This window comes from Panthera leo, chromosome A1, assembly GCF_018350215.1.
Source record: "Panthera leo isolate Ple1 chromosome A1, P.leo_Ple1_pat1.1, whole genome shotgun sequence".
Classification (NCBI taxonomy): Eukaryota; Metazoa; Chordata; class Mammalia; order Carnivora; family Felidae; genus Panthera; species Panthera leo.
This window is the reverse complement of record NC_056679.1, coordinates 123,195,166-123,322,378: the sequence shown is the minus strand read 5'-3', so window position 1 is coordinate 123,322,378 and position 127,213 is coordinate 123,195,166. Positions and strand designations below refer to the sequence as shown.

Sequence of the window (127,213 nt, the reverse complement as noted above, 5' to 3'; positions counted from 1 at the left end):
AAGGTATTTTTTCTGCTATGATCAATATTTAAATCAGTAGATCTCTTTGTTATTATTGTTGTCTGTAGTTAAATTATTTATTATTATAAGGTCAGCATCTATGTACCCATCATTCTAGTGACGAGCTAGAACAGCTATCATCCTAAAAGCCTCCCACATGTTATTGCCAGCCATACACCGAATATTTGTGTCCCCAGTAAATTTATATGTTGAAGCCTAATCCCCAATGTGATGGTATTAAGAGGTAGGACTTTTAGGAGGTGATTAGGTCATGAAGGCAGAGCCCAGAGAGCTCCCTTGCACCTTGGTCTTAGACTTGCCAGACTCCAGAACTGTGAGAAATAAACGTTTGCTGTTTAAGCCTCCCAGTTTATGGTATTTTTGCTATAGGAGCCCAAACAGACTGAGGCACTGCCTAACTACAGCCCCCTCTCACAGACTCTATTCTGACTTCTGTGTTAATCACTCACTTGCATTTTTAATAGTTTTACTACCTATATATGCCTCCCCAAAGAGAGATATTTTAACCTTTGGGATTTCCTCTTTGGTGAGGTGTCTAAACCTGTAGACTCTGAGTGAAGCATAGTATTTTCTGTAATGTGGGTGGGCCTCCTGTGATCACTTGAAGGCCTTAAGAGAAAAAGCCTGAGATCTCTTAGGGAAGGAGCATTCTGCCTCTCGACTTCCTTTAGAATTGAGCTGCAACATCAATACTTCCCCTGGGTCGCCAGCATGCTGACCTACTCTGCAAATTTCGCACTTTCTATAATCACATGAACCAATTACTTAAAATAAATCTTTTTCTTTCTCTCTTGTCTCTGTCTCTTTCTCTGTCTCCCTGTCTGTCTCTCTCTCTCTCTCCACACACACACACACACACACACACACACACACACAGAGTTGGTTTTGTTTTTCTCAAGAATCCTTAACTAACACAATTACCTTGAGTCTGCCATCTTGCTACTCACTTTCTATTAGTCCAATATGTTTTTCCTCTTTACCTCTTTTCTTTGTCTCTCTTGCACAAATACAGTATTTTTTTTCATTATTCCATTTTATCTTCATTGTTGGCATATTTAGTGTTGCTTTAGGATTTATAATATACATTCTTAACTTTTCACAGTGTACCTTTAAGTGGTATTATATCATTTAACTTAACACAGAATCTTATAATAGAATACTTTCATTTCTTCTCTCTGTGTTTATGCTGTCATGCATTTTATATTCACATATGAAAAATGAAAATAAAGTTCTGGCAACCCAGCTGCTATGGATGAAATTGTGTCCCCTCCAAATTCAAATGTGAAAACATTAACCATCAGTGTGACTGTATTTGGAGATAGGGTTTTAGGAGGTAATTAATGTTAAATGAGGTCATAAGGGTCAGGTCTTCCTTTCAGTTTTTACTGAACCTTTAATGGTTCTTGATTATAGTCTTTTTTCATTGCATAGTAATCAACTCTTCAAAAGATTGTGTCTGACTAGTCTACAGACTCCTTACTGACATGAAATCTTTGCCCATTTGTATTGCCTCTCCCTACACAACACACTGCTTGACCCGTAGTGATCTTTCTATATGTGTTGTTAAAAAACACACACAAATCCCCACAAAATAGCTGGCAAGCATTCAACCAGACTTTACTACAAAAGCAAATTGTATTGGACTGATGAACTTATAGGGCATAACTTTGTTCCTATTTGCAGATGTACTGTTAGAAAATTCTTCTCTTTATGTAAGCAAAATATCTGTCTTTGCATATTATGTTAATGACATGACTCCTTTCTATGGAGCCCCAGAAATGAGAACGTTCTAATCTCTCTTGTGATAGTCCTGCATATGTCCTCATCTTTCCTAGCTACCTTGAACTTTCCTTGGGTCTTTTAAAGACTTCAACAACAGTTTAATCAAATTCTATTATTTTTAGTCTCTTCCCAACATGACCAACAAAATGTCTTCCTTTGTGGATTCCCACCTGTGACTGAGTCCTCTTTAAATAATGGTATCTAACATCTAATGTTATTCCTGGTCTGATTAGTTGATAGTATTATGGATTCTTACTCTATCTTCCTCCAAAGCTGAACCTTTCACTTTTCATTAGTGTTGCTAAAGGTACTAGTGTTAAGACTAATGGTCAGATCTGCCCCTTGACCCATGTTTACTTAAAAATTGTGAGTTTTTGTAAAATGGGATGCTATGAACAGATTCCTCTCCCATTAGTGTGTATATAATCTCTCCAGCTCCCAACGTGAGTAGAAATAGAAGAAATCTTTCCTTGTCACTTATTGAGAGAAATGACCACAGACATTTTCCTTAAGAGACTACAGTTGCATCCAAAGACATGCCTGAAAGCTTTCTGCTAAAAATCTTTTATTGAAGAATCAAATCTATATATTTGCCCCACAGCCATCTGAGAGGGATTGGTTCTCTATGTGGAATCTGCCAAAGGGAACTTGGTGCCCTTGAGCATCAGGGAGACTTGCACTGTCCATACTTTGCCAAAAAAAGTGTACCACGTCTCTTCCTACAAGAGAAATCATTTTTTTTTAAGGGAAGGCTTTGGAGATCTTAAATTGAAACTTTTATATTCTAAAATCAAGCCAGCCAAATGAGCACAGAGCATGAAAGGTGAGCAATTAGTAACTGAGCTCCAGCAAGGTGGAAAAAGGAATTCAGTGTGCTAGTGAAGCCAGTGTTAGGAGCCAAAAAAATCTTTAAATATCTCTTGCTATTTGCCATTCAGTAATACTATGATGTTGATAAAGTCTCCTTTTCGAGCTTCATTTTCCTCCCACTATCCACTATCGTTCTTCCTCTTGCCTCTTTCTCTTTCTTTTTGCTTCTTTTTGTAAAATATTATAATCATCAGCAAGCTATCTCACTCATACACTTCATAGGAGCAGCAAGCTTATCAGGTAGCTAAGATGGCTTCAGGCTCTGCAGGAGACGCCATTACTGCAAATAATATGTTAAATTCAGCACTTACACAACTTCATTGCAAAATGAGCATTTGTTAGAATATACTTTTCCATCAGATCCGCAGAGAGGGAAATATTCCATGGTACAGATCGCAGAATAATTGGTGCACTCAATTTGCTCCAGTCCAAAAAAAGAAAAAAAAGAAAGAACAATTTCGAATTGTTAAATCACAGAAAATGAGCTTTTTAAAGGTCTTGAGAGGTCATTTAGTTCCAAATCTCACTCGTAAAAAGACAAACCCTCTTCACTTTACAACATCTGACCCAAAATGGTGGCACTCTCATCACAGAAAGAGATGGCTTAGCCTGAGTTTACGGCTTCCCTCTCCCTCATTCTCCTCAGGGAACTGATGAATAGAATACATCTTCTATCTTGTACTTAATTTTTGAACCAGTCTTCTCCTTGCCATGCTGTCATCCATTTTATCCAGGTCCTCATGGTCTTGCCTGCATAGTCACAGTTGCCTGCCTGTTTGTTGCCCTAAATCTACCTTCATCTGACATTTCAATCACCCTCCACACTGACGCCAGAGTGATCTTTCAAAAAAAAAATCATTTTTTGTTTTTTGATTACTTAACTGATTCCCCGTCAACAAAAAGTCCCCTCATGAGCCTGGCTTATCTCTCTTATCCTCTGCCTCTTACTCTAGCTAAACTTAACAACCAAATTCCCAGAGTGTTTCCTGCTCCTATACATCCCTGTGCCCTTGCTTAAGGTGTTTTTCCTATCTTGCATCACCTTACCCCCTTTCTCCATCAGGTTGACTCCTAAGACCTTAGGACTCCTTAGTCCTCCTTAAAAGTCAGTTTAACTACTTTTGTAACAGTTTCATGATGATATTTCTCTCCCTCACCCATCAAATTGGCGTAGATGCCTCTCCTTAAAATCTTTACTACCACAATCCCATGTGTATAATTCTCTTGTCACGTTTCAAACTCTATTAAAATTATTTTAATATTTTAACCCACTCACATAGCTCTTTACCCCTGAATTGTCTTTACATGTGTTCTTGATTTTTTTTGTCTATACATAGTCATAGACAGTTTTTAGAATACCTATTTTAAAACTTTCATAAAGTGAGAATTATTATAACATTTTATATTGAACATAAATGAAATTTCTGTGTATACTTACACATTTATCATCATAAAGTTTTCTGAGTTGAAATTGTTTATTTCTGAAAGAAAAGATTTTATTGAATGGGTAATGCATTACTTGACATTTCACAATCTATAGAGTAAAATACAGTCATATGTTATTCTGTGTTGTCTAACCTGTACTGAGAATGAGGAGTTCTGGTTAAATTCTACTCTAGTCGGCTAATACTGACCATTAACGTCTTTTATGGGTGATCGTTTTGTAAACAAATAAAAGTATGAGAAAATACAATCAGCACTAAGAGGAGACTGGGCATTTAAAAAATAGTCCATGAATATTCACATGAAAATCAAAGGTGTAATATAGTGTGAAAACATTTTTTTGCAGTTAAGAAAAAGAAAATATGTTCAAATCCATCTCTGGCACTCACAGTCTGTGTAATTTTGTTATAGTCACTTCCTCTTTGTATTAGATTCCTGTTTCCTAAAAGGAGGCTAGGTGATGCTATAATCAATAAGATCTTATCAGTCTTTAATCTCTTGTGTTGTTTTTTTTTCAGCACATGAGTTTGCATATCCTGAGAGACTTTATTCTGAATAACACTTGTTATTATACTTGACTATAAATTTTAAGAAGGGTTAGAAAAGAAGGGGAAGATGATAAGAAGGAAGAAGAGCTCATTTCTGTATTAGCTGCAGAGCTAATGTTTGATATGTTTTATCACAGTGAACCCTAAACACCATTATAATTTCTATCTTACAGAGACTCTTGGGTGGCTCAGTTGGTTAAGTGTCTGACTCTTGATTTTGGCTCAGGTCATGAACTCATGGTTTGTGGGATGGAGCCCTGGATCGGGCTCTGCTCTGACAGGGCAAAGCCTTCTTGGGATTCTCTCTCTCCCTCTCCCAATGCCCCTCCCCCACTGATGCTTTAAATAAATAAATAAATAAATAAGCTTTAAAAAATAATTTATATCTTACAAATGAGGATAGTGAAGTATGTAGTGGGTTGGGTATTTGTCTGATGTCACATATTTACTAAGTGCAATCTGGATTCTAATCCAGATGTGTGACACCAAAGCCCATGATTTAACCAGTAGTCATAAAGTGGTGAATTCAAATTCATGGAATGGCTAGTAATAATGTTTCTTTCATTTGCCTAGAGGCTGAGATGTTGTTTATAGTGAGGACTTCTTGTGTAATTTGTGGGTCTGCTGGTGGGGATTCCAACTATCCATTTATATTTTTAATCTCTTCCTTAGACTTTTCCAGATAATTCTAAGAAGGAACATGGATTTTCTCTGGGTTATAAAAGATAGATCAAATTCTTATAATAGTACCCATGACAAACAGCCTAAATAGAGAGAGTTGTCTTCTGAGCTCTCATTATACAATAAGAAAGATATAAACAGAAGATTATGGAACTTTAACCAAGATACATTTTCTGCCTGAGACTCAGTTTCCTCAAATGTAGTGTGAAAATAAAAATGTCTCTATGTAACAGCTAATGCCTGAAGGACAGTATATAATGTGAATAAGAATTTGGCTGGATAGCAAAGAAATATATATATCCTTAGAGATATTTATTTATTTACTTATTTATTTTTATTTTAACAAAGCAATGTCCAAAGGGTATTGGAGGAGTGTGACAAAAGGTAGGATTTATTAAACCATGTTGTTAGAAACCAAGCAGATTTTAGCCAATGTGGACTTTGTAATCTTTAAAAAAAGAGGGGCTCCAAACTGGGTATTATACTTACTGGTTCAGTAGGCAAAACATGCATTCATTACTGTAAGTTTTATGATCTATGCCACATATTGGTTTCAGTTCCTTTGAGCATGCAATCCCAGAGCCTTTTCTGTTGTATTGTGAGCAGTTCACCTATAATTAGAATAAAAAATAATGGCCTACATTGTTTTCCTTCAATTCTATAACCATTCTTCTATCAAGCTGGGAAGAAAGAGAAGAGAGTGAAAAGAGTACCATAGCCTGTTCAACTTTTTAGCAAATATGTCTAGAAGACCTTGTATGGTCCAGGTGCTGTGCTACACAACTAGGCCAGACCTGAAATAATCTGTAAATAAAATGATAATTAACATGTTAAGAAGGAAATGTTAATCTCTCCTTTTAGAGAGAGACAGCTCTGCTGACAGCTCAGAGCCTGAAGCCTCCTTCAGGTTCTGTGTCTCCCTCTCTCTGCCCCTCCCTCACTCATGCTGTCTCTCTCTCTCTCTCTCAAAAAAATAAATAAATATTAAAAAAAATTTTTTTAAAGCTACCTAAGGTAAAAGTTTCCTTAATCTGCTGTTCCCCATTTGCAAAGAGATTCCTTTTGCAGCCTTTAAAGAAAAAAACACCACCAGGAGAAGTGGAGTTAGGACTGGTTTTACCTCCCTAGGAATTAGTTCCATCCACAGTGATCCAGGTTATCTACTTTCACAGCTCCATTTACGAATTAGCTCTGATTTTATTTTTACAAAGACCCCACAGAAAGGGGCTATACTCACCTCTATAATCCCCAGAAGAGTGTGGCATGGGACGCATTTGAACAGAAGGAAGTGGAGAAAGAGCAAATTCCATAGTTAGAAATGCAAGGTTGAATTCACTGTCTACAGTAACTAAAACCCATTTCTAACATCCCTTGCCCCCATCAGACCTAAGAGGTCACTTCTTTACTTATGGCCAGTTCAGGATGAAGCCAGAAATGTATGCAATTCTGACTTAAAAAATAAATAAATAAATAAACATGGGGGAAATTTCTGGTCATTGGAGAAAAGGCTGTCATAGGTATCTAGGAATTCCTGTGAGCATGTCAAGGGTAGGGTTTGGTTACGATCTCAAAGTTGCGTAAGTTGTTTCTGAAAGGGCAATTCAGAAGCCTGACATCTTGATCAGCAACTGAGCAGGCTGCCCATAGTCCTTTTATTCTTTTTTTTTTTTTAAGTGAAGTATGATTGACACACAATGTTACATTAATTTCAGGTGTACAACACAGTGATTTGACAAGTCTATACACTATGCTGGGCTCACCACAAATGTAGCTACCATCTGTCACCTTACAACCCTATTAGAGTGCCACTGCCTATATTCCCTATGCTGTACCTTTTATTCCCATGGCAATCTTTTTATTCTTCTTCTCAGTCTCTCTTCCTCTTCTGGAAGGTCTGACCCCCACCCCCTCTTTGTTAATCAGAACAATCCAGATAGTTAACTTCTAAATTTTCTTCTGACTTTAACATCCTATAATTACTGGAGGTTGAACAAATTGCAGCTAACACATGGGTATGGATACTAAAAGGAGTCCCAACTCACCAGGAGGAGAGGCAGCCCACGTGGTGGCTGCCAGAGTGATGATGGCAAAAGCGGTGATGCTCTTCATCATGATGATGAGTGAGGGTGGCAGAGATATGCTGCTCTGAGACAGGAAGTCCAGAGAAAGAGAGAGAAAGCAGTCTGCCAAATACATACGTACACGTATATATATACACACATGCATAAGGCAGGGTCCCACCTTCGTTAAAAATTGACCTTTTCAGTGGTGATTGGTTGCTAACCCAAACTAGGGTATTAACTTCACAAACTTCCTTATTATCTTGAATTGTAGCCAGTGGAAATAGTTATACCCTGAAACTCACCTACCAGAAGCTCTCTTGCATAAAAATCCTCTGGTCTCTTAGCAAATACAACAGCATGGCTATATTTAAGAACAAATAAAAATCACAGGTGTAGTAAAGAGAAAAAAACATTAAGATGGTATGCGTAAAGGGTTTTAAGGTGATATCAAATGTAGGAAAGTTGAAACAGAAAACAGAAGCAATGAGGACATTTCTTGTAGTACAGACGTGAATACTTAGCGCTGTAATACCTCGCTTTTCTACAGTAGGAAGACAATTTCAATATTCTATGAAGGCTTGTTAAGTGATTATAACAAACTTGTGAAATATGCAGTATTATTGCTACTTAGCAGATGGGACAATAAATACAGAAAGATTAAGTGCTTTCTATTTAGTCATAGAGTTAATAGTTTTAAGAGCCAGTTCTCCAGAATCCTAGACCTATGCTTCTATTCTGTATTTTTTTATTCATATATGCTATGTCAATAGCAACAATGATTGTTTATAATGAAAATCCAGATTTTAGCATAGAGTGTCATGCTTCTTAAGATTACAAATATGATATTCTGCTTAACACATTCTCTGGTGCTCCTATCTATATATGTCTGATAACCAACCTTTTTTTTTTTTTTTTTTTTCCAATAATATAGGCCTAATGATTTCCAAGTACTTAGATGTGGTCATCAACATCAGCTGTCCAGAAGATAAATTTACTATGGAGTTAAGACAGAGTTAATTCCGAAAGGACAAACTCAAAGATTGGAAGAATTAAGAAACTTGACCAAAGTAGACAGCTAATGAGTAATAGAATCTTGATCCAAAACTAGTTCCTCCAATTTCAGAACTTACGATCTCCCACTTTTCATCTCCAATATCACTTCTTTTTCTCAGAAATAATTTTATAATTTTGGTTTCTCCTATTGTGAAATTTGAGTACTTACACCTCACCCATATTTCAATCCTTCTTCAGCATTTGAAATATGTATATTATAATGAAATGTGCTCCAGAAACTCTTCTTAATGGGGTAAATGATCTTCTTCCCAAGTTATAGTGGAACATCTGATTAGAGTCACAAGTTCTAAGTAGATAACAGAAATGAGAACCATGGCTCAGTGATGCTGGATCTGGCAAGGCCAGGGGCAAGCATTTAGGCCTGTGACCTTCAAACTCTTCATTACTGTTATTTAATTAAGAAATGGAACTTTACATTTCTTTCTAAATGTAATTTTATGAGGTAAGCAACAAATGAAACAGTTTTAAAAAGGCAGTCACTTAAATAGAAGCAAGACAGGATTCAAGAGCCCCTGCTTTTCCACCACATACTATAAGGCTCCATGCAAATCCATTTGAAAACTGACCTAGAAAACACACACAAAAGGAAGTGAAGCCCTGGGAGGGAGAATATCTTGTTCAAGACCATGCAGTGAAATAGATCCCTAGATTCTAGCACAGGATTTATTCGGCTAATGCCGTAACTTCTCAAACCATCACACAGCCCTGGGTCAGCATGGGGTTTCTGTCCCAACTTGGTATCCCAGAGAAGGTGAGGAAGTTTGCTGCCTGGGTCCTGCATTCATTTCTCTACTGCTATCTGGACATCACCATCCTGGCATCCCATAGGATCTTCTAGTTCAATATGTTCCTAGCAAACCTTGTTGCTAAATCTCATTTTTAGTGGCTTCTCTCCAGTTTCACTCTGCTAATATCTGCCAGTAGCAACCCAATCCAGGAAAACTTAGAGGAGTCTTCGTTTCTTCTGATTTTCATACTCACAGCCAATCTCTCACCAACTAGGCTTTAATTTGTGTGTGTGTTTCTCTCCAGAAAGAATATAAGGGTTTTTGTTTGTTTGATTTTTTTTTTTTAATTCAGAGTTCAAGAATAATACCTTATAAATCTACTTCCCATATTCCTTCCTTTCTGGAAATTCCCACAGGAATGACAGAGAAATTAACCCTGTCAACAAATTCTACCAACACTACATTTTTCTTCCTTTTGCCATCTACTCAGTAACTGTCTAAAGATTTAAAATGAGTGTGTAGGATTGTGTAAAATACAGCATCATCACAATACATTGCCCAAATCAAAAGTTGTCTCAAAGCGACTTCAAATCCATACCAACTTCTGTTACCAGTTCCTTTACAGGTTCAAGATCTTGTTTCAGAAATAATTGATTGGCTGTGATTCAAGGGAAGCAAGCCCTTGATGTGGATATGTATCTCACATGAATTCCTGGCAACCCTCAATAAGATCCCACACATAGTAGGTGTGAGCTTTGATCAATAATGTAGATGTACAAAATTATCTATTCCTTCTGTTTCTCTAAATAAAATTATAAAATTTCTCTAAATAAACTGATTCCAAGTCCTCTGTTCTGCTGGGTTTTGGGGACATTTGGTCTCATTCATTATTGGGGTTTATGAGGATCTGAGCTGTTTAAGCAGGTGCCTAGAAAATCAGAAGAGGCCCTCTGATCTCTAGACAGTCATGGCGGCTGCCTGCATCTTGATGGTCTAATCCAGACATAAATGGTTCCCTTCCCAGAAGTTGTTCCCTGATTCTGTGCCACTCATGGGACAGAGTGATTTTTGATTGAGATTGAGAATTGTTGACTCCAGGGTTCAGCAGACACCTTTTACAGTCAAGCATCAGCAGTCTTTTGCCGTTTGAGGATGCTGCCAGGCAGCAGTGTTAGGCAGTGTCAGAACTTGGTCGCTTTCATTTCTCTTGAAAATTTTACTATTTGGGTTACTTCCCAAAGCACTCAAGCCACGAAGGATAATTTCTTGCCTATTATTTATGCCTTTGTCCAGTGTAGCTGAAATAAACTACACACTGTTTTCTTAGAGCTTTGTGATAGAGGGGAAGGAAAGATACAAAAAAAACCTAGTTAACAGCTTTTGACTATTGCTCTTATTGTGGATGTTGTGTTATTATTTCTTCTTCGACTTGACATGCTGACATTAAAATGACTATCAATGTTGGTTTTTCTCTGGAATATCTTGTGCTTCTGGCTAAGTGCTAATTGGGCTATATAGCTCCACCAGCAAATCTTCAGTGGGCACTTATAACTGGAAATCACTCAGCTGTCTACTCCTCTTTTGAAGGCATAGGAACAACTTCTGGGTGGAGAAGGATGTGGTGTTTCCTGCTTGATTTATTAATGTCTGTCCTGTGATCAAAGGCTGTGACTTACGCAAATATCCCCTGTGAACACACCTTGTCCATAACTCACTTGTAGAGACCGTGGCAAGTTCTGTTCTCAGAACAGAAGTTCTGGCAACTTTCACACTTAAAATTCCAGGCACAAAATGGATCCAGAGGTGAGAATATGATAGTTGAAAACTTCTTACTTTATTACTGCTTCCAAGACTTCTTTCATGTAAGTCAAGCCACTGGAATTCACTTTTCATCACTAATCTCATTACTATGTGCTAAAAAAAATCAGCACATGTACTCTCTGTCCTGCCACACACTCCCTAGATTTGGAATTGAATTATTCCACACATAAACAGAGGTGACCATTTCTATAGGACATGAGCAATATTCTGGATCACTAGATGAAAAATCCATTCCTTTTTATCTGAAAACATAATCAGATAATGTTATTTGTATGAAGAGCATGGAACTAGGGTTCATGAAGCCAGAGGGAATGGTGTAAGGAACATGAGATTAAAAACCATTTAGCTGAATTTGTATTTCTGATTTTGGGTAAGCTCAGAAAATCACTTCCCCCCCTCTGGGCTTCAGGATTCCCATATCTGAAACATGTTGGATAAGTCATCTCTAATTTTTCTCTAAGTCTGTCAATCTGAGATTTTATCAACCTTAAATACAATAATCTTTTGCTGATTGAGACCTTATCAGTACATATTACATATTTAGCTGATAACAAAATTAGTTGGTTGAAAGTACAATGTCAATTACAACAGTACACTTCACAACATATTTTCTGGGTTCAGGCTACTCTTTGCATTCCTCTTCAGCTGCAGCTTTTGCTAATATTTCTGAGAAACGCCTCATGAATCTATCTAGCCTACAGGGGTAGTGGGGAGGGAGATACATCTTATAAGTTCATATTTTCAAGTAACTAGTTTGTTTTCAGCTATTAGTGTCAGCAATTTTTTATTTGTACCAGGAAGAGTTTCGAGTTAATCCTGGGGGCTAGAGAAGCCACTTATAGGTTTTAAGAATAATACCATCAGATTTGGATTTCAGAGCATTACTCTGCCTACAGTAAAGAATTCAATGGAAGGGAGAAGGCTGTAGAGGGAGATCATTTATAAGGATGATATGGCCTGTCATGAAGGGATTGACTATGGATTGAACTGGAGTTTATCGGATGCGGTGATTGACTCTATGGAGGATGAAAAGGAGAGGAGAATATAGAAGACAATGCCTAGAGTTCAGGTTTGTCTTGTTTTGCTTTGTTCTGGTACAGTGTGGCTGCTTCATAGGAGTCTTCAAAAATTTAAACTGGGGAATTAAACAGATCTGTGTTTGGAATAGGTCATTTGGAGTTTTTCATTTTTTTTTTTAAAGCTTATTTATTTATTTTGAGAGAGAAAGAGTGCACACGCAAGTCGGGAGGGGCAGAAAGAGAAGAGAGAGAGAGAATCCCAAGCAGTCTCTGTGCTAACAGTGATCCCATGGGGCTCCATCCCATGAACCATGAGATCATGACCTGAGCAGAAACCAAGGGTCGGATGCTTAACAGACTGAGCCACCCAGGTGCCCTTGGAGTTTTTTCTTTGTTTGTTTGTTTGTTTGTTTTAAGAGAGAGCTGTAAAGGAGGGAAACAAACAAGTCTGTTGAAAGGCCATTGGAAAATTCTGTTGGAGAGAAAAAGAGGGTCTAAAATTCATTAAAAAAATATTACAAGTACTGTAACAGATTAGAATGGCAAAAGTACATCGTTTTCTGATAGCTTCGTGATACAGGAGAAGCAAAGATATAATGAAAAGTAGTTAATAGCATAGAATGACTTGGAGGAAGACAGCACATTATCCCTCAAAATAATCTGGAAGGAGCTCTATGGTCATATGAAATTTCCATTAAGGATGACAAATATTTTGTTTGATTTCTTTCCTGGGACTAATCCTCATATGACAAAGTCCTTGCCTCTGTTCTCTCCTCATGCTCAAAGAATGATTTATAGTCACATGTTATTTAGATAGAACTTTCATGTCAATACTGGAAAGAAAAAGGGACTTATGTGCCACAATGGCATCAAAGAAAGAACAGGAATGTCTTGCTATGTTTTTTTTTCCAGGAAGTAACCAGATACCCTCATCATTATAAAGACCACAGGACATATTGACTTCATTTACCATTATCTCTGTGAAAATATGATATTGGCTTTGGTCAAAGTCAACCAAGAAGACCACAAAGAATATTGGATTGGGGTACAAATGTGAGTCTTGCCATGTGCTTTTTTCAGTTCCAAGCACATATTAAATGTTTAGAAATGTCAACATTTATTATTTCCCTTATTTTATTCTATTGTTATATTTCTATTTTATTTTCTATTATCATGGAGTGAGAAGTGTGGTTGGCGTTTAAAAGTACAGAAGGGGACAAAGAGAAGACAAACATGTTACAAAGAAGAGGGACAACTAACAGATTCCTACCCATTAGTGAGTTCCAGCCCACAGGTCAAACCTGGTTCACCACCTATTTTTATAAATATACATGGAACACAGCCACGTATATTTATTTACATAATGTAAATTCATTTATTCACACTACAACAGCATAGAGTGGTTGTGACAGAAACTATATATCCTACAAAGCCTAAAATATTTACTATCTGGCTGTTTACAGAAAAATTTTCCCTACCCATAGTGTAGATAAGTACTCTCCTTGGGTGTTTGTGTAGCCTTGAGAGAAAGAGGAAGATCTCAGGTGAGTCCCTTACATGAGAAAATAAAGGAGTTGACAGTGGTAGATCTATGAAAACCCATATTCTGAAAGTGGAATCTGAAACAGCATCAGTTATAGAGAAATGGCATAAGTCTGTGAGAGTGACCAAGAAGAGGTGATATAAATAGTTTTGTTTTTTTTAGTTCCAACACAGGATCATTTGTCACGTCCTGGTCTAGAATTTTAGAGCTGGTTTGTGTAACCTCAATGATATGGGTCCAGTTTTCATCTGCCTACCATCCATTAAGACATAACTCAAGAAGCAACTCAAAAATTAGTTTACTTGATTATTAATGCAGCTATTTTGTTGTGACCGTTGTGACACAGATGACATTTTATATTCACCTCTAGTTTGTGTCCCCCCCCCCAAAAAAAAATCAACTTTCAGCTTTGTTTTAAATTCCAAGTAACATGTTCAACACATTCACACTCAACCCCAATCCCTGCATCTCAGTCCACTCTCTATTTTTCTTGGTACCCATCCCATTCCTGACATCTGCACCCCCCACTTTACTCTTGACCTTCCCTGGGTCCCTGAGCCTTTTTCCATCTCCCTGTTTAATCCCACTCCAGACCATCTTATCCTCCACTCCATCCTATTCCTAAGCCACACTTTCCCTGGTGCTCAGAATGATTATCAAGGATTGGTTAAGTCTTAAACATGGGTAACAAAGTTTTTGTGCATGTTAGCTAATAATGATAATCATAACAGAAAAAATAATGAAAGAATATTTGTAAACGGTTTATTGTTTATATTTCAAATGTTCAAAGTGACATAAAAAAGCAACTACTTCTCAAAAAACAATATGTCTTGGCCATGAAGATAGAGTTTCTGGATTTCCGAGAACTACCCACTCAGGAGATAAAATCTCATGTTAAAGAATCTCTAACCCATCCCTTATATCCTGGAATTGCGAAAGAAAATAGCAACATTGTTTTCTCACTTTTTTTTTTCTTTCCAGAAATGACAGTATTTTCATGCTTGAAAAAAAAAAAAGGATTTATAACCTTCTTTTTTTTTTTTTCTGTTACCTTAATGATAACATAAGGGGAAAAACAGCATAGAATTGATTTTTCACGCAGTTACAAAGGACAATGATTACAAAATCCTAACTGTAATTGCCCTAGCAACAACTTATCTAAGAGAAAAGGGCAGAGGGAAAAAACAAAGTTAACTCCCCAAATCCAAGTAGACCTACCATTCTGGGTACAGTTCTTCAGCTGAGAACAACTTCAACCATGATGGATTCTCCATAGGTTTTTCCCTCTAGGATGTGTTTATCCCATCTAGGTGCTGTCACAGGATGTCAGTATCAAGATGCTGAACGTGACAGAGTTTCAGCGCTGAGGCAGGAGCTTACAAGCTGTTCCATCCCACCCCTACCTAGCACTTGTATTCCCTGGTTAATTTCTCAAGTGCATTAGCTCACTGTCTCATTTGGTGGCCTCTAGCTACATGTAGCACTTGAAATGTGGTTGGTCCAAAAAGGTATGCTGTGAATATAAAATATCAATGACCTGCTAAAATGAAAGTGTATATTGACTATATTTTGAAATGATAAGAGTTTTGACATACTGGGTTCTAAATAAAATACATTATTAAAGTTGATTTTACCCATTTCTTTACCTACTAGAAAATTTGAGATTACATGTGACTTGAATTCTTTTTCTATTGGATTGTGCTGCTCTAGAGACTTGCAACACATTGGTAATTTTCATCTGCTTAGTCTTCTCCCAGACTGTGATACAGGAAATGGTCAATAGGCAACATGACCGAATATGAGAAACTACTGGTTTGTGTCTTTGGATGGTATCTGTGTCACAGAGGTAGTTACGCTCTGCATGGAAATACGGAAGTTACATAGGAGAGCTGGTAAAGTGACAGATATGGAAGGTGATTCATAGCTGGTTTGGGTTTATACAGCTCTTGAATGCCTGGAGCCCATACCTCCCTACCTCTCTTCTAGACATTTCTTCCTAACTAGGACAGCAACTTGAAACTGAAAAAAAAGTGAGCATTTTGTGTCTACCAATAGCTTAGCAAGACAAAAGGGTAGTTTTCAGCTTCTGTAAAGCCTGTAAATCCAGGCAGTGATGAAGAAATCCCAGAAATGGTGTTCTGCTGGGTTTACTTTTATTGAACAAGTAGTTGAACAGACAGCATTGTGATCAGGAGATTTTCAAGCACAGACAGATGGAGATATCTCTGTGCCCTTGGATCACAGATTCTAGGAGGAAAGAGATGGGAAAGACTGAAAGTCAGTGAGTCCATTCCCCCAACAGCACTGTATCATTTTCTATAGTAAATAATAAGCTCTGAAGAATTCTTTGTATATACAGATGGTGAGAGGCAATTCAGAATTAGGGCATATATTTTCCCTCATGGCTTTCTCCAATTCTTCCATCATTTGTCCTGGAAGAGAAGATGGATAGTTTAGGTGCTAGAAACTCAGAGATATAATAGAGATGTGGGCTATACATTTATAGTTATGTTGTAGTCAGAGAAATCCACAGATCCCTGCATTCTGCCAAGAACTCACCATTTAAAATCACTTCCACATTTATTCAATTGATTCAATGAGTACTGAACACCTAGTACATACTACCTGTTGAGACAGATACAAATACGAACTCTGTACTTGATTACATGTGGTCCTCATGGTAATGAAAAGAGGTAGGTGTCATTAACATCGTTTGACAGAGCAGGGAACTGAGCTCCAGAGAAGGCTAGTGACTTGCCAAGGTCTTACATTTGGTCAGAACTTAAATCCAATTCCTCCAACACTAATGCTTTACTATTACAGCTTCTTTGGGTTGTAAGAATTTAATCATCTCTCTGATTTTTAGAAGAAGGCAAGGGCCTCAGGAAGTTTTCTTCCATATTACTGTGCGTTATCAGCTAGTACCACCTGGAGCACCAGCAGCACTGTTGTTCCAAACCTAAACCTCCAGTTTAGTCCTCACATCCACCCCAGGAGATTTACTTTGGTTTGAAAGTGGAAATCTATGGTCTTGTTACATCTTTGAAAATCTTTGTCAGGAAATTTCCTTTCAAGGTAGCTAATTTTTATTTAATTGAGATATGTAATCCCTTTTCTAGAGCTCCTGGTTTTCAGAATCTCCTGATAACCAAGGGATAGTAGCAGAGCATAAGCTCTGAAGTCAGAAGACCTACACCAGACCCAAAATGTAATATTGAATAATTCTGATAATTGCAGGATCTTCCCCGGGCTGATTTTCTATAAAATGGGAAAGATAATAACCCCTGTCCTAATCACAGGCCTACTGTGAAGATGCGCACAAGGAAAGAGCACATAAAATTCCGAGTTACATAAATCATAGTAGTTATCGTACAATAGAAAATACTTCTTAGATATTAAGTGTAAGTATGTGTTCTAGGATCCTCGGTCTGTTATTCCAGGAAAGTTGTGATCTGGCGTTTAATTCATTCTTCAGACTCCAGACTGTCTTATAGAATCTTTCTATACAGGAACAAAGTTCAGGCAATAGGTTTCGACCTCCAGGACACGCATCATCATAGTCATCAGAGCAATGCTGGGCCATCACCCACCTGTACCACCTTGGTGTATCCAAGATCACACCACGAATCCTACAGAGGGAAATGAACCCATGTTCTGGACATCTTTTGTTCTAATGATTTATTCCATCATCTAATACCATAAATAAGTCCTGTTGTTAATAATGTCTGTTACATAATTCTAGTGGAAAGAACACACCCAAAAATGAAAGGAAGGCACTCTCTTACAAAACCTTTTAAAATGCTTAGCCCTGGCAACTTCCTTATTTGAATAAATACATCTTATCAGTATTTCCTATGGCAAATTCCTCATAAAGTACTTTTTGTCAAGTTGTCTACATGAGATAACAGCATGATATGGTCTGAGGTGTGGTCTTTAGGATTCACATAAAGAGTATTTTTACATCCCTGCCCTGAGTTATATGTAACAGGGTATGTTTGTGAGATGGGAGGGATAATATATTCTGTCAATAAGGAACAAACCACTAAGAATTTAAATGTAATAGTTAAAAAAGAATTTATATTTAATAAGACAGCAAACACAATAATAGGAGTAGAGCAAAAGTTTATACCTTTTCTTTATGGATGTGTATAATCCAGAGAAAAGAGGTGACTGTCAAGCACACAAGAGGAAAAAGGAAGGTCTCCTGATTTCACCCCTATACTCTGCCTACTCTACCTGGCCTTCTAGCTGCTAACGTAAAACCCAAAACACCTAGCTTACGTCTCTTATTTTTCCAGTTTGCCATGTCAAGGCTCACTGAGTAGTTCTTTTGAACATGGTCTCATCTAGTGTTGCTTCGGAGCCCCAAATCTGGCAGAGAGGTTTCCAATTCCATTATTGCCAAAGCTTTTTACGGCAGTGGAGTGGCATGAAACCAGTTGTGAATAATAAGAAATATTTTTTTAGTAAATGTAATTGATTAAAATATTTTGTTTTATTGAATACAAATATATATTTTAACATCGAATGTAAATTTATTAAGCTATAATTTGTTAATATTATTAAAAATACATAAGCACTCTACCAGGGTCTGTTACTCTAAGTTTATACTATGGACTCTTTGTCTAACTTCACACTTTGGTCTCTTCAACATAATAATAATAAATGCCATTAGTTTGTAGACACTGTGCCAAATACTTAAAAGTCAGTATTTATTGAATATTTTCAATAACTTGGTGAGATCTTTGGTTTAGATCTTTGATTTGCCAAAGGTCTCATATATGAGGAATATAAAAAACTGAAATTTAAACCCCTAGTTACCTGAATAGTTTCTCTTATTTGAAAATTCCTACATTTTCCCCCAAGTTACATATCATCTTGCCTGAGGAAGAGCATCCTCAAATGCAATCATCAGGGAGAATGGCAAACCCAATAATGTGTGTCAAAACGTCTTTTCAGGGATTTAAGAAAGACCAGCTGTTCATGCCGGGAAACAGCTTAATGCACTATGAAGTGCAAGAACATGTGGCTTACACAGAAATGGTTGAAATTTGGTTCTGTCACTGTGTGACCACTCTCAATCTTTGTCCTGTCTTTTTATGGTAGATCACAGAAAATAAAACCTACTTTGCAAAAGTCGTATGTCAGGGACATTGCTTATAAATAATCTATTAATGATCCCAGTAAACAGTAAATATTTTAAAATATTAACTATTATATTATTATCCCTGCATATTTCAGTAATTAATTATCTTCACAAGGAAGACGTGACCAGTTCTGGGGTCACGTGACCCAGTATCACTTCCCTAGCCGAGAAACGTCCATCAGCCAGTGGAAGACACAGAAGCAGAACCACTGCTCTGACCAGAACCAGTGTGGCTCTGACACTGTAATCACGAATGTGGTGTACTTACAGATGCTGGCACATCGAGAGGTGTTGTTCCTGGGGTGCTGTTCTCTTCACACCTCCCTTCACTGCGTATGTGTGTGCTAGTCTGGCGTATTCTAAAACAGAACAGAGGAAATTTAAAGGCTGGAAAAACTCACAGTTATAATGAGAAAACAACAACAAGGATCAATGTGGGTGACATCTGGGCATCATACCAGAACTGAAATTAAAGGTAGGACCTGGGATCTGAATTCAACTATTTTCCAGTAGGGATCACCCAGGTTCAGTCCTCTCTTCAGATTCAGCTCCAAATTCATTCCCCAGTCCTAGATCCATTCCATCGCATTTCAATCCACCTATCTACTTATGAAATTGTTCAACATTGGAAATAAACCTGGAAACTATCTAGTCCAAAGCCATTATTTTACAGATGGGAAAACTAGATAATGTGGGATTACAAAATATAATACATATACATAATAAAATATGTAAAATATACTAAATATAGAATATAGATTTTATAAAATATAACAATACATAATCAGTTTGAATTTTATTGCTGGAAAAATCTTAAAAGGTATGAAATTTTAATGCCTCTCTTAAGAAATATCATATATTAAACATCTACTTGTTTGCCTCTGTGATGAGAAACTCACTATCTATCAAGATAGTTTGCCTTGTCTTTGGACATTGCTCAAGTCAAAATGGCTTCCCTCTAACTTCCTCTGAGAACACAGAAACCAGTACTATTCTCTCTTGCTTGGATAGCCTGGATCTTCTCTCCGTAATATATATTCCCAGTTCCTTTAGGTAAAAAATCCATCCTGAGGCATGCTTTATTAATATTTTTACCATTGAAGTGTGTGACTCAATGTTCCCTTGACTAGAGTATCACTTGTTATGGGTTTATACAGTTAATGGAATGACTAAAGAACACTGAGTGGATAATTTAGGCTCTGACCTTTACAGTAATGGGAAGTTGAAAATTTTCTGGGCTGAAGAGAAGGCATATATAAAACAAATTCCTGAATGGTTGCATTCATTTCTTGAATGGAGATTTCTTAATTCTTAAAACTCTGTAAGATCCATGGATGGATTTCAAGAGATTTATGAGCCCATAGATAATAAACATACAAATTATTAATGTTGCTTCATTTTTTTTCTTTTCTGGAAAGAGGTAACTTTCTCCATATCGACAAAGAAATTTTTGATCCCCAAATGTTTAAAGAACTACCACCTTGGATATAACAGTAGTGTAGTGGAGAGAAAAGAAAACTGTATTTAGATCTAAACCAACAAGGTTAAAATCCTGTCTGATCTACTTCTTAGCTTTGCGACTTTAAACAAATTACCTAGACTCTCTGAGCCTCAGATTCATCCTCTGTACAATATAGTGAGGATTCAGTGAAAGAATTAAAGTGCAAGTGCTTTACCTACAGACATGAGAACACATAAAACACTCTTCAGATGTTATTCTAAGTATATGAACTGCAGAGGGTACCATCCTCACATTCTGACCTTTGCTTATAGTGTCCTCAGAAGACTAGAACATACATGGACTACAGTGTAAATCTAGGTGGGGTGAGGCAGGATGGAAAAGTCAAGATTTGTCACCATGCTTTCACTCCGAGCTGGTCCAATGGAGGCTGGGAATGGAGGGGAGGGTAAGACAGTATTTGAGCAGAAAAGCAACAGAGCTAAAACCAATGATGACAGTATTAAAACAAATCCCTTATATTTAATTTCAAATAAAAATGGCAATTCTTCTTAACAACCTAGTGAAGTCAGCTGGCTCAGAGAACAGTGTGCATTTCTCCAGTGGAAAAACCGAATCTCCGAATGATAATATGCCCAAGATGCACAAATCTGAGAGCCCACAGCAAGTCTGCCATTTGTTCCCAGTTGCTTTCTCTTGCATGACACCACTTCTTCACCAAGAAGACTTGGAGAGGATCTGAAATACCTGGCTATCAGGTAGTCAATAGGCCCAGTAGAGGTTATAGGCTGGGCTGACTCAACATAGCAATAATTCTCAACTTTTTCCTTTTTATATAGTGGGTGGACGATGTTCACATTCTCCTGAGTACACAGGGGCTAATAGAAACTTTCTCTAATTGTTATAACCCCACCACTTTTCCTTTTTCTTCTACTCAGTAAAGTATATAAGCAATTTAGCCAAAAGGATAATCTTCAATGTTCTCTATTTTATATATGAATAAGATCATCCACAAATTTTGAATTTTTAACTGTTATGGTTAGTAAATTGGTACAACACACCTCAAATTGCTATCAGTGCAGTACTGTCGGTCAACACCACAGTCAAGAACCTCTACCCTTGAAGATATAATAGTGCAACTTGTAGACTTACAGGTTTTCATGACAGAGCATGCAGGGATTGTTGTATGTCTGGCCATCATCACCACAGACAGGATGTAAATTCTTCGGGCAAAGGTAACCCATCTTGGGTAATACTCGGTAGTGTTTGCACATCTCAGAATCCTGAGCAAGCAAAACATAAATCAGATTTTGTCAATGGCACTCAAGAGGGATGGGCTTGGAAAAACCTTTTGATTTCCTCAGTCACATCTGAATAAAAGATTAGTAAAGGAACTGTAACATAGGTCATAGGCACTCACTATTTAAAAATCAACCAACCCACTTCTAAATAACTCATGATTCAAAGTAATCATAATGGAATGTAGAAGTGTTTTGAACTGAATGATGACAAAACTACCAGATATCAAATCACAGCAGCTAAAGCAGTGATATGGGGACAGTTGTAACAATTTTATAATTGGCAAAGAAGAAAGTTTTAAGATCAGTGACCCAAACTTTCATGTTGAGAAGCTAGCAAATAATAAACAAACTAAATTCAAAGAAAATAGAAGAAAACAATAATACAGAAGAGAAATTAATGAAATAGAAAACAGAACAAAGCCAAACACTAGTTGTTTAAAAAGATTAATAAATTGATAAACCATTTGCAAAACTGATAAAAAGTCAAGAAATATACATTACCAATATTAAAAATAAAAAGGGGTTTCACTAGATATAGATATTAAAGAATGATGTGGATATGTTATAGCTATATGCCAATAAACATGACAACTTAGATGAAATTAATAAATTCCTTGAAAACCACTCTTTGAAATAGACTGAAAAGATAGAAAATTTAATAGTATCATATCTGTAGCCATTCATACAGAAATACTTGTTTGCTAGTGTAGTTGTTTAGATAAATAATTAAAACATCCAAATGGACTGCTTTAGATTATGGTGAGTTCCATATTAATAGATAATCAGGGAGAATTTAGATAAGCACTGTCTATGAATCACTGACAAAGGTAGGACTGAACCACATATATCCTTAGTATTTTTTCACGTATCTGCTGCTACAAGGTTCAAAACTACTAGGATAAAGCATTATACAGAAGCAACAAAGACAGGCTGCTTTTCTTTTTTATATATATTAAAAAAAAATTTTAATGTTGATTTATTTTTGAGAGAGAGAAACAGAATGCGAGCGGGCGAGGGGCAGAGAGAGAGGGAGACACAGAATCTGAAGGAGGCTCCAAGCTCTGAGCTGTCAGCACAGAGCTGGATATGGGGCTTGAACTCACAAACCGCGAGATCGTGACCTGAGCCAAAGTCGGATGCTTAACTGACTGAGCAACCCAGGCATCCCTGCTTCTCTTTTTTCTCATGTAGTACAACAACTCTGAACCAAGTATGGTTGATTCTACCTTCAGAGCAGACCCAGGATCCAACCACCTCTCATGACTTCTACCACCACTGCTGTGGTATAAACTACCTCCATCTCTTCCATTGATGACTGCTATGACTAGCCAGCTGTCCAGATTTTGCTCTTGCCGCCCTGTAGTTTATTTTCAATATAGTATGCAAAGTTATTCTTTTAAAAAATAAATCAGATCACATCACTCCTCTTTATAAAACCTTGGTTCAGAATGATAGTCAGTGTCTTTATTTTTTTAATATTTTTTAATGTTTTATTTATTTTTGAGACACAGACACAGCATGAGTGGGAAGGGGCAGAGAGAGAGGGAGACACAGAATCTGAAGCAGGCTTTAGGCTCCAAGCTGTCAGCACAGAGCCCGACATGGGGCTCGAACTCATGGACCATGAGATCATGACCTGAGCCCAAGTCTGATGCCCAACCAACTGAGCCACCCAGGGGCCCCTCAGTATCTTTAGTCTGGTCTACAAAATCCTATATAATATGGCTTTCTGTTACTTTAATGACCTCCTCTTCTATGGCTCTCTTTGAGGTTACTCTATTTCAGCTACACTGGATTCTTTGCTGTCTTTAACCCCTTCCTTGGAGCTTTGCTATTCTTTTCTTGGAATGCTGTCTTCTCACTTACATGTATGGAATCAATCCCATTAGGCCTTGGTGTAAATGTACCTGTGCAGGCTACTTAAAATTGTATCCCCCTCCTTACTCCGATCCCAGCACAATGTAGCAAACTACATCGTTATTTTATTTTATTATCCCCTTGGATTTACGCTTTATTCATTTATGTTATCGATTACCTATGTTCTTCAAATATAAACTCCATGAGTGTAGACAGTTTCGTCTGCTGTGTTTATGGCTATCATTCTCATACACATAAATAATGCTTGGAAAATGTGGGTGTTCAATAAACATTTGTCAAATGAATGGATGGATGATGAAATGAATAATGGATATGGTTCTCATCTCCAAGGAAAAGCTCAGCTCAAAATGAGATTGCACATTAGGAAGAACCTTGATGAGGCTTCTGGTCTGCTGGCAATACCTCATTTCTTGACTTAGGTGCTATTATCACAGGTGTGGTCCCTTTGTGATATTTCATGTAGCTGTACACTCATGAAAAGCATACTCCTTCTATATGACTATTATACTTCAGTAAAATGTTTAAAAAAAAAAGAACAGTGAATAAATCTTAAATGTTCTCAACACACACAAAAATGGTAATTATATGAGGTGATGGCAATGTTTGCTAACACTATGGTGGTATCATTTTGCAACAAAGAAGTGTGCTAAATCCACACACTGTACATCTTAAATTCACACAATGTTATATGTCAATTATATCTCAATAAAGCTGGGGAAAAAAAGAACAGATTTGTGAATAGTTTATTTTCATGCTTATGGGATTCCTAGTGAAGTGTCTAATTTACTAGAAATATGTCATTACTATGTATTTCACTAGTGCAACTCATCTATTATCCTACTTAAATTGGGCAAATAATAAGATAAAATTCATGTTTGATACTTTTCTTTCTTTTTTTCTTGGTCATCGGACTAGGTGCTAAAGTCTTACTTTTCGGGGCCAATTTGATATTCTACTTCATGAGTATACTTCATGTTCTCTTACCCCCCTTTCCTTCTTTCTAGTCCCCACCTTGGCAAAGCTCTAAAAAAGCAAACAGTGGGGCGCTTGGTTGGCTCAGTTCATTAAGCGTCCAGCTTCGACTCAGGTCATGATCACACGGTTCATGAATTTGAGCCTGACATTGAGCTCTCTGCTGCCAGAGCAGAGCCCACTTCAGGTCCTCTGTCTCCCTCTCTCTCAGCCCCTCTCCCACTCGCACTCTCTCTCTCAGGCTAATTTACACTAAGGTATACATTACTGATGGCCTTCAACTTGTATTTTGAAGAAGCAAGTTTTAACCACTGTGAATTGCTGATCGGTGGAATTTCACAAGTTTGAACATGCTCAGCATACCTCTCTGGGCTATTGGGAGGAGGGCTGGTTTGGGGATGAGGAGCAAAAGGAAGCTGGATGAGGAGTCTTTCTGGTCTGCTAAAATTATTTATTGGACCACATGAGCAATAAGTCACATTCATGTTTTAAAATGTTGAAAACGTACTAAATTGGCTTGGAGCAGGACTAATAATCTAAAAGAGCACAGAATAATATGCCCAGTCATCCCAGAACTCTCACTGAGCATGAACTACAGACAAAGGATTTGGAGTTACACTGGATTAGCCTTTCCAAGGCCTTTCCATGGCCTTTCCATAGAAATGAAGTTCATGGAGAGTGAGTGGCAACACGCCCCAAGCATAGGTGCTTTAAGTTAATGAGTAGCTTTTCTGAAGCAGCCATTCTTACCAGAGAAGAACTGGAGGAAGCTGGGCTGTTTTTCTCTGCAGAAGATCTAAAGTGGGATGACTTTTCTCGAATTCTTGCCCTTTCCAAAGCTTCTTTTTGACTATAGAAGAAGACAGAAAGTAGTTTAAAGGTATAGCCACAAAGACTACCTCCTATAACTTCCAGGGGGATGTTAAGTAACCCTGAATAAAATGTGATATAGAACATTCAACCAGAGGATGATGTAAAGAAAGGTACACAAAGGCGAACTGGTTTAGAGTGCTCATCACTTAATCGACATATAACCTTGGACAAGTTGCTTCAATTCCTTGAGATTAGCTTTCCTAGAACATAAAAAGAGGGTAGTATTGATGATTCTTATCTCCAGGAACATACTACAAAGAGCTAAAAAAAAAAATACTGATTATTATTATCATGTTCACACAGTGTTTTTCATAGCCATGCTCATTAATCTCTACCATGTCCATTGTCCCCAAATATGGTTGTTTGTCAAAATAACCTAGAAACCCTTTCTAAAAAACAAGTTCCTTAGCTCTGAATTTTCTGACAATATATTTTGGGGTGTAAAAATCTATATTTCTTAAAAAGAGACTTCTCTGATGAGTCTGATCTAGTCACAGAACAAAGATTTGGAACAATTTCTTGTAGCTATGATCCTGAGAGTTGAAAAAAATTTTTCTTTTGAGTGACACAGTTAGTAAATATCATAGTTAGAATTTACACCTGGATTTCCTGTCTCCAAGTCCAAGTGTTCTTTCTCCTATACCAGGTGTTCTCAACTTTTAAGGGCCTTGAATCTAAAGACTTATTTTAAGGATTCCATTGGTTTGTGTGCACACATTTATTTAACCAGCAGCTCCTAAAAATGCAATTTCCACATATCCTATCTCCATGCTTTAATAAAAACTCCTTTTTGCATTGAAAAATATAAAAATAAAAATAAAAATGCAATTGCCCCACTGAAGAGGGTAACAGGATCCTCTTACTCACATGATAGTTCTGCACATGTAGCACTTGTTTTTGTATAACTTTCCATCAGCACCTCGCACGGGGTCATTCTCTCGCGTGCACATGAGCTCATCATTCCTCACGTACTCCCGAAAGTTACTGCACTCATCCTAGAAAATGAGAAAGGGCAAGTGAACAGGATTTTCCCCCTTCTTGGCTTGGTGGCTTTCTCAAGCTTGATTTCAGAAAGTCTTTTCTTAGCTCTGAGTTCAGACTCAGTGCACTTCCCCTGGCAATGTAGGCCAAGGAGCACCCAGACTTTAAACTTTCCATCCCCCACTTCATTCTGAATCTCTCTGCACTGGTCCCAAAAATGCAGGGGGGTAACTCTTGACAGATCTCCTTGTCTCCCATACCCTTTCCTTCCTTGCTTCCTTTCTTCCTTTCTCTCATTTTCCACATGAGGTGTACTCTTGACCCAAGGACAATATCACAGGAATCTAATGCTACAAATGTGATTATTATTGCAAAGGACTGAACATGTCTTCTTTGCATTGAAAAGTAAATAGAAAAGGCAGCATCACACATACACACTATTGAGTCATTGATGCTCAGAAAGCCATCTGGAGGAAACAGAAAAAAGACATCAAGGAGAGAAGCTGAAGAGGAAGCTTTGAAATTAGTTTATATTACCTGAATTGTAAAAATCAATGTCAACAAACTACCTGAAACCTCATTTCACATTTAGTGTCAGAGATAAGCATGCAGTTGAGGTTGTAAAGATTTTTACACTCTATTTTTCAATCCCTATTTCTCCCAAAAAGGAGAGAATAAAGCAATAGTGGACACACACTGCAGGAGAATTCTCTACAAAATTGAGAAAAATGTTAAACCTTAAGGACAGAAAAAAATGTTGTTATAACCAAAATGCAAATATTAGCAGAGTCTCTTTTCTTTGAAGCAGAACATTAGCATTTTTATTATCCAAAAACTGGAGAATGTAAGATGCTGAGGATAAATGGCAAAATAGTCATCTTCATATCTTTTAAGAAATAATCTTTGTGGGGTGCCTACGTGGCTCCGTGGGTTGAGTGTCCAATGTGGGCTCACGGTTTGTGAGTTCCCAGCCCAGCATCGGGCTCTCTGTTGTCAGTGTGGAGCCTGCTTTGGATCCTCTGTCCTCCTCTCTCTGTTCTGTCCCTCCCCTGCTCGTGCTCTATCTTTCAGAAATAAATAAACATTAAGAAAAAATAACCTTTGCGTCATTTGAGGGCTTGGTGTTTGATTTTTCTTCATCGTTCTTTTTTCTTTCATTAGCTTCTCGCTCACTGCAGAATAAAAAAGGCTAGATCATTTTTTTATAGGGTTATTAGTGAGTTTTTTAAACTAAGTATTTCTCTAATTGTAAACCTTAGCAAATCTAACACCATTTTCTTGTATCTAAAAAATATCTAATATCTATCTATCTATATATTTACTAATGAGTCCTAATTGTTGGAATTGTCATAATTCATTTTTGGCAATGTTATCAACTTTCATAAATTCAGCTACTATGATGTCACCCGAATGATATATGCTCCTAGAAGGCCATTGCATGTTTTCCTTAGTAAAATATTTGTATGGCCCTCATGTGGTGTGATGTTTTATTTCTCTTTTTTCTTTTTCATATTAAATTAGAACTGAACTCTCCAATATTCATTTTCATTATATAGTTATATTGCTTTAAAGTTTATAAATGTTTAAAAAATATTATCTCCTTGAATCCCCACAGAAAGTCTATTTTGTAGTAATTTCTTCCTTTATATGTAAGAGGAAGTGAAACACTGCAGAGTGAACTGGCGTGTCCCGTGTTCCTCAGCTCCTGAAAGTCCGTGATTTTGGCACACTTTACAACAGCTGTCTCCCTGTCCCAGGTGCTCCAGGTACAATTATGCTTCTCATTATCAAAATGAAAATTTCTTATGAGAGTGTTCTAGAAGCTTACTGTCCTCTTCTAAAGTGAAGGTCTACTATATTTTTAATGTGTGATGCCCAGGGTCTTAACTTTTAAATTAAGAAGAATTATCTCTAGGGCACCTGGGTGGCTCAGTCACTGGTTGAGTGTCAGACTTAGGGTCAGGTCATGACCTCACGATTTGTGGGTTCGAGCCCCACATTGGGCTCTCCAGTGTCAGAGCAGAGCCCGCTTCAGATCTTCTGACCCCCTCTCTTTCTGCACTTCCCTGACTCACTCTCTCTCTCTCAAAAATAAATATTAAAAAAGAGACAAAAAAAAACATTACAAAAAAATAACTATCTCCTCACAAATGAGCACAACGTGCCAAAGTGATTGATAAACCTCTTCACGTACAAGATGCTCTGACACATAGCACACTTGTTGACGTGCATCTTGCCATCGGGGCCTCGAACAGGGTTATTTTCTCTTGTGCAGATAAGCTTTCCCTCTCTCACCATGTTCCGGAATTCATGGCATCGATCCTGAGGAAAAAAGAGATGTTACCATGATAGTCTGATCTCTAAAACTTAAAAAAATTTTTTTCTAATGTTTATTCATTTTTGAGAGATGGAGAGAGACAGAGCACAATCAAGGTAGGGGCAGAGAGAGAGGGAGACACAGAATCCAAAGCAGGTTCCAGGCTCTGAGCTGTCAACACAGAGCCAGATGCAGGGCTCGAACTCACAAACCGTGAAATCATGACCTGAGCCAAAGTCGAACGCTCAACCGACTAAGCCACCCAGGCGCCCCTGATCTCTAAAACTTTAAATGTAACTTGCGAGATATAAACTTATAATACTTAAGGGGGGAAATAAAAATCTAGAGAAAACAAAATGTTGGAGATGGAATGTGTTTCAAAGGAACTTTATTCAATATCTGCTTATGGTGGATCCTGAGAAACATAACAGAAACCCATGGGGGAGGGGAAGGAAAAAAAAAAAAAAAAAAAAGGTTAGAGTGGGAGAGAGCCAAAGCATAAGAGACTGTTAAAAACTGAGAACAAAGTGAGGGTTGACGGGGGGTGGGAGGGAGGGCAGGGTGGGTGATGGGTATTGAGGAGGGCACCTTTTGGGATGAGCACTGGGTGTTGTATGGAAACCAATTTGACAGTAAATTTCATATATTAAAAAATAAAAAAAAAAAAATAAATAAAATAATAAAAAAAAAAAAAAAAAAAAAAATAAAAATAAATATCTGCTTATGAAGTTAGAATCCTCTCCATAGCATCCCAGTGGAATTTTACTGTGTCAGGCAGCCTGTAGTGTGTTAACACAATTTTCAGCAGGCTGAGAGCTACACCTGTCTCCCTGCACCTCTACGTAATACTCCACACATACAAAAGCCCTGGAATGAACTGAAAGATGCTCTCTTGGCAAAAATCAAGTCTGTATTATCATATGCCAGGCATTTTGTTGTGTGCTCTAGTGGATTTCCTTGGGTTGTCATAAAAAAAACCTAGAAGATAAACATTCATTATCCTCATTTTACAGATGAGAAAATAAGGCTCAAAGTGATGAAGTAATTAAAGTCAACATTGGAATCGTGTTCAGAAATCTGTCAACAAGCTTTCCCGTCTTCTGGGCTTTCACCTGGCAGAGAATAAAACTCCTAAGCACTTGTAAGAAGGTAATGTGGCTTCGTACATTCATTGAAAAATAAGAACCTTAAAAAAAAAGGCAATGGAACGGAGTCCACAGGATCTGGAAATTTTTGGACATCTACAGAAATTTGTAAGTTCAAAGAGCCAAAGTAGAGATATGGGAAGATGTCCTTGAAAGACACCGCTAGTAACCTAGATGATAGTTAACCTTCTTTCTTTAAAGTGTGATACCCATGAACAACTCCAGAACTACTTTTAACTGCAGCAGTAAAAAAGTCCTCTGGAATTGAATACCTGATCCAAATACTAAATATCTCACAGCCATCATTTTTGGGAGTTGCTGTATTTCCTTTTCCATACACTCCAAATGCCACACACTTATATGTTTATGATAGCACCATATTGCAATCTTTGCTTTATGGGTGCAATCTCCGGCTTTTCTATTTATTACCTCTGTGTAGTTAACTTCCCTTGAGTTTTTCTCAACTGAAAAATTGCAACAGTACCACCTACTGCATTGATTTTGGGAAGGCCTGTTTATTAGTTTTTTTAAGGAGGTATAACTGACGTACAATATTATACTAGTTTCAGGTATACAACATAGTGATTTGGCACTTGCATACTTTGCAAAATGGTCATCACAATAAATCTAGTTACCATCTGTTACCATATAAAGTTAATACATTGTTACTGACTATACTCCCCATGTGTACTTTATATCCCCATGACATTTATTCTAGAACCAAAAGTTTCTACTGGGCTGGTTTATATGATGATGCATGTGTTCTGTGAAAAATTTTACTTTGCATTTGTAGGTAAGACCATAGTTCTCTTTTTGCCACAAAACACACACAGACAATGTCTGGATATTTTTCATATATGAATGTAGAGAGTATTTTTTGTTTGAAATTTCTAAAATAGATAATTAAAAAAAGAAAAACATTGACCAGGATTACAAATAGAATAGATGGCCCGAAGAGATCATTTAAAGTTGGATAACAAAATCTTTTCTCAAGCCCATTCATTTACCAAAATGCATATGCCCAACATATTTTTAAAAAATGAAAATTACTGGGGCGCCTGGGTGGCTCAGTCGGTTAAGCGTCTGACTTCAGCTCAGGTCACGATCTCGCGGTCCGCGAGTTCGAGCCCCGCGTCAGGCTCTGGGCTGACGGCTCAGAGCCTGGAGCCTGTTTCGGATTCTGTGTCTCCCTCTCTCTGCCCCTCCCCCATTCATGCTCTGTCTCTCTCTGTCTCAAAAATAAATAAACGTTAAAAAAAAAAATAAAAAAAAAAAAATGAAAATTACTATTCATGGTTCATTTTGTAAGTCAGTATAGACCTAATGAAAAGTTCCCTCATTAATGGGAAAACTTCCCTGGGGAAACTTCACAATTTCTCTTTTCTAATTGGAGTCCATAGATCGATTGGAGGAGATTGTGCTGTGTCACAGTCTATGTGTTAGTATTATAAAGCACTGAACATTGTTTTTTCTATTATTTTTTTAATGTTTATTTTTGAGAGAGAGAGACAGAGACAGAGACAGAGACAGAGACATGGGACTCAAACTCACAAAACAGGAGATCATGACCTGAGTTGAAATAAAGAGTCTGATGCTTAAACGACTGAGACACCCCATTGTACCTTGAACATTATTTTTAAAGCCCAAATTGGGGGCACATGTGTGGCTCAGTTGGTTAAGGATCTGACTTTGGCTCAGGTCATGATCTCACGGTTTGTGGGTTTGAGCCCTGCAGTGGGCTCTGTGCTGACAGCTCAGAGCCTGGAGTCTGCTTCAGACTTCAGTGAGCCTGGGTCTCCCTCTTTCTTTGCCCCTCCCCCACTAGCACTCTGTCTCTCTCTCTCTCTCTCTAAAATGAGTAAACATTAAAAAAATTAAAAAAAAATGTAAAGCCCAAATTGAATACAAGATGACACTGGACCACCAAGTCAAGAACTTATCATCAGAGCTCCAAGTTTTTGATATTTGCTTTCTTGTTCGTAATTTTGGTGTCTGTTTGCTTAATTATTTGTTTATTTGTTTGTTTTAAAACCTCAGAGAAGAAATCCCCTTGATAACAACCAAAACTTGACACTTGTCACTGGTCCTGTAAACAGGTGGTTAAGTGCATCAGAGTTGCTTTTAGGGCACTGGTTCACATGCTATTTCTTTGCCACATCTGGCCAGGGTTTCCTGTTTATCATTATGCCCACAATGAGTGGGTTCAGTTGGCATTCCATCAATATTTGTTGAAAGAATTAACCTTACAATCAAGCATCCAGCTTTAAGTGTTAGTATGTCTAACACGCACTACCTGGTTTTCATTGCTCTTTTCCCCTGCGTTTCTCATGTTGTCCTCCTCTTTCTTTTTTTTTTCAGCTGCTTCCCTTTCCCTTGAAGAAAAAAATGGGGGAAAAAAAAACAAAAACATTTCAGCCAGAGTGAACAAACACCTCATTAATAATTAGATCTGTTTTATTTTTTTCATTAAAAAACATTTTTTTAATGTTTATTTATTTTTGAGAGAGAGAGATAAACAGAGCATGAGTAGAGAAGGAGCAGAAAGAGAGACTCATGGAACCCGAAGCAGGCTTCAGGCCTTGAGCTGTTAGCACAGAGCCTGATGCAGGCCTCGAACTTACGAACCACAAAATCATTACCTGAGTCAAAGTCAGATGCTTAACTGACTAAGCCACCCAGGCGCCCTGATCTGTTTTAAAAAAAAAGTCATTTTCTCAAACTGATGAGAAAGGAGAAACAGTTATTATACTGTAATATTCACAATTAAAGCCCCATTTTTGAAAAATACTCACAGTTTGTCCTTACACATGGCACATTTATTGCCGTGTGTTTTGCCATCTGGACCCCGAACAGGGTCACTTTCTCGGGTACAGATAAGTTGCCCATTTTTCATTTGGCTTCTAAACTCATCACACGTATCCTAAAAATAAGGAAAGATGATATTGGAAATGACTATTTTCACATAGTATTCGATTGGGCTTGAAAGTCTGAAGATTTTGACTCAAGAGTCAGGAAGCCACTTAACCTTGCTGGGAGGCAATATAAATGACGTACAAACATGACCAGATTCTAATTCCTGGAACCTATAAATATGCTACCTTACATGGCAAGGAAAAATTAAGGTGGAAGATAGAATTAAGATTGCTAATCAGCAGACCTTAAAATGGTGACAGATTATCCTAAATTATCTGTGTGGCTCAGAGTGATCACAAAGGTTCTCAGGAGTGAAAGAGGGAGGCAGGGAAGTCAATATCAGAGTGATGCCACTTGAAAATGATTCAAGTGGACACCGCTAAGTTTAAAGGTGGCCATGAGCCAATGCAGGAAGCCTCCAGAAGTTAGAAAAGGCAACGAAACAGATCTTCTCTACAGCGTCCACAAAGAAACGCAGCCCTACTGACACCTTAGTTTTAACACAGTGTGAGATCCAGTTAGGACTTCTGAACTCCAGAAATATAAGATAATGCATCTGTGCTGTTTCAAGCCACTGTCGATAGCAATTTGTTACAGCAGCTGAGCCTCATTCTCCCCATCTATAAAATAAGGTTAAAAAAATGTATTTGACCAGGTTGCTGAGAGAATTAAATAAACTACGATTTATAAAAGTGCTTTGTAATGTGTTAGACTGAAAGATTTCCGTTTGGCATGAAATTTCCACACTGAACAAGTTATCAGCAATACTAACGTTTATGATGGCTTCTGACCTTCTTTTTTTTTTTTTTTTTCAACGTTTTTTTTTTTTTTATTTTATTTTTGGGACAGAGAGAGACAGAGCATGAACGGGGGAGGGGCAGAGAGAGAGGGAGACACAGAATCGGAAACAGGCTCCAGGCTCCGAGCCATCAGCCCAGAGCCCGACGCGGGGCTCGAACTCACGGACCGCGAGATCGTGACCTGGCTGAAGTCGGACGCTTAACCGACTGCGCCACCCAGGCGCCCCAGCTTCTGACCTTCTTAGGGCAAAGATCTTAGCTGGCAACATTGACATTCTCTTTCTGTATTTTTGATAGCCAAGTGTTGACTTACAGAAAGACCGTTTTTATCAAAATCTAGTTAGTGACTCACCTTTTCTGATGCTGATTGAGTCTCATTTGATCTATAGTCAGAGTGCTTATTTTCCTCTGCTTCTCTTTCTCTGGAAGAGACAAGAGTCAATAGTCATCCTGTTAGCAGAAACTCAGGTTTGGAAGGAGCCTTTGAGTTCATATCCTACATTTCCTTCACAGAGAATCTCTGTGCATCCTCAAAGCTGAGAGTCAGCTTGGTTATTAAGAAGCTTCCTCATCACAGGGTCTATAGGGTAGATAGGTATTCTAGGTAGACAAACTCAAGTAATTTCAAAGTCTCCTTTATTTGTGTCCAAATTTACCTTTAACTTTCATCCTTTGGACTTCACAATCCTAGGACAACACAGAACAAGTTTGCTGAACCCATTAGCTCTTCTCGATATTAACTCATCAGATATTTAGAGGCAAGTTTCAAGTCTCAGGCCCAGTGTCCTCATCTTTTCATGCTATGTCTTGGTTTTTAATACCTCACCAATTCACCAGTCTAGTGCCTTGACTTGTAGATCAACCCATTAGGGTATTAGTTTTTAAAGTATGGAACCCAAGATAGAAAGAAGATAAGTAATCTAGAAAATACCTTAGGATCATGTTTTTTTTTTTTTTTTAAACTCTTTTCTGATAAAATATTTATGCCAGTGGTCTCTAAGTTTTCATGCACATTAAGAAACACCTGTGAAACTTTTAAAAATTCAGATCCACTGACTATCCCAACAGGTTTACTGACAAGATCTAGACTGGGACTCTGTAGCCTGATTTTCAACAAGCCAGGTCATTCGGATGCAGTTGGCTCAAGATCTAGTACATTTACTTTTCTTTCCAAGTTTCATTTGGTGTTGTACACAGAACAACATGTGTATGTATGTATATAACATATATACATATATATATTCTTTTTAGGGAGTTCCCTTTGCATGTATAAGAAATAGGGAAGTGGCAGTAAAATAGATCCTGAAGATTCAAACAAAGTCATGAAATTTTAATCAAGTACTATTGGATGAAGAGGGTACTGTAATGATTCAGTTTAATGCCACTCGAGGGATAATCATGGCTCTGATCAAAAGCCTCCAGTGACCTCTGATCACACATGGAATAAAATCCAATATCCTTCTCTTGGCCTAAAAAAGCCTTATTTAATGTCCCCATACTCATTTTCTGCAATCTTCTATGCAATAATTTTGAGACATGATGATCTCCTTTCTGTTTTTCAGCTTGGTAATTTTACATCTTCAAAAGTTTTCACTGGTTCTTGCTCTGCCTGAAACTTTCTTCCTCTAGATGTCCACATGGTTCACTTCACTTACTCTTTACGGGTGTCCCTCACACGCCAGGCTTTCCCTTAACACCATAAATAAAGCAGCAACTGCAATCCCTTTATGTTGCCTTACTCTGCTTTATTTTCCTTATTACCATCTAGCCCTGTGCTATGTAGTTATTTGTTTATTTATTTATAACTTGTCTGTTCTATATTACATTATAATTACATGGCAGGAACTTTGTCTTGTTCACATGAAGAATGCTTGTCCATGACCAGTGCCTATTACAATGCAGACAGTCAAAAACCATTCATTGTCAGATGAGTGATTTCTAAAGATTGTAAAAAATATTCCATGTATGTTGTGTTTTGTTAAATACTCCAGATGAGTATCTTATAGTATAGATGACAATTATTACATTGGCAAAATTTTATCTTATACATTTTTTGCATTGGAGAATCGTCATTTGTTCCTTAACAAAATTATCTATTAATATATGTGGCAAAAAGAAGCAAAGTCCTAAGTGAAATGCTCTCTCAGTTATGTTAGTCATATCTGCAAAGTACAAGTTGTGCAAAAGGACAACACAGTGTAGTGCAGGAAATCATAACATTAGTTATTATTTACTACTATTCATGCTGATGCCTATTATTTACTGGACACTACTGATGGTATTAATAGTGACAATTCACATTTATTGAATGCCTTCTTTGTGCAAGGCACTGTGTAGAGAGTTTTACCTGGTTCTTTTCATTTACCTTTCAAAACAGACACTAGTGGCTATGATGATTATTGTTGCCTCTACCACCATTATAAATATGAGCAGATGGAAGCCTAGGAAAGTGGAATAACCTGTCCAGAACATGAAGCTGAAATTATCTGATGCTAAAACCGTAGCACTGCTCTACTCTACTGCCCTGCTTCTATTGACAAATTTTCGTAATGTGAATAAATATTAGGCTAGTATTCAGAGGAACTGGATTCTGATTTTGGCTCTGAAGTTCACTTCCCCATGAGACCCTGAAGTTAAAAAAATTTCAGGGGCGCCTGGGTGGCTCAGTCGGTTAAGTGTCTGACTCTTCGGCTCAGGTGATGATCTCACGGTTTCGTGAGTTCAAGCCCCGCATTAGGCTCTGTGGTGATGGTGCAGAGCCTGCTTGGGAGTGTCTCTCTCTCTCTCTCTCTCTCTCTCTCTCTCTCTCTCTCCCTCTTTCTCTCCCAGCCCCGCTCTGTCTGTCCCCTACTCACACTGTCTCTGTCTCTCTCAAAATAAAAAAGTTAAAAAAAGAAAAATTTCAGTTTTTCTCATCTGTAAAATGCAACATTTGAACTAATCAGATTTTCTCACATGGCCTACACTATCACAAGACTGTAATTTCTTTTCAAGGAGAAAGGTGAAAAAGATGTATGTGTGGAGAAGCATTAAATGCTTATTAAATTCATATTGATTAAGTGTCATAATTAATAGCATTATGATATATGCATCAAATTTTAAAACTATGAGTACCTATCAAGGTCACCCAGAAAACTATCTCCGTGTACAAGGGTGGTTATGCTCCTTGACCCAGTAACACAAATCAAGAGTGGCTGAGTTGGATCAGAAAGCACTCCAATTCAGTACACTCACCATGGGAAAACACACAGAAGAAACACTCTGGATTATGCAATAAATGTGTTCCACACACACCGCAAGAAACAACCCTCTTAAACTATGCTGGTCAACTATTCCAAATGACCTTCGCGAACTCTCCACAGGACTTAGGCATTATATGTTCTAAAGAGAAATGCTCTATCATGATGGCAATTGCAGGTCACAGAATTATGAGAGAAAACAGACTAGGAATCAGACAATGATTAGCTGCCATTGCTAAGGCTCATTGTTTCTTACGGGATACAAGGGAAAGAGATAATACTTGGGAATTAACAAAAACAATTTTTCAGGAGGGAGCTATAAGTAAATGAGAAATAGCTAGTCTTTTAGCTTTGAGACTGCCAGCTGAAAGAAGTACTTACAGTATCTCCTTACACATGGTACATTTATTGTTGTATGCCTTGCCATCAGCGTCACGTACAGGATCACGCTCCCGAGTACAGGTGAGTTTTCCGTTTTGCATCTTTCCCCGAAACTCTGCACATTGGTCCTGAAAAAGGAGAGGAGAGTAGGTCTCTTGGATTACTTGGTTTGTTGCATTGTTAAGTTCATGAAACGATTTGAGTTTCTGTTATTACAATGTCCAGCACTGCTATCTACAGAGAAAGAGGGACTGGAATCACCCATATTCTAAGAGGTCAGTTGTCATAGTTAATGATGTTGCTTCTAAGGTTCTACACAAGGAAATTATAAAGCTGGCTGGGATTTAATAGCACAGATGAAGGGTCGGCAAACTATAGCCTATAAGACTAATCTATGCAGCTGTTCTTATATATGGGGGTTTTACAAATCAAAACTTGAAACACACCCTCAACTCATTCATTTAGATATATTTATGGCTGCTTTCCCACAATAATGTCAGAATGGAATAAGAGAAACAGAGTCCATATGACTCACAATGCCTAAAATATTTGCTATCTGGCCTTTTACAGAAGAAAAAAAAAAGCTGACCTCTGGTGTAGACAGAAGGGAGAAAGAATTGCTGGAAGAAAGTACAAAGTTATACAAAATGCTAAGGAAGACAGGCTCAAGACAACTGTGGAGAAGACAAACAGGGGACTTTTGAGTCCTCATTCCTGAGAGTGAGGATGTAGCCTCCTTAAGGAGAAAAGATAGAAAAACAGAATAGCCAGAACTTATCAAAGACATATGTCAGGCTTGTGTCAGATCTGGAAGCAAAGAGAGGATCTTGATATCCGAAGGTCGTAAGAAGTGAAATCAAGCAGCTGTAATCTTATGCAGTAGTGTTCACAGGCCCAAGGACTGGGTTTATAGGCAACACTGTCATTCTGACTCTTAAAAATGTCTCAGCAAATGTGCTAAAAACTTGCCTAAATTATTTTATTTTGTCCCTGTAAGACTACTGCTAGATAAGGGAAGCTAGAGTTCAGCGACATGAAGTAATTTATTCAATGTTGCATAATGGGTTGCAGGGTCTACCCCCAAACTATGTGGTTCTGAAAACCATGCTCTTTCACCATATTATGCTGCCTTGGTTCAACAGAAAAAATGCCCTGAAAAAGTGACCCTATCGAAGGAAAGAGAATAATAGAAGAAAATAAAGAGCATGTGATGCTGCTGAGGACTATCTCCATGTTTATACCACCTAACACTCTTATGATCAATTAATGGCCTGAGAGCTACACTATATAAAAAGGGGTCAGGAGTCTGGGATGAGGTCATCATGTTAATTATTTCCAGGGTTAAAGAAATCAAAACGAGCCATAGAGAGACTAAAATTTGCTGAGATATTACCCTGCAGTTTCAAGGGGAAACTCCCCTGTCCTTCAGAGAACGCTTTCAAACTCAGCCTGACATTCATTCCCCTTTATGCCAGGCTCTGCCATGGTGCTCTTGTCAGATACTTGCGTCCACCCTGGTCGTGGAAATTAGAGGTCCTCTCACCTGCTCTTTCCCTCCTCCGCCACCACCACCATGGGAACTATGACCCGCAGCGTTTCTCTGATCTTCCTCTTCTTTTCTCTTTCTTTCTTCATCTTCTTTCTGGCTGGAAATTAGAAAGGGGGAAGTACGGAATAACAGATTACAGAGAGCAGAGCCCATTTCTGTGAGTTGTTCATCGTGTGACCCAAATAGATTTGTACAGAATCCACCAGCATTTACTGAACATCCACTATGTTGCAGGCCCTCCTTTGAAAATAGAAAGACGAATTACATGGAGTCCTTCTGCCTAGAAGAGCTCTCACTACTGTAGAGGAAAACCAACATGTACACAAACACAAGCAAGGCCACGTGAGCGGTTTACTACCACTTCCTAAATGCTCACTGTGATTCTCCAGCTGGATTCTTCTCAAACACCTCATATTCAAGAGGTCCAACAAGAACTACCTCCTCCACCAAATGTGTCCTTGCTCCTGGATTCTCTACCATTCATGAAGAAGAAAACACTAGAGCCATCTCTGTCCCCTTCCCCACAGCCCCCATGGCTGTTGACACTGTGACACTGTTTTCACATCTCCCATGTTGATCCATTCACCTTCCCTCTTATTCCTCTGGCTCTGATGAGATCTAGTGGCTCCTGGATTCCTGCAAACCCCTACCATCACCAGTAGCATTCTGAATCTTAGTCTTTTCCTTCTCTTTCCCCCCTTTTTATTGTTTATGTATGGATCTTCCCAAAGGAACCATATTTATGCCACTTACTCTCTTACCCGAAAAATGTTAGCAGCTTCCCACTATGTATAGCATTGACTTCAAAATCCTTGATCTGGCATTCAAAGCCAGCAAAGTGGCTAAGTTCTAACTAAACTACATGACTTGCTCTTTGTTGTTCAGATTACTGTTTTCTTAATTTCAGAGCTTTACCCATGCTGTTGCCCTCTGCCCCTCTCATTCCTTCCTGTACAGTTCATACCTTATCCAAATTATAAAGACCAGTTCTATCCCCCCTATAAAACTTCCTATTAACTCTCTCTTCCCTGAAGTACCAGAATACACTGTACACATCATTTTTCATTTAGCAGTTCCTCCCTCATATTTTATTAACTTGTACCCATGTCTAATCTTTAGTCAACTATATGATTTCTGAGAAGATTATTTAATCCATCTATGAACAATCATTATTCACGTTGTACATTGTAGATAGTCAGTAAATGGCTATTAAATGAGTTAAATATTTTATGTGTACTTCTGAGCTTTGTATAAAGAATTTATTTTCATTCTGTGAAAAATGTGATATTTTAAAAAATGTAGGTAGAAGAGTTAGACTGATAGCAAAATATGTGTATTATATTCCCAATGGTAATTATAATCTAGAGAAGGGATCCATTTGACAGCAAAGGACCTAAAATTTTACCAAGAAAGATGTTGTGATCTATTAATAGGTAGGCTCTACCCCAGAACTAAGAGAGAATGTAACAACCTAGATATATTGTCTATTTCTAGAAGTGTAAATCTTGGCCTTTATAGAGGAAGATTTGCCTAAAAATGCTCTACAGATAATAATTTGCTCCTTTTATATGTAAAGAAAGGACAAACACAATGTATATTATTATCCTGGCTCTTTGCCTTCCACCATATCTGCCAGCTCACAGCAGGGGCTTCATTTGTGTACTCACAAGACAGCTTTACACATGGCACACTTGTTGCCGTGGGTCTTGCCATCTGGGCCACGCACGGGATCGTTTTCTCGTGTGCAGAAAAGATTTCCATTTTGCAAAAGGCTCCGAAATTCACTGCATGTATCCTAAAGGAGGAGAAAGGGCAAGAGTAGGGGTATTTTCTTATAAATTACTTTGTTGGGTTCCTACTAAGTGCTTCCTAGAAACAATAAAAAATGACCTATAGATATATTTTTTCCTGGCGATTGAATTTTTCAATCAATTCCTACTAAACACACATGATTTATTTATTTTTTTTCTTTTTTTTTTTCAATATATGAAGTTTATTGTCAAATTGGTTTCCATACAACACCCAGTGCTCATCCCAAAAGGTGCCCTCCTCAATACCCATCACCCACCCTCCCCTAAACACACACGATTTAAAAAGAGGTTTCTCTTCCTTTTTCCTTGAGGTGTAACCCCCAAATCCAGACTGAATCTGCAATCACACATAAGACTCGTTTTTGATGGGGGCAAGGAAATGACCACAAATTTGAAAAAATATACTTGGAATCAGTCTTTTTTTTAAGCCAAGAAAATGTTATCCTAGATTATCCTAGTGTGCCCAATGTATTATTTTTATTTTCCCCCAAATGCTGTCACCAGAAATAAAGGTAAGGCAAGGAAAACAACTGATTTCACCAAATGTGGTCATCGAAAACTACATGGTGGGTTAGGAGTAATGCTAGATTTGGTGTCCAGAGGTCTAGGTTTCAATTCTTTTGTTTCCATTTTTTAACTGTGAGTACTTTGAAATATAAAGATGTGGATTCAGATACCAATAGTCCCACTGCCTTTGTAAGCAAGTTCTTCCTTCTCTCTGGATTTTAAACCTTCATTTAAAACTCGGGAATGAAGTAAATCATATGTTTGCCAACTATGGCCTGTAAGCAAAATCTGGCCCACCACCTCCTTAAATAAATAAAGTTTTTTTGGAACATAGCCATGCCCATTTGTCTGCATATCATCTACGGCTGCTTTACAGCTACAACAGCAGAGTTGTGACAGAGACTGGATGGCCACAACCTAAAATATCTACTATTTGATCCTTTAAGAAAATTGTATCAATTCCTAGACTCGATGAACCTTGAGTTCTCTGACACAGGCTTTCAGTAATTGCATGTTATTTTTACAGAGAAACTGCAAAACCTCATCTTTTAGTGTGGTATTAAACTTCCAGGACAACTACCTTTTCAGCTTCTCTCTTAGCTTTTGCTTTGGATTCAGCTTCTTCTTTTTCTTTTGCTTCTTGCTGGCTGCAGGAGGGGGAGGGAGAAGAATCTTTCCTGGTACCCAGTACATGTTATCCTAAATGGGAACTCTCTCTAGATAGAAATATCCCATTACCTCCATACCTCTACCAACTCAGTTGGGAGTAGGAGAGTAAACGCACACCTGTCCATATTGTTTTCTGTATTTAATGTTGCTTAAAGAATAAGACACACATGTCATAGCATACCAGTAAGCAAATTTACCACTACAGTTGTCTGGAAAATAAAGATATGGTTTTTCTCCCCAGAAAGCACTAAGGATGCTTGAAAATATTTACTAGATGTTAGCAAATGTTCCATTTGTTACCACCTAACGATCACATCTTTGGATTATTCATGGTAGTATGTAAGCAGAGAACAGATTTCTCAGTCCTTGTATGCCATTAACTCTGGGAGACTTTGCCCTTAGCACATAGTACTCCCTGGAACAATTCAAGTACAGTTTAGAACACTGAGAACACCTCAAAGAAATGTGCTAAGGATATGGCTTTTTAACTGTAAATCCTTGAAAATAATGCAAAGATAGCTTCCATATCTACCTCCTAGAGAAAACCTTCAAAATCACCTCCCTTGCCTGTCCCAGGCCTATCTTCTCTCACACTCAGCAGCAGTGGCTGTGGTTCTACTCACAAAAAGGCCTCACACATGGAGCACGTATTGCCATGCATTTTTCCATCTGGGCCCTCGATGGGGTCGTTCTCTCTGGTGCAGGGAAGTCGTCCATTTCTCACATAGTTACGGTATTCACTGCACAGCTCCTGCCAAATGACGGTGGATTTAAGAATCAGGTAACTAAATACTGGAAAACTTCCTCTACATTACCCCTATAAAACCTATGATACAACGCCCCCAAACATAGCAGATACATCAAAACGGTGATATAGAAGGTCAACATTAGCCAAGATGCTTTTTAGGGACTTTTTAAGGTCACGCATTATCTGGAGTATAAGATTACTATTACTTAGTTCATTAGAAAACCTTCAATTCAACTCAAATATTATTCTGGGCTAGATACTGTGAGATACATAAAGAAGAATTGAGCAGGGGTGCCTCAGTGGCTCAGTCAGTTGAGACTCTTAATTTCTGCTCAGGTCATGATCCCACGGTCATGGGATCAAGCCCCACATCATGCTCCATGTTGAGCATGGAACCCGCTTAAGATTCTCTTTCTCTCTCTCTCTGCCCCTCTTCTCCACTTGCACTCTCTCTCTCTAAAAAAATACAAATAAGAAAGAAAGAAAGAAAGAAAGAAAGAAAGAAAGAAAGAGAAAGAAAGAGAGAAAGAAAGAAAGAAAGAAAGAAAGAAAGAGAAGTAAAGAAAGAAAGAATTATCTATTGTTCTTTTTGTAAAAAATTTGTGGTTGGCAGAACAACAGCTCCCATCCCTCCTATTTGTCCAAGTCCTAACACCCAGAGCCTGTGATCATATTACCTTACAGGGCAAAAGGAACTTTGCAGGTGTAATTAAGTTAAGAACCTTGAGATGGGGAGATTCTCCTGGATTCTCCTGGTATGTCCAATGTAACTGTAAGGGTCAGTCCTTAACAATAGGAAGAGTGAGACAGAAGAGATGGAGAGGGAAATACAACTGTAGAACAACAGTCAGAGATGTGATGTTGTTGGCTTTGAAGATAATGGAAGGGACATGGACGGCTTCTAGAAGTAAGAAAAGGCAAAGAGACAAATTCTCCCCTAGAGATTCCAGAAAGGAACAGAGCCCTACCAGCCCTTTGATTTAGTTCACTGAGACCCAGGTCAGACTTCTAATGTAAAGAACCAAAGACAGTAAGTTTGTTTTGCTTTAGGCCACCATGTTTGTGATAATCTATTAGAGCAATCAAAAAAAGTAAATACAGAGTGTTTAGAGTCTTTGAAGAAAATGCATAGAACCATCTATAACTTGGAATAAAAAGAATGAGATAATTGAGAAATAAAGGAAAATTTCTGGCATAATAGATGATAGAGCTATTAAGTATATTGTATAAATGGGGAAAATCTTTGGAGAGCAGCTAATACTTATTCCGAGCCATGGAAAGTGGCCAGAATTTTGACAAATAGAAGACAAGGACAATCATGTCTGAGTATGAGGAAAACCATATAGAAAGTAAAGTTCATTGTGTGTATAATATTGAAGACTTAAGACATGTGCTGTTATATATGGGTAAGTTCCTTGGGACTTCATAAAAATAATATACATAAAGATAGTTTATTATTTTATAAGTGAAGAAACTAAGATGCAAAAATGTTAACTGTCTGCCTTATTGGTGGGGAGACAGAGCCAGTATTTGAGCCCTGACAGTCTCAGCCCAGGTCTTTAACCACAATGTGACTGAGTCCATGAGATGGGATACCTTGAATTAATGCTTGGGATGTCCGAGAAACAACAAGGTGGCCAGTAGGGCTGGCACAAGGGCAGCAATGGGTAGAAAATAGGAAATGAGGCCTGAGAGGTGGCGGAGGTCAGATCATGGGTGGAATTATAAGCCACTAAAAGGGCCTTGGTTCTTACTCTGAGTAAGTTAGAAGCCATGGGTGGCACAGATTGCCTTATGTTTTGCAAAACTGCTTTGGTTTTGGAGTTAAGGGTAGATTGTAGGAAATAAAGATGAGAGCAGAGAGAACACTAAGGAGTGAGGTCTTCCAAATTAGAAAAGGACACAGGAGAGGAACAATGAAGATCTGAGACACATCCTGTAAAAATGATACAAATGGTGATAAAGTGCAAAATCTAAGGCGCATCATGGGCATTCAAGCCAGAACTTGTGGTCCAATTGCTAGCTCTCAAATTTTTAACTATATACATTTCCTAACTTCTAATCTGAGCCTCTGAGTCCTCTTCTATAAAATACAGATAACAATCACATACTTTGAATGGTTACTACAAAGATCAGACATAAAACTGTTATATCACATGACATATGCCAGAAACTAAATAATTAATAGTCATCACCATCATCATCATCATCACGTGAGAATGTAAACCCAAGGCTCAAAAATGCTGTTAAGTAATTTTCCCAAAATCTCACAGATAATTAATTGGGATTAAAATTTAGGTTTTATTTGTTTTGTTTTGTTTTTTGTTTTATTTGTTTTGAACTAAACATCCTTATATAAAAAGATATGGAGAAAACTTTGAAATCTGCCTCTATTGATTTGCATTCATACAAGATAGCAATCTGTATATGCTTCTTTTTTGGGATACTACAATTCACATGGTAAGTGGAGAATGGTGATTGACTTCTTCTCAAATGCACAAGCAACTAAATCATACTTGGAGTGAATAAACTGAATAGGAAGAAGGGATCTTCTTATACACGAGAATCCAATACATGTCCTCAGTCTGAGAAGTTACTAAGGACATGGGATAAGGAGGTGGGAGCAGGAGGCTTGCCTGGAGAGAATGGAACAGTTATGTGGCTCTGATGGCCTGAAACAACTACCTGGACTGCTTCTCTCTTCACTTTCTCAGCCCCTACTTTCTCCTTTCCTTCCTTGCTATTATTTTTCTTCTCTTCTTCTTCAAGTTTGCTGCAATCAAAAATAAAGAAGATACAAGCTAAGTACAGTTTTCGATTCTCTTTGGTAATGTATTTTAAAAAGGAATGAGGATCTTCGAGACAAGGTCAGATTCACTCTTCGGTACAAATTTATCCAGACTAAGAGGTGCTATTACTTTGCAGACAATAATAATAAAAAATAAATAATTCAGTAGTTTACAATTCTCCTTAAAAAAATAAAACTAGCATTTTTTTTTTTTTATCAGTATGTGACCCTCATGTAGTCTTTTTCTATCAGTCAGTGACTTTAGTGATCTGACTTTAGGCAAGCCACATTGCCTTGATTTTTCTAAACTGTGCAACTTTTCCTGTGTAAATAACAACCATATCAATGATCAAAGCAGAGGTGATACCAAGTCAGATGATGGGCCCTAGTCAAAATAAACCACGTTTCACTATAAAATTAAAACTTTAGATATTATTTTAAGGGCATTAATATTCAAGTTGAATTCACGTTTTAAAGTATAATAATGATCCAAGCCCAAGAAAATTCAACAACTAACATTTTGAGGTTGATCAAGAGCCTAAGCTTCTGGCATTCTTGCCATGTTCTACTGATACACAGCTTATCAAAGCTTGAACATCTATAGCATGGATCACATTATATCCGGTCATCTCCAAAGAATGAACAAATGGAGCAAGTAAGAGAAGACCCTTGATTTCCTGAATCTGAGCCCATCGCCTGCCCTACTGGCCTAGTGTGTCAACCTTTCCTTTAAGGAGCTATGTGCATATACCTGAGATTGGGCGAGGACATGCAAAAAGTTACAAGACAGAAATCAACTTTGCACCTCTTTCAACAGATACTATTTAAACATTTTCCTCAGGGCTCCTGGGTGGCTCAGTCGGTTGAGCTTCCGACTTTGGCTCAGGTCATGATCTCACGGTCTGTGAGTTGGAGCCCCGTGTCGGGCTCTGTGCTGAAAGCTCCGAGCCTGGAGCCTGCTTCGAATTCTGTGTCTCCCTCTCTCTCTGACTCTCCCCCGTTCATGCTCTGTCTCTCTCTGTCTCAAAAATAAATAAACATTAAACAAAATAATAAAAAAAATTTAAACATTTTCCTCAACATTTACTTTAGCGTGAGACTCTGTAGAGGACTAAGAATCTAAGGAGGAGGAGAACCAGAGGAGGTAATAATCAATTTCTCCTATACTGTTTCACACAATGGAGCTCAGGTCCGACTCACCAAAACAGCAGCAAAAAAAGTCCCTGGACCTGGCTTCACAAGAAGACATTTCAATAAACACCTATTACATGGCCCTGCCTATTAGAGGTTTTACTCTCTACACTAAACCACTTATCAAAGTATTTATCTCACTTGGGCATGGTAATGTTCCTAAAAGGATAAATGTAATTCTCTCTATTCCATTTCTCATTCAGGTTATTCTAACAGTTCTTGCACACTGGCCTCATAGATCTCTGTTCAACTGGTTCTTCCTTAGCCAATATTTGAATATATTCACATAATCATAAAATGTCAGAGGTGGGAGAGAGACCAATGATATCAGTGCATCCAGATCACCAAACTTCTGCTCCCTCTTTGTTATGAATGATGATTATCAAGTGTTACAAACATACCAGCACTAAATTAAAACTTTCCCATGACTTACCTAGAGGACAGAAAGAAAACTGAATAGAGAATCACATTGTCACTGTGTGATTCAATATTACTTCCTGCCTTGTCCATGTGCTTTTCAGCTTACCTAGCACACAACCCATGGCATATATTCTACACATTTCTAAAGAAACTGAGACTCAGACGTGATGGATAATAAAGAGATGCAGTAGAACAGATGAGCACAGGTACTCACAATAGACTTGCACACATGGAGCACTTGTTTCCATGCATTTTGCCATCTGGGCCACGGACAGGGTCATTCTCCTTGGTGCATATAAGCGTCCCGTTCCTCACCTGGTTCTGAAATTCACTGCAGAGCTCCTGGAAAATATTTTCTCAGAATGATTTCTTACCCTGACTATTCCTTTGCCTATTCTGAGGAATAAGTGATGCAGAGTAAGAAGGAAAAGGAAAAGTGATTATGTGTAGCAGTAAATCAGTAAGTATTTACAAAACTTCCATCACGGACTCAGCATTGTCCTGGCACCAGAGCAGGTCTGGAAATATTTAACATCATCATTCCCCTGAGACTGCTTACAATCTAGGTGCAGAAGAAGGCTGACAAAATTGGTAGAGAACAATATAAAATGTATGTTTGTGTTGTGTTACATATCAAAGTCTATAAATTATAACTGAATGATCAAAGGTGAGGGGGGTTCAATGGACCTAGAAGAAGAGGCTTCTTGGAGGAACTGAGAATACTGGTCAGCCTTCACAAAAAAGAAGGAAATCCTGCCTTTTACAACTACTTGGATGAAACTAGAGGGAACTCTGCTAAGTGAAATAAGTGAGGTAGACAAAAAATACTGTATGATCTCACTCATATGTGTAATCTAAAAAAGCTGAACTCATAGAAACAGAAAGTAGAACGGTACTTTCCGGGGCTGGGTGGGGTGGGGGAAATAGGGAGATGTTGGTTAAAGGTTATAAACTTCCATTTAAAGATGAATTAAGATCTGGAGATCTAATGTAGAGTGTGGTAATTACAGTTAACAATACAATAGTATGCAATACAGTATACTTGAAAGTTGTTAAGAGACTAGATCCTAAATGTTCTCACCACAAAAAAAGAAATGTATTTGTGTAATTATGTGATGTGATGGAAGTGTTAGGTAATGCTATGGGAGTATTATTTTATAATATATAAGCGTGCCAAATCAACACGATAGACACCTTAAACTTATACAATGTGATATGTCAATTAAATCTTAATAAAGCTGGAAAAAATTAAAATAAGAATATAGTCTCCAAAAATTATTGGTAAACCTCAATTTGTCTTTAGAAGGCCGAGAAAGAAAAGAAAATGATGCCCAAACTAAGAAATAAAGACATATTTCAAAAAAAGATATGGAGGAGAGAACAAGTATGATCCCTTGGAGAAACTGACACCTTTCTGGGAGTCACTTGATAAAGCAGAGGGATGCAGATTTCATACAGGAGAGGTACAAGAGAAGCAGAGAGAAGGAAAAATGGTTTAGGACCATTTGGAAAATCTAAGATGACTTAGCAGCTGATCAGATATTATGGATAAAACAAGTGTTCAGTTTAAAATAAAAAGATGGCTCCAACTAACAGAAAGAAAGTTAATGAGCAAGTGAGTCAGTTTAAAGGTCAACTTTTAAACTGTGTCAACTTTCCCCAAATAAATAGTAGGCTTACACCTTGCAGCTGTTAGGAAATAAAACACATAAAGGTAAATCCTGTTTATGGCCATTATATGAGAGTATTTCAATATCATATATGGACAGATTTTATTGTGTTGCCTATAAAATTATAAAATTAATCATGTACAGTAGATTAAGAATAATTAGAAAGTCAAAGGATTTAATAATTATTAACTAGGATGAGAATATTAGTACTTTCTCCATGTTTAGAGGGTGAGAAAGATAAAATATGATAATATATGTGTACTTTGTTTTATAAATTGGACTAATGAAAGCAATAGGGACATTGTACTGTGTATTTGAAATAATAGAGGTTGGAATGATGTAAACTGAAATTAGTAAATTGTAAAAATTGATATTAATAATCTGTGCCTGACAACAGAAATCTAAGAAAAGCCAAATATGGAGAATATACCTTACCAAGTAAGTTAACCCTCTACTTTTTATAAAATGAAACTCAAAATTTGAATTATCATGCAATATAATTGATACTCTGGAAACTTCTAATCAAGACCTTTTTTTCAGGGTTTTTGTTGTTGTTGTTCATTTCAGGCACGACAATTGAAAAGGAAAACATTTCTGCTAATGAGATATCTAGAATGCTTTAAGGAGAAAAAAATGTCAAGGCATAGCATTAGTAGTCCTGAGAAAATTACCTTTGTAGCTTCCCTTTTAGTCTTTGTTCTTGTTCTTTCTTCTTGCTGACTATAAGGAGCAGGGGAAGAAAAAGAGAGAAAAAGAAGAAATAGGTCTTAACAGAGTAGATTCTTAACGTGTACAGGTTGATCATCCGTTGCTTTAACAGGTCTCAAACACCCACAAAGATCCACTCATAGCAGTTTGTCATTTTAGTGGATAATAAACTGAAATGATTCACTTTACCTCAAGATAATAGTCTGTAAGAAAAAGTCCCTTCATGAGCAAAGGCTGCAATAATACTTCCTGTTTACGGATTCTTTTGCATCTGCGATAACTCCTTCTACTTTGGTAATATTTGGCTTCTGTGGGGCAGCCAAGCATGGTTAAGGGGACAGACTCTGGAGTCAAACTGCAGAAGGATCACAAGAAATGTCTGACCCTCTCTGTGCCTTCCTCATCTTTAAATGGGGAAGGGGAAGGGAGGGATAAGAGAAGTAGCAATGAAATTAGTTTTATAGGATTGTTGTGAGTATAAATGGGTTAATACATGTAAAACAAGTAGAATAAGTATTCGGTACATGATAAAGTGATTGTCAAAAGCAATCGGTGTCATCATCACTGTAATTATTATTACGAGTCAATCCTCCCAAAACAGGCATATGATGGAAATAAAGTGGGGGTGATGGATCTTAACCATTTTGGATAACTAACAGGGCTGCAAACTGAGTTCAGCATAATTGAACCTACAGCACAACTTAATCCTGGTGTACAGACGGAAAAAAAAATTAAACAACATGTAAGAAGTTTTAATTTTAAAATGCAAAAATGTTTTAGATAATATGTAAAAATTAGGTTATGTTTCAGTCAACATAAGGCTTGCTCCCATTGATCAAATTAAACTTCCTTAAAAGGTGAAAAGACAGTTTGCATATGGTATGAATGTGTGCAAGACGAGACCATGGAGGGAAGAAGGATTCTCAAAAAAGGCAACAGCCTTTGCTAACATACCCATAAAATATGAGGTAATAAATAAAACTTTATTTCTTTTTGATAAGGAATTAAAAATTTTTTTTTAATGTTTTTGTTTATTTTTGAGACAGAGAGAGACAGAGCATGAGCAGGGGAGGGGCAGAGAGAGAGGGAGACACAGAATCCGAAGCAGGCTCCAGGCTCTGAGCCGTCAGCAGGGCTCAAACCCACACACCTGAGATTATGACCTGAGATCATGACCTGAGCTGAAGTCGGACGCCCAACCGACTGAGCCACCCAGGCACCCCTTGATAAGGAATTTTTATAGGGATGGGAGAAAAGTACTAAAATAGTTCCAAAATTATGAGATTTCTCATACTTTTTTATATGGAAACTGACCTAAACTTTGCCGTGAGTCTAAGTTGACTAAAATATTTAAGAAGCATTTTCTTTCCATCCTGGGAAATCATCAGAGGAAGCAGCAGAGCTGACCACTAGGTGGCAGAATTCCTTCCTCATCACTGAAAGACTGATGTGGAGACACAGAAAAACAGACTGAAACAAGCCTACATTCAGGCAAATATAATTACTAGAAGTTGATAATGGCATTGCTAAATGATTATCTTCTATCTATACCATAGGGTGAGAAACATCATTTTCTTCATTTTTTTTTTTTCCTGCACTAATGTTTCTAACTTTCCCAACTCTCTGGGCCTTTATTTTGTCATCTATAACTTGTGATAATGTAAGAAAGATCTATTTCATGTTTGTCTTGAAGATCAAATGAGATTAGGCAGCAAAGCTTTTTGCAAATATTTGTCAATGATATGCATTCAATAAATGTTGGTTATAATGATTATATGTTCATCATCTTGACTTCCATCTAAGAGGTTTTTAACGTTTCCGTGCCCAACCACTATGGGACAAATATTGTTCTCTACCGGGAAAGACTGAATGAATCGTTTCAGAGATTCTGAGTTTATAGCAAATCAATTGGAGTGTTTCTTGGGACAAAGATCAAAGCCTTAAGGAATATCATAGACTCTTTTTTTGTGAGAATACATCATGCCATTTATTCTACAGTTACCCTTTAGTCCCCTGTAAACAAGGATCCAACTTCCACTGTTCCTAAAACAGGCTTCACCTACTTCAAATATTACAAAGTTCATCTTTGTGTTGTGCTCAAATCTGTGTCCCTATAGCTCTCATCCATTTTAACTCTACTTCTTAAGATCACACAGAATGAGTAAGAAGAAAGGTAGTAAACTAAAACAAACACTCTCCTAAAACCTGCCATGCACCATAATGATATTTTATATGTAATCTCATCCATTTCCTATTTTAGCTGATAATCCTTCAAGTAACTAAAAAGCAATTACTATGGTTACCACAGAGTATTCTCTTCTCTGAATCAAAGATCTTAAGTTCTCTCTAAAACCTCTTTATATCGCAATCATCATCATCTGAAAGCTCTCCACTTGCTTTTAGGTTTTGTATTTTAATGTGTGTGTGTGTGTGTCTGTGTGTGTGTTTAGTTCATTGAAATGTGACACCCCAAATAGACTGCTGTACTGAAGAGAAAAATGCATTATTCACAACTGATTATTCACAAATGTTTGAAAAACTTCGCTTGGTTCCTTCTCCCCCACCATCAGCAGTCCTGAGCTTTACTCACAAGAAGGCCTCACACATGGAACAGGTGTTGCCATGCACTTTCCCATCTGGGCCCTTGATGGGGTCGTTCTCTCTGGTGCAGAGAAGCTGTCCGTTCTTCCTTAATTTGCGGTATTCGCTGCACAATTCCTGTGAAATTGAGGAAGGAAGTTCGAGGTCTTGAACATAGGTTAGATCAGACTGGCAAAACAGCTGCATTTTTTCTCAAATGGGGATCAGCAAGTGGCTTATTTTAGAATAGGTCTTAGAAGACATGACTATTTTTAAAGGATGAGTTATAAACACTTAACCTAGAAATAGTCACATATGCACATGTGTATATGCTCACATGTAAACAAACACAAACTGTACAAACGTTTCCTACAACTTCAGGGGATTTATGAGTTCCCTGAATGCCATCTATGGAGCCCAGGTCCACATGCCTCTGACTTTTGGAAAAGTTTCCCTTACCTCAAAGGAAGTTGTGTTCTTAGATTGTCTCTTATTTCTTGACTCACTTTCCTTCTTTTTCTTTTCTTCTTCTGCTTGACTAAAAGAGAATATAGAAAGAGATCTGTAAGGATCATAGAATGCCCAAATTGCAAGTGATCTCAAATATCAGTTAATTATTGTAGTTAACATTTAGTAAATTCTTACTATGTACCTAACCTCATGCTCATACCATGAAATCTTCTCAACTGCATGTTGTAAAACTTCTATTACGACCCCACAGGTAAGAAAACTGACAGACAGAATGGATCACTTCCCCAAGGACACTTGCAGTTTTCCAATCTTCCAGTACTCACAATTTTCAATACTCAGTATGTCTCATTACTATCTAGCTTTGCTTTAATCTGCCAGTAAATTCTCTACTTACATCATCCGTGAAACCCCACACAGGTCATTCTACCCCTGAAGTCCTCAAACTGTTAGGAAGTTTCTCTTGGCATTGAGCTGGACCCCTTCCAGAGTTTCAACTCATTGTTCCCACTTTCATCCATACAGACAGCCTACAGTGTTGATTCCACATTTAAAAACAAAAGATACTTGGGTATTTCAAGGCCATAACTCTCCCCTTGCTAAGTATGCCATGTCTTAACAGTCCTCAGGGGAGATGGTTTGTATTCATTTCCTCTAAATATGTTTTTGCTTTTCTGCTGAAGTGGAGCTCTCACAAAGGAACACAAAGTTAATCTGGACTCAGTGCTTACATTTTCTAGAATCCCTTCCATAACAACAACAATTGTCTATTGAAGAGAGAGATGTTGAACATATAGCCACACATATCAATTTACAGCTATACTAATTGTGGTTAGTGCTATAAAGGAAAGTCCTCGTCACCAAGATGGAACAATTGAGGGGTTAGGGGCATGGAGTAGGCTTCACCATGATTGTTTCAGCTGACAAGTCAACACATGGAGGGGTTTACTGTGCCAGATACTCATCTTTCCTATTCCAAGTCGTTCCCCCAGGTCCTGTGTATGGACTAATGTACCATTTTGCATACTGATATGTTTGCTTTGTGATTTGTTGTGTGATTTCAGATGACTTCACAACCTGCTCTGTAGGGGTGAGATCCTTGTTTTATATCCTGTACACTTCCAGAGGAACTCAACCAGTGATTGATATGCAGGAATTATTCTTTGGAGTTGGTTAGGAGTGACATCACCATGATGGCAACATAGGTGGTTCCTAACTTCCCTCCCCCTCACGAGAACAACCGACTTCTATTCAAGAACACGACATGACTGAGAGAATCCTACAACACAGGGGTGAGGCTGAAGCACACACTGGACCTGAGACCAAGACAGACTGCATTAAAAGGGTAAGAGAAGGAGCTACACGTGGACCTCTCTGCCTCTCTCTCAGGACAGAACAGGAATTATTCTCTGATAATTATGACATTGTGCAAAACTGTCACTGACAAGAAATAAAACACAACTTAATTTTTAAGAAGTAAATACAACAAAGCTAACATTAAAAAATTTAAAAAATGAAGCAGAAAGGACAAAAGTCTCCCTCATTTTTCCAGCTACAGCGCTACTCACAAGAACACCTCACACATAGAGCAGGTGTTGCCATGCATTTTCCCATCCGGGCCCTGGATGGGGTCGTTCTCTCTGGTGCAGGGGAGTCTTCCATTCCTCACAAGCTTACGGTATTCACTGCACAGCTCCTGCCGAAACAAAGAAAGCAAGTTGGGGATACTTGCTTTTATGCCTATTCCAAGCAGAATCCTGGAACATCTACAGTGGCAGAAACTAGTGTTATGTTTCTTTGATTCCAGGATTTCAGCTGTGTTTCTCTCACATGTAAAATTCAGTTCAACAAACAAAACTCATCATTTGCTAAGAGATGGGGACAAGTTGAACACAATAGGATGTCAAAATATAATAAATGAGGTGGGCAAGTAAACTCCATTTTAATCTAAATGGAATAAAATAAGTGCAAACATGTAGGTACAAGAAAATTTGAGAATGCAGAGGTTGAGGCCATGAGATCTGATTGTGAAAAGCAGAGAAGATGTCATGGGACAGGAATAATTTGTATGAGACTGAAGAGCAAACAGGATTTTGTGGGTAAGAAGACGATTGGGGAATACGCATACTGGATTGTTAAAACAAACTAAGAAACAAAGTTGTAAACTACACGGGCATATAGCAGAACATGAATTTCTAAATGAAGGTAAGAAGCCAAATAAAATAGAGATAAGGAGGTTGAGGTGTATGTTGCAGTTAATGATGAGCCATTTGTGGGCTTTAAGCAGATTAATATTTTGAAACTTCAGTTGTGTTAGGGAGGATAGTTGGATAAGGGAAAGACTAAAACCTAGAGGGAGAAGTAGGAGACTTTCATCATCTAAACAATAGGTGATGGGGGGCCTGGGTGGCTCAGTCAGCTGAGCATACAACTCTTGATTTTGGCTCAGGTCATGATCCCAGGGCTGTGGGATCAAGCCCTGCATCAGGCTCTGTGCTTACTTGGGATTCCCTCTCTCCCCTTCTCCCTGCCCCTCCACCACTTGTATGCTCTCTCTCAAACACACACACACACACACACACACACACACACACACACACACCCCAAGGGAAAAAAAACCCAAAACAATATGTGATAATAACTTAATAAAAGGCTATGGAAACAAATATTATAACATTTCAGGGATAAAAATCAGGCTTTCTGTGTGCAGAATGAAGGTATTTTTATCCCACCTCAGATGTGAAATTTCCAAAACTCGCAGGTAGAAAATATACACGTAGAGTCTCTGGAAACTGGTTTGCCAAAGTCTAGCACAGTCTGTACTGGTGAAACCAGTACTAGAAGTCAGTTTTTTCAGACTTCAAAGAAGTTATTCTTATTGTACAGGATTAGTCTCTGAAGCAGCGAGAATGGATCAAGCACCCATAGCAGTCATCTCAATGTCATCTCCAGAGGAAAGGGTTAAGATTTCCTGGGAATTTTTGCAGGACAATATTCTACCCTATAGACTCTGAAATATGTTCAAATTATAGTGCCCAGTAGGACTCATTGGGTGGGTTCCACTCACTGCGTATGAAGGTGCTTTTCCAGATTCTCTTTTACTTCGTGCTTCATCTTCAGCCTTTTCCTTTTCTTTAGCTTCTGCTTGGCTGAATGAGAGAAAACGAGAAGAATCCATAGGACCAAATACAAGCAATTATTTGTCCACATTCCTGCATTGATAATTTCTCCTCCCTCTTTAGGAAGAGCAATTTTGGCCTTTTATCGCTAAACCAATGAGAAACAACAAAATAGCCTCCAGTATGGTAAGATACCATAACTTCTTCATAGTTTTTGCTTAACATTGAAAGAAATATGGTGATTGTGGATTTGGAAAACTTGCTTTCTGTAAATTACCTTTCTTGCCTGAGGTCAGAACAGAAATGTCATCAATGTCCACAGAGGAGGTATCAAAACTGGTACCATAGTGACAGTATACCTGGAGGCTGAAAGTGGCCTTTACAAGCACATTGACTGGTTCCCTTGTTTCACAGTGAGGCAGAGACAGTTTTGGCTATACTCTTAGGACAGGACCACAACTAAACAAGTTCTCTCCTCTTAAGTCTATAGTCTATCTATCACATCATGCACACCCTAGCTTTATTAATTCACCTTACGTGTATTGCTTACTCATGGCTGTGTTATCTAAAAACAAAATATAGGGTGGTGGGAAAAGACCAATAATTTTCATACACTGATAAACCAAATGAGCTTACATTTGCTTGGCACAATGGAATTGCATAGTATGTACAGCTAACTGATGGCATTTCAATTACACAAGGCTGTCAATCAAAACAAAAGACCATAGATTTGAAATGTAAATCAACTACTTAATCTGAGCTCAATCAAATAAACTGGGAGCAATTCCAAATTTTGAAAGCAAACTGTCAATTCTAACTTATTGAGAAATGTCACATTATATATAGTAATATTTAATTTTGTAAGGGTTCATGGTCGTTTCATGGGCAACACTAACTCTAATAATCACTTTCTGCTTTAGGTGTTCACTTTGGGCCCTAACGTCTCCAGAGGATGAGATGCCACAAACTTGTACAACAGGTTCACATATGATGCTTCAGCAGTGGGAAGAATGTGATATTTGCACAAGCTCATGGTTGTCAGGATGTTCCAGTGGTAAGAGAATGAATGTCGGGGAAACAGACATATTGGAATAAATAGTTCCCAGCTTTATTGGCTTTATTGCTAACATTCTATGTAAGTATTCAACTTATTCAACTCCTTTCCCTATTTTGAGCCACAGCTTCCCCATCTATGAAAGTAGCTAGTTCTATTAGACCATCTGTAAGTTCCCTTCTCTCTTTGGTGTTCTTTTAGACACTTTGTTTTTTTTTTTTTTATTTTTTTTATTTTTTTTATTTTTTTTATTTTTTAATATATGAAATTTACTGTCAAATTGGTTTCCATACAACACCCAGTGCTCATCCCAAAAGGTGCCCTCCTCAATACCCATCACCCACCCTGCCCTCCCTCCCACCCTCTTTTAGACACTTTGACATTCTATACTCACTAGAAGGCTTGACACATGGAACACAGGTTTCCATGCATTTTCCCATCTGGACCACGAATAGGGTCATTTTCTCTGGTACAGAAAAGTATTCCATCCTTTGCATGATGCTGATATTCACTGCAGAGTTTCTAAATAATGAAAATGAGACACTTTAGATATAGTTCTCTATTCTGTTTATACATTTTAGATACTGTGGAGGATTTGAGTGACAGGAGACTGAAGTTAGAGAAAATATAGAAAAAAATAAGGAAAGAAAGGGAGGGAAGAATTGAGGAAGAAAGGAAGGGAGGGAGGGAGGGAGGGAGGGAGGAAGGAGAGAGTGAAGGAAGGAGGGTAAAGAAGGAAGAGAAGGAAGAAACTGGAAATGAAAGATAAAAGGATAGTTTTGATTTGAGAACTAAAATTAAAGGATTGTGGGAAAGAAACCAGTTGAAGATGAGGGCTTGACAAAAAGATGGAGTTACATGAAGTCAGAAGGGGACTAATGAGGTAGGCTGTTTTATGAAACTGTGAAACTGCACACTAGAGAAGGTGGGCTAACTCACTGTTAGAAACAACTTAAATAGAGTTTCTTCATGGAGTGAAATGGTCCAAATATCCTCCAGGATACCTTCAAATGTTGGCTTGTCATACTACCACTGGATTGTGCCAATATTTCTGACTCTATGAACACAATGTGGAAGATGAACTGAATCTTGAGGACTGAGGGAGATGTTGGCTACAGACATAGAGACTAGGCAGAATGCTAATACCCTGACACAAAGGAAATCTATTAGAGATATGAGCTAAGTCAGTAGCAGGAGAAAAAAAACAACAACAACAGATGCCTGGTTAAGATATGTTTAGAAAGTAGAATGTGGTATGATTTTAAAGGAAGCATATTAAAATGTTACCCTGAAGACCTCCAAACAACTACCACACATATCAAACTTTGAATTCAGATAGTGCTTTGATATATTACCTTCATTTAGGAACTATTTTACTAATATGACTTGATTAATTTCTCCAAATAGAGCTAAAAATTGTAATGCCATAATTATTCTTATAAATCTTATGAATTAATAACTATAAATCACTTTCCAGAAGATCCATCAGTAATGGAGGAAAAATGAACCAACATCGAAAAGGCTTTCTAGAGTAAAATGTAAGCACACACACACACACACACACACCCCCCGCAAAAGTCAAAACAAGGTGATCAAACAAATCATCACCTCAATTTCTCTTTTAACTTTAACTTTTTCTTTAGCCTTCCTTAGGTTTTCATGTGCTTTATTTTTTTCGTCTGAAAAATGCCGTTTCCTGGAGAAAAACAAGACAAAATAAATGCATACAGATGCTTCAAATCTTTATGTTACAAAATAGTCATTTAGATGAAGGTGGAAAAACAGCCACATGTTCATGAGTTCTAATACAAACATTTTCCAATCATCTTAAAGATCCTAATTAGATTGAAATCTTCACTCTTTACCCCCCCAATCCCTTTCATTTTGCTTTCATGTATCCACTGCAGTGATCGTTTTTGTCATCTTCCTTTTTTTAAAATCCCCTTAGCTTAAATTCTACCTTCATTGAGAAGACGTCCCAGATCTCAAAGTGGAAAAGGGTTGTATAACTGTCACTGTATTTTCATACCTGAATATTCTCTTATGGGATAGTTCTCACTCTGTCTTGAAATGTGTGTGTTTGCGGAGGCACTTATTTGTACTCTTTAACTTTAAGCTTCTTGAGAGCAGGGATCTTCACTTGTACATTCGTTCAACATTTGGCCAGTAACAATTTTTTGTCAAGTGCAGGGCACTTGGGCATATACTACAGCAGCATACAAAACAGACACATACCCTGTGTTCTTGGAATTTAGAACCCAGTAGAAAAGACTAACAGTCAACAAATAGTCATAGGAATAATTACACAATTACCAGCTGTGATGATTGTTAGGAAATAAAATTAAGAGTTACAAGGATTGATTTCAATTAGGAATTTCAGGAGTCTTATCCAAAGAAGGATAATCTTGAAATGCAATCCACAGAGGGGGAGACACTAGCTGGCCAAGACTGAGACAGACTTGCTGGAGACAGCATAAAAAAAAGAGCTTGGAAAGATCAAGGATATGAATGAGTGACAAGACCTTGTCTGAGACATCTTCATAAATGCCATGATTTCTATGTTGTGGGATTTGCCCTTCCCCAAGGTCAGATGCCCGAGATGAAAAGATAACATTAATCTCATTCACATACGAACCTCATGTTTTTGTGGGTGTCAACATCTGTCTATCACAATGGGATAATTACTGAAGGAAAACAGTCAAAGTCTTGGTACCTGCTTTTACCCTCATTCTGTATTATGAGTAGCTCATAAAAAGGCTTACAAAAGTGGTGGGAGGAAATATTAAGAAGTATTTTGTAATCCAGTCTTCTAACTGGAAAATCGAATCCATCTGTACTCAGAAACAGACATACATCATGAGGATCTATTTACTAGGTGATATCATGTTTTGTAGAGGGCAGAAAACTGCTCAAAAAATTCTAAACAACAAAGCTGTACCTCAACATCGTGCTTATTCACTGTGCCAATCAATCTCCACTTCACGCGCCCATTCACTCCAAAGAAACTGCATCTATACTCACAACATTTCAGCACACAGGGCACATTTGTTGCCATGCATCCTGCCATCAGGGCCACGAACTGGGTCACTCTCCCGTGTACAATAAAGTCTTCCGTTCTTCACTTGGGTTTCAAATTCCTTACAAAAATCCTTCAAAAAGATAACTAATTACACTTAGCACTTTTCTACTCTTGAACACAGAAAATGTATACCATGGATTTATAGTCACAGAATGTCAGGTGTAGAAGATGTTGGTAAACATGTAACATATTAATGAAGATTAGTAAGAAATAGAAATAGTAATTATGTCATGACATTACTTGGTACCTGTATCTACTATTTGGTTTATTAAAAGGTAAAGAGCATTATAAAGAATAAGGCTGAGCATTTATTTCGTAAAACGAGATAGCTCTTGTTAACTTCCAAGTCAATGAAAAAAGGATTATAAAAAAAAAAAAGTTCTTTCAACTAGTCCCAACAAAGACATAACAAAACGCAGCTGCCAAGACAAAAGCAAAAATTTGTCAACAAGCAGAACAGAGAATCTGTGAGATGTGATGCTTAAACACTATTTAATATGGACTGAATCAAGAACAATCCAATATGGCTTGCAAGGAAATAAGGTGGCATCCAATGACATTACACTTTCTTTCATTTGTTCTCTCTGTGAATCTGGGGCCTCCTTTACTGATGTTCATTTTTATGGGCTCTGCTTCCTTTATTGATATCTATTTCTAATACGGTAGATAGAAAGCACAGAAAATGAATCTAATTTTCATTCACTTCCCACTGTAGAGAGAGGAAAAACATCAAAACTAATATTTATTTAGAAAACCTTAAAAGGCTGTGACTTCCCCAAATGTTCCAAGAAAGGTTTGTATCCAGATTTCCCAATACTTTAGTTCAGTGGTTTCAGGTTTTTCTCTCTGTTTGGAAATCCTACTATTAGATGAAGGCTAAACTTTATATCTATGTCTATATTTCTATCTATACCTCCCCTAAATTGCTCTAGACTTAGGGATCTCTCATGTCAACAAACATGTTTTGTGATGGTGTATATTACTATATAACCTACAAAAAATGCTTTTCAAAGCCTTTTTCAACTGTGTGACCCTCATTTTCCCATTTCAGCCAAGAAAACATGAGCACAAAGAATGTGGTTTGGAGTCTGAAGACCTGAGCAGCTAGATTGCCTTTAACTCCCTGGGAGATCACAGCAAAGCCCCATCACCTTAGAGACCTCAATCTCACCTACCTACACATTGAGGCTTTTGGAATAGATGCTCTTTAGGACTTTTTCTAGATCTAGTATTCTCAATTTTTAAAAAAGAACTCCTATTTCATGAGGACACTTTAAAAAAGGACTCTAATTGACTCTTAATAAGAAGATACTTGTTTTTGGAGGAGCAGTGGGTGTGCTCCAAACTTCCTGGTTATAATGATGTAGGAATAAAGACATAGAAGACAATCACCTGATAATCACAGCATAGTAACAAAATTACTGTTCAATGGTTCCCATAAGAGAAACAATGATAATTTCAGTTTATAAGTTGTGATTCATCTAAGGAGATTCTGAAGAAATACTTTTGTGAGCAAACCACTGACAGGTTAATTATGGGGCAGTTATTGAGCCATCACTATAAAGCATCCCCATTCAATACAATCATGTCCTGTGACCCCACCAAAACAATGACCCCAGCTACAGAGAAAAAGAGGGAAAAATAGCCAAGACATGATAAAAGACAATGGAAAAGATCTGTGTTTCTGAAGTAATAAAATGCTCGATATTACAAGATGACCCAACATTTTTGACTGAAATTTAACCACCAAAAGAAGTGCTTTTCAAATCTTAGTGAGTATTCAACAAATTACTGGCAACTCTGAATGCTCCACTTTTCTTCATTTAAACTCTCAACACTCTATTTAGGGTGGAAAATATGCTTCATTGAATAGTAGTATGAGGTGGAAGCTTAGCCCAGGTCCACCAAAAACTGGACCTATGACTATCGTAGGAAAACATTTGCCCATCATCCACAAAAATAGTATCTTGTGATGCCTCTCCCGATCTGATGGGGAACCCCAAAAGTGGGGTGAAAGAATTCACCCAAGGCAGAACAAAAGAGATAAAAGTTTATTGAATACATCACAAGGGTGGGGGACAGGAGAGCAAAGGAGAGGCTACCTGCCAGGAGGCAGTGGGGACTGTATTTAAAGAGGGAAAGTGAGGAGGTATGGGAATGTTTGGAATTTTCCTTTTTTGGTAAGAGTGCCTGGTTGTAAGTAGCTGATTTGTTAGTTAGGACTTGTGAATATTTTGAGGTGGGTTGCCCCAGGGGCCTGTCTGTATTCAGCCAGGGGTTAATGTGGGTCCTTCAGCCTTGATCAAATTTCCATTGCTCAAGGCTATTGTCTAAAAGCAGCTTCTAAACTTGTATTAGCATGAAAAGGTACAGAGTGTGTAATCACATTCCAACAAGAAAGTAAAAATTGACATTTATCCAACCTCTTTAATTTGGAACAAAGAAATTGAGGTTCAGAGAGAAGAGATGACTTGGTCAGTTTCACAGAGCCAGAGCATAACAGAACTATAGCTAAAATTTAGGTGTTCTGACTTCTCAACAAAAAGTCATTTAGAAACATAATTACTGTCACTGTCATTGAAAGTACGGTTTAATAACTGTGGTGATTTAGGAAACCCAAGTTGTATGATCTACAATGCTTATTCAATTACGAAAGGAATAATTTTTGTATACTAGGTTAAACAATAAAATCATACAATAATTTGAAAAAACTTAAAGGGTACTTTAAAAACCACAGTCTCCGAGTGCTTGAATGGGTCAGTTAAGTATCTGACTCTCGATTTCAGCTTAGCTCATGATCTCACAGTTTGTGAGACTGAGCCCCACATTGGGCTCTGTTCTGACAGCATGGAGCCTGCTTGGGATTCTCTGTCTCTTTTCCACTCTGTTCCTCCTCTGCTAACACTCTCTCTCAAAATAAATAAATAAACTTAAAAAAATAAAAATAAAACCTACAATCTCAATATTTGTGTGGGTTTTTTTTTGTTTAAACAGAAGCAATACTTTTATAAACATAGGCCTCATTGAATGTAATAACCATAATGGAAAAATAACTCCAATTTGTATCAGTGGGATCATATATAAAATACACCAGTGATATACTGTTTAAAAAACTCTAACTGGGTGTTGTATGGAAACCAATTTGACAATAAACTTCATATATTGAAAAAAAATAAAAAATAAAAAATAAATAAAATAAAAATAAAAAACTCTAGACTTATTTAGAAGTTATTCTGTCTATATTTATGTTGCATTAAAAAAATTTATTCAAAGCAAAATTAATCTACACTAAACCAGAGAGAAGTCTGGGGGAAATTAAGTAGAACTTAATTTGCATGTTTTCTTTTTTTTTTCTTTCTTTTTTTTTTTTTTTTAAGTTTTTTTTAACGTTTATTTATTTTTGAGACAGAGAGAGACAGAGCATGAATGGGGGAGGGACAGAGAGAGAGGGAGACACAGAATCGGAAGCAGGCTCCAGGCTCTGAGCCATCAGCCCAGAGCCCGACGCGGGGCTCGAACTCATGGACCGCGAGATCGTGACCTGAGCTGAAGTTGGACACTTAGCTGACTGAGCCACCCAGGCACCCCAAATTTGCATATTTTCTGACTTACATTCTTTCTCTCTTTTTTTCTTAAGCAAGGAGGGAAATTGCTTGAACTTTAGGTGTGGAAATGCTATTTTAAGATTGAATCTAATGATTAATATACTAGGAATAGTGAATGTGGTAAAGTTTGAAATTAAGGGAAACAATTTATTGTAAAAATTAAGGACAATGACATTATTGAATTACCTCAAAGTGTCACACCTAAGTCTGTTAATATTTTGGCCACAAGAACCAAATTATGTTGGTGAGTAATTTACCTTTTCAGCACTTCGTTGAATTCTGGTTTCACCTTCTTTCTTGGCATTTTCTTGAGCTTCTTTTAAGCTGTTATGAAAGAAAACAGTTGGTCAGTTTATGGCTCAATCATATTTTCAGCATCCCTGTGCTAGGTACTTTCACATCCTTGGCCATAACTTGTTAAACCGATCCATTTACATGAGACAAGCTTTTCCCTGTCTTGATTGAGCCAGAAAATTGCCAAAGATAAGGAAGGGTGTGAAACTGACTCACTGACAGTCAATTAGAAGCTCTGTTCTGTAAAAGTAGATGGGTGTGACTCCTTGATTGACAAACAGAAGATTGTTAGGAAAATCCCCTTTAACAGGCAGAACTAAGAGCTTTAATACAATGCTGTGACTACAGTGAAACCAAACTAAGCATTTAAAGTATTGCCATCCACGCCCTTATGTAAACCTTTTCTATACCTTGTAAAGTATTTGTTTGCCTTCATGTAAAAGCACCTCTGTTAAAAAAAAAAAAAGCTACATTGAACTGAGCTTCTAAGTCCTCTCATACCTATTACCTACTTGCAGTCTCACCCTGGAGATGGGCATTATTAGTTCTACAGAGGAGAAAACCAAGAGTTAGAGAGGTCAAATTCTCTTTTTTAGCTAGTGCATGAAAAGAAACAGAAAGTCACAGAACTGAGGCAGGCTGGAACACTAAAATCACATGCCTCCTAGATAAGAAAGTGGAAATTAGGCTTATTTCCTGTCTGGAAACCAGTTATAATCACTGTTTTGCAAACCTGATAGGATGTGCCCCTGAATTCCATAAGAGCACACTGTAATTTTCAAAGGCAGGTGTGAAGTTTATTAATCTCTTAAATCTAATGAGGTAAATGGAACATTTTAAAGCTTGCTGACATATAGAGAGTCCATACCTTGTTTAATAGCCAGAATATTCAAAAGACTCACTGGATGGTCTTCATATCTCAGCCTCAGTACTCACAACAATGTCAGACACTCAGGAAAAGATAACCCAATTCTTCCCTTTCATAAAGTTCCACCTTTTATTTTAATAATGAATTCAGCCACATGACGTTATTGTTATTATTATCATCTTAAATTAGACTTACTTTTAGTAAGAGTCTCTATACATATTCAAATGAAACAATGCATGTCAAATGACTGACGTAGATTATTTCATATGAAACTGCTTTCTAAATTTTAAAATATTGTGCCTTATAAACATGGTGCATTGTCCTGTCGTTATAATTAAGCAAATTAAGAGTACTGAATTTAATAATGTGATCATCTCATCCACTTCTTTTAAGAAACACTAGCAGATGACATTAATCAAAAAGAAAAGCCACTCTGAGAGCAAGGACTATTTCACCTTATGAAGACAAAGAATTATATGCTTCATGAAAAGGACTGTATCTCTCTGTGGAGTGGTTCTCAACACAGCAACCAAATGCATCCGCACCAAGTCTACCTACGTGCCCTGCTTGGGGATGACAATACTTACAAAAGCTCAGCACACATCGCGCATTTATTGCCATGTGTTTTTCCATCAGGTCCAAGGACGGGATCATTTTCCCTTGTGCATCCAAGTCTTCCATCTTTCACATAAGGCCGAAAAGCACTACATACATCCTGAAGAACAGGGAAAGGAACTTGACATTCACCATACTGATTGTAATGCCTTCCACACTGTTTTCAGAATTTTTATAATTCTCAGTGCTTCTCTGCCCAATGCACAGTAGCCACCTGGAGCAGTGCCAGATGCCTAGAAGTAGCTTAGTAAGTACTGCATTAAACATGTGGTTTAGTATGGTGCCCATTTACCTATTCATTTACTATTAAACACAGATACCCTAGTATGTGCTAGAACCAAGGTAGAACATGGTCCTTGCACTCAACTTGCTCATGATCTACTGGGGGACACAAAGAGACACTTAAAATATGATGTGTGGGGCACCTGCATGGCTCAGTTGGTTAAGTGTCTGACTTCAGCTCAGGTCATATCTCACCAATTCATGAGTTTGAGCACCTGATTGGGCTCTGGGCTGCCAGTGCAGAGCCTGCTTGGGATTCTCTCTCCCTCTCTCTGCCCCTCCCCTACTCATGCTTTCTCTCTCTCTCTAAATATAAATAAATAAACTTAAAAAAAATACATGATGTGCTAAATGTCTTGGTAGGTGCTCTACGAGCATAGAAAGGGCACCAAACCTTGACTTAGGCAAAACATTCAGCTAGAAAAAGTCAAACGTGACATGTCTGAGATACTTATTTCTTTCTCCTATCATCACAAGTGCATAGAATTTTAGCCTAGAGAAAAGCCATTTAATACAAATCTCACTTTTAGATATGGAAACACTGGTACAGTGTGGGTAAGTAATTTGCCCAAGATCTCCTGACAGCAAGTGACAGTGCTAGGGTTTCAATTCAGGTTAAGTACCTGATGCATAATGCCCTTTCAACTACAAACGTAGTTTTGTTTTGATTGATTGATTGATTGATTGATTGATTTCTCTTTTTCATAGAAAGCAGAAAGAGAGCTGAAAGGTCTCACTACCAAAATAATAGTTTCAGGAACTATCAATTGCTTTTCATCTAAATGAGCCGTGTTTAAATGAGCAGAGGTTGCCTGCTTCCTCACACCCACCCAAGAAGGAAGAGGAGAGCATCTTTTCTCTCTCTGGTCAGCCTCCCAAGCGTTTCCACCATTTTGACACTTGTCCTCACCTGCTCTGGATTACTGGTCTCACATTCCCCTTCACTTTTTATACCAACTTGGGACCTGGTTTTGCTGGAATTGAAAGTTAGTAGACACAGAAATTTAGCATCACAGAACATCTTACCATTCAAAAAATAACTTATTTTCATTGTATTACGATTCTCTTTTACCCTTAAAAACAGATGTCACACTGCATTCTTTTCCTGACTTACTCTTTATAATGACAGCCTGTGTTTATACCTTGGAGTCAAAGAAATAGAATCACGTTGGAGGGCTAATAAGATTCAGACCTGAAAATATGATTTCCAGAATTTTCCTTCCTGTGTCTAGAGGGGATCCATAACAGGAGAGAGGGAAAAACTACATCTTGTAACTAGATATGCCCCCAAAAAACTATGCTGCTGTCATTGATGGTTTTTTTTAAATATACAAATTCAAGTTTATTGGATGTAACTTGCTACTATACTATTCTTTGTTTGGTTGATGCTAATATTTTAGTTGTCATGGAAAGTACCTAAAGTCCTAAGAATTTTATTCGGTCTAATAGACCTTTAAACCATATCTGAAAACAGAACCATAAATGTAAAAAACACTTTCTACTTTATAAAAAGATAAAAACCACAGCATTTGTGTAACAATAAAAGACCAATATAAGGAGAAAAATGAAGTCATTAAAAGCGATAATAAAAAAGTTATATCAAAAGATATCATCTGAGGGAAAGAAAAAAATTGAATCCTAATGTTATTGCAGAGTCTTCTAGCAGACAGAGCAAGACAGAAACACAATGAGCAGTATGGCTATCACTGTATTATAAAAGAAGTATACCAGAAATCAGGAGAGAGAAATTTACACCTAAAACAGAGAGTTAAAGAATCTACCACAGGATCCCCACATAAAGCACAGTAGTCATTAACTGTTCAGTGTGCTCATAATAGTATTACAAAATGCATATCTAACAAAGCCTGTCTGTTCTCCCTAATGTCTATTTGTGTTTTCATTTATGTTGGCCACTGGTGAGAGTTGAAGGCATAATTTCAGAGTACATCTCTGAAAATGGAGTAATGTGAGGGACCAGAGTGATTTAATTCAGTTGTCTTTTGGTAAAGATACTAATTACAAGGAAAGATAAAGCTTGCAGAAGCTTGAAGACCGAATATTTATTATATCCTTTACTAGTCTCAAGCACTGGTTCTTATCATTTTTGCAAAAACTGAAGAGTAGACAACTCAAGACTGAGGGCACAAACCAGAAGCTGAAAAGCAGGTATGCCATCTTGTTGATTGAAGACAATTGATAACCAAACTAGCACTGAGGGTGGAGAAAGAATCAAAGAGGGACAAAATATTGGACAGTGAGATGCTTTAGCTATGTGACAAAGGTCGAATAAATGGAAAGAAGTTCAATATTAAAAATTCCAATTAATCTACTCTAATATTATAAGTTACAGAGTATTTAATAAAAAAATACTTTGATGATTAAATAATTCTCTGTGAGAAAAGATACACTCCTAGACACATAGAAATGGATAGGTGTCTGTATGTATATGTATGGGTATGTATGTGCATATACATACATGTGTACTTATCTGTGCATGTACCTAGATATATCAGATGTCTACTTCACAGAGACACTGATAACTATTTGATAAATTACACACAAAAGTCCTTTGTAAAATATAAAGTGTGACACAACATATTTTTTTCCCTAAGAATATAGTAAAAGGAGGGGCACCTGGGTGGCTCAGTCAGTTAAGTGTCCAACTATGGCTCAGGTCATGATCTCACAGTTTGTGGGTTCGAGCCCCACGTCGGGCTCTGTGCTGACAGTTCAGAGCCTAGAGCCTGTTTTGGATTCTGTGTGTGTGTCTCTCTCTGTCCCCACCCCACTCATACTCTGCCTCTCTCTGTCTCTCAAAAATTAATAAACATTAAAAAAAATTAAAAAATTAAAAAAGAATATAGTAAAAGGAGTGGTCCTAATAATTTATGGATGGCTAACTCCCACAAAATGAACTGATACTTTAAAGACTATAAGAAAAAAATGTGTCCTGTAATTATTCGGAGAGCATGCATTAGGGAGAAAGTCTGCTGCCAATACTCACGCGTTCTCAGCACACAGCATACATTTGTTGCTGTATGTTTTCCCATCAGTGCCACAAACAGCTGCATAATCCAGAGTACAGATAAAACCCCCATTTCTTTCTCCTTTTCTGAAATCATCGCAATTCAACTGCAAGAGACATTATCAAGGAACATCAAAATACAAGAGATAAAATATTCCTTAGGTACATAAATGAGTTAATATTTTAAACCCACAGCAATATAACTACACTGGAGAACAAAACAGGTTTAGGAGACTATAGTACACTAAAAAAGTCATGGATAATAAAACATGGTCCAAGAACAGAGATACAATTAGATTTCAGGAGAAAGAATTTCTATGTGATTTCAGTAGGGCAAGTCAGGCACCTCTGTGAAATTTAGTTTCCTGTTTGTCTGTCAAATCCTGCCTGTCTTCTCTACAGAGTAGTAATGAGGCCCAGTAGATAATGGATATGAAAACTCTCTGTAACTATAGGCTGTAACAAAGTTTTTATTATTACAGATGAGGATAGGGATCAGAAGCCAGATTGCTGGGTTCATAATTCTAACTCTCCCACATACTGGCTTTGTGATTTGGGAGTTACTTAACCCCCCTGGGCTGTAGTGTTCTTACTTGCAAAACGTGTACAATATTACTAACTTCTTAGGATTACAAAGAGGTTTCAATGTATGAATACATGCCCAGCACTTAGAATAGTGCATGGCATTTCGTAACCATCGACTGTTGTTGTTTTGTTGTTATTTTAAACATTTTCCCCACAGACAATCAGGCCAATAAGACTAAACAACCTTTTTTGGATGACGGAACAAATGCCCAAATCTCAGCTCTAGTGATACGACATGTACTTAGGGACACAGCTGTGCAGGGAGACAGCAACTGCTTGAGGTGATACCTGGAGACCAGCGTTTGAATCTCAGACCTGCCACCCACTCACTTCACCTCTTTGAACCTCGCTTTCCTCCTTGCCTGACAAATGGAAATTCACACCCTGTCCATATTACAGATTTATGCTGGGGATCAAGTGAACACTTGAGAAACCTTATTTGGCAACACTATTGTGACATGAGTTAACTAAAGAAGACCTCAAGTTAACTTGCATTTAATTTCTATCTAAAAGCAAATAATAACACTAGGTATTTTTCCAGTTATCAGAGGGCAACATAAGTTTTTGATGTTATTGTCATAACAAAAATATTTTAAATGCAAATGTGGAAAACTTACAATGTATAGATCTGTGACCTAGTATGTCACACAATACAAAGACTAAAAGTACAATGCATACAAATATATAATGAATTTGTGAACCAAAGGTGACATTGAGGACTTCGGAAAGACAATAAAAAAGGAAAAAGAATGTAGAATAGTAAAGAAAAGCTATGGGACATGCCCAACTATTCATGTCATATGTTTAGGAAGAAGTTAAAATAGAGGCAAAACAGGGTAAGTAATGGCTCTATGTGTTATTTCACTTGTTCGGTTGTTCATTTGTTCACTTGCGTTCTGATGAGAAGACAAAGACCATAAATATGATAATTTTAAATTATAATAAATGCTATGAAAAATAAACTGAACAATACCCACAATAGTGGCGATTTTAAATACAGTGTCGAGAATGGTCTCTCTGTAAAGGTAACATTTGAGGTGAGATGGGATTAATGAGAAGGAGTCAGCCACTGAAGATCTGAGGGAAGACTATTTCAGGCATAGAGAAACTACAATTGCAAAGGATTTGTGATAGGAACTAGACTGTCCTGTTTAAGAGGCACCAAGAAGTGTGGCTGAAGTAGAAGGAAAAAGCAGGAGAGCTGCTGGCTTTCTCTCTAAGGTCATTTCTGGAGAAACGACAGAAGCATGGGTGATAGGGATTGATTTTATTAACTTGGGACAATCACTGTGATTCCCCTTCACCAGCAAAAGCAAAGGCAGCATACTAGGTCACAGGTGTTGGCAGGGTGATGACAGGGCAGATCAAGAGCCCAGCTGTGAGGTGATGAGAACAGGTGCAGGTAGTTACTACTCCACTTCCTCCTCCCCCTCCAAACTCCAAGGGCTGGTAGATCACAACCTACAGAGAACACCTCTTCCTATTGCTAACAGATTCTGAGAGTGGACAGATGGATTTCTAACCTGTGGAGTAGGGAACAAACTGGAGGAGCAACACTGGTTCCAGAACATTCTGATCTGGGCTTCATCCCTTTTCCTATCCTTACACTCAACAGGAGAGGCAGAGCCTGAAGTGTGGCCTTAAACACCATCTCACTCACTGTAGCAGAAAAAGTAACTAAAGCTATCATGGAATCTTAAGAGTAAAAATATTTGTATACATGAGGAGCAAAACAAGGTAAAAGAAATATGGTAATGTGAGCAATATTCAGTATCAGTTGAAGCAGAATTATTGGAATGGATAGAAAAATAATTTATCAAAAGTGTAACTATGCTTTAGAGAGATAAAACATCTTCAACGTGAAACAGGAAAAAAGTTATAATGGGAAAAAACTGGAAGTTCTAGATATGGAAATATTTAAACGGCAATAAATAAAACAATATAAAGAATAAAAGAAGGATAGGTGCACATACCTAATGAATTTGTGAACCAGACAATCAGATCAAGAAACTCTTATAAAAGGCAATGATAAAGGAAAACAAAATTTAACATAAAAAATTTAAAGAACATGGTGAATAGAATTAGAAGTCCCCCAAAGGAGGCAAACATATATAGACAATAATATTTGAAGAAATAGGGAACATTTCTAGAACTAATGAAAACTGAAAAAACAAGAGAAAGAGAAATAGACATAGCAAATCAAAAATAGCATCTGGTCAATAACAAATTGGGGGAGGTTTAGGGAATTTTAAGCAAACCAGACTAGCCTAACATATGTTAGGGGAGAAAATACAGATATTGACAATAAACAAAGATGTTAGCAATAGTGATAAATAATTATAAATATGGATATTTGGTTAAGGGTAGTCATAAGAAGAACAAAAATAGGTATGCGACCTTTAACTCATCATCACACAAAAGCTGGAAAGAAGAGACTACTTTTAAAATATGTTTTTATTAAAGTCTGGTAACTGAAACTATGAAACATTAGGAGAACCAAGTCCTAGAAAAACAGAAATAACAAACTGAAAATGGGCTAAACACACAAGTTAAAATATAATTTGTTATTGGATTTTAAAAATTAGGATCAAATCAGGTATGGATGATAAGAGAAAAGTTAACATTAAAAAACACACAGATACTAAAACAACAGGGTAAGAAAGGATACAAGGTAAAAATGAATAAGAAGAGAGCAGATGCAGTAATATTAATACTAAAAGTATAGAATTCAGTTCAAAATGCATCATAAGTGACAAAGAAGGACTCTATATAAAGTAAAAGAAAAAGCAGAACATGAAGACATAGTAATCACTGAGTATTCATTCAGTTAATTAAACAGGCTTTAACTATGTCAAACTACAACCATCAGAATGTGATAGAATTAGATAACCAGGGGGCGCCTGGGTGGCTCAGTCGGTTGAACATTCAACCCTTGATTTTGGCTCAGGTCATGATGTCACAGTTCATGAGATCATGCCCTGCGTCGGGCTCTGGGCTGAAAGCATGGAGCCTGCTTGGGATTTTCTTCCTCCCTCTCTCTGTCTCTCTTTGTCTCTCTTTCTCTCTCTCTCAAAAATAAACTAAAAAAAAAAAAAAAAAAAAAAGAATTAGATAGGGGTGCCTGGGTGGCTCAGTCAAGTGACTTCAGCTCAGGTCATGATCTCACTGTTCATAGGTTCAAGCCCCACATTGGCCTCTGTGCTGACAGCTTGGAACCTGGAGCTTGCTTGGGTTTCTGTGTCTCCCTCTCTCTCTGCCCGCCCCCCCCCCCCCGTCAGTCTCTCTCTCTTAAAAATAAATAAATATTTTAAAAAATTAAAAAAAAAGAATTAGATAAATCAGTAGCTGGAGTTACAGACTTCAGCATGCACTTCTCAGAAATTGATAGATCAAGAGTAAGAAGTTAAGATGCTTAAGCCATCAGATTTTGATAGAAAACTACATCCATGACACAGAAAATAAACACTTTTTCCAAGACATAAGAAACATTTATAAAAGTTGAATACTTATTAGGTCACTAAAAAAGTGTTAGGAAATTCCAAAGGATCAATGTCATATGATCTATGTTCTCTGACCAAAATTCAATAAAATCAAAGTTAATTTAAAATAGGCAAAAATCAAATAATCAAATCAATAATATAAAGAATGTATTACTGAATAACTTTGCAAGGGAGGAAAATTAAAGAATGTTTGGCAAAGAATGACAAATGGAAACACTTGAAGTACCAATCTTTAGATAATCATTAATATCTTTAAGTACCCCGGTCACAGAATTTTAAAAGTTAAAAATTTTAAACTAGGTATTGTGCAATCCATTATAAGATGTGCAGGAGAACAAGATTAAAGAAACAAGAATGAATGACACAGATAACATAAACAATAGAGAAGATAAACAAAAACAGCTGGTAAGATAGATTTCTAGTACAATTGATATGAGAAAGAGAAGATGGAAATAAAAAATACAAGCAATGACCATTGAAAATAACTGTGTAAATGTTGAGATATACGTACAATAAAAGCATATTAGGAGTATCCATATGCTAAAACATCTGAAAACTAAAATGGAGATATGGCTTAAAAAAAAGTGTAAAACACTCTCCATTGTTTAATAAGAAAAGTTGAACAGACCAAAAGCATTAATCCAACTAATATACTGGCCTGAGATAATCCCTCCCCAAAATGCCACAGTCCTAATAGCCTTAAAGTCCATTTTTCTAAAGTCCTTAAATTAAGAGGAAAACTTATATTGAATAATAATAATTTGTTATTCCAAAAATTGAGAAAGCGTGTAAACTGAAAAACAATTACAGTTTTACTGAGGTTTTACTTAACATAAAATTCATGAATTTTAAGTGTACAATTCAGTGATTTTGGGTTAATTTATGGAGTTTTACAACCATCACCATAACTCAGTTTTAGAATATGTCTGTCACCCCAAGGGGTTTCCACTATGACCATGTACAGTTAATCCCAGTTCCCAGCTCTAACCTTAGGTAACCACAGAATTTTCTGACTATAAATTTACCTTTCCTCTATATTTCTCATAAATGGAATCATAAATATGCAATTGTTTGACTCTGGCTTTCACTTTGCCTAATGTTTTTGAGGTTCATCCATATCATAACAGTAACAGTAGTACTTTCTTTTTATTTCAGAATATATTTCATTCTATAAATGTAGCTCATTTTGTTCCATTACCAGTGGTCTTTCAGACACTTAGATCATTTCTAGTTTTGGATTATTAAAAAGAATGCTGTTATGAACATTCACATGCCTGGCATATGAGAGAGAGAATTTTAAATAGGCTCCACACTCAGCGTGCAGCCCCACTTGGGGCTCGATCCCACGATCCTGAGATTATGACCTGAGTCGAAATCAAGAGGCAGACGCTGAACCCACTGAGCCACCCAGGTGCCCCCAGTGTAGCTGCACTCTTGAGTACTCTTACCAGAAATCTGCAAGTGTTCCAGTTTCTCCACAACCTTAAAAACATTTTGGGTTTTTTTTTTTTTTTTTTTGTCTTTATGATTATAGCCATTGTAGTGGGTGTGTAATGGCACCTCATTGTGGCTTTAATGTGCATTTCCCTACATAATACCAATGTAAAACATCTTTTTAAGTGTGCACTAGCCATTAAGATATTTTTAGTGTAACAGCTGTTTTTAATTGAATTGTCTTCTTATGTCTGAGCTGTAAGCGGTCCTTATATATTGCAGATAGAAGTCTTTTACCCAATATATGAATATATGAAAATCAGAAATTTTCTCCCAGTCCATAGTTGCTTTTCTGTTGTTTCAAGGATTTAATTTGAAGCCCAAATGTTTGTATAGACATACTATGGAGACATGGCAGGTTTGGTTCCAGACCACCACCATAAAGCAAATACTGCAATAAGGCAAGTCAAATGAATTTTTTGGTTTCCCAGTACCTGCAAAAGTTATGCTTACACTATGCTAGTGTTTTAATAGTGCAATAGCATTATGTCTAAAAAACACCATGTACATACCTTAATTAAAAGATAGGTCTTTTTGGCTAAAAAATGCTAATCATCGTCTCAATTTTCAGTGAGTCTTCATCTTTTTGCTAGTTGAGAGTCTTGTCTCAGTATCAATGGCTGCTGATAATCAAGGTGGTGGTTGCTGAAAGCTGGTGTGGCTGTTGCAATTTCTTAAAATAAGACAACGAGGAAGTGTGCCATATCGATGAGCTCTTCCTGTCATGAATGATTTCTCTGTGGCATGCAATGCCATTTGGACTTCTTTCAAAATTGGAGGCAGTCCTCTCAAACCCTGCCACTGCTTTATCAACTAAATTTATGGAATATTCTAAGTCCTTTGTTGTCATTTCAACAATCCTCACAGCGTCTTCACCAGGAGTAGATTCCAGCTCAGATTACTTTCTTTGCTCATCCATAAGAAGTGACTCCTCATCCGTTCAAGTTCAATCACAAGATTGTAGAAATTTAGTCAGATCTCAAGCTCCACTTTTAATTCTAGTTCTCTTGCTCTTTCCATCCCATCTATAGTTGCTTCCTCTGCTGAAGTCTTAAACCCTTGAAAGTCGTCCATGGGGGTTCTCAACTCCTGTTAATATTGATACTGTATTTTGACCTCTTTCCATGAATCATGAATGTTCATGAATGTCAATTTCTACCAAAGAAAAAGCCTGCCACAGGATTTTGGTAGGGAAGATGTTGAATTTATAGATTCCTTTGGGAGAATTGTCATCTTGATAATAATTTCTCGATTGTTCATCATTAGTATACAGAAATAAAGTTGAATTTGCATTATTTATTTGCATGCTGAAATCTTGCTAAACTCATTTATTAGTTCTAGTTTATTTTCTTTTTGGATTTTCTATATATAGTATCATGTCCCTACAATGAAAAAAATTGGTTTTTTTCCCAAGCAGAATGTCTTTAATTAACTAAAACATTTTGCCTTATTATATTGGCTATACCCTCCAGTTCAATGTTGAATAGAAGTGGTGTGTTGAATAAGAGCAATAAGAACAACCATCTTTACTTTCTTCTCAATCTCTTTGGCCTCTAATCATTAAGTATGATTTTAGTTATAGGTTTATCATAGATGCCCTTTATCAGCTGAGAAAGTTTTTGTCTATTGGTAGTTGTGTGTGTGTGTGTGTGTGTGTGTGTGTGTGAAAGAGAGTGTGTTTATCTTGAATGAGTGTGGAATTTTGTCAAATGCCTTTCTGCATCTATTAAAATAATCGTGTAGTTTTGCCTTTATCAATGTGGTGTAATAGATTTTCTGTTGTTAAAACAATCTTGATTTCCTAGAGTAATTCCTACTTGGTCATGGTTTTATCTTTTTTATGTTGTGGATTCTGTTTGCTAATGTTTTGTTAAACATTTTTCCATGTACGTTTATAAGTAATATTTGCCAGTAGTTTTTCTGTAGTTGTGTTATCTTCATTTGTTTTTTTAAAACTTTTTAATAATGTTTATTATTTATTTTTGATAGACCGGAGGAGCGGCAGAGAGAGAGGAAGACACAGACTCTGAGGCAGGATCCAGGATCTGAGCAGTCAGCACAGAATCTGATGCAGGGCTCGAACCCTACAAACTGAGATATGACCTGAGCTCAAGTTGGATGCTTAACCGACTGAGCCACCCACATGCTCCACTTCTTTTGGATTTTGTATCAAAATAATACTGGCTGGTGTTACCTCTACTTCCTGAATGAGTCTATAAAATATTGATACTGTTTCTTCTTTCATTATTTGCTGGGGATCACCACTAAAGTCTGAACTTTTCTTTGATTTAATCATGGATTCAATTTTTTTGCTTGTTATACATGTATTTTGATGTTCTAATTTTGGGGTCAGTTTTTAATAATTCATTTATTTCTAGGATTTTTTCCATTTCATGTCAGTTGTCTACTTTTTTGTGGCACAAATTTATTCATAATACTCTACTATAATCCTTATAATTTCTCCAGGGCATATATTGATATCCCAAATCGCATTCCTGATTTTGGTTAAGTATTGTCTTCTCTCTCTCTCTCTCTCTCTCTTTAGGTCAATTTATTTAAAGATTTGTCTCAAGGAACCAATGTTTGGTTTATTAAATTTTCCTATTGTTTTAATAAAGTTTTGTATTTTATAGATTTCTGCTCTAGTCTTTATTATATCCTTCCTTCTGCTTGGTTGAGATTTAGCTTGCTCTTCTTTTTCTAAGCTTCTTAATGCGGAAGTTAAGATTATTAACTTGTGAACTTTCTTCTCTGATTTATGCATTTAGAGCTCTATAGAATGCTTTAGCTAAATGCCCAAGTTTCAAATTGCTATGTTTTTAAAAATTTTATTCAATTCAAATTGTGTTCTAATGTCTGTCAGGAGTGTTTCTTTTATCCATCAATTTTTTAGGAGTATGCTGCTTAACATGCAAATATTTGGGAATTTCCAGAATTTCTTTCTCTTGCTGGTTTTGTATTCAATTCTATTTTTCAGAAAACATACTTTGTATGATTTTAAATCTTTTAAATTTATTGAGATACGGGCTCCTAGGTGGCTCAGTTGGTAGAACACCCAACTCTTGATCTCTGCTCAGGTCATGATCCCAGGGTTGTGGGATCAGCCCTGCATTGGGCTCTGCGCTGAGCATGAAGCTTGCTTAAGATTCTCTCTCTCTCCCTCTCCTCCTTCTCCCCCACTTACACTCTCTCTCACTCTCTCTCAAAAAAATAATAGATTTATTGAGATAGATATCTTATAGAATGTTCCATTGTTTCTTAAAAAGAATGTACCTTCTGCAATCATTAGGGAAATACTCCCTATATTTCAGTTAGTTCATAGTGTTGCTCAAGTATTCTATATCTTTGATGGTATTTTCTCTAGTTGGCTCTTTCAACTTTTAAAAGTAGAGTATTAAAATTTCTGACTATTATTGTTGAATTGTCTCTTTCTTTACTTATAGCATATTTAGTTTCACACATTTCGAGCTTCTGTGAGTAAGAGCAGTTATAATTGTTATATCTCCTGATGTGTTAATACTTTTAAAATTATAAAATGTCCTGGGGTACCTAGGTGGCTCAGTTGGTTGAGTGTCTGACTTCAGCTCAGGTCATGATCTCACAGTTCGTGAATGTGAGCCTTGCATCGGGCTCGCTGTTTTCAGCACAGAGCCTGCAGAACCCACTTTGGACCCTCTGTCATCCTTTCTCTCTCTGCCTGCCCACGCTCTCTCTCTCAAAAATAAAAATAAAAACATTAAAAAAATAAAATTATAAAAGGTCCCTATTTGTCTCCAATAATATTTGACTTAATGTCTATTTTGTTAGATAGTAGTATAGCAAATCCTGCTCTCTAGTGTTATACTTGTCATGGTATCACTCTTCATTTCAGACTCCTGTGTCTGTAGATCTAAGGAGTATCTATTGGAGATAGTTTATAGTAGCTTTTTTTTTAATTAAACAACAATCTCTGACTTTTGATCAGAATGTTTAAGTCATTTACATTTAGTATAATTATTGATATAGTTGTATTTATATTTGCTATGTTTCTGCTTGTTTTCAATATACTCTTACCCTTTTTACTTCTCTGTTCTTCCACTACTGCCTTCTTTTGGGTTAAATATTTCTAGTATGTCTTTTTAATACTTCTGTTGATTTTACATATTTATTATATATATCATTTTATTGCTGCTTATTCTAGTGATTATCATATTCAGCCCAGTTTATCCCAATCTATTACAGATTAATATTTAATTCTGGTAAAATATAGACATTTTGCCCCTATATAGCTCCATTTCCTTTATTCCCCTTTGTACTATGGTTATCTTAAATATTTTATCTATACACCCAATAAAACAGCATTATAGTTAATGCTTTATAAAATATTATATTGTTAAAAGAAACTAGGTAAAAATAAGGGAAATATATTTATAAAGTAGTTCATTTTAACCCATGTGTTTACCATTTCTGGTTCTTTTCACTTCTTTCTATAAATCCAAGTTACTATCTGGAAGTGATTTCCTTTCATCTAAAAGACTACCCTATTATTACTTGTAAAACAGGTCTGAAGGCAATAAATTTTCTCCAATTTCACTTATTTGGAAATGTCTTTTTTTGACTTAATTTTTATTGGTTAATTTTGGTGAATATAGAATATGGATAAACATTTTTTTTCTTTCAGTACTTTGAGTATGTCATACCATTGTGTTCTGGTCTTCATTATTCTAGATGAGAAGCCAGTCATTAATTTAAACCATTATATACAATGTGTCATTTTTCTTTTTCCACTTAAATTTTTTTCTCTTGATTTCAGCATTTTAATCATGATAGGCCTAGGTGTTGATCTCTTTGTATTCATACTATTTGGGACTTGTTGCAATTACTGAATGTAAAGAGTAAGTTTTTAAAAATCAAACTTGATACATTTTAGGCCATTATTCCTTCATATAATTGTTCTGTTTATTTGATCTTTTTTATTTTTGGTATTTCTATTGCACATGTATTGACATGCTTACTACCTCAGGGATTCTTTGTGTCCATTTTTAACCAATATTTTTTCTACTTCCATTGTTAATTTTTATTTATCTTTCTACAAGTTTACTAATTCTTTTTTATGCAGCCTCAGAGCTTCTTTTGAGCCTCTCTACTGAGTTTTTTGTGTGAGTTATGCTATCAACTCCAGAATTTCTATTTGAGGTATTTATCTTTGTCTATCTCCGTCTCTATCTCTATTTACTGAAAATGTGCATTTATTTATTCTTTGTTATTATACTTTCCTTTAATTATTTCAGTAGTGTTTGAACTATTTAAACACTTTTAAAATAGCTGCTTCAAGCCTTTGTCTGCAAAATCTAACCCCCAGAGGCATTCAGATAGTTTCCATTGGCTTTTTTTCCCCCTGGGTAGGGGTCATACATTCCAGTTACTATTTTCATATTTCATAATTTTTGTTGATGGCTAGACATTTTGGATAATGATTTCACTATAAAGAATATTTTTGCTGTTGTGTTGCTTATTTGCATCTTCGGCTGGGCTAACTCTCTGATTTCTTGCTGTCCCACAATGTACAGTTGTTGATACATCTGCTAAAAAAATGTTTATAGTTTTTATTTTTTTAAGATTGGGTCTTTAGGTTTTTCTTTCCATATCTCTATAGCTTAGCAGATGGCCAATGATTAGACACAGTTTGTGCTCAAACATCTCAAGCTAGTAAGGCTTCCATCCCCTACAGATAGGCCTGTGTATATTGAGGAGGACATTCAAAGTTCAGAATACATTTACATCTACCTCAGCATTTGCTTTCCACTGGGATTTTTTCATGTGTGTTTTCTAAGTGCTTGTGCACAATATTATGGCCAACGAAGACTTTGTGAATTGCTCAGTCTTTCTTTACTCTCTGCTGCCTATATATGAAGACCCAGCCAGAAATATGCTTGCCTCAACCATGTTACCACTTCAGGCCATTGTCTTTACTCTGGGTGAAGATCATGACATCTACTGGAAACACCTCTGGATACAATTGTTGCCCACTGCTCTAAATTACTTCAATAAGACAGTGCAGTTGCTGACCCTCATAGTCTGCCCAACTGGTGGACACTCTATACCAACCCAACAACAAGAGTGAGATGGGAGTTTCCTTAAGAAGAACATCACAGACTCCCATTGTTCTAAATCAAAGTTCAGCAGTTTTTCAAGCATAAATGCTTATCAGATTGACATAGGCTACTGGTCAATTTCCAGATGCTATAAGGGTTGTTTTGGTCAATTTTGTCTAGATTTATAGTTGGTTTTTGAGGAAAGGATTTGCTAACCTTGTTATTCAGCTATAGCCTTAAGTGCCACTTCTCAGGGTAATTTGATATTGATTTCAAAACCAGATAAGAATAATTAAAAAGAGAAAAGTATACACTCATTTTACTTAGGAAAAGAGTTTCAAATTTTCTAAATAAAATACTAACTATAATTCAACAGTGTATTAAAAATATTAAAAATATATTAAGGTTAGTATGATTTACCCTAAGAAAACATGAATAGTTTAACATTAGCAAATTTATCAAGAAATTTATTACATTAATAGACTGAAAGAGGAAAGTTAGAAAATTATTTCAATAGTTGCAGAAAAGGCATTTGACAATGATCAAAACAGATTTAGAATATTAAGAACAGAAAGAAATTTTTCTAAACCTGCTATAGTTTATTTAAAAAACACTTACAGTAAACATACTTAGTGGAGAAACTTTAGATATATTCCTTTTAATATATGAAGAGAGTGCAATCTGATGTTCATTATCATCACTACTATTTAACTTTTGAATTCTAGATCCTGGCCAATGATACAAGAAAAGAAAAAGAAATAAAGGAGTGATGAAATGCAAAAGGAAGTTATGAAACACCTACTATCTCTTATTATCCAGATAATGTGATGAACTACCAAGAAAAAATGATAAAATTAATAGATAAACTATCAGAATTAACAGAAGATGCCATAAAGCTATTCAGTGTAAGATTAACCTGTAGAAATCAAAAGAATTTTTCTATACCAGCAATAACCAGAAAGAAATACCATAAATAAAATACCAATCAAAATAGCAATAAAATTACAAATTTTGTAGGTATTAGCAAAAATCATAAAAATCTCTGTGGAGAATATAGATTTCATGAAGTACACAGAAATTATTATGAAGTAACGATAAGGTATTCTGTGCTCTTGAGTTGGTCAAGTTACTACTATAAAAAGTCAATTTTAGGGGCATCTGGGTGGCTCAGTCGGTTAAGCGTCCAGCTTCTGCTCAGGTCATGATCTTGTGGTTTGTGAGTGCAAGCCCCACACCTGGCTCTGTGCTGACAGCTCAGAGCCTGGAGCCTGTTTCAGATTCTGTGTCTCCCTCTCTCTGCCCATCCCCCACTCACACTCTGTCTCTCTCTTAAAAATAAATAAACATTTTAAAAAAGTCAATTTACTCAAATTAATTTATAAATTATTTGTATCCCTAATCACTTTGGGTTCCCAAACTCAAGTTAGATTTTTTCATAAACTGAATAAACTGTTTATTTGTAATATAGGGGGGAAATATAGGTCTATACATAGGTAAGTCAACTTTGAAAAAGATGAATTAAGAAAGGGGACCTGCCTTATTAGTTATTAAAGCAATGAATTCATCTAAACAGAATAGGTAACTCAGGAACACATACATACACACATATGAACTTAATATCCTACACAGTTGGCAACCTAAATCATAAATAAATGAATCAATCAATTAAAAAATAAAGTCTCTACACAGACCAAATACATTAAAGACTATGAGGAATTAGACGAGGGTGGTAGAAATGAAAATGGTAAAAAGGAGTCATACTTGGGATATACTTTGGAGGCAACACCAATGACAGTTGTAGATGGACTGGATATTAGAGTTGGAAAGTGAAAAAATGACATACTAGTGAAGTAGAAATTGATGCAAGAGAGAAAGGATTTCTGTAGGAGGAAAATTCTTGAACTGGAAGAGCACCTTATTCTGAAAGTGAGTATCAGGGTTGATTTTTGATGGGAGGTATCTAAGCACAAAAAGTGGGTAGATTTTTCTCTCTTATAGTAGACAGAAAGTAACAACAAAAACAGTGTAATTACATGAACTGATTCAAACACAAATAAGTAAAAATCTAAACAGAAATTATCTGAAAGGCCCAGAGACAAATATGAACTACCTTAATTTACAAGTACTTTCCTAGGTGGGAAAAAGTAACCATAAGAACTTAAGAGGTAAAAATTATAACTCAGGCATAAAATGATAACAGAAAGGTATAATGTGTTCAAATTCTAAAATTTTATTTCTTAAAAATCCTACTTGATTAAAATTCAGCAAATATATGCCTACATGTGAAAACATCTGACTAGCAATATTTAGAAATAGTTTTGTTAAAATTGGTATGTTTGTATAATTCATTTTTTGGTTTGTATTTCCTTGTATTTTATATTTTAAAACATCACTGATTAGTTTCTCATGAAGGAGAAAGATGGGGAACAGAAGGTGGAGGAGAATAGATCTTACTGAAGGAGCCTCTCTCTAAATGTGACCAGTAAGGGCAGAATTGGAACTTACCAGTAAACCTTTGGGATCTCCACAGACTTTACAGAGCACAGAAGCAGCTTGCTTTTGCTCAGATAAAGGATTTTCAGGGATTGACCAATTGAGTGGTGACTGTGTTATTGTTTTGGAAGTGAGATTGGTTGAGTTCAGGCAAAGAATTTGGTTGACTAGATTTACTGTGGAGGCTAAGATTCTCAGACAGACCTGAGTAACGTTGACAGGGAAAATTTTAGCTCGGTTAGCCCAGGGATGTTACAGCAATTTGGGTGTGCCTCCCCTGACTGATCATTTTAATTATGTGTCAGGGACAGGAGTGGAGGAGAAAGAAGATGTTGGAAAAGAAGCTACAGAGGAGATCTATAGTGATATGAGTTGTCACGATTCCTAGTGGTAACCCCAGCTTTGTCAATAACTTACTGTGACACGGTGTACCCTAGAAATTTCCCTTAATCTGGGTCTAGAATTCTTATTTTTTTGTAGAAATACAAAAATTGTGTATACATAAAAAAATAAAAAGTGAAATCATTGTGTGGTGGCTGGCAGCTGTATGGTTTCATTTTATTTGATTTTTTATCAAAAAAAAATTTTTTTTTTTTTTACCACAGAGCACTTTTCTCAAACAAATATTAGCCTGTATTCCAATCTACAAAATAGTTACAAATAAGCAACGCTAGTTGAGTTAGGGAAACTACAGGTATCAGAAAGGACATGAGTAGGAAATAAAAGAAGGAAAGAAAAAACAAAGAAAAGGAATTAGATGCCTGCTAACACGTGTTAAACCTTGTACTTGGCTTTTTAAACCTAGTTTCTCATTTGGTCCACATTCCATTTCACAGATGAAAAAACTGAGACGCAGAGACACATAAATTGTCCAAGTGACATAGACAATAAATAAGAGTTCTGAGATTTGAACTTAGTTCTAATAGTTCCATGAAGGCTCTTGGTGAAGCCGAGACAGGACAGGAGGAATGAGAAATGGCTATGGAAGGCAGACATCACACTTACTTACTCCACCTCTTAGCGTCTGTCAGTGCCCAAAATGTTTTCTGAGAGTTAGGTCATGGGTTGGGCATAGGGACAAGCTGTACCAGATAGTTAGCCCACCCCTGGACTAAGCCATGTTCCCTCCCTTCCTAAGTAGTTGGCTTCACAACAGGTATGACCTAGTAATTAGGAAATAAACAAATAGTTTTAAATAGTCAAACATAATCTTGAAAGTAAATATGACAAGTTGACTTCAAATAATCTCACCGTTTCTGGGGCATCGGCCTGAGTGGCTCTTGTTAAATGCCTAGCCCTCTTCTGGGATTTTGCTTGTTTTTCCCTGGAAGAGAGCAAGGAAGAGCATAGCTTGCTTAGATATGTTTTCCCAATTTGGGGGATAATAGCATACATGTCAAACTTAATTTTGACTCTTACCCTGAGCTCAATCAGGTATATCAGAAGTGAGGTACATGCAGAAATGAGCCAAGGTACCATAAATGTCTCCTCAGTACTGAAAAATATCTCAGATATGGTTCCACAGAAGGCAAGAATCTTTACCTTTAACTGCATAATGACTACTCCCCCACCCCTTTCAGTGCTTTCAACATCTAGGTGGTCACCAACTCTAAAAGCCATCTCTGCCATTGTTGGAATAGTCTCTTTGAAAGACCATGTTCACACTGAACCAAAATCTATCTGTCTGTTTGTTTCTGGTTCTACACTCTAAGGTCCCACAGAGAAAATTCAGAAATTTGAGGATAGCTTTTATGCCTTGCACAGTTTCCTTTCCAGATTAAGAAACCGAGTTTATTCCGACATAATTTAAGTAAGTGATAAAAATAATAATTGAGTGAATGACTTCAAAGAGATAAACTGCCTTGTATGTCTCAAGGCATTCTACTTTTGTTTTAAATTATTTTTCAATAAATGTACTAGGTTCATAGTTTCAGTCTCCTGTCAAGACAATCCTATGTAACAAGGAGGAAGCTTTGTAGTAACTAATACAACTGCTAGTTTACATTCAGGGTTCAAGAGAATAATTTGCCATAGGTCTCCCCCCATCCCCACCTAAATCTTGATCTTTTTCCTTCATCTTCCCCCAGTTTCTTCACTAGCAGCAGCATGTGTGATCATGGCTTCATTATCCCAATATTATTGACTATGTCAAATTAAATCCCCTGAGATTTAATTAGCATTTAAAAAGCTAATTATAACATAATTATCTTAAATGGATCAGCTTAGTGTTGGCTTAGTATCAGTGTTGAAGTTTTGATGGTGGTCAGAAATTAAAGATGACCTCCCTATTCAAAAACAAAATAGAACACTTTGATTTGAGGATTTTCTATTGATAGCAAGCCTTCTTCCACCTTTGGGTGTCATCAAAGAGAAGGAAGTCAAGTTAAGAAGCATTACATGGATGTTGGTAAACTTTCAGGACACTCAGCCTTTCTGAGCTGCCGGGATGTAGAAAATAAAATTAATTCTTTAGACCTTTTCATCCTACTGTAATCCTAGGTGTCTACAGACACTGGCAGCTCACAGGGTCAGAGTGCAAGATGTGTCCTGCTTAAAGCCTTCTACTGTTTGGCTGCCATAAGGAGAGCCTGGCATCATTCCCAGGGTGGGGGGGGAGTGGCTTTTCTCACTCCTGAGGGTACCACAGAGTCAGGGCTTAACACATCTAAGAATTCTTTTTTCCCAGAGTCAGGAAACTCAAATTGGAACTATATCCTTAAAAGACTATTAAGTGCTACATAAGGTATTAACCCTCTACCCTCTGGAATGTTTTAGAATACCATTTGAGTGATTTAAAAATCTTTCCAGGAGGCACCTGGGCGGCTGAGTCAGTTAAGGGTCCACCTCTTGATTTCAGCTCAGGTCATGATCTCGAGGTTAGTGAGATCAAGCTCCACGCAGGGCTCTGCGCTAACAGTATGGAGCCTGATTTGGACTCTCTCTCCCTCTTTCTCTGCCCCTCTTCCGCTCCCTAGCGTGGTCTCTCTCTCTCTCTCTCTCTCTCTCTCTCTCTCAATAAATAAATAAATAAATAAATAAATAAATAAAAAAAAGTTAAAAAAAAATCTTTCCAGGTAGGAGGTACTTATCCAACTTCTGCTAAGCATTTTTATTTAACCATTTAGATTTAGAAAAGTACATTTGATGGGATATAAAAAGAATACATTTACTATTTCAGAGAATAGCTGGTAACTCAAACACTCAAAAGAACGAGAACTTTTACTCACAGTATCATTTTGCATGTGGCACACCTGCTGATGAATGCTATTCCATCCGGGCTTTGAAAAAGTTTTTTATCTTGGGAACAAAATAATTTTCCATTTTTCATCAATGCCCGATATTCATTGCATGTTTCCTAAGGAAAAGATTTAAAGAACTGTGTTTACTGAAGCTCATAAAACCAAGGCTTTACCTTCTAAGAAGAACTTCCTTGAGCAATATTATTTAATGACCACTACCTGATTTCTATCGAAGCCAATCACTCAATTGACACAAATAACACGAATTCAAATAATGACTGGATTGTCCCTTGGGGATTGAAAATCCACTTAATAAGCATTCATCTAAAACAACGAGTAAAATGGAAAGACCTGACCTCATATTCCAGGGCTGTCATTCCCAAGCCCAATAGCCTTCTCAAATTAAGTTCTCAATGGCTAACTTACCCTATCTGTAAAAACAGGATATAATTTCATATGTTTCATATGTCTTGTGAACATTAAATATTATAAGTATGTGAAACATTCAAAGGTGCTTGATACATAGTAAATAATCAATAATTACATTCCTCTCCCCTCTTCTTCCTCCTTTATTATTATTGTTGCTATTATTATTATTATTGGAATATGATGAATATAAGATACCCAGCACACAGTAGGTCAATAATAATTGCTGTCAAAAGGAACATGAAAAGACTACTGAAAAGGTAAATTCAATATATTTCATGGAAGGCTTTCTGTATGTCACTATTTTCTAGGAACTTAAAATCAATGGTGCATTTGCACTATCTCATAAAGTACTAATTTAATATGTCATACTTGCTATCAGTTTAGAAAATCCACTAGGTATTTAGAGCAAGCCTTTAGAATGTAAGTTCTGTGGGGTTTTTATTTTGTTTTGATTTTGCCAAAAAAAAATACTGCCTCAAGATGTTTACATAAGAAAAAAAAATTAAACGATGCTTTTGTGTCCAACTCTGACAAATACAACCTCTTCAAAAGAATTGATCATAGAATTCTGTCCAGCCTCTTATATCTTTATAATAATCATTCAATAAGTTAACAAAAAGTCATTACAATATTAATATACTTTGCTAAGTGCCATGTATATAGCTAGATGCATGGATAGAGCAATGAGGCAGGAGCATCCTTGCCTGAATTGTGCTTACCATCTAATGGATACTAATGGATAATGATGTACTTCACCTAGCTTCTTTAACATGGGAGGCAGTTGGTAGCACTAGCAGAATAATTAATGGAGAAGAGGAATAAATAAATAATATCAGTGACAAGCCCTGGGAAATTTTGCTAATGGTGACCTACTAAAATACCTCAGAAAATGATTATCACCACCCAGTGATGTTATCTGAGTAGCACAGTAATAATTTCTGGCAACTGACTGATGACTAGGCCGCTTGAGCTCTGTGTAGTCTCTGATTCTATAGTATCTTTTTTTTTTTAAGTTTATTTATTTATTTATTTTGAGAGAGAGAGAGAGTGCATGAGCAGGGGAGGGGCAGAGGGAGAGGGAGACAGAACCCCAAGCAGGCTCTGTGAGCCTCACAAACTGTGAGATCATGACCTGAGCCGAAACCAAGAGTCTGACGCTTAACCAACTAAGCCACCCAGGAGCCCCTGATTCTACAGTATCTTATGCCAACATGGAAAGTTACTGCTTAGCTTGCCAGACATAACTGATTCTAAAAAGTCTAGATGCAACTTTGTCATAGAGAGAAGAGCCTGGTATTTTTTGTGATGGAAACATATCCTTTGTGAGTTAAGATAAAACTCAATGCTATTTTTCTGAGTTGTGAAATAATCCAATGGATTCTCTTGGCAAACAGAATAAAGGCCATAAAAATTAAAAGCAGGAGGTGGGTTTTTCCCTGGAAAAACCTTTGGCTTGTTTTCATTTTGTTTTGTTTTGCTATTGTTGTTGTTGTTCATGTCTTCTCCACATGTCTCAGAAAAACTAAAGCCCTCCAGGGCCAAGCTCTTTCCTTTACTGGCTCTGACATAGCTCATTGTCTTCTACTGTCTCTCCTCCAATATCATAATACAATCCCCCAGGAGCTGGCATCACCTCCATTCTGTGTTAGGGCACTAACAAGGTGCTTTTGACTATAATAACCCTTCTGTGATAACAAATTTAAATGTATGGTAAAGATCCTTGCAGATGACTACAGTCATTTTCTGTGCTGTTCCGGGTCATGTTTATAACATTCAACATGCTTTTCTGGAGCTGTCAAGAACTCAAGCTACTGAATTTGGAAAATAAAAATTCCAGGACCATAAGAAACATTAAATCAATACTTCTCATTTCTGACAAAATATACAAAGATTGCTATCAGAAATATTTCCAGAGACATAATTATTTCTTTGTGTTCTTCTTGCCTATGCCAACATAAAGGGTGGCTAAATTTATTTTTAAAAGAAATAGAGTTTGTACAAAGTCCCAGTTGCAAAATTGCCTGGATGGCTCAGTCGGTTAAGCGTCCGACTTCAGCTCAGGTCATGATCTCGCAGTTAGTGGGTTTGAGCCCCGCATCCAGCTCTGTGCTGACAGCTCAGAGCCTGGAGCCTGCTTCAGATTCTGTGTCTACCTCTCTCTCTGCCCTTCCCCTGCTCATGCTCTGTCTGTCTCTCTCTCTCTCCTTCAAAAATAAAAACATTTAAAAATTTAAAAAAAAAATAGAAATATCTATCAGAAATCACCACTCATTATCATAGAGTCTGAAAAAGCAAATTATGGCTTCATGCACAGTGATATTTATACAATACTCTTCTTTTTGCCAGTATAAAACATGCAAGTGAGCATGCTCTCTGACTCCTTCAAATCCAAGTTTTTTCTACTCTACCCTACTACCCTACTTATTCCGTAGAGGTTTCTGAGCCTCTCCTCAGACAGCAAACTTAGATGAAATAATAGAGACTACGGTGAAATTTTCTACAGGGGGTGCCTGGGTGGCTTAGTCAGTTAAGTGTCTCATTCTTGATTTTGGCTCAGGTTATGACGTCACGGTTGGTGAGACAGAGCCCTGAGTCAGGCTTTGGACTTCAGATCTTTGTTTTAATGCTGTCTTTTTAGAGAAAACTTCTTGACTATCCTAAGAAGAACTGATACTACCTCCATCCCCAGAAATTCCTACCTTCCATCCTACTTCATTTTTCTTGTGACACTAATCATTATTTAATGTGCTATACATTTTATTAATTGACTCATTCACTTGTCTGTTTTTCTCCACTAAGATGCAAGTTCCACAAGGACTGGGTTCCTGTCTGTTTCCTTACTTTCCAATATCTCCAACATCTCAAACAGGGTCTGACAAATGGTAGATGCTGAGTAAATATTTATTGAATGAAATACATACACTGACATACATATACGAATATATACTAGGTAGAGACAACCCCTTTATACACAATAATCACAAGAGCACTCACTTCAGCTTTCTATGTATGTTGTTACTTTTTCAGGTGTGAAACTGAACAATACTAATTCACTGGTATGTTTATGGAATTTTTTTTAACTTTATTTATTTGGAGAGAGACAGAGAGAAGACATGGGGGGTGGGGCGGGGGGGGGGGGTTGGCGCGCAGAGAGACCATCGCAAGCAGGCTCTGTGCTGTGAGCACAGACCTCAACCTGGGGCTCGAACTCACAAACTGTGAGATCATGACCTGAGCCGAAACCAGCAGTCAGAAGCTTAGCAACTGAGCCACCCAGGTGCCCCTGTTTATGGAATTTTGAAGCACTCCTTTAGCATGGTAGATTGCCTCTTACAGACATCCATCATCATTTGTACATTGATATGCGTGTCTGTGTGTGTGTGTGCGTCTGTATGATTCATGTCTTCCTTCATAAAGACTTGTTTCTGTTTTTAACGAAAGCTATTAGTACCTATCAGTATAATATGTCTGTATTATTAACGTGAAGGTGTTGGCCACAGATCATTTTTCTTTAGAGATCTTGGAATGGATTCAATGAACAGAAAAAGCAGGACTAACCTGATTTTCACCCTCACTGGCAGCATCTGGGACAAAAATATAGAAACCAAAGTTAAGGGAATGTAAACTATTCAATAAACAAACAATTCACTCAGTGCAGTGTCTTGCTTATTTTAATGGCAATATGTTATAAAACCACAAATTGTTTTTGAACACATTAAAACTTACGATGGCAAATAAAATGAAGGCACTGCACCAAGAAATCAGCACGTACACTCACAGAGGTCCAGTCACTCATAAAAGTCTAAATTACTTTGGAAAATAATACTCATATACTTTCTTACCCCCTCAAAATATCTGATTTCAAAAAGATCCTTTCACAGAAAAGTATGAGAGACCTCTCTTAAAATTATAATGTAACAAATACCAAGTATATCACAGCAATTATAATTTAAAAGTATAGTGTAGCGTAAAGTTTATATCATATATACACATAAAATTAAATTTTCTCAATTCTGGCAACTCTGCCTCCTTATTACAGCTACAAGAATTAGAGATTTGACAAAAATTAAGAATGATTAAAATCCCAAGCTATTATACTCTCTTATTAACAGACTCCAGCGCCCCCCTTTTTTAATGTTTATTTTTTGAAAGAGAGAGGGCGAGCGGGGGAGGGGCAGAGAGAGAGGGAAACACAGAATCTGAAGCAGGCTCCAGGCTCTGAGCTGTCAGCACAGAGCCGGTGCGAGGCTTGAATCCACAGACAGCAAGATCATGACCTGAGCCAAAGTAGGTTGCTTACCCAACTGAGACACCCAGGCGCCCCAACAGACTCCCTTTTGTACCTACACACTTATTTTAGGAAAGTGACATCATTTATGTATAATAATCTCCAGACTCTTCATCTCTGTGATTTTCTTTTAAAAAATGCAAATGCTTCAGAGAAGATTGAGCCTAGGCAATTCATGTTTCCTTCAAATTCAAATAGCAAGTGCAAAAACTTACCTTTCACTTCTTATAAAAGTCTCTTACCCTTTAGGAGAGATGCTCTCAGTTCATTTAGGATTTGGTAATACAAAGATAAAATATACTAGAAGGCACTGCTACTTTAAAATAGGAATAGATGATTGAATTTTATTTTTAATTGTTTATATATAGTACTATATATATATGAAATATACATCTACATTTTAAATATCTACTACATACATAATTCCTATCAGTATGAATTGATGTAGTTGGTTATGGGAAGATGAAGAAGAATCTATTAGCTTTTCAGAACTAATAAAGATTTAATAGAAGGATTTATCATTGGTAAAAATTCAGATTGTGTCAAACTACTTGCCATTTCTAAAGATAACAACATATTTATTAAGCCACATATGTAATCCTTCAAAACTCTGTCCGGCAAGATATTTCAAGATTATACATACACACATACATATATACATACAAACACACATTTCAGGAGTAGGGGGAGGGAGACAAGTCCCTGCCTAGGGCTTTACCATGTGTGGCAAGAGGCTTAGATTACATGCAAATTGCTCACCTTGTATAAGGCAAACAGCCAGGGTCAGAAGCATTGGCACTGTGGCTATCTTCATGTTGAAGATGATGTAAGTTGGTTACAAGTCTGCTCCGTGCATTGCTCACCAGCTGGTGCTCTAAGACTGAACCCGTGGAGATGCAGCCTACTTTTTATATATACTGGCAAATACTGGTGACACCCACAACAACAACCAATATTATAAAACCAGTTGTTCAAGGTCGTGCTAGACTTAATACACCACATCAATTTAGTTTCCATCCTTTAGCATCCTGTCAAGGGAGCAGATTTGAACCGATAATGTTTATTTCTACAGTTCTAATATGTTTTCATGATACCTCCCCCAAAAAGCGATAGATTGAATCCAAGAATGTCATTAAAGTTTAATACTCCACGGTTATTAGTATCTAAGAACTGAATTCTTCACCAAGACCAGACACATTACTTTTCAGACAAACATGTTTCTAACTGGGCTCCCTTCATAAGTGGGAGGGGAGGGAAAAAGACAGATGGATTACCCTACTAGTCAGAGACTTACAGATTCCCACATCTGGAGAAAGTTGCCTGTAGTGAGAGAAGCTGTTGCTTCCATCCGCAGATGTTTTGAAGTGTCTCAATTCAGTGCCATGGACTCATGTACAAGTTAGAATTTAACAACCCACAGAGCTAACCCAGCAAGATTCTAACACTGAGTACATGGGAAAGCTGAAATTCAGAAAAGGAACACTGACTTTCCCCAGAACACACAGTTTAGAAGGAAGACTCAAGGGTGGTACTTGGAGAAGACCACAAGTTCAACACTTTTTTCAACTTTTTTCATGGCTTCCATCACGCATTAGTAAAGGCAGAAACTGTGTGAAATCAAAGCTTGCACATAACTACTTTTAAAAATTCTCAACCTGAAGGATATTTTACATTCTAAGGTCTCACTTTTTGGTTTAACCAAACATCGTAATCATAAACATTAGAGTCTCCAGCTTTAAGTTTCCACAACCCATCACTCCCCAAATGACTGTTTGAAAAACTTGTCTCAACCAATTTTCTCCTAAATTTAGTTTACTCCTATGTTGACTCATTATTTAGTCTCCCAAGGAGGAAAGAAAGAATAAAGTATTTAAAAATACGAATATATCAATGTAACATTTTTCTAGAGATAGTATCTTCTCCTTAGTTCCTTCTTCCATTTTACAAGTAATGCCTTTTGTCTACCTGCTTACTCTACTCCAGTAGCTCAAGAAAGCACCTGAAAAATTATGTAAAAATGGTTGAAGCCAGAGCCCAACGGTTTGATTCCAGTACTCCAAAGGGTCTCTACATTCATAGAGGGAAAGTTTTAAACTTTATGGGATCAAAACCCTTTTAAAGGTTCTTCCAGAAAACTGATCTAAGGCTAGCCAATTTGAGAATGATGTCAATATTCTGGAGACCATCAAAGCCAGAGTATTTCCTTTTCTTTTTTTTTTAATGAAATAACTTATTTCCTATAAAAGTATAATCATTGGTTTCAAGGTCTGTGGTTTGTTTCTTCCAATAGTTTCGTAAAATGAGTGTCTACGGAAAGCAAATTCAAACTGCATTACTGTTATAGATTAGAAAATTGATATCCATCATGGCGTAATCGAAAGAGAATGGAACAGAGAGTCAGGAAATTTGTTTCTATTCCTGTCTTTGCAACCTTACAGCGCAATGGAAATGAACTTGGCTTTGACGTATGGTAGACGTGGGTCCAAATCTTGACTCATCGGTTACTAGCTATGTTGCCTTGGGCAAATCACTTATTTTCTCTTGGCCTCAGTTTCCCAATATGCAAAACAGGGGTAATAAAATTGCAGTATACAATTGTTGTAAGAGTTAGAGGAAATTCTTGTGTGTGTGTGTGTGTGTGTGTGTATGTGTAAGGCTTAGAATAATTTTGAGTATAGTGATAAGTCTTATAGTTAATTATAGTTGGTTTTGCATTTTTATGTTATTATAATGGTGTAGGTGTATTAGTTAATGTCAAAGATCCCAAGAAAAGTCAATATCACTTGGACATGGACCTCAACAACAGATTTAAGTTTACTCATCATGGAATCACACCCCCAACACGTTCTGAACTAAGATTAAAAAGTCAAGATATAAGTTCTCCTTTTCATTTTATTATATTCTCTCTTTCTTTTTTTTAAGTTTTATTTTAGACAGAGGAAGCGTGCACACATGCACAAGTTCCAGCAGGGGAAGGACAGAGGGAAAGAGAGAGAGAACCTTAAGTAGGCTCCACACTTGGTGTGCGAGCCTGACTTGGGGCTCGATTCCACAACCCTGGGATCATGACCTGAGCTGAAATCAAGAGTTGGACCTTCAACCAACCGAGCCACCCAGGCATCCCCATTTTATTATGCCCTAAACCACAATATCTAAAACAAATCAGACCATTTGCTGTTTAAAACTTGTCAAAGTCATTGCAAGATTTCAGTCACCATTGATTCCTTAGCTTTTTCTGTACAAGTGTCTTCTAAATATTGACACACAAGTACTGATTTTTTATTTTTTATCTGCTCTGTCAATTCATATGAAATGGGACCCAACAATACACTCTATTACTGGTGATAAGGAAGTTTAATGCCTTAAAGTAGAATTGGTGACTGTGTAATATGCTCCGATGAACCCCAAACCTAGCCCAAATGGATAGTATTCCCAGGAGTGGAAGTGGTGTGAAGGCAGAACAAAAGAACCAAAAAATTATTGCATCTCTAAAGAATCTCTGCTATGAGGAAAGGTTGAGGAGTTGGTTTCCTTCTTACTGGAAAAGTGCTCCTCAATGACACCCAGTACGTCTGAAATGATGAATAAGAAGTTTGGAATGGATAGCCTCTTCTATGAGGAGAGGGAGCCAAAAGAAGATTCAATGAGCACTCCCAATATTGGAAGGAAAACCAGTTGCCTCTTGACATCAGGGCTTTTTCTCCATTTCATTTCAGGAATGTTCTAAATCCAGAGGTGATTCATCACATACTCTGTTAGTTACTCCATGTTTCTGACAACCACAACATTTAAATTCAAATGAATGGGATTGAAGTTTTAGAAAAATGGGGTTTGGGTTATGAGAGTACTTTTGTGTGTGAGTGTGGTTCTGAAAACTGTTTTTCTTTATTGTTATTTTACAATGTACCATGAAAACCTCTTCCATGCACATGAGTGAAAATGTCCTACTGACAGAGAACACTGCAGTTGGATCAAAAGGCTGCTGGCAACAAGAGTGCCAGCTAAAGCAAGGTATCAGCTAAAGGTTAAAGCCAAAGTTTAGCTAATGCTAAAGCAAAGTATCAGCTTAAGGTTAAAGCACATAGCATGGCAAATGTCTGCCAGGGAAAGCAGAGTCAGCAATATTTTCATCAGAGAAATCAGAATTTAAGACCAAAGGCATTAGAGATATGGGATATCATGTAAGCCCACTTGGCCCCTACCTCCACCCGTGACTTTCCTGACACCCATGGTCCCCTTGGCGAGAATGGATCCCGTACATCTCTTTGCATCCAATGTAAACCACCCATTTTCTGTTTTTTCCTTAGCTCTTCCTGAGCCCTTGACATATCTCCACGTTCTCTCATCATCTCCTCGAGTGCCCTTTCTGTAAGTCCTCCTGATAATCCTTGGGGGAATCGTCTGTTCCCCTGTCCGTTTTTCTTTTTGCTTTCCTGGGCATGTCATCTTCAGCCAGGCGTTTTTCCGCATCCCACAGCTCGCTCGCAGGATTTGCCTGGGATTCTGGCTTGCTCTCACACTGCGGCCTTCCCTCATTCTCGGACTTGCCCGGCTTTTCTTGCTTTCCCTCATCTTCTGGTTGTCCCTCATCATCTGGCTGTCTCCCATTCTGGAACCTTCCCTCATGCCCTGGCTTCCCCCTCCACTTCCAGCTTCTCTTCCTCATCGGATTTCCCTTCATCTTCCGGCTTTAGCCTCGCTTCCAGCTTTCCTTTCTTTTCATCATAGAGTTTTTTCCATGTTGACATTTCCCCTTTTTTCCTGCCCTGCAGGGAACCCGGACAGGTTCCTCTGTCCCTTCTAGTCTTGCAGAGTGCTGGGGACTGACGCGCGGAGGAGTGGGCCGGCAAGCCCCCGCGTCCTCTGGCTCCGGAAGCGCGCCCTCCCCCCGCCAGCGTTCAAGGAGCAGGTTCTGCGCAGGTGCAAGGACACGCCAGCAAGGCAGGCAGGGAGCGTGCGTACTTTTCCTTAAATTCCAAATTCCATCTTTTTTTTTCCTTCACTCTTTCAATTATTCATGAAACACGTAGAACCTTTTTTCTTCTCATGAAGAAGGAACGAAGCTAGAGTACAAGAAGTATAAACTTTACAGTTCAAAACAGGTATCAAGTGGTCCAGAATCTGAATTCACGTCAAGGATATTGACACACAGGAAAGAGATGAGAAAACTATAAAAGCAAACGAGATTTTGTAGACCAGTAGTGTTGCTAAAGGCCAAATTTATTTCCTAAATCCGAAGTTATCAGACTGTGGTTCAAATCTTCTTTTTCTATGTAGAGATATCCTTGATGATGACCATAGTTTAATAAATAACTATAGTCTCTTAAGATAAAATCACTTACTGCATTTTCAAAACAATCTGCCATTATTAGCTGTCTTGATTTGTTTATGCAATCACGTGAGGTAGCAAAGTACGTGTTATTCTTTTCTTACCTGCCCCAGATGGTAGCATGAATGAACCCCAGATCAGGAACTAGCTTGGAAAGTAATCCCAGCCTTGCCTCTTGCTCACCTTATACACCCGATAAAGCTCTCCCAGAGCCTTTTAGGGAGTTCAAAGAGAATCTAGACATTATAATGCTGTAAACTAGGGACAGCGTGCTACTGATCATTTAGTTCTTCTCATGCCTGCTCTCACACACTCATACAATTGCACACATACACACACAAAACCATTCACCCATAATGGCTTGGGCAAAATAAATGTGTTGCGATCATGACTGTAAAGTATATACCCTAATAGATCTTAGAAGATGAAGTAATTTACTTCTTATTTTCTTATCCGTAATTTCCTTTCCTATAATTCTCATATTTTTCCCCATTAATTTAACAGGTCTGTCTGTATTCTCTTTTTTGAAAGATGCTAACTGGAAAACAGCCTTCACCCACCTTCTTATCTTGCACTGTTCCATTAACAGCTAACTTCACTCCCTCTCTGGAAATTCCCCTCTGTTTGTCCACAAAGCCTTAGAAACTATAGAGATAAGCATCTCATTTTATCTAAGAACAAGATGGGATGGGCACTGTTTGATCACAGACCCTACTATTTATAGATATTGTTGCTTTTATTAGATTAGGATTAAGAAAACAGGAAAGTTTCAATACCTAATTTTTAACTGGATTAACTTTTACATACTGGGTTATATTTGTTCTAAAATACAATATCCCTACGGTTGATGCTACTAGAACCACTGCTCCATGACTCCACACTGTCCATCACCTGGAAATTCAGTACATTCTGGAGTCTCCTAGGAGTCATTCTGACTCTACAAAACAGAAGTCTGTGCAGCTATGGTCCTTGGGAAAAAAATCACAGTAAATTACTTTGAACTAGCTAGTATAATGAATTTTGTTGAAAGAATATTGTGTATTTTATATGTGAAATATTTATGTGTCTATGTATACAGTAAGCAAGAACAAAATTGCTATATTTATAAGTAAAATTCTGAAAAGATAATCTGTGTTTTTGATTTATATATCTGTATAAAATTATTTGCAAAGAAATATAAAATTTGCTAGCTTTTTTTAATTAAAAATTTTTTTAATGTTTATTTTTGAGGCAGAGAGAGACAGAGCATGAGCGGGGGAGGGGTGGAAAGAGAGGGAGACACAGAATCTGAGGCAGGCTTCAGGCTCTGAGCTGTCAGCACAGAGCCAGATGAGGGGTGTGAACTCGTCAACCACGAGATCATGAACTGAGCCGAAGCCAGCCGCTCAACCGCTCAACCGACTGAGCCACCCAGGCGCCCCTAATTTGCTAGCGTTTACTGTATACTAACTGACAGGTATAACAGAAAACCTAAAAGGAAACTATTTTGTTCTTTTTTTACAGGTAAAGAAATCGAGGTTTGGTAAAATTCTGTAACTTTCTCAAGGTCGTACAGCCTATAAGAAGTAGTTTTTACATTGCAAGTAAAGGCAAACTCCAAAGCCCATGCTCTTAAATATCGCACTGTAGAGACCATGTTACCTACACCTGTAATTAACTTATCTCAGATACTCACTGTTATAGTCTCACTTGTGTCCCTCCAAAATTCATATATGAAGCCTTAACACCCAATACCTCAGAATGTGACTGCATTTGGAGATAGGTCCTTTAAAGAGGTGATTAAGTTAAAATAAGGCCATTAGGGTTGGGCCCTGACCCAAACTGACCATTGTCCTTATAAGAAGAGATTTGGACACGCAGGGACACACCAGTGAAGCATGCGCACAGTGACTTACACCAAGCACCTGGCTTGTAGGTGGTTAAGCTGAGAGTTGTATCTAGGTCTTAAGACTTGAAAAATTTCATTCAATCAAGTAACACATTGATTGTGTCATGTGACAATCTTTATTCATTAGACAGAAAAAAGCAATAAAGGGATGAATAGTAAGCTTGAAATCAGAGAGTTCTAGGGTATAGGACCAAATGATTTAAAAAGTTAAAAATGTGAGTCCAAAGTGAGGTGCTATGGTATTCCAGCAGATTGCATAGTACTCCCACATGAATACAACAAATATTGACTAAATGCCTACATTTGCCTGGCACTGTGTGAGAGGCTAGTGTTAGATTTGTGAATAAAAAGTCATTACCTCTATCTTTAAGAGGTTATGGTCTAGTGGAAGTGGTGGAAAACAATCATACAAATCATTGTTCAGTCAAATCTGTGAAAGTGTTTTTTAAAAAAATGTCCATGGAGTAAAGCCAGTATATTAGCACAGGTATTTAGCCTCTGAAGGGGGATTCCCTGATGAAATCAGGCTCAATTTAAAAAAAATGATCTGGGATTATAGGTAGTCCAACTCACCTATCTGAAAAATTCACACAATCAGAATGCATCATTCCTTAAATAATTATGAGAGCCTAAGTTTTGCTCTGGTAATTTCTTTTATCTGATATTTTCAGTTTTTACTGTATCACTAGTTAGTTATCTAACAGCTAGGCAGGAGTTGAAATTAAAATTGAATGTGAAAGTGATTTTGAATCTAGTGGGTTTTTGGTTTATTTTGAGTGATAACTCCCAGGTGATATTAATGCGTTTCAAAGCCTCACTAAAAAACTAATCTAGTTAAGAAAATATTTTTCCTTAAAAGTAATTTTAATATTTCTGAGTGAGGAGCTGTAAGTGGTGGACATTTATTTGCCAACCACAAGAACACTCTTGGAAAATGCAATAACTAGCTTTAGTCTATAGTATAAGATAGCAGTTATTTTTTCTCTCACTCTTAGAATATACTACTTATGCTTCTGGGAGAAGTGTTTCGTTTTGTTTTTAATTTTTTTTTAATGTTTATCTTTGAAAGAGTAAGAGACAGCATGAGCAGGGGAATGGGAGAGAGAGGGAGACACAGAACCCAAAGCAGAGGAGGAGCAGAGAAAGGGAGACACAGAAGCAGAAGCAGGCTCCAGGCTCTGAGCTGTCAGCACGGAGCCCAATGCGGGGCTCGAACCCACGAACCATGAGATCATGACCTGAGCCAAAGTCAGATGCTTAACTAACTGAGCCACCTAGGTTCCCCCGGGAGAAGTGCTTTTAAAGTGTACAGGAAATTATTTAAGAACTCTATGCAGTTACTAGCATTAATAAAGGTATTCACCTTATTATTATACTGTACTTATATGTAAATTTTATTCCAGAATAATACTCATAGAATACTGTATAGTACAATACCAATTTGTACACAGTATAAATATGTGTACACTGTTTATATTTTATATATTTGATCCTATATTAACCCTTTAAAGTAAGTAGATAATTTGTTATTTCCATTTCATGGTTGGTAAAACTGAAAATCAGCACGATTGAATGATTTTTCCTCAAATCTATTAGCCAAAGAGTTGGCAAAGGAATTCATGTCTCTTGACTTTTATTCTGATATGGTTTTTTTTTTCACTCTCATATTTGATAGATCTAAACACTAATTCAGTGATATTAGGAAAGAAAAGAAGGAGAGGGGTGCCTGGCTGGCTGGGTCGGTAAAGCATGCAACTCTTGATCTCGGGGTCATGAATTTGAGCCCCACGTTGGGCACATAGATTACTTAAAGAGAAAAAGAAAACTAAAAAAAGAAAAAAAAAAAGAGGAGAAAATGTTGAAAGAGTACGAAAGGGTGTTTTAAAATACATATTCTCATTTGGGCCTCATTACTAACCTGGTGAGTAGGTTAGACATATAATATTGTTAGTATCCCCATTTTACAGAAATTTAGAGAGATACAGGAAATTTCTCAAAGGCAGTAAATGGTTAAAGTTGGAATCAGACAGGAATTTAATGAATCAAGATTCTATTGTCTTTTTCCAATGACCTTTGGGTCTCCTAACAATGTAAAAGATGCTTAAAGATATACTTTTCAAAATTTCATTAGGAGGAAAATTATGAGAAGGCTTTGAGAAGACAGGTGGGAAAAGAAAAATACCTGCTTTATATCCTGAAAAGAGAAACACAAATTAGTATGTATGCTAAGGAGTTCACTGGTTTGTTTTTAAATGATAAGTAAGATTTATGTTCTGGCTACAATGGAGTAGTAACAGGGAAAGGATATTTCTTCCTACCTGAAAAAAAAAAAAAACCCAGAAAAACTACACAGTTTTCTGACATCAGACATCAGATAGTACAGGTCGGTGATCTCTGGGAGAGGGAACAAGTACAGAGTAAGCAATACCTACATTGCTCACTGTCTATAGACCATTTTCAGGCTGCTACACAGAGAGAGAAAACCCAGGCAGAGCCTAGCAGTTTCCCTAAATGCAGATACACAGCTGAGAGTTGGGGAGACCAAGGGAGTTAAAATTCACATGGCATGGGTGCCTAGGTGGCTCAGTCATTGGAGTCTGACTCTTCATTTCAGCTCAGGTCATGATTCCCGGGTAATGGGATTCAGCCCTGCTTAGTGCTCTGCACTGAGAATGGAACTTAAGATTCTCCCTTTCTCCTTCTGCCCCTCCCCTGCTTATGTGTGTGCACACACTCTTTCTCTCTTTCTCTCTCTCAAGAAAAAGGAAAGAAAAGAAAAGAAAAAAATCACACGGCATGGACTAAGAGAAGAGAACTTCAAAGAAAGGTCTTCAGAGAGCTGCAGCAAATAATAGTCTTCAACTGAGAACTAAGAAGTAAATGTAATTGAGAAGGCTACTCAAGTCGAGGGGAAAAAAATCACCCTACAGGGAACAATATACAGAACTTAAACAGGAGAGGAGATACCTTGTATTTCATCAGTAAAAGGGAAAAACCTTGTCATTCAGTTAGTGATCTGAGAACGGTATTGCTCTAGCAGTGGGGCAAAATTAACCCCAAAGCCTGCTTTTGTTCCATCCAAAAAAACTTAAAATCAAGACTTCAAAGTATCAAACTATTTCCAAGTAACTTAACTGTGTCTCAGAACAAAGCTCAAGAACAGAGGAATACAAAAATATTTATCACCCAACAGAGTAAAGACAATGACTAGTCTACAATAAAAACTTAACAAAGTAATAGGAAATAGAACCTGTAATGAGAAGAAACATCAATAGAAAGAAATGGACTGCTGGGGCGCCTGGGTAGCTCAGTCGGTTGACTTCGGCTCAGCTCATGATCTCGCGTTCCGGGAGTTCAGGCCCGCAGCAGGCTCTGCGCTGACAGCGGAGCCTGGAGCCTGCTTCAGATTCTGTGTCTCCCTCTCTCTCTGCCCCTCCCCCACACGCGCTCTGTCTCTCTCCGCCTCTCAAAAAAAAAAAAAAATAAATAAAAAATAAAAAAAAAAAAAGAAAGAAATGGACTGGACTCAAGAGTCCAGTCAAAATGAAGTAAAGTGTTTTAGGATTTTCCTGAACCATCTCCTACAGGTGGAGCCTGACAATGTCTGGGTAGGGAAGATCAATTCTCCAAAGTGCACCATAGAAGACCAGTGATTTTTTGGAAATGTGTGACTTGCTGGCATTTTGACGTCCTGCAAACCATGATAAGAGTATCATCCATTTGACAGCATTGTTAAGCAGATTGAGATGATTCTGTGAAAAAGCCAAAGCCACTATTATATTGGTAAGTGTGAATTACATAGTGAAGACTACTTGAGAGCCAAAAGTACTTTAAACTTCGAAGTTAAGTGTTTGGCTTTGTACCAATGCTACTTGGATTCAGAAACTGGCTTTTGTGATATGTGGCCAGGGACAATTGACTGAAACTCCCTGTCTTAATTTCTTCACTGCTAAACTCAAAATTGTAACAGTGATGCCATGAAGATTACATGAGGTAATTCCTGTAAAGACTTCAGATGATTCCTGGTGTATGGAGAATACAAGTGTTAGATGTTATTAGAAAGGTCTTCTTGTTACCCTGTTGACAATATTGAATTAGAGATCACGGTGGGGAAATCCAATTCTTGGGCTTTGAAAGTATTGAATATTTTATGGAAAGTGCCAAAACCCGGGGCCTAATTTTATGGGTACAAACTAAGCCTCCAGGGTAGAGGAGTCATTTCCTCATCATTGCCCCTTCCTTTGGACAGCTTATTGCACTCCAGGTGGTGAGGCTTTGGCAAGGAATTGGGTCACCCACAATGAACAATAGCCACACGTGGCTGGATGGACTGATAGGTCATTTGAAACATGAAAAAGTGACACTTTTTCAAATAGGTCAGAAAATGAAACAGCTCATTTTAAGCTCTTACATTTTCAAATATTTCCTCTTTTAAAAGAGAGGAAATATTTTATCAGCTCTCTGGGGATGGGGGTGGGGGAATGCCTTTTCCTACCGTTATGAGTCCATCTTAGGCCTTTAACTCATTAGCAGGTTCATGAATACAGCCAAATAGTACTTAATGTGGAATTTGGGAGTCTGCATTTTAATTCCAGTCCTCACTTTTAGCTGAAGTGAGACTGTGAACATGGATTAAATTTCTAAATTACTCATGAGGCAAGGCACATCAGAAAATTGACAAAAGGAACAAAATGAAGGTAGACTAATTAAATTTTACTAATCAAGTATATCAACCAATGTAATAAAAACATTGCCTTCAGACAGGATTTTTAAGATAGTAAAACTACTCTGTACAATACTATAAGGATACACATATATTATTATGCATTTGTTCCAACCCATAGAATCTACAACACCAAGAATGAACCCTAAAGTAAACTAGGGACTTTGGGTGATAATGATGTGTCAAGATGAGTCCATCAATTGTAATAAATGTACCTCTCTGGTGAGGATGTTGATAATGGGGGAAGCCATGCATGTATGGTACAGGACGTATATGGGAAATCTCTGTACCTTTCACACAGTTTTGCTGTGAATCTAAAACATCTCTAAAAAACAAGGCCGACTAAAAAAAAGTTTTAAAAAATACAGTCTTCAAAGGCAACAACGCCTAGAACAGCATTCAGTAGATAGCAAATTACATGATGACCCTTTTGACTAAAATACCCTATCATTAAGTCACATAAGGAACAGCTGTGAAAAAAAGTGTAAGATTTGGAATAAAAAAAAATGGGTCCCATAAGTTATCTGTGCAATTTTAAACCTATTTATTTACATCTCTTAGCCCATTTTCTCATTTAAAACATACACCTAATACTGCCATCTACAAATCAGTTTTGTCGTGAAGATAAAATTAAACAGTAAGAGTAGAAGTATTCCATGAGCTATAAGGTGCTAAGCCTAAGCTCATTGCTGTTCTTGGTCCATACTGGTATTATGTGCCTCAACTCATATATTTATCAGCCACATTCACTTACGAGGCTAGCTCGTTACATCTCAAAATCTTTAAAAAAAAAAGGAGAGTGGGAAAGAAAGAGCTGAGACTCTTTTTTTTTTTTTGCCCTTAGATTAATTAATATATGCAATTTTAATTAAAGTTCTTAAAAAATATGATTTGTCGTCATCTGGGTGTGGCTGCAATAGTAAGATGCCACTGCTGTGAGGGTGGCTGGTGGTGGCACCAGGCCAAATCCGTGGTGGGTGTGGAGACATCTAGAATAATAAAGTATCACTCCACCCAGTTGTCTGTCACCTAATTAACTGGTGTGCTCTGAAAACAACTCTTGGGAGTCACAGTAATCTCTCAAAGTTGTGATGCAATGGAAAATGGCAGCCTACTTATGGCGGAAATGCAGAATATCCTCTGACGTTTGTTTTCTGGGAAGAGAGTCAAATGGAGAGAACAATTCCCATGGAAGTTCACCCTTGACTCCTTGCCCACTTGAATTACATTTCTGAGCCCAGCAAAAAGTGCTTGCATAAGCAAAACTGCCAGAAAGAAAAAAAATGAATATTGCAAAATAGATGCCTTTGCCAGAGCACACTTTTTCCTTCCATTGCTCATAGAATTGAACAGTGAGGGTAGATATAGCATGGAGCCCTGTTAGAAAAGAAAAAAAAAAAAAAAAAAAGAAAGAGGGGAAACCTGTCAGGTTTTCTTGTTTTCAACAAGAAAATACACTCAGCTCTCTTGAGTGTCTAGTCTTTGTGAGAATTCAATAGCCAAAGAACTAGGTGAACATTTATGAATAGTCACAAACTTATCATAGTCTTTGAACTGGAATGGGTCTTGGTATATTCTAGTATTTTCAAATATCTTCATTTTATCTGTAAGGCCGATGAGGGGAAGCCATAAATTCAAGGACAAACAGCTGAGAACAGCAAAGCTGAAACTCATTCCACGTCTCCTGACTTCCAACTCCATGTGCTTTCTCCCACACTTTTTCAATCACCTACTCATGCCTGATTTGGGGATTGACTCTTCTTTCACACCCTGTATTTTGGGGAATAAACTCAGACTCATCTATACATAGAATTTTATGTAATGGTTTGGACTCTAGGTTACATTTTATTAGCTTTACTCTATCTTAACTGGAGGCAATTTTGTCCCCCTTCTCCACACAACCCCGGGGACATTTAGCAATATCTGGAGATAGTTTTAGTTGTTACAATTAGGGATCTTCTATGGCACTGGTGGATAGTGGCCAAGGATGCTGTTAAACATGCTGTAATACACAGGAAAGCACTTCTGGCCCCCAGAAAAGAGTTACCCAGTCCGAAATGCCAATAGAGATGTTCAGAAACCCTGCCTTATGCTTCCTAGCCAGAATTAGCTTCAAAGTTTTATTAATTATCTTGGTGATGAGACAGTTATTTCTGGAATAAGGGATTCTGCTGTGACCCACAGAGGGTATAAGGGTACTGTTAGAAAAGCCAAGTATTTATTTTTTAATGATTTATTAGATCGGCCAGTTTCTCATCTCTGATTTTAAAAATTGTATCATTACCTGCCTGCAGAATGTATACATAAATCCAGAATCCATCTTGGCCAGAGATACACTTTTAAGAGAAGATGTAGAACCCTGGAGATTTTACTTTAGCCTTCTTTCTATCCTTTTCCTCCTTGTTTTGCAATCATTATTTTGTCATTAGCATCTCCATGGCTGAACTCCTCTGAGATCTAACTTCCAAGGACCTTCTTTGAGTGGCTTCTTACCTTTGGTGGAACTTCACCAAGCTACCTAGGTATTCACAATTGGCCACATTCTAAAGGTTTATTTGTATTGCTGACTCTCTTCACTGTTGTAACAATGGCCTATCTCAAATTTCCACTCCAAAGACAGCTTTCCTAACTTCCTCTCTTCCTGTTCCTTTAGAACTCTCCTAAGTGTCTTCTGTTCTTTTTCTGGGGCTTACAATGTTTCTGTCTTTGCTATATTGAATTTAATGCTTAAACAATAAAATTTGTTCAAATAAGATTGTGAATGTAACCATAACATATGTAACAAATAAAAGTATTTTGTTTTCATGTAGAAAGGGGAGGACCAGTGTGCCTCACCCAGCTTCCACCTTCATTACTTTCTACTTTTTTTAAGTTTTTATTTAAATCCCAGTTAACGTACAGCATAATATTAGTTTCAGTTGTATAATATGGTGATTCAGTACTTCCACACATCACCCAGTGATCATCAAAAAAAGTGCACAGAGAGGGGGTGCCTGTGTGGCTCAGTCAGTTAAGCAGCCAACCCTTGGTTTCAGCTCAGGTTATGATCTCATGGTTTGTGAGTTCGAGCCCTGCATTGGGCTCTGCACTGACAGTGTGGAGTCTGCTTGTGATTCTCTCTCTCCCTCTTTCTCTCTCTCTCTCTCTCTCTCTGCTCTTCCCTCTCTCCTTCTCTCTCTCAAAATAAATAAATAAACTAAAAAAAAGTGCATAGAGATTAAATTACCAGTGTGTATCTAGTATCTCGTACAGGGAGTACATGCAAAGACATTATGTACATATTCGTTGATCAAAATGAAAGAGGGAAAAGATATAAACCGTTTGAAAATTAGTGATGCCAAGTGTGGCCTTTTCTCCATGCTACATTTTCCCCTGCATCTCAATTGCTCTGAGTATGTTGAATCTTGTATCAGTTGAATATTCTTCATGGTATGAAGAAGTGTATCTTTCACCACTGAACACATTACTGATTTGCTACCCTCTTTCTTCATTTTTAAAGTCCACTTCTCATTTTCCATTATCTCTATCAAGATGATGCCTTCTTTGTGCTCACTTCAGCAGTACATAAACTAAAATTATTCATTCATTGATTTGCTGAGTCATTACTGATCATCAATTTCAAAGTCTGTGGAAGTTACTAAAGATGAATCAGGTATAAACCTTGCCTTCAAGGATCTTCTAATTTAATAGGGTAGTTAAGGCTAATCCCCAACATAGCTCTACTTTGAAATAAACAGTGATAACCACCAAAAGATGAAGTGCCATGGGAGTTTGTAATGGGAAAGTTTACAATCAGCTGAAACATTAAGAAAAGATTTATAAGAGACATGAAATTTGATAAAAGCCTTGAGAAAAGAGTGATCTGAAACATAAAGACACTCAGGTGAGGTTCAGGAGAAGTATATTTTGAGGAAAAGGGATATTGTGGAGTTTAACTAGACTGTAATAAAAGGTAAATTAAAATAGTGGTAGATACAATTAGAATAGGATAATGAGACCAAAATGTAAAGGGCACAATACCTAAATCTTGAGTCTCATTCTGTTTTATTTCTCATGGCTTTTTCTACCGATATTTTAAGATAGCAAATATTTTCTTTATTGAAAGTCTTTGTACTGGGTTAATGTTCTATTAAAATAAACATCTTAATTAACTATTCTGCCTTAAATATTTGCTGAGTATGCAAAAATTTTGACATGCAAATTTAACAGTAATCTGATACATCTTTGTAAGTCAGATAATGTAATCAGTGGAAATGGTTATCACTTACATATGGTCAATAAGGAAAAGTACTTAAAACTCGGCCAAAATTAACAAAAAAGACATTTAAAAATGGAATTGAATAAGCAATTTTACTGGAAATGAGCCAAGCTTTATGAATAATATTCTGAAAAAAAGTAAAATGAAAAATTATCAAAGTTATTTAAAAAGAATACTGCAAGCTTGTGGTTTTTAAATGTACCTGTATATTTATATGTCTGCATCTATTGATACCTGTTGCTATCTATCCAAACATTCAGTGGTGATAACATTTACCATGACAAATGCAGTAACAGATTGGTACTGCTAAGAAAAAGTTGCCACATGCTAGTTTTCTTTACTAATGCTGATTATCACAATGGTAGTACCTGGTACAGGAGAAACATTAGAGGTAGAAATCTAGAGACACAAACTATAACTTGGCTACTAATTACAACTCATCTGGCCTGGGGCAAACTGCATCGTCCTGTTAAAACAGAGATTACTCATTTATGCCATATTGAGAATAGACCAAATAACTTCTAATTTCAAATAATGACATTAATAGTAATTTTGTCTTCCATGATGCCTGACCTCTATGAAAAATTGTCCCACCCAATTTCTTTGAGGAAAGAGAACTCAGGGCCCTTCTTTCAGCGTGGGGAGGCATGACTACTAATCAGACAAAGGGTGACATGTTGTCCGAGGGCAGTCAATACATAGGCTGAGGATACTTTGCATGAGGACTTCTGTGTAATAGGGGTGATGGATATTATTTTAGCTAAATAATGCCCCCCCTGCTGGAATTTGAGTAGTGTAATATGGAAAGAATCAACATACTGATAAATGGAAAAAGAAATAAGATACAGAAAAGTAGGTGAGGGCCGGATAGTAGAGTCAGAAGAACCAGTGAAAGGGATGGCAAGAAAATCCATTGCTCGTAGTGATGAAGGCAGGTGTTCTAAGCATTACAAATATATTGGCACAGCTCTCTACAAAATATGGAATTCAAAATTGTAAGATTACTAAACACGAAAGCATGGGCACAGCAGTCCAACACACTTGAATTTTCCCCTTATGACTATGAACTGACTGTAATGAAATATCAAAATCTTAAAAAAAAAAAAAATCCAGTACCTTGTCTTTGAACAAGTCTTAGGTGCCTGAAGCACATTCTCAGTCTTTCCTATTGGATCACTTATTTGAACTGTGATCCTTCTTTTCTTTCTTTCTTTCTTTCTTTCTTTCTTTCTCTTTCTTTCTTTCTTTCTGATAGAAACTATATAACATAAGATTTACCCTCTTAAAACATTTTTAAGCATACAGTACAGTATTTTTAACTACAAGCACAATGTACCGATCTCTAGGACTATTTCATCTTGTGTGACTAAAACAACTGAACTGAACAACTCCTTGTTTCCCCCTCACCCCCTAGCCCCTGGCCTTGATCATTCTAGTTTCTGTTTCTGTGAATTTGACTACCTCAGATACCTCATGTCAGGGGAATCATGCAGTATGTACCCTTCTGTGACTGTCTTGTTTCACTTAGCATACTGTCCTCAAGTTTCATCTATGTTGTAACATGTGGCAGGATTTCCTTTTTGATGAAATAATATTCCATTGTATGTATATGCCACATTTTCCCTCTGGGATCCTTTTTTCTTACTATGACATGTTATCCTTATAATACATTCCTGTTACTAGAAATAAGTAGTTTGGGTAAAACCTTTTCTCCCTGGAACTTAGAGAACTAATGACTATAATTTTTTCCACCTGTCATCTGATTTAATGTTTCCTCAAAACCTATGAGGCATTATTATCTCCATTTTAAAATTATTATTTCCATGTATAATTCTGAGGTTCAGAATCTTACCCCAAATTACAAAACTAGACAGTGGCACAGACTGCCTTCAAACCTAGAAATGTGTGGCCACAAAGACTATGCTATTGTGATGCCTTCCAAATGTAAATTACCAACAGGCTGTTATCCCACACCTCTAAGGAAAATGATAGTGCGATATTTTTCAAAATACTTCTATGTCTTTAGCCCGTATCTTCATACCTTTGCTCCAGTGTGGAAGTTAAATGAGAAAGGTAATATCATTTCCATTTTCAGATATAGAAACCTAGCATGCCACTCAATCTGGAGACTGTATAAAGTAAACCATTGCAGAGGAAAGAACACATGCCTGCCTCCTCCACTTACCAGGTGTATGAACTTCTGTGCTTCACTAATAGGGAGTTCCTATGTCAATAATGATATTGATCTCATAGAACAATGTTAGGATTCATATTAAATGAAATCTAGCTCAATAAATGGCAAGTAAAAGATATTCAATAAGATGATTGTTCTCTTGTTATTTTCATTCCAGATCCCACCCACCCTCTTTTTAAGAACTAAATCACACTGTACTCTCCAAGGTCAAATTATAATGTGAAATATATGAAGGATGATTCATCATATAGGATTTCCTTAGATTTAGAGTGTCATTTTATCCCAGACTACTCATGTCTATTTCTGCTCACTTGCTAATTTATTTCCACCCCGCCTTGTTCTAAAAAGAATTTAAGGCAGACAACTCAACTCAAATCAAATTGCCAGGATATAAACAGTGACATAAACTTGAGAGAGCTCATTCTTTCAGTGGTCTTTCAACTTAGGAACTGCCTGTAGAGGGGTGCCTGTGTGGCTTAGTCAGTTAAGCATCTCACTCTTGACCTCAGCTCAGGTCTTGATCCCAGGGTAATGAGTTTAAGCCCTGCAATGGGCTCTGCATTGGGCTCTGCACTGGGCATGAAGCCTACTGAAAAAAGAAAAAAAAAAAGCCTGCTTGTAGAAAAGAAAAGAAGTGCTGATCTGAAAGCCAGATACATTTAGAATTAAGTACTAATTTCATCATCAAAAAAACTAGATTTAGGAAAATTGCCCTCTCTGAGCCTCAGTTTCCACTTGTGTGAAATGAAGGAGTAGGATTAGTTTATTCTTCATTTTTATTCCAATGTTTATGATGCTATGTTATTATGGGTGTAGAACACCAACAGAGAACCTGGCCACTACCTTAAAACTGAAGTGGAGTGGACTTCCTGTCCACTTGTGACCCTTCCCTCCACTAACCTCTTCTATCATACACATATTGTCTTCATCACCCATTTGACGCATTATTTTAAGATTAAATTATGATGTGCTTTTTGTTTTCATAGGTGTGTAGTTAACAGAGAAGACACATAATTAACAGAGCCTTATCCATGTTCATAACTCCAATACCTGATAGAGTATCTAAAGAGAGTGAATACTTGATGATAAGGGAAACTTTTGTTGTTGTTGTTCTCTCGGGTTTAAAAATTTAAGCACCTTAAATGTGTTTACAATAATGTGTTCTCTGGTTCACACAAAAGAGTTCTGTCATTAATGTTGGTCCCAGACATTGTAAAGTCTTTTCACCTTAATTATTATGTTTGATGCCTCCACCAGCCTCAAATCTTGCACAGTGATCTACATCCTACTACTGATCTACATTCCTGTAACATTTTACAAGCAGGGAAGCAAGACAAGTGAAGAACATGTGCTTTAAAATTGGATCAGGTTCTTGGTTATGAATCCACCATTATCAGCAATGAAAACAACAGCAAATTATTGGAATTTCTGGGTCTTGGCTGAGATTAAACAATTCTATAGTTATCAGGAGGATTAATTAGCTAATATTTGAAAATTTCTAGGCTTTAGTAGGTAGTCAATAAATGGTAACTATTATTCATTCCACAAAATATTAAGGCATATATAGGAAGAAAAACATAAAATTGTCTTTGTTCACAGATGATATGCCTGTTTCTCTAGAAAATCCAAACAAATACACAAAACAAATCCCGGAACCAATAAGTGACTATGGGAGGGTTGCAAGATACAAGGTTAAAATGCAAAAGCCAATCACTTTTCTATATTCCAGCAATGAACAAGTGGAATTTAAAATGAAAACCACAACACCATTTACATTAGCACCCAGAGAAATGAAATATTTGGTTCTACATATAAAAAAATATGTACAAAACCTATATGAGGAAGGCTACAAAACTATGGTGAATGAAATCAAAGAACTAAATAAATTAAGAAATATTTCATGTTCATGAATAGGAAGACTCAATACTATCAAGATGTTAGTTCTTCTCAACCTGATGTATAGATTCAATGCAATCCCAATCAAAATCCTTGTAAGTTATTTGTGGGTATTAACAAACTGATTCAAAAGTTTATATGAAGAGGCAGAAGACTCCAAATAGCCAATACAATGTTGAAGGAGCAAAACAAAGTAAAACAAAACAAAACAAAAACAAAAACAAAAAACAAACAAAAAATAAGCAAGCTGGAAGTAATGCTGCCTGACTTAATGTTTACTGTAAAGCTACAGTAATCAAGACAATGATGCTGGAACAACTGAATATCCACAAGCAAAAAAAAAAAATCTTAATTCAGCTTTTACATTCTTCACAAAGATTACCTCATAGTGGATCACAGATCTACATGTAAAATGACATAAAACTTCATATAAAACTCCTAGAAGATAACACAGGAGAAAACCACAATGACTTTGGGTATGGAGATCACTCTTTAGATACAGCACCAATGGCATAATCCATGAAAGAAAGAATTGATAAGCTGGAGTTCATTAAATTAAAAACTTCTGTTCTGCAAAAACAAGCGAGTGAGAAGACAAGCCACAGACTAGGAGAGATAGTTGCAAAAGATGTCTGATAAAGAACTGTTACCCAAAATATACGAAGAACTCTTAAAATTCAACAATAAGAAACAATCTGATTTTTAAATAGATTGGGCCCAAGACCTTAACAGACACCCCACCAAAAAATATAGATAGATAACAAACAAGCATATGAAAAGATGCTCCATGTAATACTTCATTGGTAAAATGTAAATTAAAACAACAAAGATACCACAACATAGTGATTAGAATGGCCAAAATCCAGAACACTGACAACACCAAATACTGGTGAGGATATAAGCAATGGAAACTCTCATTCATTTCTGGTGGGAGTGTGAAATGGCACAGCCACTTTGGAAGACAGTTTAGCAGTTTTTTGCAAAAACTTTTACCATACAATGCAGCAACATAGCTCCTTAGTATTTACTTAAAAGGATTGAAAACTTATGTTCACACAAAAACATGTACATGGATATTTATTCATAATTACCAAAATTTGTAAGCTACCAAGATGTCCTTCAGTAGGTAAATGGATAAATAAACTGGTGTATCCAGAAAATGGAATATTATTCAATCTAAAAAGAAATTAGCTATTAAGCTATGAATAGATATGGAGGAACTTTAAATGCATATTACTAAATGAAAGAAGGCAGTCTGAAAAGGCTAGGTACTGTCAGGTTCCAATTGTATGAAATTCTGGAAAAGGTAAAAGTATGGGTACAGTCAAAAAGATCAGTGGTTGCCAGGGGTTAGGGATGAATAATTATAGCACAGAAGATTTTTAGGGCAGTGAAAATACTTTGTGTGATACCATAATGATGGATACATATCATTACACATTTCTAAAAACTCATAGGATGCACAGTGTAAAGAGTGAACCATAATGTGAACTATGGACTTTAGTTAATGATATTTTTTATGCTCATCAACTGTAACAAATACTCCACCTGGGTGGGGTAGGCTATGCATGTGGAGGCTGGCAGGGGTATATGGAAAATCTCTTTACCTTTCCCTTAATTTTGCTGTGATCCTAAAACTGCTGTAAAAAATAGACTTGATTTTTAAATCTTACCTTGTGATTTCATTCACAAAAAATCTTCCAGTGACTCCTCTCAGCCTCAGAATCAAGATGTTCATTTTCATTTCTGCTTTTCAAAGACCATGTAATTTGTCTGTGGCTTACCTATTGGAATATAAGGGAATCTATATGAGTCCTTTGACCTTAACAATCTAGCTTTTGAATACCTCTTCTTGTCCCTCCATTTGTCACTATAGAAAGAATAGGATTTTAAAGCTAGTCACAGACAGAAAAACAGATTGACAGAAAAACGTCATACCTATAGGATCTTACAGATTTCACTTAACCTGCTCCATCTGTGAAAAGGTGGTGGTAATATAAGGATTGCTGCTAATATCTATATTATTTAGAACTCAGGACCTGGCACATAGTAGGCCCTCAATAGTTGGCATTGATGGTAATAATGAGGATGATGATTTTCTGGCCACTGAGCAGAGATGCAGGAAGTAGAAAAAAATTTTCTTTCAATACTTTAACCAAGTTTTAACTAAATCATTATTGACTTATTCAGCTCACATGTGTTTTTCTACTAGACAGAGTGACATCTGTACCCCATATTCTATCTCATGTTGTTGTCTTTATATAAATAAAACATTCACCAATCCAGTGTCTTACAGATTGCCAACGGAATTTAATGATTAATGTATGGATTCTGGAAATAAATTGCCTGGATTTGCACCTGCCACTAACTGTGTAAGGTTGGACAAGTTTCTTTATCTCTCCTTGCTTCCATTTATTCATATGTAAATTATGGATAATAATAGCTGGATAATAGTAGCTGGAAAATAGTAGCTATCTCTTAATTCAATAACTAAAATTAAATAAGTTAACACATGCATAAAGTGCTTAGAATGGTTCCTGGCAATCATAAGCTCTCAGTAAGTATTTGCTATTATTATTATTTGATTCTTTGTTCTCTCTAACCCTCTCCCCAGCTCCCTCTCCAAATATTTAGCATTAGCTGGGAGGGTCCTGAGTATTTAATGACTTGAGATAGAATGCAATTTGGATTTACAAGGCTTGAAAAGAAAGACACTGGTAATGCTGGAAGAGTTTGTGGAAACTGGTACAGCCTTTCTGAAGAGCAATATAGATAGTCCATAACTATTTTAAATGCATATCTTAGTCCGTAATTTAACTTAGTGCCAATGAAATAACAGATCAAATGCACTAACCTAAACATAGATGTTTAATAATTGTATAGCTCTATATAAAACAAAATAACAACTTAAACATACACCAAAAAGAAAATGGTAAAAGAAACCATAGTGGAGCACCTGGGTGGTTCAGCCGGTTAAGACTCCAACTTTGGCTCAGGTCATGATCTTGTGGTTCACAAGTTCAAGCCCCGCAAAGGGCTCTATGGTGACAGCTCAGAGCCTGGAGCCTGTTTTGGATTCTGTGTCTCCCTCTGTCTGCCCCCCCCCCCCCCCAACTCATGCTCTGTCTCTGTCTCTCTCTCAAAAATAAATAAACATTAAAAAATAAATAAATCACGGATTATTCACAGTGCAGCTATCTAGACTTGAGTCTATCAACTCTTGCACCCTAGCTGTACTCTTTATCACCTGTCCCACCTATCCTGAGCCTATCTCAGTAAATGTATTTCTCAAGTCAAAAACCTAGGATTCTTATCTGACTCCTTTCTACCTAATCTTCCAGTAAGTGCAGTCAATTCTTCCTCTACAACATATCTGCCTCTACGCTGTTACCTACTGACCCAAACCATCTCTCCTATGGACCGCTGCTCTAGCCTCCTCATCAGCTTCCTTGCTTCCATTTTGACCCCCATGCTGATCAATTTTCCACACAGTAGTTTGAGATATGTTTTAAAAATACAAATCACATGAATTAGACTAACTACTTAGAACTTCTGATTGTTTTCCATCTAACTTCACATTGGAATTACATCCAGACTTTCAGCTCTGGCCTACAAGATGCTAATGAATCTTTCCAATGTCAATTTGCACTATTGTTTTTTCTCACTTATCATATTCTTTCACCATCAGCCTTTTTCCTGTTTCTCCACCATGCAAGCTCCTTCCTATGTTAGAATCTTATATGAGCTTAACCTTCTGTCTGGAAAGCTCCTCCCCTAGTTTTTGAGGAGTTGACTCCCAGACAGGCCTCAACTTAATTTTTTTTTTTTTTTTCAGACAGACCTTTCTTTGTAACCAAATCTAAAGCAGACCTTCCAGCTACTGCATTCCCAATCCTGGTTGTTTTTATGACCCAGTTTATTTTATTTTCACTGTAAAATAATCACTCACTGGCATCCTTTTGTTATTAATCTGTTTACTTCTTTACTATGTGCCTTTACCACTAGAATATAGGCTCCATAAAGAAAGACTCTTTCTCAGATTTTACTCCATGAAGCTGTATTTCATGATTATTGTTATTGGTATTATTGATGCGGGACCATAAGGCACACTGAGGGCCAAGCACAACCTAGAATTACCTGCCCCCCTACCCAGGTGGGATATGTGTGACGTTCCTCAGGCACTCCTGGCTGCCCAAGGACAAAGGAAAGGACTGAAAACAAATGGGTAAGCTGATAAAGTCTCCATCAGTTTACAAATATCTTAGTAAATTATAAGAAAAAGGAATCTTATCAATAGCCTAATCTCCGGAAACCTATAGACTCAGCTTCCTGGAGCCCCAACATCACCCTCCCCTCCACAGTGATATGGGAAAGAAAGGCAGAAGGAAATGGCAGATAAAATTGAATTTCTTTATAACCTGCAGCCCATTGACAAATACGTGAGGCAGGCAGACTAAAACATTTCTCTAGGAGCCCCCTACTGTCTTATTGTTAATGCTTTGCTAGAGGGGAAAACAACCTTAGCTTGACAAATAGCTAGGCCTTCAGTAATTTGTGAGTCTTTAGCATGTGGAAAATCCCTTTATGAAAATTCCTCTTGACTTTACTTCCCCTGGCCCCATAGTATATAACCAGTCACTCTTTACAACCCCAGGGCAGCTCTTTGTGCCCCCGGGTCCTGTCCTGTGCTTTAATAAAATCACCTTTTTGCACCAAATACATCTTCAAGAATTATTTCTTGGACATCAGCTCTGAACCCCACCATTCACCCCAAAACCCCATCATTATCATATTATTATTATTATTATTATTATTATTATTATTTATGTGACTTGAGAATTTTCACTTGGTTTCCCCTATTTCAGAGCAAAAATAAGAGCATTCCTTTGTATAAATCTCATATACTACAAATATAACTTCTTCCAATCATTTTTTCTTATGCTCTCATTAAAAAAATAGTAAATCCATTAATTTGGTGCCGATGATATTTAATTTTCTTAAATCTTCTCATCCTATCACATTCCCAGACCTCTTTTTATACATTATAATTTTTCTATAGCAATAGGACTTGAAGTATCAACTATATCTCTGTCAGTCATCTAACCTACTATACCTCATTTAAATGCCCTCAACAACCTGAAGAGGTGATATCATCATGCCTATTTCATGAATAACAGCTAACATTTGTTGACTGATTATTCTCTACCAGGCACTGTTGAACATGTTCTCAAATTAACCAATCTTCATGACAACTAACATTTTACAGATCAGGAAGCCAAGGAGAAGAGAAATTAATTAACTGGTCTGACATTTACAGACATTATTAATGACAATGTCAGGACTCAAACCTAATTCACCTGACTCTGGCCTCATTTTTTTCAACTTCTATATTATCTAGCTTTCACATATGAAAAAGAAGTTTCCTTTGGGAGAGTTTGAGGAAATGGAGAATACGTAGCAGAATGGGGTTTGAATGAAAAATCACATACTCTAAACTATTAAACTATTTTGCTATCCCAGTGATATTTAGTACCTCAGTCAAGAGTATGAAGTGTTATGATTAGCCAAGTTGTTAGAACCCTTTTCTCACTCCCTAGACCATTGCTTGTTCTTCTTGTTTAGCTGTTCCACACCATTCTTTATTGACAGTTTTCCTCTTCATAGGATTGGTAAGAAATTCTGTGGCTGATCACTACCCACTGCTTACACCCACCCTTGTCCCAGCAAATGTGAACAAATAGAACTGGCACAAAAAACCTGAAACATTGTAAATGCAGGAGACTTTGCAGTCTGTCAGAGTTAATAGTCATCCTTGAGGAAGGATTACCCATATTCCAGGCACAATGAACACTTTACATGCGTTATCTCTTTTGGTTCTTCACAACAACCCTATGAGGGAGCTATCATTATCTCCATTTCCAGGTGAGGAAACACAGACTCAGAGTTTAAGACTCATCCAAGGTCACACAGGTAGAAGTGAAGCACCGAGATTTGAGTATGAGTTTTCCTAACACTGTGGGCTACTCTTAAACTCTTAAACACTACACATATAGATTTCTAAATAAAATTAGGAGGGAGCTTTTCACTAGAGTTCTATTCTAATCCTGTTTGTCAAAAACTTTTAAAATTCTAACATGGGCGGGGTGCCTGGGTGGCTTAGTCGGTTGAGCATCTGACTCTCAGTTTGAGCGTCTGCCTCTTGATTTCACTCAGGTCATGATACTATGGTTGTGGGATCGAGCCCTGAGTGGGGCTCCGTGCTGAGTGTGGAGTCTGCTTAAGATTCTCCCTCTCTCTCCCTCTGCCTCTCTCCCACACTTGTGCGCTCTCTCTCTTGTAATATGGGCAATTCAACTTAGTAAGTCACACAAGAAAAATGCTGAATAGGGGAGGGCTCAGGAGTCAGTGAGGGCATCCTGAGATAGAACATGGTTTCTGTCCTTACATAACACAGGTGCATAAAATGTTCCCAGCCCAGACATGCAACATCAAAGTTCTCATTGGATTACACATTTAAAGCTGTCATTCCCAATATTGTTATGGTATCATAGCAACTGATTCAGGTCAGAATTCCTGCATTTTAATTCTTGCCTAATAGTGAAAAGGAAAGAGTGTCTTACTGTCAGAACTCAAGAAGCTCTTAGAGTTCATCTAGCCCAACCTCTTTCATTGTCTAGATTAAGAGACTGAAGCCCTATTGACATTAAAACACGAGACAGCAACTGGATGAATCTCGAAGACACTCTGTGGAGTGAAAGAAGCCACATACAAAAGACTAAATGACCACCATGTAATGTTTTTATACAAGAAAACTAGAGTGAATTACCTGTTTAAAAAAAAAAAAAAAGACACACGGCATACAATTCCTTTTATATACAGTTCCAGACAAATAAAGCAAATCTGTGGGGATAGAAGTTCAAATAATGGTAACTTCTGTGGCCAGGGGTGGGGGAGGCATCGACCATAAAGAGGCACAAAGAAACCTTTAAGGCAATTTCTATACTTTAATATGAAAGGTGATTCTATAGGTCTATGCATATATAAACATGCAACAGACTGTACATTTATGACTTGCGAATTTCAGTGTATGTAAATTATATCTAAAAGGAAAATGAGAAAGAAAATAGCTGTCTGTATACTAAGAGGCCTGTGTGAATCTCATCTTTTACTGAATACTCAGAGACCATTTTGTCTCTGAAAACTCTGAATACTCAGAGACCATTTTGTAACCATTTTGAAAGTTACATTCAGTACTGCAGATGTGGGAAGTTGCTCTGTAGAACAGGGAAGACATTTACTCAAGATCACAGACTAATGACATAGCTAGGTTTGGATTTTATATTTCATGCCATAATGGCTTAGAAATACCTGAAGCTCTAAAGAAGTTTTGATGGAGGCCCCAGCCGTACTGTGGAAAAAATCACAGGAGAAAGGGTATTGAATTTGAAGCCAGATAATTTGTATTTAAAGATCAACTTTACCATTATTTCTATAAATTACAATGCCTGGCACATGGTAGGCATTCAATTTATTTTTAATGAGGGGGTGTGTGAAAGGATGACTGAAAGAAATATGATCAGTAATTTAACTTCTGAATTTAGGAAGAATAAAAATAAAAATTTTTATGTATTTTAAACAGTAATCTTCAAAGTATGCTCCATACAAAACAAGTATTTACAATTGTATCTTTAGAAAAAAGGCTTTTAGGGTCAAATGTGGCTTGTCAATCTTTTTTTTCTTAATGTTTATTTATTTTCATTTATTTATTTTTTGAGAGAGGGAGAGAGAGAGAGTAGGGGAGGGGCAAAGAGAAAGGGAGAGAGAATCCCAAGCAGGCTCTACACTGCTAATGCAGAGATCATGACCATGAGATCATGACCTGAGCCGAGATCAAGAGTCAGACGGTTAAATGACTGACCCACCCAGGCACCCGATTTATCAATCTTGGTTTAAGCAAATTAAATAACTTTACCTAGCTGCAGGACTCCTTTCAAGTGCTAAAAGATATGTGAAATCTAGAGAAAAATTAAATATAGAACATTTCCTAAAATCATTTAGCCACTAAATTATCATTAGGTTGGACTATTATTAAAATCTCAAAAAGCAAAAATGCGTTATAGAAGGGAAACATCCTATCTTTTTAAAGGATGAGGAAAAACGTCAAATTAGTCCATGATATCCAGAACAAAAATGAATGTAATAAGATGAGATTTCAGTTTTACTAACTTCCAAACCCAAATTTAAACATTTTTTTAATTAATAACTTTAAAAGATATGATGCCCTAAAGTTAAATATATTTGTGGGTTTATTACATAGAAAGAAATTAAACATGACCACAATGGTATGAATGACTGCAGAGAGGAAATGAAAATATACTATTGTAAGGTTATTACATGCTCGGTGGTTGGCATAATATTTAATCATAGATTGCGAAAGCTTAAAATGTATATTGAAAACACTAGAGTAAAACTTTAAAAAATTTTAAAAAGGTGTAACTAATAAACAATGATGCAACAAAAATGGAATCATAGAAAAATACTCAATGCAAAAACAGCAGGAAAATGAGAAAAGGGAATCAAAAACAGGAGGAAAGACTCACAGAAAATATATAGTAAGGAGGTAGATCCGAATCCAATTATTGTCAATATCAATTGTCAATAAAATGAAAATACTAATTTGAGAAGACATACTTACTTCTATGTTCATTGCAGCATTATTCACAATAGCCAAGATACGGAAGCAACCTAAGTATCCATTGATGGATGAACGGATAAACACACACACACACACACACACACACACACACACACACACACAGAGGAATATTACTCAGCCATAAAAAAAGAATGAAATCTTACCATTCACCACATAGATGAACCTAGAAGATATTATGCTATGTGAAATAAGTCAGAGAAAGACAAATACCATATGATTTCACTTATTTGTGGAATCTAAAAAACAAAACAAGTGAACAAACAACAACAAAAGAGAAACAGACTCATAAATATAGAAAACAAGCTAGTGGTCACCAGAGCTTGTGCCAGGATAGGCAAAATAAGTGGAGGGAATGAAGAGGTACGAGCTTCCAGTTATAAAATAAATAAGTCACAGGGATGAAAAGGAGAGCCTAGGGAATATACTTAATAATACTGTAATAATTTTGTATGTTGGCAGATGGTGACTACACTTGGTGAGCTTTCTGTAATGCATGGGACTGTTGGATCTCTATGTTGTGCACCTGAAACTAATATAATAAATGTCAGCTATACTCTAAGAAATAAATTTAAAAAATGTTTAGAAAGAATTGTTTTAAGTTTATTTATTTATTTTGAAAGAGACAGAGAGAGCATGAGTGGGGGAGGGGCAGAGAGAAAGGGAGAGAGAGAGAATTTCAAGCAGGCTCTATGCTGCCAGCACAGAGCCTGACACGGGGCTCGAGTGCCGAAACTGTGAGATCATGACCTGAGCCAAAACCAGGAGTCGGACACTTAACTGACTGAGTCACCCAGACGCCCCTAGAAATAATTTTTTTTTAGTTAAAATATATAAGGCCATTTACAATAGCATCAGAAACAAAAAATTTAGGAATAAATAGAATGAAAGCTGTATAAAACCTCTACACTAAAACTATGAAACGATACTTGAAAGAAATGAAGGAAACTGAAAGAAATAGATAAATACATGTTCGTGGATACAAAGGATTAAAATTATAAAAATTTCAAATGTACCCAAATTTAATGTACAGACTCAACTCAGTAGCATTCAAAATTCTAGCAAGACTCTTCATAGAGAATGAGTAGCTGAATTTATAGTACATGTTAAAGTGCAAAGGACCAAGAAGAGCTGGGTCCTTTGCAAGGATACTGACGATGGGATATTAGCAATAAATGGAAAGTTGCAATTAATGATGCCTAAAATCTTTTCCTTCAAGCTCTAAACTTCATATTTCTTTAAAAGAATGAAGCTCTTGGGGGTGAAAGTTGAGTTCAGAAGACCCAGGCTTTCACACTGGTCATCTTTATTTACTAGGAGAAACAACCTTTGACAAGTTATTTAACTTCTCTCTTCAGTCAGTAAAGTGAAAATAATCCCTGCTTTCTCACATTATTGGGGTGAGGACAAAAATGTACATATGGAAGCATTTTGAAAACTGTGCCACGTATATATATTTATTACTGCTTTTATTACTTTGGGAATTTTACTTATATCAAGAAGAAAACAGAAAAACTACATGACAGAGGCTATTTTGGGCGCTATTAAAAATACCTGAGTGGGAAGGAAGCAGCTGGGACTCTCAGGTGGAATGTGGGTGGGAATTTCCTGAGTAATTATCTGAAGAAGGGAAGAGCTTATCAAACATGGCGAAAGGGTAGCTCAACTGAAATACTATCAAAGAATAGAGAAGTTTTTTGGGATTCTGAGGACTCCTGCACCTACTGGCATTATACTTAACAGACACATAGCCAACCTGGCTGTGTGTGACAGAAGAATCAGTTAAACAATTGGGCCACAACATTTAGTGAGTATACAGGTTGTGGGAATAATTTTAAAGAACATGATATCAGTAAGCCAATACCTTACAGAATGAGTTATTCAATATGATGGAGATTTCTGAATAATTCAGAATTTCCCCTTTACATTCCACATAGCTTAACCATGACCCAGAGGGGAAAATATTCTAAAAATCTCTACACACACATTTTGCCTCCTTGAATAAAAAATAATACACAAAATTTAACTATCCTTGACAATTGTATAAAATACAGTTACAACTTGTGGATTTTATTAAGGTTCATGGGGTTGTCTGCCTTGCACTGTTTTTATTGTCCAATTTATGTGTTCTCTGAATTCTCCTATAAGCTTTCCTTGTGGAGTTTTTTACAGAGCTACACTCTGGCCCTCATCATCACAGGGTATTCTCCACCCCCAAGATGTAAAACTTAAAAGTGCCGTTTCTTGGCAATGAGAAAGAATGAAATATGGCCTTTTGTAGCAACATGGATGGAACTGGAGAGTGTTATGCTAAGTGAAATAAGTCATACAGAGAAGGACAGATTCCGTATGTTTTCACTCCTATGTGGATCCTGAGAAACTTAACAGAAGACTGGGGGAGGGGAAGAAAAAAATGGCTAGAGAAGGAGGGAGCCAGAACATAAGAGACTCCTAAAAACTGAGAACAAACTGAGGGTTTATGGGGGGTGGGAGGGAGGGATGGGTGGTTAATGGGTATTGAGGAGGGCACCTGTTGGGATGAGCACTGGGTGTTGTATGGAAACCAATTTGACAATAAATTTCGTAATAATAATAATAATAAAAGTGCCATTTCTGATCAGATCCCCTCTTTCCATCTTTCCCACTCTCTCTCACTCATCTTGCTCCTCACATTACTCATACCCAAGTTCCTTCTCCTCTTCCTATTATTGCTAACTGAATATCTTGTCTTAGTTTTCTCTCTCGTTCTTCCAACCTAAATCCAATGCTCAACATATCAGGTATTACCTCACCTTCAGTAACACATAATCTCGAGTTTCTACCCCTTCTCTTTGCAAAATTCCACACCTAATCAACAAAGGACAGCTATTTTCATGTGGAGGTATAGCTTATATTTAAGAAACTAAGCTCTAAATTCAGGCACATCTAATTTTGAATTTCAATTCTTCCATTTACTATTTCTTTGAACCAAGGCCATTTATTTAACTTCTCTCTGCCTCAATTCTCTCCGTAAGGTATATTCCCCTGGTATGTCCATGGTGCCTGACAAAAATCATATGCAAGGTGAGTATTTGTTGAATGAAAATGAACATTACCCTCCTTAATGTCATGGAAATGCCATTAATTTCAACTACTGTTCCTTCTTTTTACTTCAAAATACATTTACAGTTTCAGTCATCCTTTCCTTTTTCCATTTTGCCTCAGGAGAAGGATGACTTACAATTCTTCAAGGCTAATCACCCACCTCTCTTCTGTATTCCAAGGACTCCCACGTCTATAGTGCATTGCCTTATCAAAGTTCCTTATAATATCCTCACTACAACAGGATGTTTTCCTTTAACCCACAAACAAGCTTTATCTTTCTCCTGTAAGTTACTCCCTCAGTTCTCCCTTGCCTCTTGTGTTCCCAAGGTCCTCTGAAGGGCAGTATCTACTTATGGCTTCTGCTACCTTGCCTCTCATTCATTTATTCAGCATTAACCAAATCTAATTTAGCTTCTCTCCTACAATTGTACTGAAAATCACTAGCATTAGCCATTTAAAGATAAATTCGTTTCTCATTTTATTCAATTTCTCATCAAAATTCGAGATGATAGTTGCACTTCCCTCTGAAGTCTCTGCCTTTCATTTCAGCGCCACTACTCTCTTCACCTATGCTTTTACCATGCAGAACATTCTTTCTCAGTCTCATTTCCTTATTTCCCTTTCTTTCACTGCCTAGCTCTCAAGTCTGGTATGTCTCAAAATTTAATTCCTGACCCATTAACTGTCAGCTACATGACATTAACTCCAAATCATCTCCATCTCCCCCTTCAACCAAACTTCTAACTTCTAACTTTCCATCAGTCATAATTACTCACATATCCAAAACCAAACTCACTATTTCTTCCTCACACCCAAGTCTCCTCCTCTCTTGTTCCCTATATTTAGAGCTTCCCTATCCCCAGCTAGAAATGTAGAAGTCATTTTAACATCTTTTTATCCAGGTACATCTAACTGGTCACAACACCTTATTGATTCTATTAATAAAATCCCCAATCTCTACGCTTCTTTTTTAACTTCATTACTGATGCCTGCATGCTGGCTCACTTGCTTTTATTCATTCAAGATAGGGGTGCCTGTGTGGTTCAGTTGGTTAAACATTTAACTCTTGGTTTCAACTCAGGTCATGATCTCACTGTTCGCGGGATCCAGTACTGCATTAGGCTCAGGACTGATACCATGGAGCCTACTTGGGATTCTCTCTCCCCTCCACTCTCTGCCTCTCTCTCTCTCTTTCAGAATAAATAAATAAACTTTTTTTTAAAAAATATAGAACTCGTGACTTTCCCTACCTGACCTTCACCTACAGTCTGTCCTATTACAGTCAATTACACCATCATTTTCCCAACGATGCCCCAAACCTAGCATTTGTCTTTGATTTCTCAGTTCTCTCAATGATCACATGCAATCCGTCATCTATACTAATTAATCCATGTTAATTAACTTCATCTTCACAACACCCCTATGAGGTCTAAGGCTCAGAGAAGTTAAATAGGTCACTTAAGGCCAAAGACCTAAATGAAATCAGGTCATGTCTCTCCTTTCCTAAGCAACCATCCAACAGATTTCCGTTACATTTATAATTAAACACAAATTGTTTATGGCAGGCAACAATGATCTCATCCTTGCCAGTTCTTCATCTTCATCACATACTGCTGTCATGTGTGTTCACACAAACTTGCCTAACTCAAGAGTTTTGCTCCTGTTAGTTCTTTTACCTGGAAAGCTCTTCTACCTAATTCTTTCTATACCTTACTTATCTCAACTTTCAGGCCTCAAATTAAATGACACCGTTTTCCCTGAAAAACTTAAAGGCCCTAAAATAAATAAAGGCCCTCAGGATGGAGAACTATTTATCATGCTACTGGAAGCCAAAAGAAAGCTGGAGTAGCCATACTTATATCAGACAAACTAGACTTTAAATTAAAGGCTGTAACAAGAGATGAAGAAGGGCATTATATAATAATTACAGGGTCTATCCATCAGGAAGAGCTAACAATTATAAATGTCTATGCGCCGAATACCGGAGCCCCCAGATATATAAAACAATTACTCATAAACATAAGCAACCTTATTGATAAGAATGTGGTCATTGCAGGGGACTTTAACACCCCACTTACAGAAATGGATAGATCATCTAGACACACAGTCAATAAAGAAACAAGGGCCCTGAATGATACATTGGATCAGATGGACTTGACAGATATATTTAGAACTCTGCATCCCAAAGCAACAGAATATACTTTCTTCTCGAGTGCACATGGAACATTCTCCAAGATAGATCATATACTGGGTCACAAAACAGCCCTTCATAAGTTTACAAGAATTGAAATTATACCATGCATACTTTCAGACCACAATGCTATGAAGCTTGAAATCAACCACAGGAAAAAGTCTGGAAAACCTCCAAAAGCATGGAGGTTAAAGAACACCCTACTAACGAATGAGTGGGTCAACCAGGCAATTAGAGAAGAAATTAAAAAATATATGGAAACAAACGAAAATGAAAATACAACAATCCAAACGCTTTGGGATGCAGCAAAGGCAGTCCTGAGAGGAAAATACATTGCAATCCAGGCCTATCTCAAGAAACAAGAAAAATCCCAATACAAAATCTAACAGCACACCTAAAGGAAATAGAAGCAGAACAGCAAAGGCAGCCTAAACCCAGCAGAAGAAGAGAAATAATAAAGATCAGAGCAGAAATAAACAATATAGAATCTAAAAAAACGGTAGAGCAGATCAACGAAACCAAGAGTTGGTTTTTTGAAAAAATAAACAAAATTGACAAACCTCTAGCCAGGCTTCTCAAAAAGAAAAGGGAGATGACCCAAATAGATAAAATCATGAATGAAAATGGAATGATTACAACCAATCCCTCAGAGATACAAACAATTATCAGGGAATACTATGAAAAATTATATGCCAACAAATTGGACAACCTGGAAGAAATGGACAAATTCCTAAACACCCACACGCTTCCAAAACTCAATCAGGAGGAAATAGAAAGCTTGAACAGACCCATAACCAGCGAAGAAATTGAATCGGTTATCAAAAATCTCCCAACAAATAAGAGTCCAGGACCAGATGGCTTCCCAGGGGAGTTCTACCAGACGTTTAAAGCAGAGATAATACCTATCCTTCTCAAGCTATTCCAAGAAATAGAAAGGGAAGGAAAACTTCCAGACTCATTCTATGAAGCCAGTATTACTTTGATTCCTAAACCAGACAGAGACCTAGTAAAAAAAGAGAACTACAGGCCAATATCTCTGATGAATATGGATGCAAAAATTCTCAATAAGATACTAGCAAATTGAATTCAACAGCATATAAACAGAATTATTCACCATGATCAAGTGGGATTCATTCCTGGGATGCAGGGCTGGTTCAACATTCACAAATCGATCAACGTGATACATCACATTAACAAAAAAAAAAGAGAAGAACCATATGATCCTGTCAATCGATGCAGAAAAGGCCTTTGACAAAATCCAGCACCATTTCTTAATAAAAACCCTTGAGAAAGTCAGGATAGAAGGAACATACTTAAAGATCATAAAAGCCATTTATGAAAAGCCCACAGCTAACATCATCCTCAACGGGGAAAAACTGAGAGCTTTTTCCCTGAGATCAGGAACACGACAGGGATGCCCACTCTCACCACTGTTGTTTAACATAGTGCTGGAAGTTCTAGCATCAGCAATCAGACAACAAAAGGAAATCAAAGGCATCCAAATTGGCAAAGATGAAGTCAAGCTTTCGCTTTTTGCAGATGACATGATATTATACATGGAAAATCCGATAGACTCCACCAAAATTCTGCTAGAACTGATACATGAATTCAGCAAAGTTGCAGGATACAAAATCAATGTACAGAAATCAGTTGCATTCTTATACACTAACAATGAAGCAACAGAAAGACAAATAAAGAAACTGATCCCGTTCACAATTGCACCAAGAAGCATAAAATACCTAGGAATAAATCTAACCAAAGATGTAAAAGATCTGTATGCTGAAAACTATAGAAAGCTTATGCAGGTAATTGAAGAAGATATAAAGAAATGGAAAGACATTCCCTGCTCATGGATTGGAAGAATAAATATTGTCAAAATGTCAATACTACCCAAAGCTATCTACACATTCAATGCAATCCCAATCAAAATTGCACCAGCATTCTTCTCGAAACTAGAACAAGCAATCCTAAAATTCATATGGAACCACAAAAGGCCCCGAATAGCCAAAGTAATTTTGAAGAAGACCAAAGCAGGAGGCATCACAATCCCAGACTTTAGCCTCTACTACAAAGCTGTCATCATCAAGACAGCATGGTATTGGCATAAAAACAGACACATAGACCAATGGAATAGAATAGAAACCCCAGAACTAGACCCACAAACGTATGGCCAACTCATCTTTGACAAAGCAGGAAAGAACATCCAATGGAAAAAAGACAGTCTCTTTAACAAATGGTGCTGGGAGAACTGGACAGCAACATGCAGAAGGTTGAAACTAGACCACTTTCTCACACCATTCACAAAAATAAACTCAAAATGGATAAAGGACCTGAATGTGAGACAGGAAACCATCAAAACCTTAGAGGAGAAAGCAGGAAAAGACCTCTCTGACCTCAGCTGTAGCAATCTCTTACTCGGCACATCCCCAAAGGCAAGGGAATTAAAAGCAAAAGTGAATTACTGGGACCTTATGAAGATAAAAAGCTTCTGCACAGCAAAGGAAACAACCAACAAAACTAAAAGGCAACCAACGGAATGGGAAAAGATATTTGCAAATGACATATCGGACAAAGGGCTAGTATCCAAAATCTATAAAGAGCTCATCAAACTCCACACCCGAAAAACAAATAACCCAGTGAAGAAATGGGCAGAAAACATGAATAGACACTTCTCTAAAGAAGACATCCGGATGGCCAACAGGCACATGAAAAGATGTTCAACGTCGCTCCTTATCAGGGAAATACAAATCAAAACCACACTCAGATATCACCTCACGCCAGTCAGAG

At 37.1% G+C, this 127,213-nt stretch overlaps 1 protein-coding gene and 1 pseudogene across 1 annotated transcript; both read right to left on the bottom strand.

Annotated features, from left to right (window-relative positions):
• Positions 1 to 15,732: 15,732 nt before the first annotated feature.
• On the bottom strand, positions 15,733 to 112,201 carry SPINK5 (serine peptidase inhibitor Kazal type 5). The gene is made up of 33 exons (XM_042906242.1): positions 112,112 to 112,201; positions 89,421 to 89,446; positions 85,422 to 85,549; positions 83,446 to 83,518; positions 68,028 to 68,155; positions 65,934 to 65,997; positions 64,714 to 64,841; positions 63,222 to 63,288; positions 59,302 to 59,429; positions 57,889 to 57,976; positions 56,675 to 56,802; positions 55,175 to 55,256; positions 53,676 to 53,803; positions 52,099 to 52,177; positions 51,650 to 51,777; positions 49,023 to 49,071; positions 46,896 to 47,023; positions 44,968 to 45,055; positions 42,158 to 42,285; positions 41,446 to 41,512; positions 40,215 to 40,342; positions 38,542 to 38,644; positions 36,999 to 37,126; positions 33,731 to 33,800; positions 32,458 to 32,585; positions 31,959 to 32,037; positions 28,398 to 28,525; positions 27,303 to 27,375; positions 26,090 to 26,217; positions 25,100 to 25,199; positions 21,351 to 21,481; positions 19,008 to 19,098; positions 15,733 to 16,025 (listed from the first exon to the last, which is right to left on the bottom strand). Exons 1-33 carry the CDS (start codon positions 112,122 to 112,124, stop codon positions 16,017 to 16,019), a joined length of 3,144 nt encoding a protein of 1,047 aa, XP_042762176.1. The 5' UTR covers positions 112,125 to 112,201; the 3' UTR covers positions 15,733 to 16,016.
• LOC122200544 lies at positions 94,312 to 94,927 on the bottom strand (annotated as a pseudogene).
• Positions 112,202 to 127,213: the final 15,012 nt, after the last annotated feature.

What these genes read in the sequence shown, in the direction of transcription:
- SPINK5 (XM_042906242.1), bottom strand. An exon ending in GCCCTGTGTGCTGAAATGTT is followed by an intron (nt 57,977 to 59,301) that starts GTGAGTATAGAT and finishes GTTTTTCTCCAG; the next exon opens with GAAACGGCATTTTTCAGACG. An exon ending in AAGTTAAAAGAGAAATTGAG is followed by an intron (nt 56,803 to 57,888) that starts GTGATGATTTGT and finishes TTCATTATTTAG; the next exon opens with AAACTCTGCAGTGAATATCA.